The following is a 144,179-nucleotide window of genomic DNA, read 5'->3' as shown; positions in this document are numbered from 1 at the left end:
AGGTAAAGGAGCCAAAGCCTTTACAAACATTACTAATAAAGACTCATGCAGACGCTGAAATCCCTCATTTTAAAATTGGACGGAGCTCACGCTGGCTGCCGCTTCACACCGCAAATATAATTTCCATATACTAGAATGTGCCATTTGTTCCGCTTCAGCTTCTTGCCATAGTGGAAATGTCCAGTCCAGTCTCAAGGACAATTACAGAATGTCTGAGACTTTATTCTTCCCAGGGTGAGAAGAGGGAACCTCAGCCAAATGTAGAAATGGAGCAGTCTGTCAGTAAAGCACTGAAGACGTCTCGTTGAGCGACTGTCAGAGCTGCCACTCATTTGTGAGACGACCCAGAGCAAGATCATTAATATCCATTTGGCTTTTCCCATTGCTGTTAGAGGGTGTAGCTTTGCTTCCCTGACTCAGGCGGCTTTGGCAGGCGGCTTCTCACAAGTGTTACTTTCCTACTCAAAATTGATCTAAATGGACATTATATTATAAGATTTTTGAAACCAGTTCTACTCTTTAGCATATTTCATCTAAAAATCAAACAAGGCATGTTTTAGTTACTTGTAAACATTACAATCCTGGTCCCAGTCTAAAGACAAATATTGAACGGATATTATGACAGACTGTGACAAGACTTCTGACCTCAAATTGGCCTAGAGATTGGTAACTTGAATAATTAGGGTAATTCATCATTTTAACAGGCTTGTACTATATTTAACCAGTGAAATGGTAAAGTGTACTGTCATGCTTAAATGTGCAAAATATGAAATTCAGAGCATATCTATAGTCTCCACAAGGCTCTCAACGTGGCGACTGATTAGCCGGCGGCTCGCAGCTAACGGTGCTAACAGCGCTAATGATGGAAACAGTGCTCACAGTGCTAACGGTGTTTACCTAATGGGAAACTGGTTTGAACAAATTAAACAAAAGAGATATAACATGTTAATTAGTGAGCTTTAGAGGTTTCGTGACTGGTTAGTTGCTAGCTAGCTTTCTTTCTTTATGCTAAGCTAACTGTCTGCCGACTGCAGCTTCATATTTAGCGTACAGATGTTTGAGAAGTATCAATCTTCTTGTCTAGCTCAGAGCAAGAAAGCAAATAAGCGTATTTCCAGATATTTTTCACTATTCCTTTGAACATGTTATTGCTCTCTTACTATTGAGTATTTGGTTTTTTTTCTTGATGTTGTCATACACTAAGTGGCCATCAGTACTCTTGAAATGTTTGTGCAAACTTTTAATGTATCCCTGCTGGTCATATTAACGGTGTTTGCAACCAAGTACAACATCTCTGTGAAAGTCAAGTGGAAAGTCAAGCTGCCAGATTCATTACAGGCACTAACACCATTAACACGTTTATACTCCACCCGGGAGACGGTTAAAAGTAAACCTCAACTGATGCGCTAATAAGTGATGCCACCACACAGTGTCTTACAAGGACGCTTTTTACACATATCAGTCTGAATATCACAGGCAGTAAAGTCTCATGGAATGGTAGCCTATATGTTAGTGATGTTACCATTTACTGTAGCCTGCAGGAATGTGAGGGTGTTTATTGGGGTACTCGCATCAACTTCAGTGTTTCCCTTAAAAAGGCTGGAGAGCCATAAATGTAACCACAGTTGTGTTTTATTGGACGCAGAGCAACGAAAAACATATCTGGACGAACACCTTGTTGCGTTTTCCACCCATTTTGTTTCAAATGAAAACATGCATGCTGAGAGGAGTCTCTTGGTAGTGAATACATATCGGCATTGAAGAAAGGTGTTACAATATTTTCTCAGCACACAGTTGTTTTGCGGTGTTGATCCCAATGACACATTTAAACTGATATTTTGTGAGTACACCCAAATACTTAAATCCGCTCTAAATTGCAGTTTCATAAACATTCAAATATTTGTTTGTTTTTTTGCCCAGAAGATTGACATCTCCCTCATGTTTGTCAACTAAATATGAAGCTGGAGCTAGCAGGCGGTTAGCTTTAGCTTAGCACAACAAATGGAAGAAGGGGAAGACAGCTAGACTAACTGTTTTTGACTGTTTTATGAGTGCAAACCTGCAACTTGTTGTTTTTACACTTGAGTTTTTGTACAGACAAATGTAAATTGTTAGCTTCAGAGGTGCTGGTAAGTGAATTTAGTTTTGTTTGTTCAAACATAGAAAGGCTAGCTGTTTCGCTTCCCGTCTTTATGCTAATTTAGGAGACCAGCTGCTCGCTAGCTTCATATTTAGCGTACAAACATGAGAGTGCTATCAATCATCTCATCTGACTTTCGGCAAGAAAGTAAATAATAGTACTTTCCCAAACTATTCCTTATTTGTGAATAAATAAGGTTAGATAAGCTCTAAAATAAACAATACTGCAACTCAATGTAGGCTAATATAAAAAAAGTGAGCAGCTTCATTACCCCTCGTAAAATTCAGTTGTAACTGATCCGTGCGGTGAATTTGAGACTCACCAGAGGTAAAACAATGTTTTTTCTTGGTAATAAATACAACAGAGGTACTCATGAATTTCTTGGCAAAGCGCATGATAAGAGAGAAATATTCAGGGACGTTCAGTAGCAAAAAATATAAAACAGCAAAATGATTTACTTTCAGCAAGTAGTTGCTCTTGGCTCCCGCCTGGCTAAAGAAATCAGAAACGGGGATGTTTCGGGCTGTTAGCATTGAAAGACTGTCTTTCACAGTGGGCCTCTAATTTCCCTGTCTGTTGCTCTCTGAAGAAAAATTGCCTTTGACCAGCTTCTATTTGCTCCAATGAAAAAAGGCAATATTCCAAAACTGAAATGGAAAATAAGTTCTACATACAATGCACGGACCTCAAACAGAGAGTGTGCAAGCAATATAATATTACTCTAAATTTCTATTTATTCTGCTTCTTAAAATAGTCAGAGATACTGTAGTTTCATTTCAGGCCATTGTGAGAGAAATACCGTTTCTTCTTCCACAGATGAGGCCCATAGGCATTCAATCATAAAACACTCCCCTGCACGTCGGTATAATATCACTTTGAGCTCAGGCCTTGGTCAAAGAAGATGGAGATGTGCAGGGACAGCTGTTGGAAAGGAATAACACGCAGTGGATCAACTTTACAGGTGCTAGCAGAGATTTGGAAACCTGAAAACACAGAGTCAGTCCTCATGACACATTGCAGATATATATATATTTTTTTCCTCTCAAAAGCTCAAGAGAAACACTGCATTGCATTTGTTTTGGCAGGAGTAGCTGAGCACAGCCCGACTGGTGCACTTCAGTGAGTCAAACCTATCTGGCACTGTAAAACACATCCAGAGAGACAGACTCGACGAGTAGCAACTGATGTTTGTATTTGGGAGCAGCTTCACGTGAACAAACACATACACTAAACTCATGCAAATGCGCAATCACCCGTGAATACAGGCATAGATATTCACACACATGCTGCAGATTTAAAACTCATGTATTATCAGTAAAATAAGGTCATGAAGCCAACATTGATTGCCCTGTGAGTATTCTCTCTGTTTGCAATTTCATTGCTATCAAGAAAACTGATTCAAGTTACATTTAGGTGAGTCCTTTTATTCTCTCTTGCAGACACGGTGGACTATGCTTCAACTAAATGTGACAGGTATGTGCAATTATTTATCGCTTAATCTGCAATCGAATCAGCTGTTTGCATTTTTTTGGCATTCTTTCATCAGCTTGAAAAGTAATACTCGATATAATCCCCCCCTTGAAACTGAACCACCACCTCTAATTCATCCACATTACTCTGGCTGTATATCAGAAGGAGAAGCAAATCCACCATTTCTGCTTTGGATTTCTGAGATTGCTCTTTGGCTGATTTGTCTCTTTGTCTTTTTTCATATAATCACAGGGAGCAGCAGCAGCAGAGAGGTCAGGGCTGGAGGGAGATCCACGCCGCCGTGGCTCTGACCAACTTGGCCCAGGGGCAGAGCTGCACAGCGGGGCAGAGCAGCGCGACGGTGCCCGGAGCTGGCACGGGGCAGAGCTGCACCCGAGGGCCCTTCTCGGGAACGAGGACCACTATCATGGACAGGATGTTTGTGGCAGGACCCACCGCCGCTCTGAGGCAGAGCTGCACCGCGGGGCCCACTCTCACCAGCCGCATCATCCAGAAGTCCTCTCATATCTCGGAGGTCCAGACTGTTAACGTGGCCCTGGCAAACAGTGTGTAGGCATGCCACTGGAGCATCTGGTCTATCGTTCCATAGAATACCAGATGCTTCAGTGCCTTTCAGCCTCGGTTATTTTGTAATTCTGATCAACTTTGACATTTTAAATCTTTTTTACATTGTTAAATAGAAAAAACTAACCTAATGCAGTTTTATATTTTGTAATGTTTTTGCCATGTTTCTAATGTCTTCCTATTGTCGTCTGTTGCAGTAAGTTATATTAACTTCCATGAGACTGGATTATCATCCAATGCTTAAATTTGACAGCAGCTATTTGAATAAACCCAATGTGAAATCTGTTGACCAGTCATTTGCTTTAAGTCGTCACTTTGCAGTGGCTGGAGCTGCATACTTATGTTTTACTGAACTGTATTTAGTGGTAGTTTTCATGTGTGCAATTGTGGGTCTCGCAGTTTCATGATATACTTTCAAATTGCTTTTTAAACGGTTGTAATATGGGCAGAAGGGGTGGCATAGTGGACTGAGCAGGGGGGGAGACTGCAAGCAGAGTGCTGAGGTTCTTCTGATGAGCATCGATCCAGCTAAAGCAGGATTCGCATAGTTGGACATGTTTTATATTTGTTAGAAAGAAGGCCAGTAAATCAACAGTTTTCAGAGAAAAAGCTCTAAAAACTAACTGTAGGCTAACTTTGTAGCACAAAGCGGTCGACAGCAGCTAGTGAAAACTGAGCGTGTAGAAGCTAAAGAAGCCAGAGTTAGCTTTGTGGGGACCAAAGACAGGTAAAAGGACAATTGCCAGGTCACCATCAATGTGATTTGCAATTGAAGGTTTAAAAAAAAACTTTTCTCAAATTAAACAATGTTTAAACTGAATTTTCTATCCGTTTTTGAATTTTAAATAAGATCTGCACACTGTATTAAAATCTCCCAGCAATTTTATTTTTGCAATGTTTCAATCAAGCGGAGATTTCCGTCAGGCATTATTAAAATATAAAACAAGTACCTGTGTTTTTGACTAGCTTTTCTGTTAAAAATATTTCTGAAATCCCGCCAAATGTTGACAAAAGCAGCCCAAATTTCATCTACCAGCCGAAACGCTAATTTTCCACACCCAACTTAATCACAACTAGTCCAAATGGGCAGAAACCAACCCAAATTGGGAACACTGGCTCCATGTATGTATATCTACTGTATGCGTAGACAGGCTGCTGGTAGGAAACAGCTTCTCATGAAATAATACGGTAAGTTACTCACAAGTACAACAGGATGTCTTTGTGGGGAACAAAATGACAGCAAACGTCGTTATGATAAGTGTCAACTGTTTTTGATGGAAAAAACATAAAATCAAAGCTCAGGAATCGTCCGACTTCAATATGGGGTCATCTGCCAAAAACGTATGTTGTTGTTAATACACACACACACACACACACACACACAACACAATAAGCCGAGGGAGGATGCCTGGTACACTTGTGGTGAGCGTCCTACATCTGGGGACATCCTGACACCAAACATAAGCTTGTAATCACACTCAGTCCTCTGGGACTAATTTACAAAACATGATTACCAAGATTTTTCCACTCCCGGTTTTGGTCTGTTTTTTGACATTTTGTGCAAAGAATGTTTTTTAGTCTTGCATGTGCAACAGGCTAGTCATCAACAAAGTATTATGGAAAGAGCACCTCACTCCTGTTTCCACTGTAAAGCTGCTCTTGATTAGACGGGCTTCTGCACCACATGGACGCGTCATGGCAGCTCTCAAATGGCGATTAAACAGTAATTAGTCTTGAGGGGACGGCATCTTGAGGTTGTCATTTATTTCAGTTTGAAACAATACAACGGTCACTGGACCATAACTCCAGCACATGTCATTCAATGTTAAGGCAGATATGAAATTAACATATTGCTGAATATGATTCAAGTATAGGCGCACAGCAAACGCAACAGGAAGAAGTACAGGAATAAAACGGTCGACAGGATTTCAAACAAGAAAAAGGAATTCAAACAAAGAGCAACAATACATGAACCCAATACTAGACTGTGGACAGGAAGCTCTTAGGAATGCTCTCATACCATAATGTGTATAATGCCTTCAATAAGTCGGTGGGACATCGCATGGACCACAGCACCACACAGAAACTGATAAATAAATGAGAGAGCCAAGCGGAGACTAAATGTACAAACTGCGTGCTGTTTCACCAGGCGTCAGAAAGGCAAAGTGAGTAGAAGAGCATACGTTATCGAGCTTTTATTCGCGTAAACCTTACACTTGTACGTGTGGAAGTTATGGTCCAGGTCAGACATGCAAAGACAAAGAAAAGGTTTAGTTGCAACAAATCCTTATGAGATCGAGATGGCTACTTGTCTTGCATATTTCAATGTAAAGAGGAAGAGAGAACGGAAACAAAAGCCTCTATAGGTTCTGAAGCGCGGACTGGATTAACGGGTAAAAAAATGAACTGGTTTCAGTAACCGGGGTCCATTGTGAAAGGTCTTGTTTGGGAGCATTCACAGTGTTGTGGTGCATTATGACAGATCACTCATGAAAACAAGCCTCTTCCACCACTAGCCGCAATCCAAGTGATGTGTCGTTTGTGTAATAATGCTTAGAAAGATGCGTCTTCTAGAACATTTTAACTGTAACTCTGCCGCTAGAATTAGACATTCAGGAGACTCCTGTCTTGATTATAATGAACTATTTTGGGTAAAATTTGGAAAGCTGTGTACTGTAACCTACAAATTGGTTCATGTAATAGGCACTACGCTATTAACCGGATTCCTTAATGCACAACAGAATCGCCGCTGCCATTAAGCTAAATTCAAACCAGACGTGCACTCGTATGACGTGCACTTGGCGTTGTTATGTCAATTTAAAACACGATACTTCCCCAGGCAAGAGGTTGTTTTTGCATGATCCTTTCATTCATGTGTTAAACAGAAAGTAGTGACAGATGATGGTGGAAAAGGAAGTGTGCAAACAGCAAAGTCCTTTCGACGGACAGAACTACTCCCAACAATAAACCTTTTTTTAAAGTGAAAAAAGTACTCCAGTTCCTTCACCCCCCTCCCTCTCTCTCTACCCCCCCCCCCGCTCTCTCTGTGTGTTTCTGGTCTGTAGTCATTCCCATCACTTTGGTGCTTTTTTTTCCCCTTCCGTCCAGTTTCAGGGTATGGAACAGTATCCTCCACATGCCCGGCCACTGCCCTGCTCCTGTTCCCCCAGACGGACCCTCTGACCCTGGCTTTCACTCTCCCAGAGGCCCGGAGTCTGGAGGATCTTCTCCACAAGCTCCTCAAAGGCACACTGGACGCCGTCTTTGGTCTTTGCACTGGCCTCTGTACAAAGGAAAGAGGGTTACCAAGATTTATAAGTTCAGCTACAAAAAAAAACAACTGGTACCACACTTTCCAAAATGCTACAAAAAAAACCCTACTACATGCCAGCTTTTAAATCCAAAACAGAGCCAAACTGCCTTCTTTTGACATTACAGTCACTAATCATAGAGATTTTTAAATATCCATGTGTTGACAAACATGACATATAAAGTATGACATGACTTCATTTAAGGAGCCGTGGGGTGAGTACGTCCTCACAGCGGATCAAATCCACGACATCTTCTCGCCCAGCCCTTTTCAAAACCCCGTAATTTAGCCCGTTCTAAAATGGAAACTTCATAAATGTTAACGAAATTTCCCAGAGAGAGGGGGCAGATTGGAGATGAGAATCAGCAGCACATGTAGACATGTATCGGATAAATGAAAGCCCGCTAGATTTTAATCATAATGCACTTCTTCTGGAGCGGCCGCATCTTTCAGCGCGCGAGTCTCGGTAATGCCGAAGCCGTATAAACAACTCAACACACCCAAACTAAACGCACGACTTCCTAAGTTGATGCCTTTAATGTTCCAGCTACGCAAATATACCGTTCTGACTTTCAAGCGCAGCACGGTAGGTTTTAGTGGCTCGACACAGGAAGTTGCATGTCAGGGCTCTATTAGTTTAAGTGACCACGTCTGATTTGGACTCTTACCAATAAAAAGCATGGAGTGTTTCCGAGCAAATTTCAGCCCCTCATTTCTGTCCACTTCATGGTCGTCCTGAAAAACAAGAAGACATCCTATGTGCTTTTTCTCTATGCGGAATGCACACGGTAAAGGATAAAACACCAAAGGGAATAACACCAATGGACGGCGAACACATTTATTAAACACTTCCAGGATTTCCAGGTATTGTGTGAGTCAAACCGGCACAAACAGGACTCACGCGGTCGATTTTGTTCCCAACGAGCATCTTTACGATGTCATTGCGAGTCGTGTAGGTTTCCAGTTCATTCAGCCAGTTTTCGAGCTTTGTGAAAGTCTCGCGCTTCGTGACGTCATATACTGTCAAAAGCAAAAGCAAACAAAAAGAGAAACAAGGAGTCAGTGGGAATATTTGACACGAGTGTAATTACATCTTTGTGTAATCAATAACTCATTTTAACAGGACGCTGCAGCTTTCCGACGGACGATGCTTTACAGTATTTATCCAAAGTGACTTACAGGATAATGTGTAATGAGTAAGTGCTATGAAAAAGTGGAGAGTGGGTGTGATTCTTTTACTGGAGAGAGAACATCGCCTCTAGGTCTGGAGTTGAACATGTTATGTGGCTTTATAAGCATCGCTGTTTACCGAGTATGACCCCCTGTGCACCGCGGTAGTAGCTGGGCGTCAGGGTGCGAAACCGTTCCTGTCCGGCGGTGTCCTGCAAAAGTAAAAGACACTTAAAAGTCAACGGCAGCAAAAGCATCAAACTTCAGAGCAACAGGTACACGTGTTCCCGATAAATCTGCAAGGTTTCAGGACTGCCCCGCAGTGGAATCGGCCATTGATTGAGAACTCCGCACAGATATTCTGCTTGAGGGAATTATTCCTCAGAACACTGCGAACATGTTACATTTCCACGCATTATGAAATGCATGCAATTATTTTCTAGTAGTATATTTCTTGAAGTATTTTGAGACCTGGCATGTATTTGGGCCTCGGTTATGGCCTCACCATGGATGTTGTGTTTTCATTGGACATGTATACCTTTAAGTTTAATCTGTTTAATCTGTTTTTCAGTTTCTTTCAGTGACTCTGTCTCTGCAATGTTGCCATCTTGTGGAGATAGCCTGTAGTGCATCATGTTTTTCAACGACAACACAGAATAAACTATAGACAACACCTAAGGACTTCAGCCTTACCCATATGGCGAGCTTTGCTTTGTTCCCATCTATTGAGAGCGTCTTTACTTTGAAATCCACACCTGATCGATCATGAGAGAAAGAGAGGAGAGAGAGAGAGAGAAAGAGGGGTCCATGTTAAAAACATCAGAAGCTTCCATACATCTGTGTCATATATATATATATGTTTATGTAAGTCTGTGTGTGAGTAAGTTAAAAACCTATAGTCGCAGACTGGTCTGGGTCAAAGGTATCTTCTGTGAACCTCAGGAGGAGACTGTTTGGGGAGATTAACAGCATGGAAATAAGCAGCATACAGTATAATAGGCGTTTGTGTGCAACGACAACTATACAGTTCATGTTGATAATTAACAGATGATGAGCAGCAGCAAACAAAATACCGGTGAACATATGTTTTAAACTGCCTCTGTGACGTTGACGTTATTAGTCACCTTAATGGTCAACTTGTTACCAGTAAGTATTTGGCCTAAACTCAACAACACTACCGGCTAGCTGTAACTGCTGAGCATCGGGGGAATAAACTTACATAACTAGGAGAATGTCAACATTCACAACAGGCTAACAGCTAACAGCGAGCTACAGACAGACAGACACACACCTGGACTTCCCGACTCCGCTTTCGCCGATTATCAACAGCTTCAGAGTCGTCAGCACGTCGTCCTCCATATTCCTGTAGGAGCTAGTCTGACTTTGCACTTTGCGGCGCTTTTTAACGGTGAATTTCACTTGTTGTTTTAGAGCAGCAGGCGGCTAAGCAGCTCCGATGACAGCCTGCTGGTGACGCAACTTCCGCCCGACCTGCGACGCGTGACGTCACGGAGGTTCATCACGAGGTTTGCAATGAAATAAAACAAAATAGAAAACAAAACATGAATATGTCGTCAGTATGTTATTGTATTATGTATGCTTGACGTTGTACATAAATAGAGTTTAATAGAGTTTTGTTTTAATTAAATTAATTAAATTAAATTGAATGAAAAAATTACGAGATCATTTACAAAATTATAAAAATGATACAATGTTTTACAATAATAAAAACATGCGTTTTATTTTATCAGGAGGTTACGTTGTGAATTTGTAAAAAAGTAAGTTCTGTGACATATTGCTCAAATTAAAAATAATTAAAAAAAAAAATTTCACATGGCTTCTATTTTGTCCACTGACTTTAAATACCTAAAACATTTACACAAAATGTGGTTTTGTGTTCATGGTTTGTATATTTTAAACAAAGCCACATATTCCTTTGCTAATGTGGGCCAGTTTACCCTGAAGCAGAGGTGGATGGGGGATTATAAGGAAGTCTACCATAGAAAATTACTCTCAACTGACTGACTGAAAACAAAGTAAATAAAGATCCACATTATAATAGGCCTTTGTTCTGTGCCTTTGCTACATTTCATCAATCTTCAAGGGCCCAAAAGTTGAATGTTACCTCACCCATGAAAAGGAATCACCTGGGGCAAAAGGAAACCATTGACAGTAAGTATTGAAATGGGACCAGTGAACCGTACTACACCAACTGTTCTACAATAGACTCTTTGACCGAGGCCCTCCTCAAACCTCATCAGTCTCTGTTCATTGCAGAGTAGCCAACCCTGTTATTATGCAAATGTAATCTAATGAAGGAGCAGAAAAGAGTCTGCAGCACAATAAATACAGCTGGTTGTGAATCCTCACAGCTCTCTCTAATTCATGAGAGAAGGAGCAGCTCTTCTATATCCTCCAAAGTAGTTAGTTGCAGCCATGGCCAGACTCCGCACAGATTGCATAGAGAGACCTCTGAGCATCTGTTATGAGATGATGGGTCATTTTATCGGTTCCCATCCCTGGTGGTTCTTGATCGCCCCACTTATTCTCTCGGCGAGTCTGGGGAGCGGATTTTATCTCCTGGAGGACAGAATGTCAAACGATATCGAAGAGCAGTTCACACCTGTCGACGGACAAGCCAAGCTGGAGAGGAAATACATCCAAGAAACTTTTCCAAGAAACGATTCCACGTTTTCGCGTTTAAGACTGAGCACGGATGGGAATTATGCAACTCTCATAGCTACGAGTGACCGGAATATTCTGACTGCGGAGTCACTCCAGCACATCCTAGACTTGGACTTTGAAGTTAGGAGTATGGTAGTGCATTTTGACAACCGGTCATTTGAATATGCGGATGTTTGTGCTGAGGTGATGGGATCCTGCACCTCTAATGACATTTTAGATGTTATTGAACACAGTGCCAACAATATAGATACAGTCAATTTGACATACCCATGGTATTACTCTGATTTTAGGAATATTCCTTTGTATTTAAGTCTGGGGAGCGTGAAAGTGTACGAGGAGAGCTCAGCTGTTGAAAGCGCTAAAGCCATACAAGTCCATTACTATTTACGTGAGGACAACAAAACAAAGACTGACCTTTGGTTGGAAAGCTTCATTGATTTGTTCTCAAACAAATCATCAACTTCCATTCAGGTAAGCAGAACTTTAACACGCTCCTTTGTTTAAATGAACAGCCTTTTGTTAAATGAATAAGCTTCTATTAAATGTAGTATTAATCTTTTCTAGGTGTCATACTCCACCTCCATGTCAATGCAGTGGGAATTTAGAAAGTCTCCAGCATCCGTCATCTATTTATTCTCCATCACCTATGCCACTGCCATCACATTTTCGATCATTTCATGTTGGAGGTTGGTAGAACATCTGCTGAACAACATAGATTTTGTACGCATGGCTCTTTCTGATCTCAGATTTTCTTTTAGGTTGGATAACGTGAGGACGAAGGTGTGGGTGGCCTCCTGTGGGGTGCTCTCCACGGGTCTGGCAGTCCTGAGCGGTTTTGGTGCGCTGTTGTTGCTGGATCAACCTTTTGTCATGACAGTGGCCTCCTGTCCTTTCATGATACTCGGTAGGTTCTGATGAACATCCAGGTCCATGAGGTCCCATTGCCCAAGGAAGAATCAAAGTTAGAGAACCCTCAAAACCAATATAACTTCCTGTTAACCTGAGAAGTAAAACATACTACATTGACATGACATTCTAATGAATTTCCTTTTTGGTGTTAGCTTTTTTTAGACTAGATGTATTGTCATTAAAATCTTGACTTCTGGTTATGTACATTATACTTTTCATGTCACACAGCCATTGGCGGATTAACCTGTTTGGGGCCCCCTGGGTAAACAATCGTTGTTGGGCCCCTAAAATCCAAAAGTAATGCAGAAGTAATTTGCGCAGAGAGGGAATACACAACTCCAGTTCAAAAGTCTTCCAATTGATTGTCACGATGAACAGAAATTAATGGAAAACAATGGCTGCCGATGCATTGACCAGATGTAAAATCATACATCCTGCATTTAAAAAGGGTCAACAAAAACAAAGAAGTCTACACATCATGTAAAGAACTGTCAAACACAGTGGTTTAGTCCTTTAAAAGATTTTGACAGAGGCTTTTCAAAAAGACACAAGAGAAGGCCCCACCTCAGTTTATTGTGTACTTTAGTGGCGCAAATTCCCAAACATCAGCCTCGCACATAAAACAAGAAAGAGTCACAGAAGCTAAAATCTCTCTCTCCTCTGTCCTTCTACCTCAAGGTATTGGACTGGATGATATGTTCATCATGATCTCGTGCTGGCAGAGGACCCGCGTTCTGGACAGCGTCCCCGACCGGCTGGCCGACACCTACAAAGACGCTGCCGTCTCCATCTCCATCACCACCGTGACCGACGCTCTGGCTCTCTTTCTGGGCTACAGCTCGCCCTTTGGTTCAGTCCGGTCCTTCTGCCTCTACTCTGGGGTTTCTATCTGCTTCTGCTATCTGTACAGCATCACATTCCTGGGGGCGTGTATGGCTTTGAATGGACAGAGAGAGGCAGAGAACAAGCACTGGTTCACCTGTGCCAAAATCCCAGAAGATTTACCATCCAGGAGTTCAAAAGCCTTCAGTATGTGCTGTGTTGGGGGGAGCTACGATAGAATCACTGAGAAAGAGGAAACGGAGCCCTTGAGTCTCATGTTTGAGCGGTTCTACGGCCCATTTCTGACCCACAAATTGATAAAAGCGTGTGTTTTTGTCTTTTATGCAGGCTATTTAGCTGTTAGTGTCTATGGTTGTTTCATCTTAAAGGAGGGACTCGACATCAGGAATCTGGCTTTGGATGATTCCTACATCGTCGATTACTACAACAATCAAAGGCAACACTTCTCTGAATATAGCTACAACACGATGGTAGCAGTGAAGCATCCCTTCCGGTACTGGGATGACGATGAACAGAAGCAGCTGCGTTCATGCATTTCACATTTTGAGAGTTTAAACTTTGTGAATGGGACTTTTGCTTGGTTTCTTTCCTTTCTACAGTACGCAAATGCAACCAATCTCAACATAGGTTCTCGAGAGGCTTTCCAAACACATCTGCCACATTTCTTGGAACTCAATTCCATGTTCAAACAAGACATCAACTTCACCGCAGACAATAAGATTCAGGCCTCTCGCTTTTTTATCCAGACGCTGAACAACACAACAACGAAGGACTTGATGATTGGACTCAGGAAAACAGCAGAGGGGTGTCCAGTAGAGCTCCTGGTGTACCACCCTGCTTTCATCTACTTTGACCAGTATACTGTCATCATGGACAACACCATTCGAACTATCCTGGTGGCTGTGATTGTGATGCTGGTCGTCTCGCTTATCCTGATACCCAATCCTCTTTGTTCCCTGTGGGTGGCCTTTGCAGTTTGTTCAGTCATTGTTGGCGTGACAGGCTTCATGGCGCTGTGGGGCGTAAACCTGGACTCCATCTCGATGATCAACCTGGTCATGTGCATTGGTTTTTCTGTGGACTTCTCAGCACATATTTCGTACTCTTTTGTCTCCAGCTCCAAGAGTGACGTCAACGAGAAAGCCATTGAGGCTTTGGCCCATTTAGGCTATCCGATACTGCAAGGAGCACTGTCCACTATTTTAGGTGTGGTGGTGCTGTCCACGTCTGGGAGTTACATCTTTAGGACATTCTTCAAGATTGTGTTTCTCGTGATTACATTTGGGCTGCTCCACGGCTTGGTGTTCATTCCAGTGTTTCTGACTCTGGTTGGGGCCTGTGGGAAGTGGCGTTAACGTGGGGATCAGGGGTGTAAATATAGAGGGCAGGCATTGCGGTTGCACCGGGGCCTGTGGTGGCGGGTCCACTATCATACTGTTCGGCAAAGAACAGGCCCCTGCAAGTAATTCAGATTGCCACCTCAGAAATACACCGTTCACAGAAGAATTTGTGAATAAACTTTTTTTAAACTTCAATAAATGAATACTTTCTTATTTTCTTTGGTATTTTTGTCATATAGAGAAATCCAATTATGATTTCTGGGTAATATGCATGCTCATGTTGTCGTTGAAATTGTAATTCCACCGTTTGTGCCATAGAGAACATGTAAAAGGCGCTATCATGGTGGGACATTTCTTCTTTCTACTAATTACAATTGTGTACAAACTACACGAGTCAAAATACACACCAAGGAAATACTACTGATTTTGTAGTATCTTAGTAAAATCAGTAGTTTTGACTTCAGTTTGAGTTTAATAATTATTTTGTGATTTTCGTGTACTAAACAAAAGAATGATTCTTAATCTATTCTGTTCGACATGTAAAACCTTGTGCATTTTGTCTAATTTGTAACAGAGCTATGTGCTGCCTCATTTTATGTAACAATAAATCTTAAGAACATTTTGACTCACAGACCGAACACACAAAAAAATCACATGTTTTCATTTGGGCTTCTTTTTATTTATCTCAGCTCAACAAACATTCATTAACCACATCCATCGCATTGTTGAGAGATTTTGTCAATCAACAGCAGAGAGCCATTCATCAACAGTTCTCAGCATAAAAGCATCACTATACATTTATATACAATGTTCCCATTACATCCCAATCATATATACAGCTAAACATGGAAAAAAGGCCAATAAACTGAAGAGATTGGGTCTCGACTTGAATCAAAAAACTGAAAAAGGTAACAACATGAAGCATATATGCTGGTGGTAATCATGACACGAGTTACACTTTCAATTAAAGAAGATAAAAATATGGATTTCACACACTGCTGCTGTAAATTCACTTGAAAATTGGAACATTTTAAGAGGCATAACTGCATGTTTCTACCAAGATTTTCACTTTACAATTAGACACCCTAACTTCCTTTATACAGAGAGCAGTGCCAGTAGGCATTGAAGATTGGCATCTTTCTTCCACTGCACACAATGTGTGGAAAGAAAGGTAGAGCACGAGATGTGAGACATCTCTCTGCTTTGATATAACACCAACGAACAATAACTGATAACTGGCCTTGTTGTTTGTCTGAATAATCTAAAGATGAGAGTCTTTGACAAATTCATTTGCATTTTCCAGAAAAAACTGATATTCTGCTGAGGCTTTTTCAGAAGCCAAACTCGGACTACTTAAATAAATTAGGCCAGAAATCCTAAAGATCACAGGATGAACACAGCTTGTATTTGTTGCATGCTTTGTGAGGCTGAGCATCAGTAATTGTTCCGTCTGTACACGCAGCATGAATGCAATACATTACATGAAGAGCGCACAAGTGCATTTTCAATTCTTACACCTACATTACCCAAAGTGCCGAGTTCAACTTTATATACTTCCTCCTTCAAAATGAAAAAAAACACATCTTAACAGTACATTCCCCAAAAGGCCACCATTCAAGATAAGTAACAGGTACATATATGCAGAGGGGGACAAGCGAGTGTAGATACATACATGTATACATACAAAGAATCCAATGGAAAGTCAAAGAGCAGCACGACATTGTGACACTTCTCGGTGCTTAGTTAGAGAGTGTCACCTGGCCTGGAAGATATACTAGACAAATAACATATGAACACAAACCCTGAAGGACAAGTGACACATAGGAGTTGAGATTCAGTTAAAGTTTTATTACGATTGCACGGCAGCTCTTTGGGCTAAAGATCAGCATTTCCCATGGACGGGTCTGAACAGACCTGGCTCAACAGATTTTAAACAAATTTCAACTCCTCTTTCAACAATTAACATTATGAATCATGCTGCTTTTCTGTTTGAGGTGCATAATTACATTCATGTATTATTTCCTCCCAGCAACTGAAACGAGTGACCTGAGCAACATACTTCACATTTAACCTGTTAACATGTGACACAGGAACGCTATGTTTAAGTGCCGCATGACAGAACTACCTATCTGGGAATATCGATGAGATTACAACGAAGGGGACAGCGTGAGGATGTGACATAGTCCCACATGAGCACTTATTCACTGCTCATGAATTGAGTGCGTCCCTCCTTCCATGACCCCTGAGCTCTACAAACCTGACCCTCTTCCCCCCCCTGTTGCTACCCTCTTGATTGTCGTTGTGCTTGCAAGTTTCATCTGGTCTCCAGGGCCTTGCCCTCCAGGACCAGCTGAATCTCTTTGGCATCCAGAGTCTCATACTTGAGCAGAGCATCTGCCAGCTTTTTGTGCTCCTTGGTATGAGACTTCAGCAGGGCTTTGGCACGCTCATACGACTCCTGGTGACAGCGAGAGAAAAGATGGTAAGAAAAAGAAAAGGTTTAACAAGACTGGTTGGATTTGGAGTTTTTGTTCAGCATCAAAAACATCACACAGACCTTCAATAATACTCTGATTTCATGCTCCACAGCTGCTTGTGTCTCCGGGCTCTGGGCTGTCATGTCAGTATAGGTCATCACACCCAACTGGGAGACAGGAAGGGGGGAAAAAGACAAAGAGTGATGCTTTGAAGGGTTTTGGACATTTGATGTAGTGGAGAACTGCTTTCTGAACAAATCATCTCTAATATAGTTTACACTGAGAAATGTAATGCAAAGTCTGTCACTTAGTTATAGCTGGAGCTGAACCGGAGCTTACCTTTTCACACATTCCAAATCTGGTCACCATCATTTTAGCAATCTTCGTGGCACCATCGAAGTCGCTTGATGCACCTGGAGAAGAAGAGATATTGAGACTTCCAACCAGCCAACCACATTTCCTCATGTTAGAGGGTCAGGAGTTCCCTTATGTCCAAACACGTTTTTGGGGACTCTTGCCTTACCGGTTGTTATGAACTCATGGCCAAATATAATCTCCTCTGCTACCCGGCCGCCCATGCTGACGTCCATCTGGGCCAGCAGCTGAGAGCGAGTCTCACTCCAGCGATCGTTCTCTGGGAGCATGGACACCTGACGAGATACATTGAAAAAGACTGAGAGGAGGAATGAAAAAATGAAAAGGATGAGAGGATGTACGCAGTTTAAAGAAAGCACAGTTTGCACCGGACCTGGTTATCAAAACCCAATATGCAGAGTTTAACTGTTTAGTTTGGAAGCTCACGGTTTCCTTACATGTCCCAGACTGACGCCTCTGGGCATGATGGTAGCCTTGTTAATGGGCATGGCATCTTTGGTGTAGTGAGCCACGATGGCATGGCCCGATTCATGGTACGCTGTGATGAGCTTGTTTTTCTTGTCGATTTCTGCACTTCTTCTCTCAGGGCCTTGAAGAAAAGAAAAGATGGTATGATTTAAATGATTTTTATTATTACAGTGAAAGGAAGCCTTTGCCATGCAAGATGAAAATTAAAAAAAAAAAAATCAGGATAAGGTTTAGTAGAAAGATTCATCATAATTTAACAATTGCATGGAAACAAGAAAGGGGGTCTGTCTTTGCCAACTGGCACATCTTCCTGATTACTCACCCATGAGGATTTTGTCTTTCGCAAACTCCAGCTCCTTCAGTGTGACCATGTCTTTGCCATCAACTGCTGCCTTCAGGGCAGCCTGGTTGACCAGATTTTCCAGGTCAGCGCCAGAGAAGCCCACTGTGCCCCGGGCAATGATATTGGCCTCAATAGCTGCAAGAGATAACACGCGACATCAACAGTCCGTCTAGGCCTCAGACTGGGTCAGTAAAGTTGGCAAACATTCAGCCTATGATGTTAATGATGCTGATCTCACACACCTGGATCCACTTTAATCTTCTTCAGATACCAGTTGATGATCTCCGTGCGGCCTTTCACATCTGGTTTGGGTACAGTCACCTGCATGTCAAAACGTCCTGGGCGGATCAGGGCACTAAAAAAAAAGAAAAAAAAAAAATCTGCTGGTTAGAAAAGGGCTGATACCGTGTCAGCATCTGGGTCACTGCATCCAAAACAGCCTCAGGGTTGAAGTCCAGTCTTTGTTATTATCAAGGAAAGCTGGGCGTGAATGTGCGTTGTAAGCTCTGACATGTTCACAGGCTATAGCAAGAGACACAGAGGCAAACGTACTTATCCAAAGCTTCTGGGAAGTTGGTTGCTCCAATGATGATCACGCCTTCATTTGGTTTAAACCTACAAAATAATAACACAATAATATGCAAGTCAGTGTCCGCAATGCAGCAGCTCTCCTCTTGCTTTCTGTTCTTTATTATCTGTAGTTGAAGAAGTCAACTGCGGGCCACACTTATTAAAGTCCTGCGACGGCCACAGATAACAGATTTTTTTTTTTTTTTGTCTGTAACTGAACTGAAAAAATGCAACAGATACATTTAGAGATTACCCGTCCATCTCTGCAAGTAGTTGGTTGATAGTCTGTCTGGAGTAAGGGTGCATGGGAGACTCAATCCTTTTCCCTCCCACACTGTCTAGTTCATCAATGAAGATCACACAGGGAGCGTTGCCTTTAGCCTCCCCTAGAAAACAGCAGGACGACAAATATAAAATGTAACATATATGTACAACAATTATCATTAGAGAACAGGTGCGAATGCTGAAACTGCATTGCTGGCGTTTTGGTGTGTGTGTGTGTGTGTGTGTGTGTGTGTGTGAGACAGACAGATTTTAAAAATGTGGAACATTTTGAAATTTAAATTGGTGTTTCTACTCAAATTTAGGATTGAGTAGATAGTTTAAAAGCATGAAGAAGTGTGAAAATGGGTTAAATTTAAAGGTTCACTTTGATCACTTGAATGAGGAAAATGTCCCAGAAAACATTGAATATTTGTGAAAGTATGGTTGATAAGTTTGACTGATAAAAGTAAAAGTGGGCGTGTCCTAATTGAGCAGAACGATTTGATGTTTGAATAAGGAGTTAAGTATCAAAAAATAATAAATATAAATTCACACCAATTACTTTTGTTGCCACAATCATGCAGCCATTGTATCAGTAGAGGTCAACTCTACACACTAAGCAAGGAAAAACGTAAAAAAATGTAAATGTTTTAATTTAAATAATAATGTTTAAAATCCTACTGAAAAGGTTCCGGATGCGACTGGCTCCCACTCCAACAAACATCTCGTCAAATTCGGACCCGGAGGCGTAGTAGAACGGTACATCTGCCTCTCCTGCCACCGCTCTGGCCAGCAGAGTCTTCCCGGTCCCTGGAGGACCAACCAGTAGAACACCTAAAGTAGAGGAAGGGATGAGGAATAATAAGAGAGCGACACAAAAACCAGATCCCTGAACAGAACTGAGGAAACTGTGCACTGTGAGCGATACCTTTTGGCAGCTTTCCTCCCAAGGCTGTGAACTTCTCTGGGTTTTTCAGGAACTCCACTACTTCCTGCAGCTCGTTCTTAGCTTCTTCTACCCCTTTGACGTGCTCAAACGTCACATTTTTCATCTGGACGGGGTCCACTGCAGAGTCCAGGCCTGATGTGGTTCGGAACCGTACTATCCAAAATGGTTAGATTAAAGTTCGAAATCACCCTGCATGGCACGGTTAATGAACTGACAAACGCGCTGCCTGTTACTGAGGATTGCTTAAGAACCACGTCTGACTGCATATATTAGTGCTTCGATACTGCAGGCTAGAATATGCTGCTGCTGTTGCCTGCAAATAGCAGAACATGGCTCAGTTATACCAAGCTTAGTTCTTTCCTTTAAAGAGTTAATACATGTTCAAGATGCATAGATTAGTTTAGCAGGCAAATGCTGGGCTTTATTATTGACATTCACATTTTGACAGATTAAAACGTTAACATATTGGAGGGGATTTGGCGTGTGATATGAAATCAAAAAGCAGCTTTGTGTAGAAAAGGAGCCTTTACCCGATATGAAGGGGGTCTTGGAGATTCCATAGAGCCCAACCAGAAGCAGCACCAGCAGGATGAGACGAGTCCTCCTGAGAGAGTCTGAACAGTTGGAGCACGAAAACTAAACATCAGCAATGTTTTAATGTTTCTGATGGAACAACGGTTGCGTGACTCAATTTGAGTTTGTTTGTATTGAAACTCGCCTTGTGTGCGTTGTGTCAAGGTTTGGGCTTTCAGGAAACCCTCAGCGAAGCCCCTCTTGAACGCATCCTGCTGCCCCTCGGGTACGCTCTTGTTGTTAACCAGACTGTCGAGACTTTCAACTTCTATCCCCTTGTCCCGTGTTAGGAAACCCTGCGGAAACAAGGTAAGTCTGGTCAGCAGTATCCACAAAGCCACAATACGCCAAAAGGATTATGCTCAATATAATAAGCACATTGAGCATATAGCATTACATGCTTAAGGATTTGCTTTAGCATGTGAATATCTCGGAGTACTTACCTTCATAAAAGACGGCGTGAATCCTTCAGGGTCCAGGGAGCGGTCGGCGGCTGACTGCAGTCGTCTGGTTTTGCTCTTTAAAGTTTTAAAGCCTCTGTTTGGAACCCACACTTGAAACATGAGGTAAGCATAATGATGTTTAAATAGATTAAAGAGCTAACCATGTTTCCACAGCATATCACTTAACACGACTAACATAAACATTGTAAATCTAGGCCACCACAGATAATATTGACAATTAACTGGAATATGTGTTGCTCCCTTAATGCATTAGTAACAACTGAATGCAAAGCTTTGGATCAGTAATACAATATTAGTAATCTATAGTTACCGGGCCAGTGTTGAAGCTCTGTGCAGGCCGACTGAAGAGGAGAGGGGTGCTGCCTGGAATAAGGCATGGCAGCCCACGAGAAGCCTGGAAACAGAGAACAAGGCTTAACTGATAACTCTGAGACACCCTGGGGAGAAAAGTGGTAGCAGAGGCCCTAGTTGCTTGTTAAGACGGTTAACTAGTAACTAAGCTGATCAAAAAAATGAGATGCTTTCCATCTACACTAACTAGAAACTCTGCAATTCTATGCAGTCAAGTGAAACACAATATTCGATCTTCTTGCAAACTGTGAAATCCGGAGATATGATGAGGAGTCAGGCAAAAGCAACAGCCACAAGTAGTACTATTTCCAGTACGGGAGACCCGTTTATAACAACGATGTGCACTCTCACCATGCTTATTGTAGTAAAAGGAGTGTGTAGAAAGATGCGAGGTCCTCCAGGCCGTCTGTCCTCCCGATCGCAGTGGCGTCTCCTGTGGACTCAGGCGTGGGAACACACTCTTCACCAGCTCGTCCAGCTGCTGCGCTCCGAGGTCTGATAAGCCAAGCTCACGCAGGTTCCACGTGGGCTGCACAAAATAAATTACACCACTTTGTGTTTGACATTTGATTTATATTCCGCACAAAGTTATTGTGGAACAGGTTGGACTTGGAATAACACTGTCTCTGGACTGATGCAGCAGTTACAGATTATATCTAATTAATGTTTACCTCTGTGTGGAGTAGCTCTGAGTCTGAGGCGAGCTCCTTGTGTTTTCTTGATTTGCAGGGGGCACTGCTGCTGCTTCCCACTGAGCTCTTCATAGAGTGGAGGACATTGATGAGGTGGCTAAGAGGTACAGTCACCTGTGATCACATCAAACAGTGACAGTTCAACCGGTTAGCTGGTGTTTAAAAAGAAGTAGCAAGATGAAAACCACGTATTATTACATATCGCTCATTAACGCAGTCTCCCACCTGGCAGGTTAATGAATGCTCATTGGAGCAGTTAGGTTAACGTTAGCTAGCTTTAGGTTAAACTTCTCCCAACGGTCCGCACAGTCTTTATTTAATAAAACAGAAAGATAACAATAATGACAGAATGTCTTCAGACGTTAATACTAATATCATTCCAAGCATCAAACTATAACAAACGGTCGACAGCAGTCTGGGTCACTTTAGAGAACAAGCTACGGTTAGCTTCACTTAGCTAGCAGGAGTTAAGAACCAAAACAACAACAATGCTAATGTTAGCTTGGCCTGGCGTTTCCTGCCTTCTTACCTGTGGTTGGACTGTCATTGACAAAGAAAACATGTTTTATTCTCTCTGGTACACAACGGCCGTTAAGCTGCACAAGTTGAGCCCCTGTCCTTGAGAGTTAAAGGTCCGTATTTATTTAACTTAGCTCACGGTAGCAGGCATAGCAAGTGAAACTGCGAACTTCAGCGCTAGCTGAAAATGAACCCGGATGTGACCTCTATCGTGTTGTAACACGTTGTAACCCTGATTAATGTTCTCCTTCTTCTGACCCAGTTTAAGTTCCGTGTATCTATCTAAAGTTAATGTAAAACTTTAACATTATTATTCAGCAAGTTCACACCAGTCTAAAATGTGATAAATGTATGGAAGCCCATTTCCACCACTGTGAGGAAAAAATAAAGATCTTGTAAGTGATTATAATGAGATAATATCTCAAAATAATGACTTACAATCATATAATAATGAGATATGTATCTACTATCTCATAATTTCGACTTACTATCTCATAATAATGAGATACTATCTCATGCAGATACATTATAATGACTTACAGGATCTTTATTGGAAATGGGCTTCCATATCATTGCGATTTAACTATACTTAAAACCTATATTCCCCAGTTCATGGTTATAGCAGAAAGTAAGTATCCTCATTCCACAAGCTGTCACAGCTATTCAGCCAATTATCTCCATTTTTTAACATCAAAATCAAAGATACACTACAATAAATGTGTTTGTCCAAAGAATACGTTTATTGCATGTCAAAATGTGCTTCACGTACTTATGTTTAACAACTGTATATTTGAGAGCACCACACCCTTTCTTTAGATAAATCTTAATTTTCACTGTACAGCTGACAAGAAACTGGAATGTATGGATTGTCTTTTCTCTGTTTCTCACTTTATGCAAAGGTGCAATCTCTGACACTATTGCACTGATGCCATAAAATAAATATATACCTTTACACATGAATACAATATTGGTCAACATCTCTATTTGGTCTATAAGGAAATTAACCTAAAATATTTCTATATTTCTAACAATAAATATAAAAGTTCTTAATAATCAGAAGAAAATATTGTCTGACAAAACATGAAAGAAAGCTAAAAAAAAAGTACAATAAATAACAATGACAATTATGACAATGGGGAATCGCTGAAGGTCAACAGCGACTGTATAATCACGAATTAATTTCAATAAATAGTTGACTCAGTGATGTGAGTTAAGTGTATATTGCGTTCCTGGTGGTCTGTGAGACATGTCATAAATAAGACCACCACCTAATGCTAAGATCACTACAACAAAGAAAATGTGCCAGCATTTATAATGCACAAATCTTCTGTTTCTTAAAACACGTAAAAAGTATCCATGAAGTCAAAATGCTACACTATATGGCAGAGTCTTACACACCTTTCTGACCATTCATTTATCTAAAGTAGCCTCTCCATTTCTACTGGAGCCTCATTATACTCCGTCTGTGAAGGGAATTGAAAAAGCCACAAAGCAACAAAAGTGCAACAATTCCATCCGAGCTTCATGTTCTTTGATTGATGCCGACGGTTGACAGATAATTCAGGGGATTTTCCTGTGAGGGGGAAAAAGATGAAACTGAGTTTTGGTAGTTTGTAGTATGGCTATAAAGCAAAAGTAATACGTGATAATAGACCAGGACATTCTTGATCAGCATTTTGCTCACCTTCTCCTCCGTTGTAAATAAAGCTGGACAAGCCAATGGGCAACCAGAGGCCAGAGTGCAGTCAACACCACAGTGAGTGGAGAAAAGTCAAAAGGCCACCAAGATGGCCTCAGGAACTATAAAAACAGAAACTTGCATTAAAGCAACTGTTTGTTTCCTGATTGGATAAAACTTGGTCGTAAAATAAAGTATAGGAAAACATGATAATATTTAGTTTGAAATAAAAATCTACAAGAACCTTTTGTGCTACAGCTAGGGAGTCCTCCTGCCTTGGCGAAGATGATCTTGACTGAAAAATTCAATAACGAAATATAGAGATCCATTAATTAATATATAATAAATTGTCATGCAACGGTACATTTCAGTATAATACACACTGTGGTTTAAAACCTCTGCTCTTTCACCTGTGACGCCGCAAGCGCCTCCAGAGCGTGCAGCCTCTGCAACACCGTGGCCATGTCACGCTGCAGCCGCAGCAGAGCTGTAGCTATTTGCTCATTGACGTTTCCTCTGGCAGAGCTGATTGGACGTCTGCTATGTGACACACAGCAGCAGGCAGCATCGACACTGGCACAACGAAGAGCGCCGCAGGCAGTCCTTGGCGACCGTGAACCTGAAACAGGAGTCAGAATGTGACAGCTTAAAGGTGTAGTGTGTAGGATTTGGCAGTGAGGTTGCAGATTGAAACCAACTGAAACTTCTTCAGGATGACAAGCATGTAGGAGAACTGCGGTGGCCAACGCCAAAACACAAAAGTGTGAATGGCCCTGTCTAGAGCCAGTGTTTAGTTTTCTATTCTGGGCTACCGTAGAAACATTTGCCGTCTCAGTGAAGAGTTGATAATACTCTAAAGAAAAGATACTTAATGATATTATACTCCATTTCTGCTAATAAATATCCCCTAAATGCTACACACTAGTCCTGCTGTGTTTTAGGGTATCAGATGCCTTAAAATGCTATAGGAGGGTGACACAAGTACACATCTTAGAAGAAAGCTAAATTAGGGATACGGTGTCAGTGTAAATCAAAGTCGACAGGCTCACCTCTCCCTCTTCTTGACAAGGAGCTGTTGTGCTGGCTTGCACTAATCCCTTCTTTAAGGTAGGAATCTCCCATGAATACTTGATCCTCTCCTCCCTTAAGGGTAGTGTTGCTCTCAAACACTGAGGCAGCTCCCGATCCAGGTGACAGTATTTTTGATGTCGAACGCCCCTTGATAGGAAAAGAAGAGAGTCGACCACAGTTTTGAATGGCCATTATTAGGTCAGAACACATTATTGTATTGTATTTACTTTGCAACTCTTTATGACTTTATTTCAATAATGTTGATGTGAATAAAGGGATAGTTAGTTTCTTATTTGCTTTCTTACTGAGAGTTACATGAGAAAAGAAGCTCATCTCGCTCTCGGAAAGAAAGTAAATAAGGATATTTCCCGCAATGTCGAAACTAATCCTTTGATGTTGTACACACTAAGGAGGAGGGACACCACACCTCTTCCATGGCCAGATGCTCCATCGAGTCACAGAATTCCTCATTATCTGAGTCTGTGGATCGATGGTTCTTCTCAGGAAAAGCATCAGTATGCCCTGCACACAGACAAAATGGTAAATTCTATTGTTCTTCAATGTACATCTACATAATAAACATTTAGCTTGTGATGTTTTCTCTTTTTTTTGATAGTATTTTGCTGCTGCACCAATAACATTTTCCAAGACCAATAATTTATGCTATACATATATTTACAGTGTTATAAAAATATGTATACACATTTTGTATTAATGTGTAATCTTACGACTCGGGTGTCCATTAAAGTGCATATAGGAGTTATTCTGGACACTGGGCTCCATGCAACAGGCGAGCTCCTCCTCCTCCACCTCGCTGTTGAGGGAGCTGTGTGTCCCGTTGGTGAAGGAGGACATGCTGGGCTCCATGCTGCTGCTGGACCCTCTCGTGTCAGACCTCCACCTCTTGTCCACCATCAGCAGCCTCGGGTTAGGCCTCCAGTCTGAGAGAGAGAGAGAGAGAGAGAGAGAGAGAGAGAGAGAGAGAGAGTACAACAAAACATTTTTGGGTGCTCTTTGTCTTGAAATTTCTCACCCTGGATGTGTAAAAGTGCAAATGACGTTTGTCTTTATCTCACTACTGTTCTCATTTACAGCATATGGATGTATACAGAAGGAAAATGCATTAAATTAATTTACTTTCCTACACCCTGAAAATGACCTCAAGGGTGTCACTTTGTGGTGAAAATGTTATTCTTAAAGAAAAAATAAAAGTGTGATGGCCAAGCGGCAACTCCCGATGCTGAAATATGAAGCCAAAAAATGCAGTTCCTCTAATGGCCACTTGAGGCCGGGTCGAAATGCGAGTCAATCCCCATAGACCCCCATGTTGAAATGCCCAACCTTACAGCAGAAATAAACATGTAAACAGCCTGCTACAAACAATGTTTTTGGTCTCTATAGCTACATTCATGACAACTGTAGAGAATATAGAATATCACCTGCCCAACCCTTTAAATCATGTAAAAATACTGTTGGTGTAGTGTCTAACCTCTACAACACAGCACATTTCACGGCACAAAAACAGCCAACAACTTCTACTACAGATGGTACCTTTTTCCTCCTCCTCCTCCTCCTCCTTGTCTTCATCGTCTGTATTGTCTTCTTCATCCCCATTCTCCTCTTCCTCACTTTTCCTCCAATCACTACTTTCCTCATTTCTCTCGATTTCACTATTTTCATTGCATCCCTCTGCCTCCTCGCCACTTAGGACGCTTATGCAACGAGCACTGCTGTCATTTTCTCCGAGGTTTTGTATATCAGCCCACAGATCCCCATAGCCTGAGCAGTGAGGGAAACACTCTTCATCAACTCTCTATCTAAGTAAATGTTGCACAACGTACGTCTACACAAAGCAAAGACATACTCACAGTTGACAGTTGAACATTTTACAGCTTCTACACACTACACTTATACCACAAAGGCAACGATAAAGGGCAACAACCAACACACTGACTAACTACAGCACATACATGACAGATTACACAAGAACGTTTCATCTAACAATCTCATTTCTTACAGTTCCTGCAGTGTAAGCCGAGGACAGTGTACACTTATCACTCTTTTATCAAATGAAACTGCATCGAAAGCAACTTAAAGAGTTTGAAATAAACGTATACAGCTACAGCGAACGAACACCAAAGACTTGCCTTCCATTGTCGGTTTGATAAACTGTTTGACCAGCTCGTCTAGTGATAAAAACACAAGTAAGACAGGCTCAGTGTTAGAAAAAATGTCGTCTGTGTGACTAACAAAGATGCGTAACAGCAGTACTTGAGCAGCAGTGCTCCCTGGAGTGTATTCTGCTCTTATTATGGCATGACTGATCGTGTGCGTTACCTGCATGGTTCGCAAAAGGCCTGGTGAAGGGTCTGCTGTCCACCTCATTATCTTCTTCTCCTTCTCCTTCTCTGTCGACCTCTGCGTAGAAGTTGCCAAGCTTCTCGACCAGATCGGACACTTCTTCCGAGACTGGGATGGTCTCCAGAATCTGACAAGACATGAATAATACATGTTCATGCATATTCTTCCAATCCCTTTTAAAACCATTTGAAATGGTTACAATGAAGCACTTGCTTTTGCATTAACAGGTTTGGTACAACTTTCAACAAGCCACCAGAAAACAGGTTAATTAGATGTAATTACACGGAGCAAAGGTTGACTGATTTATCTGCTGGACCATGTAATTAAAGCTGATTAAAAACAGCTGATAACTGGAGGACCGGATGCTGTGAGCTGAAAAATTCACAATAACATTTGTAAAAGCAGTCTGCTGTTGTATAAAAGCATCTGCCATTGTTCAACAAATTGTTCAAATACATGAAGTGAGTCCATTTTATATTAACAAGAGCAGCTGCTCTGTGAGGCCGTACTTAACATCATCATGCTAACATGCTCACAATAACAATGCTAATCATGATGTTTAGCAAGTATATTGTTTACCATATACTACATACACGATTATACCTGCATCTTGGTGTCCTCGTATTGTATTGTATTACATTTTTTTGTTGTATTTGTTTTTGTTGTTATTTTTTTTAAATATGTACTCATGTGTCTGATGTGTAAATGAAGTATGCTAACCTAGTTTAGTACGCTAACATTTTCTAATTAGCAATAAACACAAACTGGAACTCAAAGTCATGCTCATGGTGGCGCTAGAGAGAAAGCATGATACATCCTCTGGGGACCAGGAATATCGGCGCAAATGTCACAGCAAACCATCAAAGAGTTGTTGGACTAACTAATACTGGCTTTAAAATAATCAAAAAATGATGTGCCTCATAGTCAAATAAATTGTCTTCAAAAAAGTGTCTTTAGCGATTCAGGAATCAGTAATCTGTGAAAAATGTTATATCACAAGATGATCAGCCTCCGTAAGCACATAATGTATTACACATATACATATATTTACTGTTTGTTTGGCACACACACTTTTCTTACCGAGCAAGAACATCAATGTGAGGAGAGATGTGTACTCCAAGTGTATTAACTTTTTATTATTAAGCATACTGCCTGTATTCAGCTTTAGTTTTCCTTGAAAGGACTTACCAGCTGGATGTCCTCAACATAATTCTTCATGGCTTCCTCCTTTGTCATATTTCCCAAAGAGCTCCACGCGTCCCTGGTAACACAAAGTCTTAGTTCAACACTTGAACCCTGAGAGGAAAGTGAACACTGAATAGCTGTTAAAAAAAAGGGGAAGCTACAGACATATGCAGAAATCTCACCGATCTTAATCTATTCTGTATTACTGCAGGATTATCTATACTTGCAGTATTATGCGTAATATCTGGGTATTACATTATTAAAATAAGTCATGGATTAGGAACAATGGTACAGCAGACATGTGCAGTGACTGTGCCTTTGATATAGGCTCTGAATGGACAGGGAGCGAGACTCTGATGGTATGAATATTAGTGAGTTAGTTTGTGTGAAACACGCAAATGCGCCAGCTGTCAGAATTTAGTTGTGGAATAAATCAATCGTGTGTGCATTAAGACAACATTTTATACCATTTAGCTTTTCCACTAGTGTCCCAGAAGCCGTTAGGTTTTGGGATGTTGCAGGGCCCCAAGGTGGCCTGCTTGTAGTAACTATAGAACATCAGCATCATGTCATCAGATGGCTGGAAAGGACCTGAGAAATGAAAGAAGCAAATATACATAATATATACATATAATATATATATTACATGTGAACAGGCGTTGTTAGACTTGAGATATGACTAATTCAGTTAATCAGCTCTTATGCTTATAGCAGCTTTATCAATAGAGGGGCAGCTAAGAGTTACAGCTCCTAAACGCTCTGTATGTAGGTCGATCACCTGGAGTGTTTACGCACAAACAAGCCACGGACTTCACCGTATTGCACATAACGCAAACTGAACACCAGTAAATTCACTTTCTGACTAAGATAGAGCAGCATCACCTTCTTCAGGCAAACTCCAGATCACTTTAACTGCAGCAACAAATTTCGCCTCCAGGCTGTGTATGTCCTCCTCCTGCGCCATGCTGAATCCCAACCAGGATGAAGTGAAGCAGTCCTCACGTCTTCAACGATATGAAGCAATTAATGGGAAAAAATATCAAATCAGTTCAGAGCGTGTTTAGCGAAGGACACTTCAACACAATGTGTTCATCAATGCAGCTGGTTGCCACTTGTCTTATCTAATGAGGCAGACTGTTTCCTCTTTAATCTAGGATATTCTAAGAGAAATGTGGTTTATTAAATAAGACATTGTCGGTTTAGCACAAATAGATTACATTATTTAATTCTCCCTACGGCTGATTTGTTGGAAACTCACCAAAAAGTTCATATTCGCCGGTGCAATAATTATTTCATTAGCCCGGTGTTTGTCAGCAATATGCAGTAGAAAGCCGATTCCGACTCCGGTCAAGGATGAGCCAAACAGTCAACGTCAGGTTACTAAGTATGTCTGGGAAATGTAGTTTTTGTGGAACAAGCTTCGCAGAGTAGTGGATCGTTTACTACTTCAAGCCCCACAAAGCCCTCTCAGCCGAGATTTAAACCGCGGTGATGTATGGGAAATGTAGTGTCGTGAGGTTATTAAACAGCACTGAGGAGCACAGGACCTGAGAAAAGTCTACAGTAGGCCTATGTCTTTAAAACTCAATAGTGCATTTTATCTGTGCTTTTCTCATCTCATAGAGACACATATTGGATTTTCTGCATTTCTAATAGTGTCAAATTCATAGCTCAAGTTTTATATTTTATGTATAAGTATTTATATAGGCCATGCCTTTCTGTTACTACCATTACCAATAATGGTTGAAGGATATATATTCAATTTATGTTTAGAAAGTGTGACGACTGTATAGGTGACGATAATGTTGATGTTAGTTATTGCTGTAACTGTAAGACTATTTGAACTTGCTTGTAGTTTGTTGCTTTTTTACAGGATAATCTGACTTTATGATGTATGTATTTTTGTGGTGTTTATTTTAAAAACAAAAATAAAAAGAGGGAAAGAAATGTTTTACATAATATGTGTTATAAAAACATATCATTAATATTACACGTGCTATTTTACAATAATACTAATTCATTATTTTATAAAACTACTTGAAAACCAAATAGTTTATTAAAATAATCATTAATGTTATTATTTTAACTGAATTCTTTACTGATAGACTTGTACGTCATCACAGTGAAATTTAATTGGTCCACTGCTCTTCTCCCTCGGCCTCTCAGCCAATCACTGGCCACCGTTTATAACGTAGCTGCCATTAGTCACAGGGCTATTGTGAACCGGAGGCTCGCGGCCCCACAATGCCAGGCGGGGGAGCCCCTCTCTCAGCTACACACCACAGCATCACCGCCTCGCCTCACTGACACACACACACACATACACACACACACACACACACACAAAAAGAGAAAAGGACAGAGAGGAGAGAGAAATGCAAAGGGATGTAAGATGGCAGAGCTACAAATGCTATTAGAGGAGGAAATCCCTGCCGGTAAAAGATCTCTTGTAGAAAGCTACCAGAACCTGTCCAAGGTTGCGGAATACTGTGAAAACAATTATGTTCAGGTAAGAGACGCCTAAAACGGCCATTAAATTCGGTGAATTTTGCCAGCGATCTCCGTCGAGTCTGCGGTGCTTGAATAGTAACGTTAGAAGTGTAGTGAAACCACAGGGACAGGAAACGTTGGTCGGAACTAAAGGGATCCTCAAAACCGCTAGGTGCACGTAGTGGCCTTCTTCTTCTCCTCCTGGTATAATGATTAATGGCCGTAATTCGGTATTTTCTCGCGGTTTACCGGAGCCGTGGTCTCGTTTGAAGGCTACTCGACGTGTTGGAAGCTGCTGGGGGGGCTTACAGAGGGTGTGTCGTTGTTATGACCGAGTGGTTTTGTCACTGACTGCATTCTCTGATGGGTACCTGTGACACCATATATTATATATATATATATATATATGTAGACGTTAGCGTTAATTATCCTTGTTTCACGTGACTTGAACCCCCCAAAAGGCGCCATAACAGCGTTATAAACGACTTAAATCGTTAAAGAGTCATTTTACTCTTGCCAAGAAATAAATGTGACATTAGCGGAGCTGTAAGTGCCTCCTAATATTTTGTAGACGTTATTAACGTACGCTTAGTCACTTTAAACTCAGTATAACTGTAGCAGCATATTGAGTGAAGCCCCTACTATAGAGATGTAGTCATTAACACAGGAGCTAAACATCTCTCAACTGTTAACTTGCTTATTAGTGGATATATCATTATGTGGGTCAAGTCCTTAAAGACTTGGGGAGAAAACATAAGTCATTGAGGACTCAAGATGTGTAGATAAGCTTCTCGTGATGCTGGAAGTGCTGAAAACATGGCTGCAGAGTATGTCCCTGGATCATTTGCTTGTAATCAAATGCATGGTGCAGGTTAATGAAAGGTGCGTCTGCTGCTTTTTGCATATACAGACTGAATGTTGAATCAGTGTCAGTCAGGAACAAGTATTAATCAGAAGCAGTGGCTCCCAAACTGGGGACAAACCTGCAGGGACCATACAAGTTTCACTTATTGTTCTACTCATTTAATTGGAAGGTTTAAAGAGAGTCATTATTACTATCTATTTCCCCACCCACAAAACAAAACGTATACCAGTTGTGTGTATGTTGGATGGTCTCCCTCAGACACAATCACAGTGATCCAAGGTGTGTAGAATATATTAAAACAATTGTTGGGATTTGTAGCCTGAGGAGTTCTCTCACACTAAACCTCATCACGCTGCTGCTTTGCCCACAGTGAGAATGTATTAATTCAATGTGTGATATATGGGAGAGTGTGAGCTCACACCGCAGACCGTCACTAGGTTCAATGGTCCCCACTGTGCTCCAGCACGGGGAAATCTGGACTGTGTTGCTGAGAGAAGCCCACAGTTTGCCGTAATAACACGTGGGATTCGCTTCGCCTTGCTTGCCATCAGTCGGTTACACTCCACATGCACAGCTCTGTGTTGGGAGCGTGCTCGCCCCGACATCATTATGCAGAAGGCTACCCGAGAATTTGGACTTTAAGCTCAACGGTTGTGTTATTAAGTCATTTAAGGTCTCACAGGTACAATTCAGTTGACAGTTTGAGAGGGAATGTCACGCTTCTGTGGCTGACATATTGATTCGTACATGTTCACTTATGGATGTTTTACAGTGTGTGGACATGAACTGATGATTTCGCCGGCTACATCTTGTCAGGAACACCAGGTTGATAGCTTGACCCTTTTGTGTTCATAAACCCGACGGTGTGATGATGCTTCTATACCTATATGAAGATGCATGTACGCCGCTTCTCACGGAACAGTGATTTCTTCGGGGACATTAAAATCATTATCTACAATCCTGCATCTGAATCCACTTGACAAACACAACAGGGAATTAGCAGTAAGCTGTGCAGGTCATTACAGCGTATGCTCCGGCTGTGAGCAGTAATATTGGACGTGCAATATGTTTCTGTAACACAGCTCTAAATTTAACATTTTACAAATGCAGTTTACACGTTCACAGTATCAACCAGAATAGCATCATATCTCAGAATACCACACTGCCAGTGACATGCCCTGATGTGTAAATCCACTCTTATTCTGAAAGAGTTTTATTTTTAGATGAGATTTCTTTTGGCCAATGAAAAGCTGTCACACCTGCAAAATGATTGCTGATGAAAGCAGAACTCCGCTGTGTTGGTACCTTTCTTCAGGCCTTTGTACACTAAAATAGCAACTCTTTGGATGATTTATGTGTTAACATTGAAAAGTGCTGTTTTTGGAAGGTCCTTTGCTGCTGTTTCTATGTAAATGAGTCGTAACATTTCGGCTTATTGAACAGTACTTTCATCATTTTCGAAGGTATCCGTTTCAGTTTTTGTTTCCAAGATAAAGAGAAATCGTTTTTTTCCAGAAGCACATGTGTGAGGAAAGGGGGCGTCAGATGGAAACTCATTCTGCTTAATATTTCCCTGATGTCGACCCGGCTAAAATCCCCCGTCAGCTCACAGGAGAACCTTTCTGACTCACTGCCGTTTCATTCATGACTCATGAGCGTCATGATATTCCAGTATCAGACCTGGTGTTCAGCAGGATATGGCACTGTCAGCACTATGCATTGTTAAGGTTGAGTCTGGTGCTTAACAGAGAAGAAATTCCAAGTGGAGCCCTTACAAAAAGCCTTTTGTTGGCTTAATATGAAACACAATATCTCAAAGCAGGAGAAACAGAGAATTATAACAATGTGTATAAGAAAGATGTAGGCAATTATTGTGAAGGGTTTTCTATTCAGGATATTTTCAGACTTTTAAATTTGATTCCGTTAGCAGTTTGAATCCCTGCTCACACCTTTTCTTCTTCCATCTCCTCATGCGAGCGTTGCACTTTGTTAAAGGTATCAGTGGGTGGCTAATGTTATCTATTATTTTCTGTATTTCATTTTCACGGGGGCTCATGAGAATAGTAAAATGCGAGGTGTTTTAGTAGTCTGTATGTGTCCTCGGAAACACAAGTCAGCGGTTTTCCTATAAGCTCAGGTATGAGGACCTGTTCCGGTCTCTGTGATAATGCTGAGTAAGCCGGTATTGTTTCCTCTGCAGAGATCAGCAGAGATCAGCTGACCTGTTAGTACCACCAGACATCTGCAACAGAGATTGGTGCTGCAGGTTAAGTGGTGTCATGGCGCAGGTTATTAGCTTCATGCAGCCAAACACAAACCATTATTATTGCTTGGTGACAGCTGGTAAATCACAGCCAATGTCTTTGAGTCACTGCATTTATGGGATTCTAGATCAGAGCTTTAAAAGTAAAAAAGAATCATAGTGACTGATCAGTTTAGGCATACAGCCACAGATCAAGCTCGATAGTTTGAGACTAGTTTGCTTTAGCGTTAGATGTGAGGTTGATGTCACTCTCTCATATCTGTATGTTCATCTGTAAGTGTGAAAGCAGTGCCACGAGATGATTGGCTCAGTTTGGCATAAAGGTAGAGTGATTCAACACTTAACTTCCTGTGAAACCGCAACTTGTTGTTACAGTTCTGTTTTTGTGCAATATGTTCTTAAGTGAGCATTAGAGATGCTGTTACGTAGGCTTAGTTCTTATTTTTTTTTTAGAGAGAGTCAAGCTAGCCGTTTCCCCCCTATTTCCATTTTTATGCTAAGCTACGCTTATTGCTAAAATATAAAAATATAAAGTACGTAACAAGTCATGCACTGAAGTACTGAAATTGTTTTGGCTTTTGGTGAAACAAGTTAGTTGAGTGACTGGTAGTCATTTTATGCACTAATTGACGAATTTGTTAATGAAAAAGTAAATTCCAAGGGATCAATCATATTGACAGTAATTTCTTGTTGTAGTCCTGCTTGCAGTGTCCTGCAAAAGACTGTCAGTCCTCTGTTGGACTGGTTCTCCGTGTGGCTGCATTTCCCCCGTTTCGTTTCCAAACTATAAATATGTCCATTCAGTCCCGTTGCTATTTAAAGGCATCCACCAACAGATGGTGGATATTTGGGATCCCAAAAAAAACGTCTTGGCATTCCTGCTCCCTTGGCTCAACTCCCACCATGCACCTGTCCCCACGTTGTCCATCTGGGTTATTCGACAATTATTGTTGTCCAATTCCAGGCTGCTTTGCGTCCACAAAGTCATTCCCTCTGAGAATTATGAACTCTTGTTTCACTTCCCTTCAGATCTTAACGGGGCTGTTTTTTTGGAGCTTACACACCTTACTTCCCTCTGCCAACTTCTCTATATCCTCCCGCCCACACACATCCTTCCACTGACGTGTGTTTTCTCTTCCTCTCTTTCCTTCTTTTTCCTCTTTCTGCCAGGCTCAAGACAAGAAGAAGGCCCTGGAGGAGACCAAGGCCTACACCACCCAGTCTCTGGCCAGCGTGGCCTACCAGATCAACGCCTTAGCCAACAATGTGCTGCAGCTGCTGGACATCCAGGCCTCGCAACTGCGACGCATGGAGTCCTCCATCAACCACATCTCCCAGGTCAGGTACACACCGCAGTGCTGGAAGACACTCCGACCCTATTGCATTTATGTCAACGCATAATGTCCAGGGGCCTTTATATACCTATCTTTTTTAGACGGAAGCCTATAATTACACTTTAGTGAATCTACATTTCCACACGAGACACGTCCCACTCACCACCATGTTCTCACCTCAAACAGAAGAACGGTTTATATTTACAAATTATTTCCATCCGTGATGAGGGACATTGGTGGATCAAGGTGTGTTTTTTTTCAGGATTGTCATCTGATGCTTAAACCTATTGGAGTACAATAAAGTAGAAACCTGCCGGTATTATCCTGTGTCATAGTGACGGGGACCCAGTCACGCTTTATAAAGACAGACATGGCGGGGCCATGGATCACACTGGAGCTGCCAAACCCCCCCCAAAAGCCCCTCTCCAGTCCCTCTTGCTTCATCAGCAGTCCTCCCCCCCCCCCCCCCCCCCCCCTCTCGCCCGGCCACCCTGCCTGTCAGCCAGTGAATGCCCCCCCCCCCCCCCCCCCCCCCCCCCCCGTGTGCTGTCGGGGATGAAGTGAAATCCTGACGCCAGCCTCTCTCGCCTGGTTAGCAAGTTGAGCTTCCGCTTTACTCCACATGCTGCAGGATGGAGCACAGTCGGGCGAAGTCTAATGAAGAACAACGAAAGTCTTTTTTTATCGTTCTTTGAGCTGCTCGGCTGATACTTCTGCCTCGGGTACAATAGCTCCACAAGGACTTGTGACCACACTGGACAGAAACGCTTCAGCCAGTTTATAGTCACTTAACTATAGTCGGCACTGAGTCAACCGAGGGAGAGACTCACATCAGCCCCAGTCTGTCCATCCTTCTTTTTCACAGCAGTCATTTTGACTACTAATGCAGTTAAAGCACAGGTGGAACTAATAACATTAACGATGAAGTGAAGCCAATATGCACGACACTAGAGCTGCAGAACAGGTAAAGCTAACCGGATACAACCATCATTAAAGTTATTTATTTATTTGCACCTGTATTTTTCCTAAAAGGTTTATGAAAGGTACTATCATATCAAGATTCTTGTCCTTGAAAGTGTCACAATGTAGATACTGTATGTCTCACAGGTAGAGGAAAGTTAATTCACCCTGAGCTGCCTCTCATACAGGTGCATCCCCGGCGCTTTGATTCATTATTCTAGTGGCGATGCATCCAAGAAATGACATTCTATCTTGCCTGGTTGTGCCAGGTGTTTATTTTTGTGCTTCCCAAATTTCTGCCCCGAAAGAGTTAAAATGGGATTAGAAAGTAAAAGGTAGCCGAGCACTGCTGCCAAATCCCAAGCCCCGTCTCTGTAGGATTTAAACGCCGCAGAGGAGGCTGTCACAACGTTGGACCAGAAATGCCACGAAATGCAAAACCACAGCAGGTTTAGTAAAAGCAGAGCGGCTCCCCCAAAGCAGCGCGAGGCACCTGTGTCTCTATCTGCTCCATTCCAACTGGCCAAATCCTCTCAAGTGCAGGATGTACATAGAGTTATATCTGAGGGTAAATTCAAAAAAGGATATTGACACTGATGCAGGCACTTGTGAGGTTTCATTCATAACTCCAGAATATTGCGTCTGCTGTCGAAACTGGCTGAATTTGTAGACGTGTTACTGAGCCGTGTACGAGATCATTGACGCGTGAACTCACCGACACGCCTCGTAGTTTCAATACAGACTGCATCGTGTTTTCCTCGAGCCAATAACGCTTCAGCAAGAGTACACAAAAATGTACAAGTTGTTTCAACTGCACTGCAGAGAACAATCATTTGCTAAAGTACAGATTTAGAGATATGGAGCCAGTAGTGGAAGTTACCGCAGTGCCATCTGCTCACAGAAACACACTGCAGTGGTTGAGCAGACGGCCAGATGTTTAATGGAGTAAAGATATTACAAAAGACAATTAGATTGCGAGAGCACAGAGGTCCGTCATCAAGGATTAGGTAACAGTTACCATGTTTCATAAAGATGGCCTAACTTTGTGTTCAGTGATGCCTGTGGAGAGGAAACACAGAGTCCAGGCATCAGCTGCAGATGTGCGCCCTGCTTGCTGCAACTGCTGCTTCAACTGTTCCCCATTGTCGAGAGTGACTCTGGATGCTTCTTTAATGTTATTACACGACAGACACAAGATGGGTTGTGACAGTTTAGTAAAAGTGTCCATTTTAAATCTAGAAACTGAAAATGTGCTCAGCATCTGTCCCATCCCCACTTTTACTTTCTTCTTCCATTTCTTTTTGATCATGACAGCCCACCACAATCCGCTCCTAGTTTCACATTACAGTATTTTATCTCTGTGCCTTTTCTTCTTTTTCGGAGTTTTGTTCTCGCTTTCTCTAATCTGCGCTCCACCTCTACTCGCCTATCACTGGCAGGAAATAGGCGTGTCTTTTTTTCTCTTTCTTTCTTACTTCCCAGCCGAAGCTGGGCGTGTCGCCTCAGTTTCCTCTCCTAAAAAAGAGAGCCGAGCATGTCGTCTATATATACCTCGTGTGCAGCACACAGACTTCGTGTCAGAGAGAGAGCGAGAGAGCGCGCCGGCCGTGGGTCAACTTCACGACACCTATCAAACTTTCAATCTCTCAGCTGGATTCTTCATCTCCCCAGAGAGAGGCGATGGCTGATTGATGAGTGACCTTGTTGCTGTTTCTCACACACACACACACACACACACACACACGCACACATAATAACCAAACATCTACTTCCAAAACATGCCCTCACATACGTGAACACACACTTGTGTTTATGTTTTAGTTTAATATCAAATTAGTCTCCTTGACAATCTAGTATGCTCAGCTGCAGGGCTAGGTACACTATGTAGAGCGTGATTAACAGCATTCATGGCTTCATGTGTGTCCTTTTAAAACACTCGTCAGCGCTCTTCTCCTAAGCGTGACCTCATATTCCTGAGATAAAGCCGTCCGTCCTTCCCCACGTTTCGTTTAGCCCCCCCCCCCCCCCCCCCTCCTTTTAATCCCTCAATCATTCAAGTTTCATCTATCATTCATAAATGAAAGAGCCAGTCTTAAGGCCTCTGCTGTGAACGGGTGCTGCGAGCGATAACGACCGTAATCGCAGAAGAAATGGAGGTCGCTGGTATTTTCCGTTGCTCCCGGTGCGAGAGGTTAGAGGAGAGCTTCGTCAAACGGGCCCCAGGGTGTCGGCCAACGGAGCATATAGTGGTTCAGAGGATAGACAGAGAGTGTGTGTGTGTGTGTGTCCAAGCAGTGGGAGGTCGGAGGATTTAATAATGATAAACTGGCTGGATTTCTAAACTGTCATTACTTTGATAATCTCTTTTTAGACACACACATTTTAATTCAGTTTCTCTCTGTTGATAACCGATGTCGGTGGACACAATCAAGGTATGAAATAACTAAGTGAAGCAGGAAGCAGCAATTGTTCCTGCAAATTATCATATAAAACACTCAAGTATTGACTGGGTCTCAAATAAATATTATATTTCAATAATAAATATGCTTAAATTAAAAGATGGAGCGGTTCCTGTCAGGTGTTCTTGTTTCAAACGGGGCCATGTTCTTCCTGTCGCAGTCATTTTAGGACGGGTTCAGAAATATATAAAAATATATATATTTTACAATAAAATCTCACCGGGGAGGTGAGGTGATTCTGCCCCCTGAGCTCCTGGGAGGCTTTTAATGTGAAACAGACGGAGGAAGTATTGGGTTTGCATTAAAAGCAAATAAGTGCAACAGGCACAGGGAGGCCTTTTAGTGAAATATGATCAAATCTCTCTCTCTCTTCAAAACAGGGGGACGTATAAATCATATACCTGTTATCATAACCCGTCTAAAACACATGCAATACGTTTGGAGCATTTGGAGCATTTGAAACAATTTGAAGTCTGTTGTACTCATGTCCTCCTTCGTTTCTCACCTCCTGCAGACGGTGGATATCCACAAGGAGAAGGTGGCCCGTCGAGAGATCGGCATCCTGACCACCAATAAGAACACCGCACGCACACACAAGATCATCGCGCCCGGCAACATGGAGCGGCCGGTGCGCTACATCCGAAAGCCCATCGACTACACGCTGCTGGATGACGTGGGACACGGCGTCAAAGTAAGACAGATATTGGTCATTTTGACTCATTTACTCGCATTGAGAGGACCCTGCTTTCTGTACACTTCCACACTGTTCTCGCTTCACCACAACCAGTGTTGCAAGCTAAATCCCAAAGCCATTACTTTGTTGTAGCATGCTGATTTCCAGTGATAATCAATGTCGCTGGACAGGAAAGCACATACTTAGTCGAGTTCACACTTTCCACTTTCATGTGAACAAGCTCGGCTGTCTCTCCTCCACTCACACTGCAAGCCGATCGATACGCTGGCCTTTCAGTTAATTAAGTCCAGACACACCTAGAAATGTATCAGACAGAATGATGTGGGAAGTGGGTAGCTGACTGCGGCTGAAAAGAAAATCTGTGTTTGTCAGAGGTTTCGTTCATGCCCATTAACGACGTCCTAGTGTGAGCAGAAGAGACGTATTGGCCAAGTGCTGCACGCCATCACATCCTCTGTTGAACTGTGGGAAAATATTCTTCCAACCCTCTTCCGGCTCCTTCTTCAATTTTTCATTCTCTCTCTCCCCATGATCCATCTTGCCGTCGCCCCTCTTCTTCTCCTCTTTTATGCAACGTTCTGTGTGTTTTTGCTTGTGTGTGTGTGTGTGTGTGTGTTGTATAGACACACACACACACACAGAGTTATGGGCATTGATTGCTGGTGTCCCACATTTCCGCAGCTTGTTTGAGTTCATCCCCCTCTCCCCCTGTCTGTCTCTGTTGAGATAGCGGCTGTCTGCGGATTCTTCAAACATCCGCTGATTCCAATTCAAAAAGCCGGTGTTTCCTCCTGCGAGAGCTGGCTCACGCTGACACAGATTTGGCATTGGCCCGCTATGCAAATGAAGCATCATTCATGGATGCTGCGGATGATGGATCTCTGCAGAAATGAGTGCAGATGCGGGAACATGTGCAAGCTTTTTCCCCCCCCTTTTCAGTTATACCTGTGTAGAGAAGGAAACTCTTTATGCTGCCACCACTAAAACTACATTACCCAGACATGTGTAGAGTCATTTTAGGAGTCTACATTTGGGGAGGACCGTTTGATTTAGTCAAGTTTAGTTATTTTGATGAGGGTTAGATAAACAATTTTATGCTGGAAGAAAAAGATTAAAGCCTCCCTGGCTACTAGTCCATTTCTGTGTGTGTGTGTGTGTGTGTGTGTGTGTGTGTGTGTGTGTGTGTGTGTGTGTGTGTGTGTGTGTGGCTACATTTTTGTTCATGGACAGAAATGCATAATATCCCATTCCACATTTTTCCTGCTGAACACTTCGCGCTCTCTCTCTCTTTCTCTCTCTCTCTGTCTGTCTGTCTGTCTGTCTGTCTGTCTGTCTGTCTGTCTGTCTGTCTGTCTGTCTGTCTGTCTGTCTGTCTGTCTCTCTCTCTCTCTGTCTGTCTGTCTGTCTGTCTGTCTGTCTGTCTGTCTGTCTGTCTGTCTGTCTGTCTGTCTCTCTCTCTCTCTCTGTCTGTCTGTCTGTCTGTCTCTCTCTCTCTCTCTGTCTGTCTGTCTGTCTGTCTGTCTGTCTCTCTCTCTCTGTCTCTCTGTCTGTCTGTCTGTCTCTCTCTCTCTGTCTCTCTGTCTGTCTGTCTGTCTCTCTCTCTCTCTCTGTCTGTCTGTCTGTCTGTCTGTCTGTCTGTCTGTCTCTCTCTCTCTGTCTGTCTGTCTGTCTGTCTGTCTCTCTCTCTCTGTCTGTCTGTCTGTCTGTCTGTCTCTCTCTCTCTCTCTGTCTGTCTGTCTGTCTGTCTGTCTGTCTCTCTCTCTCTCTCTGTCTGTCTGTCTGTCTGTCTGTCTCTCTCTCTCTCTCTCTCTGTCTGTCTGTCTGTCTCTCTCTCGCATGTTTGTGAATAATTCAGAGGGATTGATACCATGTCACACTCACTACTGCATCAGACAGAGACAGACAGATAGACAGAAATGTAAAGTACTCTGAGAAGTATATGAATGCATGTTAATGGGTACGTTTGTCTCTGTATTTGTTAATGGTGAGTTCATACTTTGTGGGGAAATGGCAGCTTATTATTACTGCATCGTTACAGCCTATTTCCTCCTCGTAGTGGTGGACCGGGATCATCACCCGTCTGATTTTCCTCCACATAACTAGAGGAAGTCACCCATGGACAGATGGGAAGTCCGACCCGAGCATGGAAAGACCCCGTTCACACATTTACGGATGACTGTGCTCACCCCTCCACCTTAACAGCCTTTACTGGCACTACTGGCAGTTACCAGGGTGACATTGTTTGCGACCACATTACACTCTGAACATCTCACGGCTGTTATTTATGACTTTGCTTTACTACCCGGGTTTCTTCTTCTTGCGACACTTAAAACGTCATGTAGCTCAGCCACTGCTCATTACTTCTAATGTGTCTAGCGATTTAAGTGATTCTCATTCTGATTACAGTCTATAACACCGACACACACTCACACACACACACAAACAGGGTTGGTGAGGAGTTTCACTATGTGTCAGTGGTCTCTTTTTTTGTCAGTACAACCTAATTTGGGTTGTTTGGTGTGGGTTTCTAGCAGGCAGGTGACTGACTTTATAGAAGATAATTCTGGTGATTTGGGGCTCAGGGAAATAAGCAAGCTTTGAGTTATTTTCTGACATTTTGTAAACTAAACAGATTAAATACTAATTAAAAAAGCATCACCAGCTTCAGCCCCAAATGTGCTAGAACCTGTTAATGTTGCATTAAATAGCATTAGATTACGTCATCAAGACAAAGGCAATTTGGCTTGTATTGACATTAGAAATGTATAATTCAGTATTATTAAATCACCAGAGGAAAATAATATTAGTCTAAAATAATTATCACTGATTGCTGTAATTCCTCTTTGCCCAGTCTGTTGACGTTGGTAGCTTGAAAAGCTGCTATATTTCCCCAAGCTTTTCACACACACACACACACACATACGCACACATTCACACATACTGGCAACTGACACAAACATCACACATTAGAAAGGAAGAGACCCTCGACTCAAACATCATGTTTTCAGCATGTGTTCATTTGGCCAGCTGGTTAGTTCAAACCACATGAGTCTCGGGGCAACATGTTTCATTAGATTCTAGATTTCTCTACCGTCTTATTCTATTATTCATGATGCTCTTCTTAAACGTTATATACTGTTTGTAAATATGTACCGTTTCTGCATACTGCTTAAATATCACACTTGCTTTCACTAAGCTCACTTTAACCATTAACCGATGAGCATATCTTGTTTTCTGTCTTCCTTTTTGCCTGCTTGCTCTCAGTGGCTTAAGGCCAAGGTAAGAGATGGATGTCTTTCTCTTATTTTTCTGTGGTTTGTAAAAACATTTACATGAATTTTAGATTTTGATAACCTGGAATGAAGTTTTCACTGAACAAAAATGATTCCATGAAATAGCTGATTTATTACGATGCTACAAAGCTGTGTCATTACACCGGCTGTGTCTCTTGTTTCCTGTTGTCACCAGTTGACATCGATTAACTTAAATTAACTTAATTTACCTTTTTTAACTTAACTATTGTGAGTATAAACATACCATAACTCTACCATGAATATACTTTATAGGTTCAACCCTATATGTATGTACATATACAGTAAATGCAGAAACATGGTAACAAGAGATATGAAATAGTATATTTAATATTTACAGTAACTACCCGTAACACATATTCCTATCTCCTGTTATATCCTCATCCATTTACAGAGAGACATCCACAAAGGCAGCCAGTCACCTACATAGTGCTGCCTTCTGTTCGCTTTGCCCCTTCATGTCTCTCTTCGTGTCCTAGTCTATGTCTTTATATGGTAAAAAAGCCTTTGTGCCAGTGTTTCTTCAAAAAGTTATGCTTGGTTGAAATTTAGGATGAGATGCTCGTTGGAACAAAAGTTTGGCTTCGTCCTTAAAGGTTTAATTGACTCCTCCTCAGCCTAAATATGCATTGGCAGGAGAAACACTGGTGTCAGCTCCTCAGATTATGCAAAAATAATGTTTTAACTTCTCTTTGCTCCTCTAGCAACATGGGAACAATGCGGCAGGAAGGGGAGGGACACTTTCCAGGACCACCCCACCCTCACAGAAACCCCCAAGCCCCCCCATGGCTGGTCGTGGTACCCTGGGGTAAGAACATACAGCTGTGGTCGTAGTTTTAAAAATACTTTTAAAATGTATTCTGTGTATATGTATTCTTGCACAAACAGAAGGAAATACGTTCGCGGTATAGGCACTCTGGATCATTACACCATTGTACCTTTTATATGTTAATACTGTCAGTTTGAGACTAATCCTACATTACACAGTGGTTGTCACAAACACCAGGACCCACCTGATGCTCCATAAACAATGTCTGTAAAAGCCCAAAGTAGCTCCTCTCACTTCATGAAAACACTGAGAAGTAACTGCGTCCACTTTGGCTGTGTTTATCTGTACCCAGGCGTAACACTCCCTATAAGACCCTGGAGCCGGTGAAGCCTCCAGTGGTGCCCAATGACTACATGACGAGCCCGGCCCGACTGGGCAACCAGCACAGCCCCGCACGCACAGCCTCGCTCAACCAGAGGCCCAGGACACACAGGTAATCCCAGGAGTGAATGCAGTGCCGCAAAGCTGTAATAATAATAAACCAATGTCTCTGTTCTACTTAAGTGACCCGGTATGGCAGTGAGTCAGCGTGCACAAAAGGCCCCTTTCACAGCAGCCATTTTGACTTGTCACAGCAGGGTAAACACAGGTGCAATTGATAAAAAAAATAATGACGGTCCCATTGCCCATTGTAGTTAGTGTGAGCCAGCATACACAATACCACGGCGTAACAGGGCCATAATTAATCCTATTAATTACACCTGTGTTAACCCTGCTGTCGACAGCTTGATGTAATTAAGCCATCATTTATTTAATTATTTATAACCGTGCGTTTCCTACTGTGATATGTCAACATGTCTGTGTTTGTGACAAAGGCCTGTTGCCTGTGACTTACTTCACTAAAGGCTCTACACGCCAGCCTTCCTTCACTCCCACAGGTGCTTCAGATAAAAGCTAATTAGACCTCTCCTCCACGCTGTGTGTGCTTAATTGATTGAAATCCAAACTTAATCCTGAGAGGACGCGTAATCAATCGGAAGTGAAAACACCTGCGTATCTTTTGATCTTCAACTGCTCAGTTTATCGCTGTACTCGCCTGATAACTTTATAGTCTTAGCTTGTGTTTTTCTTGTTTTTACTTTGACCATCCTAGTCGTTGTTATTGTACAGATCCATGTGGCTGGAGCACCAATATGTCCATCCATCCATTATACCCATGTATCCACAACAACACAGTGTCACGGCACCAGAGAGTACTGGTGCTACTGTTTGCTAAAAGGAAGACTGCATTTCCAATTAAAATATTGTCTGTCTTAATATCAGCAGCTAACTAAAGCTATTACATAGAGCATAGAGTTCAGCATGGCATTCAACTTTTATCTCTATTTCTTGCTCATGATAACTACACAATTTATATAACATTCCAGCAGCTAAAGGCGAAGTGTAGTTACTCATTTAGTCTGAGCTTTACAGATTTGATCATGGTTCTTTATGCCTTCCAAACAAGCCTTGGCTGTCGTGTTGTTTGTAACTGCAAATGTAACTGTGTGCTCCCGAAATCTGTGCCCAGTTTTGATGTGCGAATGTGCCAGACGGCGCATTCGCAGAACTGTGAATATGTTGCCACAGCGACGATGATATTGTAATGACAGAATGACATGTGAGAGAGTAATGATGGGATGTCAAAACCCTGTCATGTAATTAAAGTTTGTCACACGCACATCCTCTAATGATCACCGTGAAGACTCTTTCTAACTCCGTCTGCAGTGGCAGCAGTGGTGGTAGTGGCAGCAGGGAGAACAGCGGAGGCAGTGGAGGCGGTATTCCACTGGCAGTTCCCACCCCCTCCCCTCCCAGTATGGGCCAAGGTGAGTCTCAGCAGCCGTACCCTTACTGCTCATCACAGATGTACACAGTGACGACTCACTGCTGGTTACAGTAATATTGTATTTGAAGGCTCGGTTTGTCCCTGTGTGTCACTTGCCCTATTTATGTATATATATACATATATTTATGTAAATCAGAGAAAAATTATCAGCATTTAACTTTATTCAGGCCTTAACTTAGTGTTTCAGCTTGTATAAAATACCTATGAGGAAACATTGCAAATGTTTGCATCTTGCAGGAAGCAAAGGAATAAAATTAGGACAGGACACACAAGAAATATAAAAGTGGTTAAGAACAAGATAAGAGTTTTGCTCAAAAAGGTTTTCATTGTACTGTTTGTTCTGTTTATTTTTATTTATTTATTTAGTGGAAGTAAACTGAATTCAACGCTCTTATCATAGCAGCAGCAACCTATTCTTTTTTTTCTCACATTTTGCATGGAAATATACTGAAAATGAGTGCATACTATTAACACTTCACACTCTCCTGTCCTGCAGCGGTGACTTCCTCTGCCTCGGTGCCCCAGGGCCCCGGCTTGGGTCCCATACCCATGTCCCAGTTCGGCACCATCTCCCGCCAGGTCTCCCGTCACAACTCTTCCACCACCTCCTCGGCCTCCATGGTGTCGGCCACCGGCACCTACCGCCGCGCGCCCTCCGTCTCTTCCCAGCAGCCCCACATCAACGGGGGTCCTGCCTACCCACAGAACTTAGGTAACTCACGAGATGGTTGGTGCGTAGGAATAGACTTATCTGACATGATGAAACTCTCTCATACAGAATGTATAAAGACGAGAGGAAGCTTGTATTTTACTGTCCGTTCTTGGCAGTCGTGCGTTTTGACTCCACAATCTATAATTATGTGAAACTGCTCGAAAAACGATCCTCTGGGTCTAAAAGATATGCTTGGGCTAGCCCTTCCAGAGGCTAATGAAAATGAATGATGAACCATAATTACTGAAGTCAGGGTATGTTGAAACCTTCCCACCTCACCACTGCTGTGCAGAGCGTTTCATTACCATTTGTAATTGAGTTATGACTTTATCACTTTAGTCAGCCGGAGAAGGCTTCTTGTTCAGCAGAGGCAGGCAGGCAGGCGGGAGGCATTTCAGGGCAGTATACACATAAATAGCTGCGAGACAAGGGGAAACCCAGGACATATGCATATTTTCTGTCAGAAGATATAATTTATTTTGGCAGGCATCACTCCGAGCCATTCTCATCTAATGGCTTCTCTCCCTCAAAGGACAAGCATCTTCCTTGGCACAGACGGAGGGGGCTGTTTGTCTTGTCTGGGAGGAGAGAGACAATGATGCAGAGCTGCATCGACCGGGGTCTGTAACTGGGTCAGCATGCGATCTCCGTAATGTCAACTCATTGAAATTGAATTCAAGTGAAATATACATTTTGGATTTCTGCTGAATGTAGTGGAAGCCTTATAGCAGGAAAAAAGAAGGCTAGTTAGAGCATGAGGGAGTTCATTGATCTCTCGGGGGGGCGTAGCTGTAGATGGATGTGGCTCTGCGGTGAGAGCAGGGGGGGAATAATAAGACATTACTGCCCAGTGAGTTCACAGACGCTTTTTCCATTACATGTGATTTATGAGTCAGACCTGGCGTGCGCTCGTGTGACATCATGTCTTCATCAGTGAGGAAAGCTGTGTTTGTCTGTTTGTTTATCTCCTTTTAAAAAACAGAAAGAATATGCAGCAAAAAGCCCCATTCTAGAGACAGAAGATGGGGATTGTATGGATGCTAGGCTGTTCAGTAAAGGGTGGACTGAATGTAGCACTTGATCCAGACATTTTTTTAAGAACACACACACGCCTTGTTATTCCTACCACACAGCTCCTGAGCTGCCACCTTGCCACTGTCATGTCTTTAGGTCCGTGTCGTGCTTTGCAGCTCGTTCACCGGCGCGGAAACATGCTGCTAGCTACAGCCTCTTGATGTGAATCGGATGCTGATGAGGGAGATTTCCAGACCGAGATGAGACGAATTGCCTCCTTTGCCTAGCTTGAAAAACGCAGCACACAAAAGAACAATGATTGGAAAATGTGTAAATGAGTTGCTCAGCAATGCTTTCTGCACTGTTTCGCTCACTCACCAGCTTTTTTTGTTTTCTTAAGTGCGCCTCTCTTTCTCCATTCTGTGTTTGGACTTTATCTCCTCTGGTATGTCTGTTTGCTCTTCCCTTGACGTTCTCTGTCTCCCTGTCCACCACCTCCATCTCCCTCTCTGTCTCTCTGCTGCTTTGTCTGCCTCTCTGGGTGTTGCTGCTCCAGTGTCTGTGGCTCCTCCGCCTCCTCCTCCAATGGTCCAGCTCACCCCACAGATCCCTCTGACCGGCTTTGTTGCCAGAATGCAGGAGAGCAGTAAGTAGAAAGTCCATTTAAAAACATGCACATGCACTGAGTTTAAGCAGATACACATGTGTGAGTTCAATTAAACCCATTATTTATCACACACACACACTCACTTGTGCACTTGTGCGTTTCCAAAAATCTCAAATAGTCTTCAAAAAATCTTCTTATAAAGATGACTCTTCACATTCACATCCACTTACTCAGAGACACATTCACTACCACACAGTTGCATTAAACACACATACAGTATGTACAGTCGGTGGGGCTGAACAGAAAACTGAATGTATTGAACGACCTACATTACAAATCTCTTAACGACATAAATTTACTCAAAGCACAGTTTTCACTGAATGTCTATGAAGGGAGAATAGAATGCAGATCTGTTAAATCTATCTCGATACAGATTTTAAGTCATATTGGTCGTATTTCAGGTCTCCATTAACATACATAGAGAGACACCGTTCATCACATCTCTTATCAATGCTCTGAAACGGCCTCAACATCTACACGCAGCCTCACTTCTACACTCTGCTCTGTGGCTCGCTACACTCGGCACACCTTCCCTTGCACTGTATTTGGGGTCTGGGGAGAGGGGGGGGGGGGGCTGACTGTCTGTTGCCATGGTGATGGATCACGGAAAAGCCTGCGTCCCGTTCCTCATGTCCACCGAGGAGAGAAAATGTGACCTGATGCTCGTGTCCTGATTCACCGACCGCATGTGTGGAGAAATGCAGCGGCGTAGCGATCCAACTGTCTGTGCTCGTCTGGTTGGTGCAGACTGCCGGCCTGCTGCACTACTGGATATGAGTCATACAAAGGATGGATTATTTACATACTTATGGTCTTAAACCAGTAAACATTCTGATATAAAGGACTGTGAACCTGTCTCCGTTAAGCTTTCTTTTCCTCGTATTCTTCTAAGCAGACCGAGGCACACAGGAAGTGAAGCATGTCACATGTCCCACCAGAAACAAGGGATTAATATGTAAATAACAGAAGAAGGCTCGTTAGTAGGACCAGCGATAGCCGCCCGCCTGACTGAACAGACAAAGAGGGTCTCAGTAATGATTTAACAAGTAATCCACCGTGAAGAAATATCCAAACAATAAGCCAAGAAATGCTGATGTCATATATAATCACTTGAAACACATGCTTTTCAAATTGTAGTTTACTATCGACACAGTTTTTTCTAGGGAATAGTTAGTCAGATATAGTCCCCGCCAACTACATAGCATGCGTAGACTGTAAGGTATGCTGTGTTTACACAGACCTTAAAGGGCTGGTGGACTGGACTTATAAAATGCAAGACAGCTTTTGTTATATTGTGAAGGATTTTCAGCTCTTAATGCTTAAAAAGATTAGAAGTAAATTGTTAAACCGGTGGAGAAAAAAGATATGTAAGCAGTTCTCTGGTCTGTTTAATTCAAGAGCCGGCTTATGAATTAGTTTGACAAGGAGGTTGACTTTTTCTTTCATCTCTGGACATGAATGTGTTTAAAAGACTGTAGCAGCAGCGGAAGAGTGTCAGGACCAAGTCAGGCTTTTCTCCCGCTTAATGAATGGTGTGAGTTATTAAGCCAGTAAGAGACGCGGATGACGGGTCCTTTTCTGCTGAACCTTTAGCCTTCAGACACAGAAGCACACCGACTGTGTGAGTAAATACTCACAACTGACTCAAGGAAATATTCAGGCTGCATGCTTCTAATGCCGCTGCTCATTTCTCAGGGGAAGACTAAAATACACATCCTACAAGTTTGTGAATGAAGAGGAGGCCATCGTAAAAAATAAATAGGAGAGGCTTTAAAACAAATCTGAAACATCGTTTTTAGGCTCAATAAGTAAAACAACATCCCGTAAGTTCAAATAAAACGTAGAATGTACAAGAAAATATAACTGAACTAGTGATTACCTCAGTATTTCAATTATTTCCACAGTATCTGAATAGTAGTAGTAGTAGTAGTAGTAGTAGTAGTAGTAGTAGTAGTTGAAGCTGTAGGATGACTTGCATACTAAAGAGCAGAAATGACCCAAAGCTGCCCTCTAGTGAACATTTAAATGCGTAAGTCTCCACAGTAACCGGGTTCATGAAGGTTTCTGTTGGCCTACATGATGGTTGTCAATATGGAAACATTCATTTAACATTATGTATGCGAGTTTAAAGTCTCATTGTCCCTCTTCACTGTGACATTTTTTGTTGCAAAAAAATAGTCACAGAATCAAATTCTTGTTACAGATTGCTTTGCCATGGTGGACCCAGAATACATCCGAGCAAAAGGAACAACAAATAGAATAAATTTAAAGAGAGACATTTTGAAATGGATGAGACCAGGAGAGCAAACACGTTATCTGTGCGCTCCTTTTTCCTCTTGCTTATTTTCTCTCATGATTTTCTTCTCCTCCACTGTTCTCTCCTCCTTCAGTAACAGACAGCCCCGCCCCGCCTCCTCCGCCTCCCCCAGAGGACATGGGTGTGTTTGAGGAGCCCTCTCCCCCTCCTCCTCCCCCACCGGTGGACTATGAGGAAGAGGAAGCCGCGGTGGTCCATTACAGCGACCCCTACTCTGACGGAGACCCCCTCTGGGCCCCCAAGGTTTATTTAGAGAAAGGTTAGTGGCAGCTTTCCACTTTTCTTCTGCAAAACTGACTTTGTTACGGGGAAAAAAACCACTCAACTTAATGTTCGTTTACATGTTTGTAACGATAACTTTTGTTGATTTTGTCTTTTTCCCCCCCCAGTTGTGGCCATCTATGACTACAGCAAGGACAAGGAGGATGAGCTGTCCTTCATGGAGGGAGCCATCATCTACATAATCAAGAAAAACGATGACGGCTGGTATGAAGGTGTCGCTAACGGCGTCACCGGACTCTTCCCAGGAAACTACGTCGAGTCGATCATGCACTATGCTGACTAAAACACAAAAAACACACCCAAAATGGCACTGCAAGTTTTGAGCGGCGGTAAAACCGCGAGGATGTACAGATGTTTTGCAGTTCGTACAGCTTCCGTTTTGAATGAAGTGCCATGGTGGATTTTTCAAATGCTTTTCTTTTCTTTTTGGGGGGGGGGGGGGGCTTGTGCTTGCACGGTTTTGTCATGCTCCCAAAAAAACACGTGTCGCACAAAGACGGAGGGTGCTGAAGCTTTGGACTGGGGTCTGTTAGTTTACACTGTAGACGAAAGGGAGGAGATGAAGGCCTTTCTGCTACCGCTGTTACACCCGCATAGCTCGGTAGCACTTCTCAAACTCTTAACGGTCACATTTTGCCTCGCAAGACATTACGGAGTAATTTCAAACAATGCCAAGTAAATCTAGGATTTAGTGGTTTAGTGTATACGCAACCAGTATTTCCAGTACGCAGTAGATCCAGACAGTGAAGTATTAGTAGGATTTCATGAGGCAGTGTAGCATTCTTTGGACAAAATGCTGCGCAGACGCTCCTACCCCTTTATTTGCACTGTAGACCAGCAGACCGACCGTTCCCTCCTTTCAAAAACATCCATCATACCTTATAAAAGACAAACAACAACAACCCGAAAAGGACAAACAGACATCAACAAGTGCATTAGGACACGACTGAATGTTTGATGCCGTCGATGTCCAAATCACAAGATGTTTAAAGAGGGAACAAAAGCAACCTCGAGTTGTGTATTTACTATGCTCTGTGTCTGTGGGGCTGCCGTCAACAAAGGGTGAACTGAGTGTATAGAATGCATTACAAAAACAAAAAAACAAGACCGATTCTTCTTTCTGTTCTCTTGTATATAAACTGTAACGTGAGAAGCTGCCAGTACAGTACATTTGTCAGTTAGTGTGTTTCACCATGTGAGTTTTCCCATCAGCGTCCGTGGAGGTGATGCCGAGATTGGATGTTTTCAATTGAATTGTTTTATTTTTTACTTGAATATTCATTTTTATTCATCACTCACAGTGCCATTTTAACTTCATCGTGGGCAAAGTGGCCGTGTATACACATGTATTTTTCTATGTTCAGCCACCACTCTATCATGTTTTGATCATTGCGGTCCAGCTACTGTAGCAGAGATTGCTTCACAAGGAAGAAGCAGAGGAAGGACTAACCCGGTGTGTTGTCATGTCGTTTTCCATTGTGTTGGAACAGCTGCACTGATTAGTTATCAACAACCGTGATAAGAGTTGCTTATCCAGAAGTGTCTCCTAAACCTTGACACTCGTCCATTCTTTCAGTGGTGTGGTGCTTTACATCGGTGCTCAACAACCACAATCGCCAACCCAAACGACCTCAAACCAAGACTGCTCTAAATACTGTAGAAGTGGAACGAGGGGTTTAAGTCGCATTGCTTCGTTTTCCGGGAGGATGAACATTTATCAGATTTGATTGTAATCGTCTTCAATCACCTCTGCATTTTTTTAGTGTCTACATATTAGTGTGCTACATATGGATGAGCCGCTAACTGCAGTGAAGGAATGAATCGCAATCCCGAGGTCTTAAAAACAAGTGTCGATATGAAGACCTCTGTTCTGATTTCTACTACTTTTGTTTGCAAAATAAGATGCCTGCTCTTGAAAAGTGATTGTTGGTTCAAGTAGAAAACCCCGCTGTCAAATATCATTGAAGCTTATCTCAGAATCAATGTTTTTTTTTAACTATCCACATAAACACAATCATACATACTTTGGGAATAACGGGCATTGAACACAAGCTTTTATTTTGAAATGGATACAGACTTCCAATGTGTTGTGAGGGGATTATTATCCAGAGGTAACATTTTCAGGTTTCCACACAGAAAATGACTCAAATCAACAGTATTCATTCAGCTCTCTGTGCACAAAAAAAAAGAAGAAAAGTATCCAAGCATCGTTACAGTGAATGATTTGCCACTACATCCCATTCTTGATTGTATTTTTTCCATCATGAGGTAATCTTTTGTGAGAAAACAACTTTTTCTACCTAATGTATTTCTAGCTTTGCATTCAACTTGTTTTTGTGTGTCGGATACTGCTGAGGAACGTCCGCTAGCAGTTTGTATGTAAAGGATTAATTTATACTTTTTTCATAGAGAGATCATGAGACAACCACTGATGACTTTGTAATGTTTACCACTTAACGTCTCGCATTTCAGGGCATCACAGGTCAAGGCGCCTTTCTTTGATGTGTGTTTTCTTAATGATGAAACGTGGGTGGGGGGGGGGGGGGGGGGGGGATCAGTAACTTAAATGTTCATGGGAACAGAAACTAATATTTGTCTTCTCCTCTCAGTTTGTACATATTATGTGTTCATTGAAATTTATGTACAGTCTTTTTTTAATAAACAGCTCATTGAAACAGTGAACAGGAGTGTGTGGTCTGTGTGTCGTAAAGCTGAATGAAAGTATACGTTGTATATGCGTCTGGGAATAAATAAAAGCTTTTAAAATGTGATCTATTGCATCATATTCATGTGACGCTACTGCTACACTGGAGCGCATTACTAAAAACATATTATTGGCACATTTGTCCAGACATGTGCATAGGGAGGCGAAACTGGCTTAATCCAGGCTGAAGGGCGGGGAGGATGTGTCTCAAACGTGTGTTTGTCCAGGAGGAGGAGGAGGAGGAGGGATGAAGTCAGGTGGTGGCTCATGTGGATAGTCCTCCACGTTTGTGGTTTTGGGTGGAGCCGGATCTGGCTGTGGGCTGTTGTATCTGTCTGTAAAGGCAAATGAGAATAATTCCAGAGATGTGGGTTTTAATAGTGGTATTCCTATTCTATATTATTTTGTTGAAGATTCCTGCTTTCCCACAGTTTTCTCCATTGTTGTTTTTTCAAAAGCAGCTGTTTTCTGACCTGGGCCTGTCTGTACAAACAGCTCCAAGTCAAATGTTGGTCTTAAGTACATCAGAATTCTCAGACTGGTGTCATTTTGATCTTATTAGAGTCAAGAATAAATACCATGCATGCATTTTTTTGAACTTTTAGGTTGAGTTCTGTTTTGGAAGGAAAAGTCAAATGTAAACATGCAATTGAACAACATACAAACTAATTTTAACTACGAACACATTCTCTACTGCCTCCACTCGTGATTTTTATGAATAATACCCCAAATAAGCCAGTATTGACATACCACCTTTTGAGGCCTGCTTTTGGCTGATTCAGTGCTTGAGCGAGGGAGTTTTTGGGTAATCATAGTGCTTAGGAGTCACTGCAGTCTGCACTCACTACAAAGCTTCTAAAAGATTACAACAGCTACCGTTGAAACGCGTAGACTCACCTTTGTGTGCAGCAGAGTGGAGAGGTTGCGAACTGGAGGCTCTCTTCATTGCAGCCTGGTAGTTCTTAAACAGGACAGTCCCATACTGAACACATAGACAGAGGACACACACTGAGATGAAGTGTCTATATTTGCTATTTAATTTGAAGCTGAAGTGCAAACAGATTCAATAGATTTCTAATTGAACTGCTCACATCAAAGTGGTTTGTGTTACCGACGGTGTTGAATCTGACCTTGGCTATTCTGATGGAGTTCACCCAAAGCAACAGTGTGTGTTCGTCGTCACAGCACAGGAACTTGATGTAGTGCGACTCTTTCTGGATGCAGGGATGCTGGGGAAAGAGTACATGCAGGGAGAACAGTGAGGTTAAAGGGCCATTCCCTTGATTTAGTATTGCATATATATATATGAAAAAAAGAATGGTCAAAACTGATGCATCTCTGCTGCCAGTTTGTATATTTGTAGTACACGTACGAGTCAGCAGAGGGCAGCTGAAACCAAACTGTTGCTGCACTTATGGACCTTCACTCATGACTACAACTGTTAAAACAGGACCAACAAAATATTTTCACTGGGAATGTGGCACTTGTTAAATTGAATCCAAAACAGACAAAAATTGGAAATCCTATATTTAACTTTTATTAGGTTACAGTTGCTGTTGCTGTGTCAAGGTTCTCATGGTTGAGAAGCAATTCTTTGAAACAACAAGGTGCCAGAAATACACATTGCAGTCACAAGTCAAATGAGCAAAACCAGTTGAGGTTTGTTGGTTTCTCTTAAGTCGTCTCACTTCCCCTCAGCATGACAAAGCTGTCATTGCCAGCCACACTTTTCGTGTCTTCCGCTAACTTGCTCTTTATGTGTTGATGTGTAGGAGTGCAGTTGTGTAAAGTCCTCCTCTGGTGGATATAGTGTGATTTAACAGTGCTCATTGTCATGGGTTTTTGTCATAGTTTGTTTCCGGTTTTATTTTGAAGTTCACTCCTCATGTGTCATGTTTGGCATGACTTCTGGTTTTTGTGAGTTTTCCCACCTTTTTGATTGTCTTTCTCTGCCCTGATGAGCTTCACCTGTCCCTCAGTAGTCCTGCACTCACCTCACCTCCTGATCACCTGTTCTCACTTCCTTTGTTAGTCACTATTTATACCACCTCAGTTCCTAAGCTCCTTATTGGTTTGTCATTGTTGCTGTCTACAGTTTTGTTACCAGTTACCTGCCTGCTGGACCAACTGTCTCCTGCATGGACTCTTGTCAACTGTGAGATAAATTTCATTAAAATATTGAAGTTAGCCTACCGTCTGCTCGGTGTTCTGCTTTTTGCTTAAATTAAACATTCTGTTACATGATAAAATACCACAAAGGGCTGCAAAGTCTATATTGACCACCAAGATGTTAAACCCCGCATATGTTCACCGCAGCCCAACTGACTACTTCTTTGCTTTTTTCACTTCTCTCCTCCATCCCATTGTTCTCGCTCCTGTCTCCAATGCTTTGTTAATCTAAACTGCATGAGCCTCCAAGTGTAGTGTCGTCATACTGCAAGAGGCCAACGAGTGCCCAACACAGCGTCATTTAAACATACACATGAACTGACAAACCTCTGACCATGTTGTGGAGAGACTACTTGTCAGATAGAAAAAAACTATCCCGCCTAAAATCACAACCTTTTTTTGTTAATGCAGATGATTTTGCCCAAATGTCTAATTTCCTGACATTGGTGGTGATTGGCATGTGAACACAGAAGTGCAGGATGACAAAGAACTAGAAACCTTTACAGCTCTATAAAGGTTGTCTGTGTTTGTTTTGGGGGGTTTGTTTAACAGAAAAACAACGCAATGTATCTAGTAAATCACCTGAAAGTGCACAAGCTCAATTTGAACATCAAGTCATGAATATGACATGGTTTGATTCTTAAAACAGTAAAAATCACAGATGGGTAGGTAGGATTTTGAAGAAGCATTTTGAAGAAAAAATACCAGAAATAGGTGCTGCTTGTTATTTATAGTTTCAGACGTACATTTTTCTCTCTTCTCTTGTCAAACCAGGACCTTTTTTTCCCCCAACAACACAGACTAAAATGTATCCACTAGGTAGATTACACAAATGTGCTCTGTAATGCCTTTACCTCATTAACATTGTAGTGATCACATTTCTTTGAGTTTACCTTCAGCATGAAGCAGAAGTTGGTGGGAGCTCTGTATTTCTGCTTGTAGTTGATGGTGCTGTAGATGTTGACTTTTTCAAAATGAAGAAAGCAGACGAGATCACTGACAGCCTGCCGGGCAGAGAAAAAAGCCAATCACCATCCTAGAAATGTTATTATGTGGAAAATATTATACACTACACATATTGTACAAATGTAGGTGTTTATGTATATGATAAATTATTCTCTGGTTATCCTGCAAATGTGTTGTGCACAGCAGAGATCCTCTTAAGTGCTTGGAGGGAATAGTGGAAAAATTCACATAATGGGCTTTACAGGATATTACGTTTGTGCGTAAATGTAATTTACGCACAAACATAGAAATGGTAATCGGAGTGGTCTAAATGCTGTTTCTCTGTTTTGTCATGTCGTGGAGATGAAATACATGTTCTCAATCTCATTGTATGGTAGGTATTTAAAAATGAAGACACTTCAAAGAAAACAAGTCAACAAGAGGTCATTTGTCTTTATTTCATTTTCAAAGAATGTCCATCATGAAGCTCCGTGTCAAGGGAAATATTTTGTTTTTCTTTCTCAAGCATTTCTTACATTTTTTTATTTGAAACACATCGTGTTCACACATGAAACCACACTGACATCGTGGCTGTGATTCACTGGAAACTACAGAGTGAAGCTTCCTGGAAGTGGAGGTGACCCTAAGAGGATGACTGTTGATCTGACTTCTCTCTTTTTTGCTCTCTCTGGTTTTTTTGACTTGATCTCCCACCTGTGTCCCCTTTTCTTCTTCCATCTCTTACTTTATCTCTAACTCGCCCTGGTTGAAGATGACAGCTCCATTACTCTCTCTACTTATGATAGTAGCTGTTGTGTTATTTGTGTTCGTTTTTTTCTGTCTGATTTGGTATTTTCTCTTTCCCCTGCCTACTGAACTATTCTTTCTAGATCGTCTTCTGCTTCGTTCTTGTGTCCTGACCTCAGAAGATTCCTGCAGCTCTCTTATGTTTGCGATTTGCACATCTGCTTCGCACAGTTTGCCCTCCATCTATTTCTTCCTCTTGGATGATTTCTTTTTAGAGTCTGCATGGACGGCGTTTTTCCTTTCTGTCTCTGTAATAGAACGACTAGCTACTTTTTAACAGTGGCGAGCCCTCAATTCACACCGTCCATCTTCATTTCTCTGTCGCTCTCTTGCCTTTCTTTGGAGCTCAGATGTGAGCAATCATAGACTTCACAGGGGGGAAAAGTATCGTGTCTCTCTGCCGCCATACTTGCCCTGACACGTTTTTTTCTTCTAATTTTCTCAATTGTACAGTTGTTAACAGACTGCATGAAAAACATTTCTCAATGTTGAAAATGTATAGATGCACTGATAAATCTTAAAAGTACTTTGTCATGAGTCATAGTTGAGAATATCAATACCACACTCATGTCCGTAAGTCCAATATAACGCCATGGCTTGAGTTAGCAGCTGGTTAGCCTAGCACAAAGACTGTAAACAGGGGGAATAAGCTAACTCTGTCTAAATGTAAACAAATAAACCCAAACAATATCCCCACTACTACATTTAAAGGTAATTTGTTTGTTTTCTACCTTTTAAAGTGTTTGATAGACGGGTTGTGGTTTTATAGGGGATTATGTGTATGTGTCTGTTAGTTTAGCTAACGTTAGCTAAGCATGGAGAAACAACTAGCTTGATGACAACTTGTTATTCTGACATTTTTTTTTTTTAAAGGATTAAACAAACAATTATAACCTTTTACTTAATGATATTTAGAAGGATTTTTTTAACCCTTGGATGGAGCCTTTATGCTAAAATAAGCTAATCGACTGCTAGCTGTGGCCCGTGAGGCATTTCCCAAAATGTCAAACTATTTCTTAAAGTGTATCGCAAGGACGGTAGTTAGTTAGTTACAATGTTAAGTTTATGTAGTTTACGTAAATTAACCTAAAATAACGTTATATAGTTCAGGTTTTAATTTTAGACACAAGTAGACACTCACTTACAGCTATCTAAGAATAGTAAGAAAGCTTCACTGTCATGACAATGTTCTCTAGGCTTTGTGTCGGGAGGTGGTTTCACCAAGTTGCTATATTGCTAACTGTAGTCTCCCACCTTTACCGGTTGTCTTGAATACGACGTGGATTTTTTCATTGAAAAACGTATTTGATCTGCCATACCTTTGTCTTTCCCTTGGGTACATAGTAAATGCCCGAGGCCCTGAGCATGAAGTAGAGAGGTTTCCAAAGCTTTTTCCCATCTTCCTTTAGGTACAGCTTGCCCTCAAGATCAGGAACAATCAGAGTGGAACCTCCAAAATGCTCCTACAGAGTCAAAGATTACATGCAAAACTTAAAAAATAAGATACCGTTCAATTTGTCAAGTCAATGTATTTATAAAGCACCTATACAAACAACAAATGTTTACCAAAGTGCTTTACAGGGATTTAAGATGGAAGAGCTGGTGTGGATAACAGAGTTGATTAGTTAGATTAGAGTGTCAAGTTTAAAACCAGAATCAAAGATAATACAGAGATTTCTTGCATGGGAACTTGCTTTTCATAACAGAGGCCAAAAGTATTGATTGTGGTGTCTGAGTAGTCAGGGTCGACAAGGTGAAAGGATTAGTTTTATTCTGGTTCGGCTAGGAAGCTTTTTGCCATCCATGATTTTACATTTTCAATACAGTTCAGTGGTTAAAACAAGATTGCAGATGTCAGCGGGAGGTACAGCTGGTTCTCGTCTGCATACCAATGGTAGGGGGTATTATTTTTTCTTAAATATGGACCCCATAGTATGCACATAAGGACAATAAAAATGGGGCCTAATATGGAGCCTCGTGTATACTCCACAGCAGATGGGTGCAGAGGAAGAGGACACACTATCAATTCTAATAAAGGCTGATCTCTCTTGGAGGTAAGAGGCAAACCAGTGAAGGGCCTGTCCCTGATTGCTGACAACATGCTCAAGGCGCTCTAAGAGGATGGAGTGATCGAATTTGTCACCCTCAGGAGAGCAGACTGGGCGCTGTGGTGGATCCTAAAACCTGACTGAAATGTGTCCAAGAAGGAGATGAGTTGAGAGAAAAAGACTATTTCCACAGTGTTTGGCTCAGATCCAGCTAGGTTAGGTTTTTTGATCAGAGGGTGTGTGACAGCATAACCATTGACCATGGAGCTGTACGTTAATGATATAATATAGCCCCAACAATGACCAGCACTTCTAGGATTATAGGCCAATTTCAATTTGTGAAATAACACACAGCAACTTAAAACATAGTTCCAGTAATATGGTATGGCAATGTAACTGACCTTGAGTAAGAGCTGTTTGGCTTGCTCGTTAATCCCACTCAAACATGCTTTCTTCTTTTTCCACATGTAAAATAACTGCAGGGGGAGAAAAGCATAGTTCAATTTACCGACTAAGCATTAAACTGTGCAATAAAACTTTGGCAAGAAGAAAACTCGTACTCACTTGAGGGTCAGTGAACATCACATACTTCTGAGGTTTTGACACAAAATAAATTTGGTTTTCACTGACGCGAGTCCACGCAGACAGGGGCTCCACTAAGTGCTCATGGTCCTCAAATCCTCTTTCTGAAATGATGGGAAAACATGTGGGCTGAAAACAGTGTCTCCTGCCTCTGTAGATGATTATTTTTGGCATGTGCTATGTGCTCTGCGTGTGATCTGAGTGCGTATGTACAGCATATGTACATGTTCATCTCACCAATCTGCAGCTCAGGGTTGGTCTCACACAGGCTCCAGTCGATGCTGCAGTCACAGTGTGTCTTCTCAAACAGCTTGTCCAAAACCTCTCGGACAGTCTGTCTCTCATCCACCATCAGTGTCTTGGCGCTGCCGTCACTCATCAGCACCTTGACTATCAACTAGGAGAGGCAGCAAGCTGGGTTTAACTCTATAGGACTGCTTCGTTAAGAGAGACTCACACAAAGCTGCTGACTTACCTTCCTAACTTTGGCTTCTTTCAGCTTCTCCAGAGCCAGTTTAATTTTCTCTGCCTTTGTCTGGGGTTTGCTCTGGAAAAATAAGAAGAAGAGGTAATCAGTTATTGTTTTCATGACATTACAATTTTAATTTATATGATTATATATATTCTAGTTTACCGTCGGCAGCCCTTCAGAGGATTTGGTAGAGCTTGATGGTCGAGGAAGGGCAACTGCTGGCTCAGGTTCCCGAGCCATTGCTGAGGCTGCTGCACAGCTGCTGGTCTGTTGATCTGCGGGGAGTCGCCCATCTGAGGTGGTTGATTTTGATCCGAGGTCAGCCACCAGAGCATCCAGGTCGTGGTCCTCCAGTTCATTAAGAGACTCTGTACAGAGATCAGGGCACAGTTGTGGCCCGAAATATTAGAGAAGAGGCCTTATAAAGGTACCAGTCCAGGTTTAATTCCTCAACATCACACTGATGACAAGATCCTCAGAGCCAGGCTAGCTGTTTCCCCCTGTTTCCAGTCTTTATGCTAAGCTAAGCTAACTGTCTCTTGGCCTTAGCCTCACATTTAACATACAGACATGAGAGTGGTAACAATTTTTTTTCGTATATCTAAATCCCCAAATGCTGTTTCCAAAACATCTCCACTTCTATCTCTCCTGGTTTCAAGAGGTTGGCGTGACCTTCTGGCACAAGAAAAAGCATCACTCCCCATCTCTCAACTGAAACCTTATCTCTTGAAAGACTGCCTCACATCTCTCCCACTTCTACATCACACTTTCAGCCAGGGCAGTGTGACTCTTGGCTCTGTAACGTTGCTGATCTGGAGATTGAAGCTTTATCTGCCATTCTTGCTTTTGATGAGAGCATCATTATCTGAACGAGCCTTTACTGTACCGTTTAGGTCTGTGAAGCCAATGGAGAAGGTGCTGTGTGGCTGTGAGTCAGGGTCCACTTCCGCAGGCATTAAACTCTGCAATGAAGAAATGAGATGGTAAATTAACAACACCTCACAACACCCATGGCAGTTGTATATTTTAAAAAATGTACTAATTCCATTGGTTGTTTGCATCTTACACAGAAGTCATGTGGGCCATATGTGTCCTTGAAAGGCTCTGAACTGTTTCAAATTGTTACATGATGAGCCTGTTATTTATCAGTGATTGTTTCCCGCCTTTTTATTATGCTCTGTTTTCAAGCTGTTCCTTTAATAGAGAACATACTGCACTCACCTCCTGCACAGACAATAAATCATACACCAGTCCATTAAGGAATACTGATTTTTCTAAACTGGGATGTTGATCATGCCGGAGCTGCTGCTTGAATGACACCTCCAAAGTTCTTAAAGTCACGGGTAAAAACAAAAAGCAGAGAATGAACCCAATCAAGGCGATGAGTGGAATCACTTTAAATCCTTTTGTTTCTCAGACTCTGAGAGGATCTATGTTTCAGTCAATATGCTCTTCCTGCTAAGTCTGTTGATAGTCTTTGGAGTGGTGTTTGTCACTGTGATGGCTTTCCAAGAGGGCGCATGCCAAAATGACATATGGAGCCTTTTTTTCTAGTATGGCTGATGTAATGTTCCAGACTGATCCCGTTCTCGGGGGTTCAATTATTTAGCTTGCATAAAGAGATTTGAAATGGACAATAATGAATTGCGCCTCAGGGTTGTATCAGTCAGAAGAGTGTAATGTTTTTCTTGGCGAGCCGCAGTTATATGATGAGCAGCTTATGTGTGCTTAAGGGAATCTGCAACGATCGCCTACGGTCCAATCCAGATGCGATGACTTCACTCTGCAGCGCCGCCTCCCATTTCTCTGTCTGATGCTTCAGTTTCAAAACAAAGACTGCCATGTGTAATCAGATAATGTACAGATTAGTGAGGTAAACATTGAGTGATTTTTCTGATTCACTTCTTGTAACCTGTTCCTGCTTCAAAAGCACTCATGGGACCAGTCGGCCAAAGTGTCTCAACTCAAAGATGTTTGATGTCACACTGTTGTTTCTCAAAACTCCAGATTACTTTTACTAATGCATCATGGGATGTGTTGTACAAAAAGCACGGCAGTTTGAGTCGGATGGTCCACCAGTTTGGCCCAGATTGAAATATCTCAACTACTGTTCGATGACTGGATTGCAATGAAATTGAATGGAGCCATTCATGGTTCTCAGAGGATGAATCACCATGACTCTGATGATCCCTTGACTCCTCTAGCGCCACCACGAGGTCTCTTGTTTAGACATTCATTAGGATAAACTGTATTATTTTTGTCCCCCCCTTTACTTTTCAAAGCGCCATCATCAGGTTTCTGACAAAATACCTACAAAACAAACTCAAAAAAACATTTGTTAGCCTTTTAAATGTCTTTGAAAACAAAGACATTCCTACCAGCTTAAGTTGTACGTTATATAGTCTCATTTAACAATTGTTAGGCAAATTAATCTGGTAAACGTCATACCTGCTAAACATCAACATGTTAGAGTTGTCACTGTGAGCATGTTGTGTTGATGTCAGCATTTAGCTCACAGCAGCAGCTGCTGTACGACTCACCTTAGAGAGATGATCTATCTCTCCAAGCAGGCTGCTGAACATGGCGTCTATGTCGTCCATCTGAGAATGGTACAGCAAAACGTTTTAGATTTTAGCTGCAGTACAGGGATTAAACACAGTGTAGGAAGTGACTATTCAGTAGCGTCAGGAACTGAAAAACTTTGGATAATTTCAGTTCAGTTTCTACCGGCACCAGCTGTTGAATAGCTTGTCATGCAGCAAGCAGAAAAGTTAGTAAATAAACTCTATAACAACATTTTTGTGGTATAGAAATAAAAACACTCTTGGACACATGCATGCCCATGCACATACAAAGTTTGGAAATGTCTGTCACAGTTGTAAAAAACAGATAAACAATATGCAAAAAGAGCTTAATCACTCCACACAGAAAAAACCCACAGACATGTGATCTCTATTTCTAGACATGCTCAAAGTTACAAGCACTGCAATGCAATGTCATTGCCATTTCTCCACAAAGTGACAAAGCAGCGTGTGTGGCAGATTCAAACTGTTTCCATGTTGCTTTGGCAGTGAAGTGAAGCACACATTGTTTTTTTCACTAGTTAACCTTTATGACCTTTATCTGTGGAGCGAGGTGGTTTGAGAATAACTCTGCTGAGTGTGTCACAGGTAAAGAAAGCAAACACACCTCCCCTCATCTGCATCATTTGGGTCCATTTCCACTTATTGATTTACTGGTCATTACTTTGTCTCATTTTGCTGAAAGACACCAATGTGAGGTGACGGCAACATATCCTAACATGAAGACCTCTGACTTTAGATTTGTTAACTATAGAAATGATCAACGAAATCACTTGAAATGTCTTCTGTAGGTGTAATGACCCTCGTCACTAATAATCTGTGATTTATGGGTGATCGCTCAAACCAAAGTACATCACATTATTTGCAGTTATAATTGATTATTTCTGGGGGGAAAAAAGGGCTTCATTGAGATCATAGTTTTTTATCAGGAAAAACTTGATGGAAGTCTGGGTTTGACCATATGGAGGCGGTACCTTGTCAGCTTTAGGGTCAATAATACATCTCACATGTGGAGCGGCTTAAAAAGCAAACTGAAGAATGAGCTCTGTTCATCTTGCCAACTATTTGAGACCGTTGCTATGTGTGGTTATCAATAATAATATATTGTAAAGCCGGAAACAGCAAATGTAGAGGCAGTATTGTTGGTAAGATTTACATACATCAAGGATTGGCACCATAGTTTGACGTGCTGGTCTACCCAGCGCGTTACAAAGTGACTCCAAGGGTCCTGACCAAGCTCCAGCATGTGACGGGATTATAGATTCTTTGATACTATACGTTTTTTCAGCTCATTTATTTTTCATAATACTTGCAAAGACACGGGTTGGTTCACATTGTGATATAGGTGAGTGCATCTGAAAGAGTGAATACATTCTCAGAAGTAAAAATCCGGGTGACTCTAAATATGCGACGAGCTATAGCGAACATCTGTTTGGCTTTGTTTACTGATACATTTTACATTTTACAGCTGGAAGTGTGCAAAGTGCATATTCTGGCCTGTATACGGAAACTCATCTGTAGACATTCGTCAGTTTAAAGCCTCTGTCCTGCTCTCTATCGCTTCATGTACCACTTGTTCTACTTCATGCACAGTTATATATCTATACACACACACACACATGCAGCCTAACGTGCATACCGAAGTACATTCAGTATGAAGTCCTGCCTGTGCTGATTAGTCTGTGTTTATGCTGAACAGTAAACAGACCATCCGTTAAACTGTAATGAGGTGGAGGGGGAAGTTGAGAGGACGGTAGTGGACTGAGTATTGCTTCCATATGAAAGTGAGTTTTGTTGATCAAGAAAGCGAACTTTACCTTTGTGGCCTCTCAGGACTTCTGCCTCACATGTGTGAAAGTCAATCCTAACTTCTGTTTCTGTAACTTCTTTGTTATACATAGGTACGTCTATTCAATTCCCGGTGCTTGTCAGTGATCCCTGGCATGTGCATCATCAAAGCATGCATTTACAAAACCACCATTGGTTTATATATGCCATGCTCTCTTCGGGCATGTCAGATTGATGCTGCCGTCTCTCACTGTGGTCTCGCACATCAAGAAAACAAGGAACCGCCAGGAGACAGACGGACAGGCAAGCAACAGGCGGACGGGCCAAAAAGACAAAACGCGATATATGGAGACTTATATGCATGAAAGGAATCACAAAGCGTTGCCTGTTGACAGTAAACCTTCTCTTGTGGTCGAGAGCTTCTTACTGTTTTTTAATTAGTTGCACAACTATCCATTGGCGGATGTGAGAGGACATGTGTTTGTCCTAAACATAGCTGATGTGGCTGCTCAAGTATTTAACTCTTAAAGGGACCAACAGAAAGGATCATATATATATATATATGTATGTATAAATATAGACATATATATATATTTACACAATAGATACTATTAGTATATCGATGTAGTATACAGTTGCCATAATACATAAGTATCATTCATAAACGTCCTTAAGAAAACATTGACTATAATTTAAAGTTCTTACCTTCTCTGTCTCTTTCACACATGGGAGCATCATAGAGTGTGTGTGTGTGTGTGAGTGCTAAAACGCTCAGAGGTCAGTCTATAAGAAACCACTTGAACACGTGACTTTGCCTGCTCTGCCTCTGCAGATATTAGCTGAACTTCCTGTGATACCAAGAAGTACATTGAACTGCATTTCTAGTCAAGCAGAGTGAGCTTTAGTTCTCTAATTATGTGCCACGGCTACTGACCATGATGTTCTTTCCTCTTCTCTTCATTTCCTACACAATCCTGGTAGAGCCATGCAGGTGTCACCGCCTATTTTGCCTGATTATGTAGCATAATTGATTAACATCTCTCTTACTCTTCTGTTAGTTTTGTTGCACGTGTCAGGAGGGGATATATTATATCATGTTGTGAAATATAAAGAGTTTGGTGACATCAGCAAACTTCCTGCATGACTCTTGAGGTCCAGTTCTTATAAAATGTTCTCTTTGCCAGTGCTTTGAAAGAATAATTATAAACTATGTATTCATATCTTCCCCTGCATTGTAACTGCAGTGTAATTCTCCTGTTTTTTTTTCATGTGTTTTGATACATTTCACTACTACTTTATTTGTCTCTTATTAAATCCTATTTTGTGTGTCTTTTCATTTTGCCTTGTGTTCCTTTTGCATTCATGCATTTTTATAGTCTAATGTAAACATGTTGCATTGCCATGTTGTTGAAAGGTGCTTTACAAATAAACAACCTTCCCGTAGCGAGGGAAAATAAAAAAAAGCCTATAACTGGAAACACCTGTATGGCTTGAGGTACCGCAGCATGTAACGAAGTAACGACTTGGAGGGTTTGATGAAAGAAGCAAGATTGAAGCGACTGTTTTATAATAAGACAACCTTTGTTGACACTCTGCAGGGAAATTGATTCAACTGTGTGATCATTTTGGAGGCTGCAGTTTGGGCTGCTGTGGAATTAAATTTAACTATGCTGACTGGTCTTCAATACGGACAGGCTGAATAACAGAAACAGCTCTCTTTATAATGCACTACAAACCACAGCCACCAGAATGATCATGAAGTTGACTCAGCTCCTCTCGAAAACAGCTTCAACAAAAACCTCCATGAAGAAGGATGCATTGTGGGATGTCACTGCATTAGTTTTTGGTTGGTGTACATAATAAACCTGCAACTGAGTGTAGACTATAATAACACAGTTGAAGTGGTAGCAGATTTAGCACGTCACTGATGATAACAGCGTCACTATAAACAGCGCAGACATTAAAAGCCTCCGAAGTTGTGATCGTTTCACAGTGGTTTCTTTTGTGTCTTTTTTAAGACGCAGTTGTCAGTTTCAGAATCATGTGTGGTCCCACTTTAGTTTAAGTGAGTAAATTAGTAACTATGTCTAAGTGTGACTCTGCTGTGTGTGCAGAGTGTACATCCGTCTTTCAACAGTCTTTTAAGAAAACAAAAATTCCCAGACTCAATACATTTATCTTGTGACTGCAGAAGATTTATAACAAACTACTTCTGAGAAGTGGAGGGTTTACGTACTGACGTGCATATAGTCAGTGTGTGTGTGTGTGTGTGAGAGAGAGAGAGAGAGAGAGAGAGAGAGAGAGAGAGAGAGAGAGAGAGAGAGAGAGAGAGAGAGAGAGAGAGAGAGAAAGATCCATTTTGCCAAGAAAATGAGAAGAGTGGGAAACATTTAAATGTTTCTAATGTGGGTTAAAGCTAAATCAAAGCCATGTGGGGTCAGGGGAGGGAAATGAGAGTAGCAATAAACTGTAATAAAGTTTACATTTTACAGGAGAGGCAGTTTTGGCTTCAAAATATCACAGAGTCCATACCACAGCACCCTAATCTAGTTCTACAGAAGAGAACAAAGCCTGATGCCATAAAGCAGAGACTTTAATTCTGACAGGGCTTGTAAAAAACACCCACAGGGCTGTTCCGGTCATCAAAAGAAATGGAAAAAGAAATGGAAAAATTTAGAAAGAAATAACTATTTTTCCTTTGAATAATGTAGTTAAATGTGAAAAACCATAAAGTAAATATCTGAAAGTCCACTGGACTATTTGGAGCTTCCCACTATAGTTCGGGTCACATCTGCTCATGAATGATCCACAGGAGTGTGAGAACAAAATAACATTAGAATAGTCGAAATATCTACCACGTGCACAGCTTCCATAGGAATGGGATGACTCTGCAGAGTGGTATGTCCGGGAAAGCGACGGGTTAATTTAAGACTAGGAGCAAAGCCTGTTGCCAATTAGGAGCAGTGAGCGCCACATGTGGGCTAGACGTAGCTATCTCCAGAAGGGGCAAAGGGGGCAGAAACCACGGTGTGCGCAATGGAGACAAGCTAAATGTCGGTGCAACCACTTGTTCAAGATCAACTGGCACTTACATTTATGGACAATTACTAATTTGGGAGATTTTTTTTTCTCTTAAAGACATGATCAAACAAGATCTACAGGACTGAAGGATTGATGCGCAAAAAGGGGCCACCATTCACTCGTGGCCTGATTTCGTTTTTACCTTTCAGCATTGCAACATGGCACGTATCTTTACCATATTTTTACTCTGTGTAGCCTCTCTACTCAGTGGGGCTGAGAGCGTATCTCAGATGTGCAGGGGGACGCATTGCTTCTCTGGCCAGGATTGGAGACCGTGCGTCGGAGTACACTGCCAGGGGCGCACGGAGGCAGCGGCGTCCCGACGACACCTTCACAGCTCTGCACAATCCAGGCAAGGACAAGCATACCCGAGTTACCAACAGGATGCTCATTTCAGTCACCACCAAGCTCAGAGCGCCCCGTTAGCACCGTACACCATCATCCAACCTCAGCAGCGAGACTTTGCGCAACCAGCGGGAACGGATGGCACCAGGAGGACGAACCCGAGAACCATCACGGCGGAGGTGTTCCATCCTGGTTGCGCCGGTGGGACCTGTCCGACCACTGTCGCTCACCGCCCGACGAGTGATGACAGCCCAACATCGGAGTGCAAAGGGATTGGATGTAAACTTCCTCTTCGGATGCGCCAGAAGCCCAAGCCTTGCGTCGGAAACGGTTGCGTTATGCATGCAGGAGACGACGGGAGAGGACACTCTTCACCGGTTCATGTGACAGACAGAGCGGCGCAATTTCTCGATGAGCTTCCAGACTTCGGGTCGGAACGTGGTGCATGGATACAGTTGACATGTGACATGAAACCAGGTCAGTATAAGTGTGAGTGATTAGCCACAACATGGAAAGATAGATAACCGAATCTACTTTAAACGATAATCTCTTAAATTGTAATAGTTTTCTTTCTATGCCCCAGGGACCAATGATCTCCCCGCAGAGGACGCTCTTGTGCTGCAGCTGCAGCTGTCTAAGAGTCAGGAGAAGCTGGTTGAGGCCCTCAGGGGCCAGCAGGACGAGGTCCAGGAGCTGCAGAGGCTCCTCACTGAGCAGCAGGGGACGCTGGTCAACCAGCAGAGAGAAATACTGGAGCAACAGAAGAAGATGTATGACCAGATGGAGCAAGTAAGGCTGCTGTGATTGAGGATGCAGGAAGATGTTGGAAGTTGTTTGTTACGGGGCAGTAGAGAAGCATTACACATTTATTTTGATGAGGTGGATGAAAAACCCCTGACCTACAGGAGTTGTATGTGTTAGATGATACTGACCGCTGACCTCCCTGTGGTGGATCTTTTCCATCTGGGGATCAGAGGAAGGGAACATTCTGCACCACAATAGCGTTGCAAATATAATGATACAGAGCAGACTGATAGGGCTGTACTGAATAATCATACATGTATTTAAATGTGTGTATTCACAACATAAGTGATGGTGATTATTATCAGGATCATACAAAAAAAAAGGTTGTTTTTTTCTTCTTTTTCTGCTTCCAGGTTAAAGCCCAGTACAACACAATGATGGACAGCATCAAACAATCATCTCTCCAGAACCTCCAGGGGGAGCTAGACAGTCACATGGAAACAATGAACGGGCAGGTTGGAGCTCACTCAACACAGCAGGCTCTCTCGCTGCACAAGGTGGACATGGAGGCCAGCGTGATGGAGGTGAATCAGGAATCAAGGGTGTACAAGTGTATTCTTATAGTGTACAAAAAACAGCAACCAGACAGTCGATGTGATACCAGATGTTTCCATCAAGAGAGAGCTAACTAGTTTGTAAGAAAAAGGCACTGTGACCAAAGTCATTTGTTTCTAAAGTCATGTACAAAACTTAAAAAATAATAATGTAATTCTTATATCAGTCTTTGTCTTGGGCTACTTCAACTAGCAAAATGGATTGGACAAGTAAATGACATATATGCAATATATGACATCTGGTTAGCTACTCCGCAGAAGCCATCTTTATACGATGTACAGACCTGACTGTGATGGTCAATGACATGTTTGATGCCACCAGGTGGGGCGCACCCTGATGGCCTGTGGGAGCTGCGGTCCTGAGGAGTACTGTGGCTTCAGCAGCGGTCATCCTCGCTGTGAGAAATGTACCGTCTGTCCTGCCGGCTTCTTCCTGGTCGCACAGTGTTCAGTCCACGCAGACAGAATCTGCCAGGTTAGTAGTACTATCTTCATGCCAGTTGAACTCGTGGACACGAACAGGACTCATACGATATGACAAAGCTTTAGCTCAAAAGCGTGGGAGACAAAACAAAGCTTGTGGTGGTGGGTCCCTGAGTTACAGCAGATTTGTCCACTGTTTCACCACTGAATACTATCTGGAGTAGAAATGATCTAGATTAGTCATGACCCAGAAGGCAAACTAAAGAAACATGCGAAACAGGATAAGTGTGTGTGCAGTGAGGGAGTTTGGGTTTGTGGAGGGTTGTTTTGCAGGAAGAAAGCTGCCCGCTAACTCATGAACGGGGTGAAGGGGAAGCAAAAAATAAAGTTGCGGCTGGAAAACCCAAAAAATGAGCTGAAGACGGAATCACAGACTTTGAGTATTGATCACAGCTGCTTTAAAATGGATTCAAAGTGTCGATTTATTCATCGTTACAGGACAGAGACGAATGCCTTGAAATAGGTCATCTGTGTGGAGACCAACAGAAGTGTCTCAATACTCCAGGTAACATGAATTACTGAGAACTTTTGTCAATATTGCCTGCAGTTGATTACAACTTTAAAGTCTCATTTGGCCTCTCTTGCATTTGTTGAACTACAAACTTAGTTTTAGACTTAGCTCTTTGTTTCCCTATCATCAGGTGGATTCAGGTGCCAGGGCATGACAGAGCGAGAAGCCAACTCCGGAATGTGTGGCCACGGCTACTTCTACATCTTGGACATGGACGAGTGTCAGGCCTGTAATGAGTGTGATGGAGAGCCCGTGGCTTCACCTTGTACCTTTACCACAGACACCATCTGCTCCGGCCACGCTGCTGCTGGTGACAGCGCCCTTTCTTTGTCCTGGTCTGGAGACGTGAGGCTGCCCGGCGCTAAAGGCCACACCCTGGCTCACGCCTTCCCTAGCGTGCAGCTTCACATCCAGGAGAGAAAGGACACAGGCCTGCTGTCCGCTGAGGACGGGCACCTGGTGCTCAGGCAGCACGGTCTGGTCTGGCTGGATGAGAATCTCTCTGTGAGCCACGGCTGTCGGAGCTTCATCCAGTTGTGTGTGCGTATCAACAACACAGACGGCTCTGAAGGCCGTGACCTCAGTGGTATTAGGGTGGAGCAGCAGGAGGGAAGGTCTCTCCAGAGCGTCAGCATCAGCGGGGTAGCAGAAGTCGCCCCAGGGCACATGATCTCCCTCCTCCTCCGGAGCGCCAGCCACCACTGTAACGAAAGCGGGGAAGGTCTGCAGCTGTACGACCCTTCAGCAGCTCAGCTCAGTCTCCTCTGGCTCTCCCATGACACCGGGGCTGTGGCCATGACAGCACAGGCCATTGTGTCCGCACACTACCACACAAACTATCGCCCGGTCTTCCGCACCACCTCCACCTCTGACCCTTACGTGGTGGGGCTGACTCATGATGGCCGTGGGATCCGTTTTGCAGAAAGTGGCACCGTGCGTTTCGTGTTTCAGCAGGCGTTGTACTCAATGGGCCAGGCGTGTGTGAGTGAGGGCTTCCAAATGTTGGCGTATCTCAACCATAATGGAACGGGTATGGAGCTGTGCCGTACCTTCAAACCAGGCGTCCACTATCGAGACACATCCTTATCTCTGTCGGGAGCGGCAAACGTTGTCCCTGGGGACACACTGGGCTTTGAGATCCTCTCCCCTGCTCAGTGCAACGTACGGTTCTTTGGCGACGAGACAGGCATCAGTATCCTTAGCTTGGTTTGGGTCCCCGCTGCTATCTCTTCTTCTCTGTCTGCCTCCGTGTCTCACACCGGCCTTCCCTCAGGAGCAGTTCGAAACAAGCCGCTGTTCTTCCGCCAGACCAGCGCTCAGGTGTCCCAGATGGGGCTGCTAGGCAAGGGATCCGCTGATCAGAGACGAGATTTTGTCTTCAGGGAGAGTGGCACAGCCAGTGTGGCTCTGGATCTCAAACTTATTCACTCCTGCAACCTCATCAAGGTGACTCTTCTGAAGCGAAGTGATCCAGAGGGGTCAGGAGGAGGACGGGAGGCGGAGGGTTCGCGACCTGTCACTCTGGCCCAGCAGGTTGGTGGTCAGATGCCTGAGGGAAGCCAGTGGGCCAGTGTTAGCCTGCGGGCGTCTTTCCAGGTTCATAACAGCACAGCAGTGTTCTTCACAATGGACTGCGTACGCGGACGAGTCAACCAGATCAGCTACGAAACAGGAAGCGGAGTGTCAATTCTCTGGGTGGCAGCATAACATAATAATGACAAAACTTAACCACGTTTTTTTATGTGGTTTCCAGTTCAGTAGACCAGATGTTAAGCAATTTATATGATTGAGTAGTTTCATTGGTTTGATTTTGGAGGAATAGTTTAACATTTTGGGAAAGATGCTTATTGCTCTCTTGCCTGGAGTTGAAAGAGACTATTAAAACCACTCTCATAGCTGTCTGTTAGATATAACGCTACAGCTAGCAGCCTGTTAGCTTAGCTTAGCATATAGATTAGAGAGAACGGGGGAAATGTTAGCCTGGCCTATCTTTGCTCAAATGTAACAAAATAATAAGCTTATTAGCACATATAAAACTCAGAAACTTTTGTTATGTCTTGCTTGTTGAATCCACACAAATATAATAAAAGTGGAAATGCAATAGATTGTAGTTTTCTGCCAGGCTAGCTGCTTCCCCTTGCTCGCAGCCTTTGTGCTAAGCTAACGGTCTCCTGCTGTAGCTTCATGTTGAATGAACAAATATGAGAGCGGTAAGTTATCAACATTCTCCTTTCTCTCTCAACTCTTGGAAAGGAACTGAATAACCATGTAACCAGGGTACCCCAGGGTTTTAAAAGTGTAAAAAAAGAGAGCTTGCCATGAGTCAAGTTTCATCACCTGCAGCCCGAGCAGATAAAGTGACGCCGGTAACGGCACAGTGGCCACGTAAATAAAGTTATGGGCTGTAAACTAAAACCACCTTCCTGATATGTACAGTTAGCTGAACTAGCAAGCATTATCTGATGGAAAGTAACTAATAACATTTACTCAAGTACAACTAAAACATACTGTACTTTACTCAAATACAAATTTGAGGTACTTGAACTTTCCTTGAGTATTTATATTTTCTGCTATTTTACTGCTCTACTACATCTCAGAGATACTTTTTTAACATACTTTTTCCTGCACTATATTAATGTATCAATAAGGCTTTTGTTGTCTAAGTGGTATTAAAAAGGCCTTAAAAGTATTACATTTAACCTGGACAACACCTGGAGTTACCTGGAGAACACCCTGAGTACCTAAATTTGAACTATTCCTTTAAGCTGCTTTGTAGTGAGTAGCCTACGGCTAATTTGACTTTATAATAATTTGTGTAAAAAAAAAGCTCTAATATGACTTTTATTTTAAAAAGTAGCATTAAGCATCTATCATTTTATTTATATCAATGCGAGTATTACTATTTGAAGGGCCTATTAATTTCTACCGAAGTAAATGATGACTCTAAACTATTTCTCACGCTTGAGTCTTCTGCTTTTTCATGTGCTGTACTGTCTTTTATTTATGTAATTCAGTTACTCTGTTGACGCCAAAGGACCTCCAGCTTATTCCCACTGTGACTGCAGCATTTTCTGCTGTCACCATGAGCGGTTGACTGGTGCTGGTTTCATTCAGGAGTGGGTTTTTTTAAGAGCATGTGTTTCATGTTAGCCGCCATTCTTCTAATGTGAATATCTACTGCAGTGCATGCCTTGTTTAATGACCACTTCCTGCATTTCATGGACTTAAAGAGAGTCATGTGATTCACTAAGGCCTCGATGACACTAAAGTGTCCTGGAAAGACAGCATGCTGTTTTAAATATTAACACCTTAAGATATAGTCACTGTTTACTCAAACTAGACTGTAACTAAGTGTATATTTGATGTTTTATATTAAATCGAATAAAAAAAAAAAAAATTGCTGGATTTTTTTGCTGCTGCACTCGTCTCATCCCAAAATTCTCCCATATAGAGACTGATAGGTTGTACTTGAAATTGCATACTGACGTACTGTGTACTACACACTCGACCATCAGGGGGCGACTCCTCTAGTTGCAAAAATAAGTGTGATTGTAAAGAAGTCTCTAAAAAATGACCGGAGTTCTTACTTGATTTATGACCTCAATCGCTAGTTTCAAGTCTTCAATACAGCATGATGTTCATTTCGTAAATGATGGTTCCATTTAAAGTAACATAGATGAATACCAAGGCGCTGTGCGGTCTTGGAGTTGTACATGTTTTTGTCTTACAACTTAAACCCTTTCACAGTGTGTTTTCAGTTCATTAAACGTGTTTCATGTCTTATTCAGCGTTTGAAGGTACTTAGCTTCACCCTCTCGTGTCACTTCTGATCGCAAGAACCAAGATGGCGACGGCCAAAATCCCGAACTCGAGGCTTCAAAATGGCAGCAGACCACAAACCAATGGGTGACGTCATGGTGGCTATGCCCACTTTTGCCACACAAAGTATGAATAGCGTATTCGTTCCAGAGCCATCTTACATACTAATCCTATATCATGAGATGTGCCGCAGGAAAAAACGTGGCGACTGAATTGAACATGTTTGCTCTGGGCAGAAGCTGCCAGGTGTTTCCTATTACACATCAAAGAAGAGGTTCTCTATCATGAATTCAAACAGTTGAAATTATATTAGCCGGGTAGTTAACCTCCTAATGGCCTTCCTACGCACGTCCACCGACATCCCCTCTTATTCTTAATGTGCTGCTGCTCTGCTTTGGCACAAGACCAAAAAGCATATTACGACCCTGGGCATATGTTCTATGAAAACCAGTAGACCCGTTTATGTTATTGTTTCAGCCTTTGATGTTATGACTCCCAGGTTAGTGTCTGTTATAGATTATTCAATAAATCATGACTTTTAGGGAATTAGTGCCATTATTATGCAGGTTTGTGTCTTGAAGGTGCTGGAGTCTAAAGAGCGCTGGAGTCAAAAGAGTGCCGACACAACCATTTCCCGCTCCAGTCGTCTAATTCTCTCTAGTTCAAGGTTGCTTGACCAGATTTTACTATGAATAAAGCATGAGCTGCACAGTTTATAAACTAAGCCTGAATCTTGAGGAAAAACCTTTGTCAGAAACTAGACAGAAGACAACAAGCAGACCTGAGTCGAGTGACAAAAGAGAAAGAAAGCGTATGATGAGACAAATGAAAACCACCTCCGGGCTGATGGATGACTTGCTGGGTGAGTTATGGTGGTCTGACGATGATAAACGTTGAAGGAAAAAGGTCAGAGCCCCACCGGATAAAGAGTGGGGCTCTGTCTGGCAGGGCTGGTTGCCCTTACACATTAGCACTCTGGGTAATAGAGCACAGATGGAGAGAAAGACAAGCGTACGAGTGTGTGGAGTTGGTATGGGTGTGTCTTTAGGAAGGGCATACATTCGTTTGTATGCATGCATGATGGAAAAACAGATGTTAATGATTAGGTCCTACCTAGAAACATTATCACATGGCTTTGAGAATTTTTTGGGGATTCTCTGCCAATTTTCACCTGCCTCCATATGCAAAAGAAATCAAATGTAAAAAGGAGCAAGATGATTTAGTCCATTAATCTGTGAAGTCTTACATCATGTTATATGGGGATTGTACGGAAATGATTAGGGAATGAGGGTCAGAAAAGGGGGAACGTTGTGAACAGTCTGACATATTTAAGATATATCTATTTCATTTGAAGTTTTCCTTTTTTTAAGATTAATTGCAAAAAAAGATGCTTATTGCTTTACCTTTTTGGGTTATTCATTTTGAATAGAGTTATAGGCTACAAACTTAATACTTTTATTTTATATTGAGATATTAGGTGAATGGTATTGCAGTTTTTATTCTTATTAGGTGGAGGATATTGTAGTGTTTTTTTAAGGGGTAGGGTATTGATTTTTTTTTTTTTACACTCCGCACCTTTGTGTTGTATTAACAGGCATGTGTGGTGCACACAGCCCTCTCAGCCAGAGAGATAGGCAGGCTGTCAAAGTGTAGCATGAGGTGGCCGTAGGGGCTACTGGGCTGCATACGGTGCACAGGCTGTGGATATACAAGGAGCAAGAATGTGCAGAAAGCAAGTTTTTCTTCAAACTTTGCCCTTCATACTGAAACAACCATTACATACATCACGGAATATGAAGGGAAAGAAAGATACAGAGGAGGAGTGGGAGAACGAGAAGTAGAAAGCGGGGGGGGGGGGGGGGGGGGGGGAGAAAGTGAGAAATCTGCATCTGGAAGCAGTTCTCACTTGTTTTGAACTTTCTTTCCCCCCCTCTATACGCTTTTAAGGCGCCCACTGTTTCTGTGCTCTGTAGAAAGTCTAAATGTTTTGCCCTAGATGTTGTAAAAAAACGAAACGCTTTTATATGGCTCGAGTTATGAGGCCACCACAACTAAACATTATGAAGCGCTAGGCAAAACACTAAGTCTTCATCGTTAACATCAGAGCAAAAGGTTTAGAATGATACCAAAATGTTCATTAAACAGTAGCATGAAATAGGTTGTGCAATTATAAAGAATATTATACAATTGATTTCCCTATGATTTCACTAACTGTCATTTCTTCCTGTAATGCACAATATACAATACTGCTTGTGGTGAAATACTGCCCTCTACAGGATATAAAAATAACTTTTTGATGGAAAAAATTATTACTGCATACGTATGCCACATTTTTTTAATGCCATTACAACAGGTTAACAATAACTTCTTTCAGAATTTACTGTTTTGGTTTGCTATATGACAATACAGCTGTAGATATCAGTCGTATACATTACTGTAATCTGGGGTTTAAATATAAATTATGCTATAATTCCATACATGGATGCAGACTGTTTATTATCAGCGGTTGTCCTACAGGGGTTACAGAGCAAAACACATCGCTTTTTTAATGTTAGTATCATCGTCTAATGATGTTAAATGCACAAATCAGGTCCAAGTTTTACACAACTGTTATGTAGGACTATAACTGTAGTAAATCTAAATGGAGTCAACTGTCTCATTAAGTGTGTAAACGTGAGAGGCAGCATGTTAGCTGTGACTAAAAATAACACTACAAACAGTTAAAAATCCCACATAACATTTAGGGACGTGGTTACAAAAACCCAAATACTGCATACTTAAAAAGAGTGTAAGCTTTTGGATATCAGGGTAATATATTCATGTATAATTATTTCTCTAGTGTACACAGATATCAGAGATCAAAAGTGATAATTCGGCACTTAAGTGTTGAGTGTTGCAGCAAAAAGCAAATTGCATCGCTATCATCTTATGAAAGGCATCTTTGAGGCAAACGGTTAATGGATGACGATGAGAGAGATGAGTAAGGTGTCAAATATAAGCGGCCACATCATTTATAATGAGCAGCAGCTTAATGTTCACAGCCTTGGGATACGCTTGAAATGGTGGACTACAGCTGAAACATGGACAATAATGTGAAGCTGTTGATTGTGAATAAAGAACTGGATTAACACTATTCATTTGGATAAATACATTAACACGATGCTCAGCTGCACAAGTTCCACATACTTTCAACAATGCTGCCATAATGTTGGTAAAGGAATAACATTCATTGTATGTTGGAATAAAACAGTTAGAGAAATGTATCCAAAGACTATGAATGCAAGTTTACCATTTGTAAAACACTGTATAACATAATAATGAGTTGGTTTTTGGTCCATGCTGCAATGAGAACTGACTGTCACCAAGACGTCCACGAAGGGAATGAGTAAGAATGGTAAAAAGGAGTATGAAGAAGAAGAGGAAGGATGAGAGAGGAAAGACTGTGTCACGATGGTTAAATAAGGCCTGCAGGAAGAAGGGGAGAAGATTTAGTGCAGGATCTCGATGAGGAGGCGTTTGAAGTCTCCACCACACTCTGAATCCAGAGCGTCTTTCAGGGTGACATCGTATTTCTCCAGGTACATGTCCTTCACCGTCTCCAGGTCGATCTGTGGGTTAACAAGATAGCACTGCTGTCACAACAAAATCCCTCTTTTCAACAGCTGTTTTTTTTTTTTTTAAATGGGAATGAACATTCACATGTTAGTTTGGGTAATCTGAAAATAAGTTAGACGTTTGACTCGCCTCAGAGCGGCCTACAATCATCCGAATGAGTGTGTCTTCATCGGTGCCCAGTCCCTTCATGGCGGCATTAATGCGTCGGGCAAAATACAGCTGCGGGTTCTTAGCACACCTGACTTTAAAACACACACAAAAGCAGGAAGTGTTATTACAAGAACTGATATTTGATTTGAAATGTCATGGCTGTTGAAGAATCACAGTATAACCTACCCAGAGTTATGTAGCACTCCTTAAGAGTTCCTGTTGCTTCAGAGTTAATGGTGTCTAAAATGTCTGTTCCTGAAAGCTGCAAGTTTTTTTTATTATTATAAGTTAACATGATAACTTATAATATTGATAGTGATGTAAAGCCCATTAGAAGCTTTTTTTCCTTACCGACTCATAGGCCTTAAAGGTGGCCTGAAGCTGCAGGTGGTTTCTGTGCGTCAGGATGAAGGTGAAGGTGGACTCGTCAGTGCCAAATCTGCCTTCTCCTGCCTGACAGTCACAGAGGAGGAAATAATGCAGTCACATTGTAGAGTATTAAGGATAATTCCTGTTTTATTACAAACTTGTGTATGCCAACCCCAGACTTTAGCATCACACTGGTTCCCCACATCACTGTCTCTGCACACATTTATATTCGTACAGTGTCATCAGCGTGAAATTTGAGATGAAGCTTCACACATTACTTGTGAATTCCCACAAAGATCCCACAATGCTGTTCTGTAATAAAAACCACAATACAGCATAACCACGAAAACAAGCTTTGATTTAATAAGATCTGTACTTGTGAGATTTGCCAGTCATCCTGGGCTCACATGCTCGAACATCTAAATCGAGGATCACATTACCCTTCCAAAAATACTGGTATTATTTAAACGGCAAAAACTCTAATTTGAAGGAATCACGCAGCACCTGGGAACGTACCTCAAACAAAGATGTGGCATCCTGTTCGGCTAAATCCTCATCCACGTCATAGCCCTCGTCTCTGCTCGCCTGCAGATATGAGAAGAGGGGGGGGACACGGAGATGTGGAGATGTGGAGGGGAAGAAAGGTTTAAGTGGATGGATAAGGGAGGCGATGCTTGTATAGAGAGTGAGGGCAAATGTTTAGTGAGTGGAGGAAAGGTCAAAAAAATGGGATTACTAAATAATCTCAGGCATTTAATGGGATAACAATCATCTGCTCCACATCAATTGGAAATATTTGAAAGGCCTCTTTGGATAGACGTCGCTGTAGAACATGAGTCACACTGCGTTTGTCTTTTTGTTCTGGGGGAAGGAAGAGAGAGGGGAAGCAGAAACAGTTGGCATCGAGGCCGAAGCATGCCAATGATGTGACGAGCGCCGAACGTCTCAGTGGGCGAACCACAGCATGGACAACAATTGTGGGAGCCATTATCAAAAGGGAAGAAAAGTAGTATTCTTCTTCTCTTTATGGCTTCCGTCCAGATTCAAGACGTCCACCTAATTGTGCTTGAATATGTGGGGACTCTTTTTTCTTTGTGTAGTGCAATTCCCCTTGTAACTATCAATGCTAGAAGTGTTGTTTGTGGTTAAATAAAGCTAAAAATAAAGAGTCTTCACCTGCAGCAGTGACATCAGCAGGTTCTTCACGTCTCCACTGGTGTCATCCTCAATGTCTGCCTCCAGATCACGCTCATGCACTGTAAGGTAAGAGGAAAATATAGTGATATTCTTTACACCATCAGCAAATGTACAATATCTGTATTCAAGTCCTAAAAGCAGAGTGCTACAACATATGTTGCGTTAAGTGAAATTTGACCCTGAGGGAGGATACAATCAGACTGTATCTGTAGCCAGCAAGAGAAGAAATCATGTCTCATTACACCATGATTCACTCCTAAAACTGAAACACCCACAACATTATGACACATATAAAACTTGGTATGTATCAGTTCCACATGCTGGTTGAGTTATGAGTCTTTTCAGCGTGAGAGGAACATTCCTATTGTTAACTGTTTGTAAGCTACATGACTCATTATGGAAGAAAAAACTCACCCTTTGCATAAGTGTCCTTGAAGCACAAGATGTCCTGTTAGAAGTAAAATAAAGATGACACTGTCAACAGTGAACAAAACAAAAAATAGTGTGTATCCGCCCCGTGATTCAGATCCACCACAAAATGTAATGGGTTCTTTCTTGGCTCATGCTACAAGCTTACAGAACGTTTCATGAAAATAGGGCCGGTAACAAACAAACATAAACAATACAATAATGACCTCCCCACAGCTTATTAAGTTACTCTATTGTTTTATTGACAAAATACATTTGTTTAACTATAACAACCTATTATATTGAACCTTTTCAAAACCAGATGTAAGAATGCCTTATTGTGGTATGTGGTAGCCAAAATGGGGCCCATACCATAATGTTTTCTTTGAATAGAAACTCAAACTGGCAGTGACTGCATAGAAACCAAGGCATGAAAATAGAAACATGGAGTATTAAATAATATATATCCCATATTGACAGACCTCATTGGTGGCTGTGCACAGGATCTCTACCAGTACGTCTTCGTCCGTGCCCGCCCCCTTCATGGCCTTCCTCAGCTCCTTGGCGAAGAAAATATGAGGAGACTCCAACATGGCCATGGTGGCATTCTCAAAGCTACCAGTCAGCTCCTTCTTCAGGACCTCCTCCAACTCCTGAACAAAGACAGAATTAACTGCATGTATGTGTGTGAGTGTGCGTCTCAGAAAGAGAGAGAAGACGTGTAGGCAGGTACTTACGTCATCATACTTCTCAAAGTAGGCCTGTTTGATCTCCACACGCTGAGCTGCAGAGCGATTGGCCAAGATCTGAATAATGGCCTCTTCATCTGTGCCTGGAGAATAAACAGCAGCACACACAAGGATTGACATCAGGCTGCTTCAAAAACTGCTTAACTATTATATTTTACTACTACCAGACACACAAGACTTAAGACAGGCCTTTTATTAAAATGGCTGCCGTCAGGCGGACATCCGTCTGTTAAAAATGGGGTGAAATTGCTGTTTTTATGTATTGAAAATTATGTTAAATATTCAAAATACAATAACCTCATGTCATATCATTTTGCATGTCATAATGAGGTCATTTGAGACCTAAATTCTGTCATAATTATGCTAACTTATTTGATTGGCTGGGTAGCTGCAACGACGGTAAATTAAACCGAACTGATCAAAGAGGTGTATCCCAGTGGACAGGTCTATCTTTAATTACCTTGAAAATTAAGGATTTCTGTTGTTGTTGTTACTTTCTGATTTAGGAAAGCTATAAGTTGATCCGTTGTAAATGCAGTCTAATTAGGTGATAATGGATGCATCAATGACACACAAATAGAGATACGGCGTGACTAAACAAGAACCAATCACACAACTACTTGTAGAGGAATGAACACAAGCTCCGTTCACTTACCGCAACCTTTGCATGCTTTTCTGATGGCCTTGATATCAGCGGTCACATCGAAGTCCTCATATGGGACAATGGTAGGCTAGAGAATGAAAAGTGTTTGAATCATTGGAAATATAAAAATCATTTATAAAAACACACGCTTGTATGTAAAAATAAATAAATAAATCTAATCATGATCTCAACACATACTTTGAGGAGTCATGTTAGTAAATATATACGTATAACATATATACATTATGTTTTTTATACATGAATAAACCTGCTGTATAAAGTGAACGCCCTCCACTCAAAACAGATTAAAGAGTGGGGTTGTGGAGGCTCCATTACATCACAGCACATCCAGGCCGCAGGAAAAGGGTGCAGCCTGTGTGTGATCGCTGAGTCATGGGGCAGCAGCACTATGCAGTCTCCTCTCCTCTCCTCTCCTCTCCTCTCCTCTCCTCTCCTCTCCTCTCCTCTCCTCTCCTCTCCTCTCCTCTCCCACCCTCCGTTTCATACAATGCGGCCTTATTGATCAGCGTTTCTGGTAAATTCCTCCCTGCTGCTGCTGCTGCTGCTGCTGCTCGCTGGGCTCACTCCCTCTGCTCAAATTAACTGCGCGAGTTTGCCTTCTCAGTACTGACTGTTTACAAGGGAAAAGTCTTATTTTCGTGTCCTGAAGACCAATTACAAACGCAGTCTATTGAAAGGCTGCCTGTGGTACAAAAAGATACTTCAGTGGACTTGTTATGACTGTATGATTTATATGTATCAAACCCGATCTCTCAGAGCTGTAAAAGTAGCTGATGCGTGAAGTCACCCATTGCCGTTACATTGCACTGATTAACAGCTTATTTTGGAAGTTACAAAGCGAGAGGAAATCCAGTTTTCCTACCTGCACGTTGCCCATGTTGTTCCAGACCGCTCTGTCCTGTTTTAAAAGTGACAAACGGGAGTCGTGTGTCGTCCTGGTGTGTGGTGCTGCTCTGTAGTTGATGTGATTGCGTGTCAACTCGGGTCGGATGTGCCTGAAAGGACTCAGCCCTGTCCGGTGCGGCGGGGGTGACGTCACTGCCGTTCATTAATTTGGCAGGAAGGGAGGGGAGGGGAGGGGGGAGGTCTACTATAATAGAATGGACTCGCTGAAACATCAATGGATTGGTTCTTTTGAATTATTTGTATTAATTAGTATTTTTTTTTACTAGTACTCATGTGCTTGTACTCAAGTAGCCTAATTGGGTATGTACGCCTATTGCTACTTGATCTATTTATTTGTTTATTTGTAAGGGAGAAGTACCGAGGAACATTGACAGTTGCAGAAGCAGTGTCTGAAGTCGCTCGTGTATAGCTAAAGCTAATTCACCAGTTGTCACCGTCAGCTCCACCTGTCTCAGCCACGCCCTCCTCATCAGTCCAACGCCCTTCACCTGTTCACTCACCTGTTCACTCACCTGCCTCTGATCACTAATCAAGCCACTATATAGACTCCTGCCTCTCAAACACTCATTGCCAGATTGTTCTACTTGCTATTCCATGCCAGGCTTTATCCCGGACTGATTTCCTGTTGTTGACCCTTCCTGCCCCTGATCTACCGGTCCCGCCTGACTCCCGGTAAACTCACCAGCCTTCTGTTCCTGACCTGGATTCATTCCGCCTGCTGCTCTGCCAGAGACTTTGATGTATCAGTCTGTACCTGTTAAATTTATAATAAAAGCCAACAGTTCCTGGAATTTTGTGTGCTGCAGGTCCACATACAATCCGTTACACCAGTCCCTTGAAGGGCGTTGATCGTTTTTCTCTTTAAAAGTGCATAAACAAGAACAAACAATGCATAATGCATAATGACTTGGGTACACACATAACGACTAGTTGGTGTCATGATTACAGTTCTGGCAAAGTTTTCAAAATGTGACTGAGAACATCAACAACCATTAAGTTGTCTAGCAACGTGTTGTGTGCGGGCTACGCAGTGTGAAAACACTTTTTGCTGATATTGTTCCACTTGTGTAACTATAAGTTTACTTTTAATGAAATAGATTTTGTAGCCTCTTCCTCCCACACACTTAAAGATATATGCAAAAGTAATGCAGTAATGTTTACACAGAGTAGGCTATACATTTTAACTTTATTTTACTTTTACTTAAGTATCATTTCTTTTAACTATCCATACTTTATTTGAGTACCACATTCTAGTACTTGTTTCACCTCTGGTTACCAGTCATTAAGGAATTATTTTTATTGTGTACAAAATGAGCATCTTATAAAATATGATGGTTTATACATTACAACTTCCAAACAGTAACCCAAGAAAGTTATGGTTTTAAGATTAGCTCAATCTCAATCAGGCAAAACATTAAAATCCTGCTTACACCATAATACAAAAGTAATAACAGTTTTCATTAAATACTTAATTGTAAAAGCATGCCTTGTAATGGAATACTTTTAAAGTGTGATTTGTTTTTTAAAGTAAAATATAGAAGTTTCTTGAACTCGAACCCTGAATAACCCTCATTGATTCTCAAATCTACACTAAATTATGATTGTATCAAATTAATTCACACGATGGTTGACTCCCTGTTTTAGGAAGGCTGCATCATCACCTGTTATTAGGTAATTATCATGCTTCTAATGTGAGAGCAGAAGTTTTCAGATCTTTTACTGAAAGTAAAAGTAGCAATACTCCTTTACAAGGGCAAGTCCTGCATTCAAAAGTTTTACTCAAGTACAATTATCATCAGCAAAATGTACAAAAGATTCAATTACACAAGTACTTCACTTACAGTACTAAATAGTTCCCTTCCACCTCTGACTAATCTAGACATGAAGAGTCTCATTTTCCTCATGGTGGCAGTGTTGCACAGGCTGCTACAATTAACAGAGAACTAGAACTCATTTAGTTGCACTTCAGATGTGGCAGCAGGAGCAGGTATTTCAAGGTTGTAAGAGAAGATGTGTTGCTTTGTATTGAGCAGTTTTTCAACCTTTTTTAACTATTGATATTATTGAAATATTGGTGATGTGGATTGTTTTTTATGGAAAATGTACATTCCTCTTGTCAATTTCAGTATCTACAGTGCGTAAATATGGTATTTTGAAAGAATTATTTAAAACATAATGATGATAATGTTGTTTTATATATGGTGATCCATCGATGACTGCATGTACGGAAACCACAAACCCTGATGACGTTAAGATCAAATGTTTTCCTGAGGAGATTCAACCACAGTGCACAAGAGAGGAGTTGGACAACGTGTTTTAATTTTGACGGACACTGGCAGGAGGTCAAGATATTATTATTATTATAAACCTTTCACAAACAATATTGAAAAGACCAAAGATATGAAAAGCAAACTGGGGTTTTATAGAAAGATTTCATCCAGAATTGAGAACGGGGTATTTACTGAATGTACATGCAACACAATATGAATGTACAATATAAATACTCCCATGTGGACGATACAACATTTTGTAACTTTTTGGAGCAACACATTACAGTCTAACTAGCATAGAATACATTTAGTGGGCAAGTTGCAACATTCCATTTCATACAGCCTAAAACCATCCGATAGAAATAAACATGTGAAGGTTAGAGAGTTGTGATTGTTCATGTTTATTACTTTATGGACGCTTGACGAGGTTATCTTACACAGGAAGTTCTTGGTAAATACATGACAACGTCTGACATCTATATCTGAAAACCCCGTGTGCTCCTAATTAAGTATTTCATAATATATGCAATGATTTTTATGCTTTCTGGTGACTTTGAGTGTATCATTACTCTGTGTATTTTCTCTGTCATGCACACATAACCGTAATGAAGCTGAACCGACTACCGTGTGTGACTGCATTTCAGTAGGGTGCAATTTGGTGGGTGGTTTATTACAGGACAGTCTGGACAGAAATGTGGTCTGTTGTTGTTGGAGATGGCATTAAAATGTTAAATTACTCATCTTCTGTTCGCGATAAAATGGCAAAAAAAAAAAAGCTTTGGTCATGCATAGTTGTGGTTTTAGCGATTGAATATGTGGACCGCTTTGAAGGAAGGTGCTTTCAAGCAGATGTAAAATGGGCAACTAAGTGACAGCGAAAAAAAAAAATGCATTATTCACATCATCCTCCCTCGTCAGTCTTGGTTTCGGTCCCTGAAAGACTTCATCGCATTATTTTAGACATGTGGAAATACTACAGCCTCTTTTGAGAAGGGACATCCAGGGCATGAGTAGCGAGTAAACTGTAAATAAATATCAACCGAAGGGAGAGCCTCATGGATATTTTAGCACTGCGACACTGTAACTGCACGCCATTTGAAATATGTACGTACATTATTGATAGCGCCGCACATCATTTCAAAAGCCTTGTGTGTGTGTGTGTGTGTGTGGTACGTAAGGAGACGCATACCGTAAGCAACATCAAAAATGACCCTGTCACAGTTGAGTACAAGTTAACCAATGAACATTTAGTTATTGGATGCTTGATAGCTTGCCACATGCAATGGCTTTTCTAGAAAAATACCGACTGTATATTTTACTGAAACATACGGTTTGTCTCTTATTTTAAAATCAAGCTGTATTACAATCCTTTTGCTAATCAAACAGCTCATTTTCATGCCATGAATTATATTTTTGGCCTGAAGCTAAGGCGTCATAGCTGTGTCTGGGGCTTTGGTCCTGCTTCTCACAGCTCGTATCGTATTGTTTCCTTAGGTCTTGTTTGTCCCTGCCGCCTGCTTGTTTTCATCATCAACATCTGACGCATCAATCTCCGCTGGCTTATTGCGTAACGTAGACTATCATCAGCGTAACAATAAGCTCATCAGGCGAAGCATTTACTGTGTTTGTGACTGATGATTGTCTCACCTGCTGGTAAAATACAGATATGATTCATTTTCAAATTACCTTGATGTACTCAACGTGATAAAACATACACACAATGTAAAGTCCGACGAATGTGCAAGCAAAAGTGTAGACTAAAAATTCCTCTAAAGTGACTTCAAAGTTGCATTCACTGCAACGTAATGACGAGATGTTGGCTATTCAGCAAATATTTATGTTTAGATTGCATCAATGGACAGCGGAAAATAAATGTTCTTCCCCTTTTTTTTCCCCACTTGGGTCATCCGGAGAAAAATGTTCCCGTCAAATGCAATCTAACATCTTTGTCGTTGGGTAGCTCTGCCCTCTGTGCTGTCAGTCTGTGAATACAAAATAAAGAATACAATCATCACAGCAGTCGTCATGCCCTCTCCCCAGAGTCTTGCTCCTGAATGTCCCAGGGGCAAACATCAGCCACCATTGCCCCGCTGATGACTGCAGGTGTGCAACTAGTACTCAAAGAGCTCTCTTTCTTCTTCTCTGTGGATTTCTTAGTCTGAGCAAAGCTGGTGTGTGAGGGCTCGGCGTCCCGGGAGAAAACCTCCGCCCTCCTGACCTCCATCACTTCTGGGTCTCTGGTCGAGCTCCTCCGCCGCTCAGAAACCGGCCCGCCGCACTCCGATGACTGGCTAACGCGCCTCCTCTCCGATACCGGCTTGCTGGATGAGCTCCGTCTTTCTCTGCTCTTCTCCTTCGCTTTCTCCTTCTCGGCTTTGTGGTTGGACGAGCAGGAGCCTTTCCGTTTCTTCTTGTGCGTGGTGGGGCTGTTGCAGGACTTCTCCTGCTTAGGCGAAGGTGGGCTGTTGTAATCCCACGGGCAGATCTCTACCATCAGGGAGGGAGGCTGCAAAAGGCTTCCTGTGGACTTGGAGTGGTCTGAGTGGAGCCCCTTGTGTTTCCCGTCAGTGGGCGTGACACTTTTCTTACGCCTGATCCTGTCTGGGGAGATGGAATCTGAATCTCCTCCCAGCATGGGCTGCTCATCGAAGTCCCAGGGACAGACGTCTGGCTTAAGAGGGAGCGGTGACCTGGGTGGTCGAGGTTTCCGTGTTTCCCTGCCTTCCTCCCTTTCTCCTCCTCTATCTTTGGAGCGGCGTCTGTTGGAAGGGGACTGCCCCGCTTTCTGCCTCTGCTGGGACCGGCTACCTTTGCTGATTCCAGAGCTGCTGCTGCCTCTCCGGTCTGTGGTGGTTTCTCCAGGAGCAATGGAAACATGTTTCTGGGTCTTTGCTTCAGGAGGAGTCTGTTGTTCTTCCAGCTCCCAGGGACAAGCCTCGGACACGTCGTAGAGGTTCCTACCCGTCTCGGAGCAAATGGATGGCTGGCTGCCACTCACCTGTTAAAGTCAAAAGATAAAATATCCACCCAATAAATCACCTGTATGCTCTGTTAACCAAATTATTAGAGAGCTACAATGTCCATAAGCGTTAGCTTATGTCTTCAAGTCCATTTGCTCACTTTCAAACACATTTCAAGGCCTTCGTCAGAGCATACATTTGCTCAGTTGTCATGGAGATGTCTTGGTTGTATTAACACTAACCAAGTATGTACATTCTCACATGACAACAAAGGATTTTTGATGTTTCACCAATTTAATGTTGACTACAGCTGCTGCATGTGATGTCATGCGCCACTTCAATCTCAGGAGCCTGCCTTCACGCTGTACCAGCAGAGATGTTTGGGTGTTAAACAGTTTGTTCTAAATGCTATATATATCAAATGACTATGTGACATATACGCACAGATATATACCAGCGAACTCTTTAGTTCAGTCTCCCTCATCAGTGTTCCAGCAGGGCAGCTGTTTTCAGTAAAAGTCTGGTGAACTGACTGAACATTACCTTCAAAGCATTGTATGGCAGACAAAGTCAGCGACTAGCTGGTGAACATAGTGGAGCATTTATCAGCTAAAAGGCCATATATTTCCCCCAGGCATTTGTGTAGACCAAAACAGAGCTAACAGGAGAGTGAGAATTGGACTTAACCCAATAATGTTCTATGTCTACTTTGTGTAAATAGGCATCTGTTGGCTAACGAAATGGCTTTCCCATATGAGCTAAACAAGTGATAATATAAGAATGTTGTGTTTACAGCTTTGATTAAACCTGTCTAGCCAGTTTTCCCATTATCCACTTGTCTTTGTCGACCAGAGAAGCGAATAAAAGAAACGAGCCCCAACTCAATCCCTCTATCCTCGTCCTGCTCTCTGATGTCCTGATCTGTGTATAAAGGTCTCCCTCCTTTAAGATGGTATTACAATTCCTGGAAAAAGCTGGTAAGTGGAGGTTAAGATTTTGAGTTATGAACTACTATTTCCAATGTAAAGAATACAATTTTGATCAAAAGGTATTTTCATTCAAAACAATAAAAAATAAAGTCAGATTTGAGGAGCTGTTAAAACAGAATGTTTAGTATTTTTTTCACGAGTGACTTTTTCAATCTGGGTCGTTCAATCTGGTTGAAGGAATGCCAAAGGCCTGGTGATAAATTAGAAGGTTAATCCTTACCCATTACCCAATTTTCTGTTGATGGACTAATTGATAACTTAAGTAAACATTTCATCACTAGAGCTAAATAACATGGTAATGCTTTAATCGATTTGGATTTGGGATGTAAATGTTAACAGTATACCTGTTGTTTCATGATTCCCATCTTCATGGGTGTCTTGGAGTACTCCACTGACTGACTAATGATCATCTTGGGGTAATGCTCAGGGGTCTCATCCACCTCAGACAGCATCCTCTCCTCCTGTCCCTTCGGACCCTTCTTACTGGTGTCCTCCACGCTTTGGGTCTTGTTGGTCAGCCCCGGCATTTTCTCCTTGGCACTCGCAATCACACTCAGAGACTTCTGCATGATGGAGGTCCGCAGGTGGACGGGCTTCTTCTCGTGCGTCAAGTTGTGAGCGCTGGCCGATTTCCAGAACAGTGGAACAGACTCGATGGACTCAGCCGGTTCCAGTCTCGGTGGGGTGGCAGATGGTTCCAGCTGCTTCTTGGTGTGTTTCCGGCCAATCAGAGAACCCAGAAGAGATCCTTCCCCACCACCTCCAACGGGAGTCATATTGTCTCCTGCAGTCGAGCCAGTTTGACTCGCAGTTTCTTCATCCTGGTCACAAACATGGTCATAGCTGAGCGACTTCTTCAAGCCTATGACTTTGTTCTTCAGGGAGTCGTCCCGAGGTTTGCCTGAGGAAAGATTAAAACAATAAAATGGCATCAAAGTGGAATAGATTTACTGATATGACTATACTTTTTAAGTGTTGTTCGCAGCCACACTGCTAACTTTCAGACATGTTGGGCATTGGCCTGGGGTGGTTAGGGTTAGGGAAGACCATTGGTCAGGGCATAGGACCTGAACAAGTTGGGTTACCGTTAACAAACGCAAGCATGGATGCCTGGCCAATCCTAGCGCTTGCATGCTAGAAAAGCAGTGGGATTCATAATAATGCTGTGTGTTTCTATGGATGGTGATATTTGCCCATCAGTCAGTCATTCTGCCAATTTGGTCCAGACTGAAATATCTCAGCAACTGTGGTCAAAATTACACGATGGTCAACGTTTTTTAAATATTTATTTCTCTATTTTGGTTTGTGGACAAATACCTGTGAATTAGCAAGTGTTAGTGTGCTAACACGCTAAACAATGGTATGTGTACAATGCTGTTTACATACTAATAGGCCGTTGTCACAGAAATAATTTTTGACATGTCACAGTTGTAAAAGATAACACCAAAGATGGCTGAATTCCATTCAGCGGCTTCAGTTTCAGGGTCCAGATTGAACGGGTGGAGCCATGATCTCACCGTGATGACTCGGTTCAAAGGGGTTTCTCCTCAAGGTGCTGCGGTTGCTGCCGTGTTCGCTGCCGTCCTCACGACTGCACTGCCGGTGTATGTGCATGCTCTCTGGGATCTCCGTTATCCGCTTCATCAGGGAGCGACCCAGACCTTTCTTGGAGTTGCGTTTCTTTTGGAGGTGAGGGTTGTTGGCTAGCATCTTCTTATGTTTGTAGACTTCCAGCTGGGCATACAGCTTCTTCAACTCATCCTGAAAACAGCAGTGAGACTGTAAATGCTGGGCCACTTTTGAATAATTACATTGATACGGTTTGATTTATATTTTCATGACCAACTTCCAGGTGTGGTTAACACACATTTAGAATCATCTTGCTACGATTCTAAATGCTACTTTACCCGTATATCCTCAGGGTCCAAGCTGTGCTCACTCCAGGCCGAGGTAATGCTGTTGTTGAGGTAAGAGCCAGACCTTCCCATGTCCAGCTCCTCCTCATAGGCCTCGGTGGCAATATCGTCCCTGGCCTGAGTCCCTTTGGACAGGAACTAAGACAGATGGAGAGCAAGGTTAAAGAATGGCATCACTGAGCCTGCTGGAAGGGTGAGAATAAGATGTCAAATTGGAAATGTAGTTTCTCAAACAATGTTACTCAGGCTTATAGTGTGATTAGATTTATTGTATGACAGAATAAATATGTTGGCTAAAGGGGTCACTGGAGGTAAACACAATTCCCTGCAGCAAAACTTGTACTGATATAGATCTCATATAATGAAAAAGTTACCTTCCTAAACTTAAAGAAATAACAGCCAAAACAATATGAACTGCAGAATACAGAACAATGAACAATATATGATATTTGCCTTTTGCTAGATTGTGTATTTACTGTGTTCTTGATTGCTGCATTCAATAACTAAATACATGTTTAACTCCAATTTCAAGTTGTCTTAATGCAAGTTGATCCTCCTTCTGTTGACTGGAGCAAACACAGCAACATCAACAGGTTGATTATTTATATTTTTCAAATTTTTGCATCTCTGGTTTTGCTGGCACTAATTTCCTCCTTGATTAAAATAACACATTTAATTGAGAGGAGAGAATGATCTCGAATAATCTGTTTGGTTTTGATTTTACATTGCCAACATCTTTGCTTCAGAGAAACCAAATATTTAGCCGAGATTCAGGAACAGAAGCAGCGGAAGAAGAACATCCTCCCATTGTGCTTAATTATCCTTGTGTACTCAACTGACTTATACTTCTGAGGGGCCTAATTAAGAAACGATGAAGGAACAGAGAGCGCTGAAGGTGTATTGCATTTCTTACACAGCAGGATAATTAAATGTTTTCCATCAGACTTGAGAGATTGCACATAAAGACACCCACGGGAGTGCTTAGCTAAATTACAGTAACTACTAATGCAATTTGAATGAGTTTAATGGCAGCAAATGTGCCTGTTTGCATCTGTGTGTGTGTGTGTTGTAGATCGCTAATATCAAATGAACTTAAGACGATTTATGGACTATTGTATACACGAGCTACAGTAGAGCGGAAGCCATTAAGGAAATCTCTCTGTACTCAATGTAACCTCCATGACAATTGCATTTTGCAAAAAACATTCTTGTAAGAAAGAGAACTATACGACTTCTGCACTGATCTTATTGATGCAGCACTTTCTGTAAGAGCTGCTTCTCCTCTACTGATTAGTTTCCACAATCAATTAAACAAAATACCTGAACTCCATGTGATTAAATATGTGCCTATATTCTGAGCAAATAAATGTCCAATCAAGCACAAATGTAGTTCAAGAACATTACGTGAAGTTTTTAACAGGGAATTTGGTGGTTGAGTCCAAGATTTTGCCTCTGTTAATTAAGTGCAAATTAACAGCAGTATTCAGATCCTTTACTGAAGTACCCCTTCAACCATGTAAAAATACCTGATTGCAAGTGAAAGTCCTGCATTCAAAATCGTAGGTAAAAGTATTATCAGCAAAATATATTTACAATATTTTCAGTAAAAGTACTCATTCTGCAGTAAGATGACCTTTGTGACAAATAAATTATACCCAATTAGGTTGTAAATAGCAATTTACTGTTGCAGCTGGTTGAGATGGAGCTAGTTGATCTACTTTAGAAACAGTTTGTTTTGTCCAGTGGTTTCAAACCTACTGTAGCTGGCCCCTCCAAAGGGTTACAAGATACATCTGAGTAGTGGTTAACTCTTCTTTATGATGAAAGAAAGTTGTGCTAAACACATTTTGTACACATTTTCTGGACTATATAACATTTGCTCTCATTGGCGAAACTACAGACATCTCATACACATCTGCAACATGACAAGGAACCCCAATCAAATGGTTGAGAACCAATGATTAAATCTTAGCTTTATGTGTTTTATAGGCTTATCATGTGTTTTTGTTTGTAAAATCTCAATATAAAGTAATAACTATAAATGTAGTGGAGTAAAAAGTTAAATGTATTGCTCTGAAAGGTAAAGGAGTAGAAGTACACATACAATAGATGTACAGTATGGTGTAGAAGTACCTCAAACCTTTGCTGCCCACACAGTTACTTCCAACCAACCACTGGCCCACAACCCAGTAAACTAATACCTGCCATGGTTCAAGCGGTGTTACCTTTGGAACGAGCAGCAGGCCCAGAGTCACAGTCACAGTCAGATGAGTGTGAGCAAAGAACAACATGAGCATCCAGTCAGGGTGAAGGCCCGGCACCAGAGAGAACCTGCAGAAAAACATGAACAGGAGAAATTCTGTTCATTCACCGGCACTTTATCAAAGCCAGTTGAATCGAGTACTCGGTGAAATATGTTCAGACGCATACAGGCACAGACATTAAAAGCAGCTTTTAGTGATTCTTAAGAACCAAATATAGGCTGCTACTACCCAGAGGCAATCACTACTTCAAAAACTGTACGGAGGCATAAAAGCAAATCGGAGGGGAAATGATAAAAGTAGCAGTATATAGAGCTCAACAGTGATCCCCAACTTTTTGAACGTCTCCGTTCTGGAAGGCAATTAAACTTCATTCACTCCATTGTCGTTTCAAGAAATCCTTTTGAAAAGAGTTTTTAACCTGAAACTAAGCCAACCAACATGAGATGAATAGCAACCATAAAACATTTGTTTTCGAATAAAAAAAGAAAATTGGAACAATGGAAATAAAGCAAATATACAAGGACTGTGTACACAACTATTTTAAGAGTGAAAGAAGAAAGTCGTCCCATTAACCCTTATGAATGATACCTTTCCAACCAAGTCCAAAGTTACTGTTATCTACACAAGTACCTGACAAAAATAGGTATATATATATATATATATATATATATATATACAAAGCACAAGTGACCAACAATAAAACAAGAAGGAAATGTCTATATTCTAGTCAAGTGTTCTGTATATTGTAAACAGTACAAATAGTGTACAGTATGTACACACAAAGGAGTCTATGTACTGCATGTACCGTTTGTAGGATTTGTATTGACAGTGACAGACGATACATACATAGTAAAAAACATGTTGTGCATTCAAATCTGTAAGATTATGATCTATAACGGCAGCAGTAAACATCTTGGTGTTGCAGGGTTACGAACAGTGCATGACTTTTATGATTTGTTTCTTCTGCAGGAAGAAACGGTTCTTTCTGGTTGTTTTCAGCGTTATATGTAACGGAGGCTGTAACATTTTCCCATAGATTAACGGAGATCCACAGCCGGTCACAACATATGTAATTATACGATCTGGCTTGGTAGCATGTCAAATGTATCGTACGTTCACAAAACCTGAAAAGATTTCTCATATTTGGCTCTTGTCTTCTGCTTAGGCTACAAACATCCGGTCCCTGGCTGTGTAATGGCGTGCTACCTGGACACTACACAGAGAAACTATGGTAAGGATAGGAACCTAACATACCCTTGTGCATCTCCTCAAATGGTATCCCAGATAATGGCCGACACCCAAACACTTCATGTAGAATCTAGACTGATGTGAGTTCGTACATCCTTGCTGCCCTTCACTGGCTGACTGACGACTTTCAAATTGATTCTACTGCTCGTATTTTAAAGCTTGGCTTGGCTGCTTATATTTGTAGTCTGATTGAAATCCTCTGGTAGGCAGAGGATAAAGTATAAGTCCCCTATTAAAAAACTAAATCGATGACATTCTTACAGTCGTTATTAATCATCAGTTTGCTGTTTCACCTTATTAAGTATCTCATTTAATTTGAATCTGTTGCTGGTATTTTTATACAGAAGCAATTTGTCACAGTTTAAAAAGTGCTACGCATACAAAAAAATATATAGGGCTGAACATAGACACTTGTTTTCTGCCACCGGCTGAAAAACACCAAACAAGTATTTTTTTTTTTTCAAAGGAATTGTGTCCCATTTCTGTCAGTACTCACTCAAACCAGACATGTGCCGCTCCATGTCAAAGCTCACAGCAGCAACGTTGGTAGCTTGTGGCTGCTTCTCTCCAACATGACATCATTTCCATCATTGTGGCAGTTTTTATTCATAGTTTGTATTGTATTCACAAGTACCAGCACAGGTTATCGCTCCAATTATTGCTGGAAAATATGAAAAGAACGCAAAAGCCTCAATAGGCTCTAACAATGGGCGGCATTTTGGCACCAATTTTCCACAACCAATCAACTCCAGACTCCATGACAGATACATCGATGGAATTATTAGGCAGCATCAAGCTGAGTTAAGTGTATTTCGTCCAAAGTCTGTGAAAAGATACCTCTGTGCTTCTGTGTGTGTGTGTGTGTGCACGCACGAGTGCATGAGACAAAGTTGTTTCCTTAAAGTTTGTCAGAGATCCACCAAGGTGGCTCAGAGGTTGTTGGTCCTTCGTCATCACACCCAGAAATCACATTCACATTCATAATTCAAATTAGATATCCAAAAGCATTGTGTGCGTGTGTTTTCATCAACCCTACCCCATTGCGCACACACACACACACACATTCCGCTCAAGTCCAGCCTTATCTCTGGGACGCAGCAGAAAAAAGAAGAAAAAAACACTTTTGTTCTATTCCCCGGCAAGCGAGAACAGCTTGATTTATAACAGTTTCACACCACTGATGAAGGTGTACCCATTTGACTTTTCAGTTTCTCAACAGATTAAAAGAATGTGATCTTTTTCTTTTTGTCCAACTGAGCACAATAGGGCGCTGCATAAATGAAAGAATATTCAATCACCAACAGTTTTATCGGAGGAAGTGTGACAAATGGAATTTTTTGCCCCAGGCTCCTGCAGACGTAATGTAAAAAAAACACCTGGCAGGTTTTATTCCCACTGCAACAGGATTGACAAAGTATTCTTTGCTTTAGGAGTCTTTTAAAAATGTAGGTAGAACTACTTCCACCATTCTTTGAACAGTTCAGATTTTTACAACTCGGATATTCAAAAAACGATATTCAGACATAGACACATAAAACACAGCTCGTCTGTAAATAAGCTTCCTGGGAGCCACACACCTGCAGCGCTGAAGAGTGAAGCAGAAGTGCCTTAAACTTGCATTCTCTCTGACGTCCCTGAGGGACGACTCATCTGGTTGTAAAAATAAGTCAGATTGTATATAAGTCTATGAGAAAAAGACTCTATTTCTAACTTCATTTACTACCTCAGTAAACATTGTAAACATGAGTTTATGGTCTCAATTTCTAGTTTCAAGCCTTCAATAAAGCATGACGTCGCTGCCACGGCGTTGTCCGGTCTGCGAGTTGTCCATGGCTTTGTGTTAAAAATGTCTTACTCAGCATTCAGTTTTACTTAACTTCACCCTCTCGTGGCACTTCTGCCAAAAGTCAAGATGGCAACGGCCAAAATGCTAAACTCAAGGCTTCAAAACGGCAGTCGACAAACCAGTGGGTGATGTCACCATGACTACGTCCACTTCCTATATACAGACTAGTCAGATTTTTCATTTCAAGTAATGCATTGTTTTACAAACCTTCCACATGCATTTAATGATAACAAAAGAAGAGTTTTTTCTTTACCCTCAACTGTGTCACTACTCAACAACATTGTGAGGTTACTTGTTTTGTAAAGTGAAAACATGTATCGCATTCAAGTTTCAAGTCTCCGCATCTGATTTCCATGCAACACAAACATGAAAAAGGCTGCCTAAAGGTAGGGAAATAACATTCATCAAACCAGCCTCCAGTGTGTTTTTGCAAAGCATTTGACACTGTTTGTCTTCAAATGCGTGATTATATTTGCATCCAAAGCAGGAACTGTTGAGACGTTTAGCTTAGGTTTGAGACAAACTAGGTTTGTAAAACTTTGCAGCCGAATCTGTTGCTGCATTGTTTTGTGTGAGAAATGACACAGAGGGAACTAAAAACAAACATTGGCAAAAGATGCAATTATTTTAAGCCCTCATGTGGCAAAATAATTGCATCTTTTGCCACATGAGGGCTTAACAAGCTGAAAACAAAACATATTATTTATCAAAGTTGTAATGGCTAATGTGTTAGCCAACAGTTGCCTTATTACACTTCTAGCCTTATTACACTTCTAGCTAGACTTCTAGCAGACTTATATAAATATAAGGCTCCAGATAACTCTGGGAGAAAGCTCTCTGTGAGTTTGCTGCTTATTAATTAACTCACTTTCACATTAGCCTATACATAGTTACAGTATTCATTCCATTCTTAATATCGAATAATATAGATTTTGTATAAGTGCAGCTTTGAAGACAGAACTATGTTACTGATACTTCTTGCCCAGGTGGAATTCAAGAAATAATTCCATGACCTATTATCACGTCAGGTTTTGATAAACATTTAGCTTATTCAAGGTATTTTTTACAGCAAATATATGACGATTACTCAAATAAAAAGACGTTCAAAATACATGTTACAAAGAGTACATTTCGTTACCTGTCACAGTAAGACAGACAATCCGTTCAGGGCCACAGAGGGTTTATTTTGGACTCTAGCACAGTGGATCTGAATGCTGTGTCTCTGCCTGGGGAAGACTTTTTTTATTCACCTCCCTTTAACTTGCTCTGCTGACGCTGTTCGTTTCTCTGATGAAAGGGGGCGGGTGAACTCTCTGCCTTTTATCTGAGATGTTCAGCACTTGTAATGCCCTGCTCTAACACGCAAATATCTCTATGATTATGATTAAACAACGGCTGCAAGAAGGGGTAAAGTCGTCTAAGCCCCCCCCCCCTTGTCATTGTTCACGCTATTTCCTCATTACTGTCGCAGAGATGTTCATCAAGAATAGTAAGACGAATTGTTCTTCCCTTTTTGATTTCTTGTCAAGACATAATTATTGCCATTCACTCCAGGCCAAGCGTACTGTTCTTCACGCCCATTCGCGCCTGTTCCACCCGTTTCCCTCACCTACCTGATGATGTGGAAGATGGCGGATATGAGGAGCTCGTTGTAGATGGCCACAGCCATGTAACGTGGCTCGTGGAAAGCCGAGGGTACGGTGCGGACTGCGTAGCAGAGGTACACCCCCCACAGCAGGAACAGGAACTCCGCTGGGACAAACAACAAAAAGGTCACCAGGAGAGTTAGAGGACAGATTTTAAGTCTTATTTGTCTTCAATTAATCATTTTCCTAATTTGATTTAGTGTCATTAATGAAATCGTTGTATACCCCGCAAGCTGGAACAAGCCTGTATAACCCGAAAAGTATTTTTTATGTATAAAATGCCTCCCTTGAGATTGGAAACTTTTCCCCCTTTTTCAAAGTGCCAAACTCAATGAAAGCTTTACAGCTATAGTTCAACTTTTAGGGAAACACATTCATTTTCTTTCTCTCTGAGGGTGAGATGAGAACAATACCCACTATCATGTCTCTGAGTTAAATACAGAAGCTGGAGCTGGGAGGCGCTGAGCTCAGCCTCGCGTAAAGACGGGAGACAGACGGAAAGGGCTAGCCTGGCTCTCTCTAAAGTTACAAAACATGCCCACCAGTCTCTCTAAAGCTCAATTAAAAACGTTGTATCTGCTTTGTTTGGTCCATACATACACTTGACAATATTAAAATGTGTGGTTTTAGGCTGGTTAATCCATCCCCAGGTAACAAAAAATGACTGGTGAGCACAGCTTTTAGTATACTGCAGGGCTCTGTACAGGCATGATGGTACCAGACTGTGACACAAACACCCATAAATATATATTTCTTTATTTAAATGAACTTTTCTGTTTGTGTGTTGATTAAACAAATGAGACACATGTTAAATATTAAGCTTTAAAGGTGCTGGTAGGCAGATTTAGCTTTACCTTTGGACAGAGCCAGGCTAGTTGTTTCCCCTAGTTTCCAGTGTTAATCATCTCCCGGCTCCTCATCATCTCACTCTCAAGAGAGAAATTTCCCCAAAACGGATCTCTCAAAATGCTAAACTATTCCTTTGAGCATTGATTTAGTCTCCGTTTATATTTGCATGTTAAATGATAGCAGCACTGTTGCTCTGAAATGTTGGATGCAGAGTCACTGCGATAGTACACAGCGATACTGTTAGTCATCACGCACTGTATGAAACGAAGAAGTTGATTGTTGACCCGGCGTTCAAGGCAATAATGTAGCTCCAAATTTAGCAAGAGTTCCCCGTGTTTTTGCAGTGTTTCCTTGACAATGTGACGCCTTACTGCTATCGTCTGATCTCACCAAGGTCACACAGCCCGACTGCAATTTTACAGAAAAGATGTGTTTAGAAAATGAGCTGTCTTCAGCATTATCAACATAATTCAAAAATATACTGGACATTATATGTGCACAGATTTAGGGTGGCTGCAATTTGGAAGTATGAAATGATGTCTTGAAGCAGTCTGATAGCTCTTATATTTGCTGCTCTTTGGTGAGGAACAAAATTATGATTCTTGCTTTTAAATAAAAACTTTACTTTACTTTCCGTTACAATATGCTGCATAGAAAAATGTGAAACGAGCGTCACCAAGTGAGAGGTTTTCCTCTGATATGAGCTAAATGAGCTTGTTGTTTTGTTTGCAGACATAAAGGAGCGCCAAAAACTGTGCTAATACTGTGTGTTGGCATATGAGTCCTTAAAGTCCTTACGGTGATTACAGACCATTAATATTCATGAACAGGCCGAGTCTATAAATCATCACTAATTACTTGGTACTTAGCCTCTGAATCAGGATGCAGGAAGAGCTGCTTGTGAGAAGAAAGGGAGAACAATTCCAACGAATGCAGATTCATTTCAGATTCAAATGAATTGCTTATTGTTGGCATTATCAATATTGTTTGGCTTCGGCTCCATTTCGCAACGCATTTCAAGACAAAATAGGATGATTTATTCATTTCCAGACAAACATGTGTTCCCTTGTCAGCATTATAACAAAACAAGAGAAAACACACCAAAAAATGAATTAGTTATTTTTTTTCTTCCTAAAAGCATCACAAGCATTGTTAAAATCATCCAAAGCAGCTTAGCAGGGTGCTTCCTGTCCTTCAGTGTAGCCTCAGCACACCCGCGGGTTCTCACTGGCTGTCACAGTGAACAGCGGGGATCCCTCATTTCATATCTTGTCGTGAACAACAAATACGCACTGACCCAAACGGAGGGATTGTTGTGCTCCACGTGTTTCACGCCATTTAAAGTGCTGCGATTGCGGAAAGCGGTCACGGCAAAGGACACACCGTCACTTCCTCTGAAGCCGCTGCGTTACTCAGTCGTGTCTCTTGAGTGTCCCTTCACCAGCTCCCTCTTCTTCTTCTCTTCCTCTCAAGTTCTCCCCCTCCCCCTTCCCCAGCTGGTGGAAAAAACTCTCTCTGCATCGTTTCCCACATCCCTCCAAGCTTCATACTTCACAGACTCCACTCTTCTTATTCCCTGCACTTCCGTCCCTCTTTCTCTCTCTCTCTCTCTCTCTCGCTCTCTCTCTGTCTGCCTGTCTATCAGTTTGCAGAGGCAGACCAAGCTTCTCTCAGGGATCCATCCTTTGCCTCTTTCCAAACAGGATTAGTCTCCCCTGCTGTCAGACCGGCTTCAGTGAGGTGCCCATCACTGCCTCCTGCTTCAATACTCTGTCATTAGGAAGCTACTGTTAGCGCACACACTCGGCCCTTTGGGTACTCACCGGATACATGAGGGAAAGAACCTGAAACTTCTCACCGATGCAATCACTCTTAATGCGTCTTAGCTTGACAGTGTTGTAGCTTCTGGTCATTTTCGGGACTGAACGGAAATGATTAGTCGGGGCCAGAAAAGAGGGAGTTGTTGTTCTTATTGTCTCATTGTTTTGGAAGAGCAGAAAGGGGGTCTTTCATTTTTTTCTCGCCCTATATTTAGAATTGAATTCATGCTTTTCTGCAAAGAAAAAAAGATTGAATCGTCGCATCTAAAATGCTTTTTGTGTGCGTCATGGACCGTAACTGTGAGCTTTACCATATGCAGAGGACATACATTTTTGTATCTGTATTGTGGCTTCATTTACCAATTTGCATATTTGTGGCTGGCAGAACCATGAAAAATAACAGTAGACGGAGATCTTTATAGTCAGTGCCCCACTCATTTATTCAGTGACGATGGTGCTAACTGTTCATCAACACACCATTTGTTGTGTTTTCTATGATTGTGGTATTTGCTGATTCACTGTATTTCTTTAATTCTCAGCTTGCAATTGGGGATAAATTGAGTTTTTGTGGGGGAGGGCGTTGCAGTATATTTAAAGGTGAAGTGACGCTTCCAAAGGAAATGTTAATAAGCCTGTGTTGTGTTTCCAAGTCAGCCATAACATTCACTTTGTACATTTTGTATGCGGCTTGGTTAGGTATAGGTATGTAAATCCTGATTAATGGATGAATGGGGAAGTAAAAAAAGGGAAACTCAAAGTGGTGTGAGCACAACATGAAAGGCTTGGATGAAATATATAAGAGAGCGGAACAGAGCGTGGGAAGTCAAGGTGAAGTCGCTGTAGCTACAATATAACAAATACACTTCAGTTTCGATAATAAAGCCTATAGATTGTGGTGAGTAGTCTGTTATTGTGCTTGGATTTGTTTTCATATATCCCGTAATACATCATACCATTTCATTCTGTGATGTCTATAAAACTGGATAGGATCGTCCTCCGGAGAGCTCTTAGAGACATGCTTGTGGTGAAGGGCTGTAAAAATACATGAGGGACTTCGTGACACCTCCCGTCCTCTGGAGGTGTTCTGCTTTTATGGTGGCAGCCCAAGACACTAAGAGGCGCACTCCATCTTTTTTTTTATCAGAGCATCCCACTGTGAATTAAATATGCAGCATCATCCATTAAACTGTTTGTGAGCAAACCCTTTAGGGAAAGGTGAATCAAACAATGGACACTATCGTCAAAATTCACAACTGCACCTATTTAGCCTCAAGTCAAGAGCAGAGTTGTTGTTTTTTTTTAAATGCTGCTTCGAGGGCAAGGTGCTGAATAAACGGCCCCATTACAGCATAATCATGTCTTCAGGCAAGTGGGCGGCATGTTTGGGAGCATTTTAAACCTCACTTAAATAAGTAGCTCTATTTATCTCCAACAAGAAATTTGCTCAAGCAGAGAAGTTTATAGCATTTAATATGATTCCCCAACCCATACCTGTTTATTTCTGTCTGACGTGATTTGTCACTTGAACAACAATGGATGCATTGTGCTGAAGAGTCGCTGGAAATTGCAAGATGCAGTTTAACGACTTCAAAACAGTCCCTTCTATTTTATGCAATCCATTTGCTGTCGGTGCCATCGGTTTCTATAAAGCAGTGGTCCCCAAACTACGGCCCGCGGGCCGGATGCGGCCCGCCTCCACATTTGGTCCGGCCCCCTGAACAATACCAGAGACGCATTATGATTTTTTTTCAGTCTGCACAATTAATCGAATTTTAATCGCGATCACGATTTTGGCTGCCACGATTAAATGAGCATGATCGTCTGCAATATTAACGTTTAAAATACGTGCTCTGCTACATATCAAATCAAACGCTTCCTGAATCAGCCAACCACCAGGGGGCGAACGAGATGAGATCTGTCATGCGCGCACCCTGTAGAAGTAGAAGAGTAGAAGAAGTAGAAGAGCAGAGAGACCGGAGCTTGAAGGACGAGTAGGCTACTTGTGCTTAATTTATTTACACGCCGGCATGTCATGTCTGTCACTACATGGTCGCGCGTTTTCAATTCCCCTGCTCTCTGTATCGCGCACGGCGGTGTTCCGCCCCGATCCGCACGCACGATGCAACAGTCGCTCACCCCCCTGGCCCTAGGTCAAACGATATGTTCAGTGATGTGGCCCTCACAGGAAAAAGTTTGGGGACCCCTGCTATAAAGCATAGGAGAGGACTAGACTGTTCTAAATAAATGGGTCAGATACGGTGCTGCTAGACTATTGAAAACTCCGTCTTTTTGCCTCCCTGTGGCAATCAGTCTCTGTTTACCTTTCGACCACGCTGGCATTGGAGCCTCAGGACTTTAAACTCACTCATAAAAACATCGCTACACTCAAAGAACTCCCCAAGGGTACCTTTTAAGTTACTCTTTAATGAGAACCTCGCTCTCAGAATAAAAGACTATATGTGTGTGTATGTGTATACTAGGAATGTGTATCTACACAGTATTCAATGCAGAGTCAAACAAAAGTCTTGGAAAATCAGTAAATTTCTAGCATTTACAATCGAAATGTTCAGAGTCACTTGAGGTAAGAGGCAATTATTTCCCCCTGACCCTGCCTGCAGCCTTTTCCAAAAGTTTCTCAACTAAACCTGTTCTTTAGCCTTACCCAAGCAGCCTACCCCCAAGCTATAAGCCCAAAAGCTCCTTAAGTGGTAAGTAGGAGCAAAGTTTTCTCACTCGTCCTGCAAAGATATCACTACACATTGGGTACATGTACAGAAATACAGAAAACACACGCACTTACCGACAGCCATCATGTAGTCCCATCGATCCAGCAGACACATGCTGAACTGCAGCCCCTCTGGGGTGAGGCCCGCAGCGATCATGGCCCGACTCAGCTCGGGACTCTGGCACACGGAGGAGGTCCAGGCCACCAGGAACCACAGCACCACCAGCAGGATCACCACCAGGAGACGCAGTACCCGCCAGCTGGTCATGTAAGGCGTCCTCTGGGCCGTGCGGGACAGGAACACCTTTAACACCCTGAGAGAGGAGGAGGAGGAGGAGGAGGAGGACAACATGAGCCTGAATACTTGAGACTGCTGAGTGAAATCATCATGAGCAGTGTAGGTGAGTCAGAGATTCTCTCCATGCGATTGACAACTCACACCCCCGGCTGTTGCTCTTGCAAACACGCCAACTTGAATTAAAAGGATCAGGGAGAAAAGAGCGCTGTTATCTAATTTCATTTGTTTGTTTAAATGATGTTGTAATATCTCTTGCGCTGACAGGAGAAGCAAATGCAGGCATAAGTCTGAGAGTGGAATGAGGTTTTTTTTTTCAATCCAAATTCAACAAATTGGAATTTTGTTATGGGTGTTTAGAGGTGGTCCAACAAATGCGATTGGAGCTAACATATTAGACTGCAGAGGCAGTGTATTTGTAAGCTGCACAGTATCCTCACTGCATTCACACAAGACAATTCTGCCTCTGTAAAGGGAATTAAAAATGCAACACATCAGCCAGAATAGTTTCAAAGGGATTTGCTGCTGGGTAAGGAGAGCTATAGGGGACACAGATGAAGTTATATACATATCCCCATCTAGACAAACAGTCACTTCTCCGTTTACGATCCACTCTACACTGTGCTCATCTTCCCTCCCGACTAGACTGTGACAAGTCTATGTTATCTCTGGTATATATTCAGTGAGACCGGGCTATAAGAGCGCATGGCCTTGGGGCACACTTAAAACCCAGCGAGCCCGGGAAAAAAAAAAATCAAAATGGTAATTTTGCCAAGGGAACACTCTGGGCGGCCTTTGACCCCCCCTTCTACCATCACCGCCAACACTTGCTCAGAGCAGGAGAGCAGGACGAGAGTATGCGTCTCAATAGATACTTCAGCAGGCAGATGCAGATAGACCTTACCTAATGGGAAATTAAAATGTGCTTATTGACAGCATGCATGTGTGTGAGTGCAGACTGAGAGGGAGCAGAATTATTGAAACACTACGCGCTGACTCAAAGGGCAAGGTAATATCTGGAGAGGAGAGAGGATATATGGGAGGAGACGAGAAGGGGAAAGTAGTTAGGAAGAAAAGAGAGGCGACAGGAAGAAAGAAAGGGGGGAGAATATGAGGTGATTGGAGGAAAAAGAGAGGCGACAGAACGACACAAGGAGAGGAATATAGGATAGGATCTAAGATGAGGAGTCAAGGAGACGGAGAGACAAGGAGAGGAGATAAGGGGGACAAGGAGATGAGAAGATAGAAAGAGAAGCAGAGCAGAGACAAAATTAGATGAGGAAGGGAAAGTGGAAAATGGAAAGAGGAGATAGAAGGGAAGAGGTGGGGGGGACATGTTTTTTATTGATACAACATACAGGACATTTCATTTCTCATATGATTACCCTTTAAATTCCAATAATTTGAGTGTACAGTACCTGTACAGCTTGAGGATGACAGTGCCGTACATGACAGCGAAACCCAGGAGGCGAACCCACCTCAGGAGGATGCACCGAAACACACTGGGATGGAAATACATGATCATCACCTGCAGAGTGTTGCAACAGTTAGTGTTCACACTGATAGACACAGATTTTATGCATATATTTATTTAAATTGTTTCTCCCCCACTCCTGTCACAGTCCTCTCATGTTCACACAGAAGGAATCAGTAATGAAAATGGGTCTCCAGCATGTGATAACCAGAGCCGGAGGCAGACCTGGCCTCGCTGATATCCTACGCTTCCATCCAGAGCTCCCGCTGGCATCTCTTAACTCTTAGTTGTTCATATGTCAGCTTCCAGAACAAACTAGATACGATAGTTTGAAGGGTTAGTTCTAATCTCGCTGGTGGTATTTAAAAAGCGGCTGCATCGAGTATGTGCAGGTTCATTTGTATTAACAGTGCGTAGACTCTCACATGCTTCTGATTGTGCACATTGTACGGTCATTTTTGGTCTCTGTGGGGATTCGAAATATACAAAAGAGAGAATTTGCCGGTGGCTCACAAAATGTCAGCCTTTCATTTCCTTCTCGGTGTGAGCACCTATTACTGTTAAAGATCAGGCTGTGACAGGCGGACGCGACATGTCTCTCATGTCAAGCTGTAGAGATCCGAGCTTCCATTTGCGCTGCTGTTGCTGCTGCGATTTATTTCATTAGTGTGTACCTCAGAGGGACGCCCCACATCAAATCTCCAGTGACCCGAGTGAAGCTGAAGATTCAGTGCAGTGACTCTATTCTCATTTCCACTGAAGCAAAGAAAACCTGCTTTACTCACCTGGCGGATACACATCCTCCAGGGTGTTAAAGAACGACTCCTTCCTGAGTCAGTCTTGCTGTTTTTAAATATGCGCTGCATTAATTCACACAAAGGTTCTCAAGTTTTAACCATGATGATTACAGACTGCCGAGAGCAGTGTTCCACATGTAAGTCACCCGATGGATGATGAATATAATACTACAAATCTGTAATCCTTTCTCATATAAGAATTTTTACAGACCCTTTATGATGGTCATGTTTATACCAGCTCCCAAATTGTACAAATTCCATATCTCTGAGCTGTGCTGTAACTGAGTTCTCTAAGCCAGCGGTGAACAGCATAATCATGTAGCCGACACCGAAGACAGTATGGAGGAAAACTTCTCCTGCTCTTTTTGTGAAATGTCAAAAAAAAAAAAAGAGACGGGGGCTGGATCACCGTGCCTCCCGCTTTTGCACTCTCCAACCAGCCAGTATTTTTGACTTAGATATTTCAATTTTAACTTGTATGAAACGGAATACGAGGTACAAAAAAAAGCTGAGCTCTTGAGGTGAAGCTGCTTGTTCCATTAATAGCAAATAGACAGATTCTTAAAGCCAGAGTTCCAGGTTGGCACTAGTCGATTTCCTTTTAACGAGTATGATCATCTTTACTGGCGCAACACACTACACCAATTTACTGTCATATCTGTATTACTGTACATTTCATATAGTCTCTATACTTTTGCACATTTCCTGTTCAATATTTTGCTCATTCCTGCACAAAACGATTCAGCTCTTTCAGTTTAAAACGGATATACTGTAGGTATTGTGTTTAGTATATTTCATATTTTTACTGTACATTCTACTATATTTATGTTTCTTGGCTTTTACGGTACTTGATTTTATATTCATTGTCTCTTGCTATGTTTTTTGCTATAGCACTTAAACACCAAGGCACATTCCTTATCCTAATCCATAAACTGGAAGTTATAGTTAACCATGAGGCCAGGATATCATTTCAAATGCAGTAAAAACACGTTCCAGAGAAGTACAGCCAGTGGTTCATCCCAGCTCCTATGATGCCTTGGCATTCAAGAGACAGCAGGTATCCAAAGTAATTAGGCAAACAAACAGACAGCACCTGTAACCTCTTTCCCTCAGTAAAGAAGCAGAACATCTGCGGAAAACTCAACGAAGAAACCAGCCAACCCTGAGGCTGCAAAAGTCTGGGTGGAAGATTTCTTCACAGAACGGGGAAACTAATGTGTGTACTACGGCCTCAGCAATCGAGTATTTTAGTAATCAAGTACTACAAGAACAAAAGAAATAATAAGACAATAACTAATCGGCCCCAATTTTAGAAAAAGCAACGTTGCTTAAATTGCATACGATATATCCGTCGAAACTAAACTAGTTAGCTGCTAAGCTAGCAGGAGTAAAGATGCTAACTGCTCAGCTGTAGGTTGCTAACTAGAGTTACTTGAAGTGTATTGGTAGCATCGGCCAACAGAACAGTCTCTTTAGGTGAGCTTGAGTGACTAGTGGAGAAGTGAACAAGTCAAGTGTGAGCTCGGACCCGGCGCTGGATTCTAGGTAAGACGGACCCCACGGTGACCCGGAGCCATGCGGGTACTCCGATGAAGAGAAGTCTGTTGGGCTGTTCAGATACCACAAGGTCGAAGGGCGCCACTCCTGACCAGAACCACTGCCGTCTTCTCTCAAACCATGAACTGTTTCTGGACTGACGCCAAACTGTGAGTTGGACTTGGTGTTTTTGCAACGTTAAGGGTAAGGATTCTGTCGGCCTCACTCCAGCAACACCCAGGTAATTAATTGCAAATGTATTGTTTATATTATTAGAAGGTGACTATTTGTTATTTTAAAAGGAGTCTAATTTGTGTTTTTGTTGTGTTTTTTTCAACATAAAGTGTAAATATATTTTAAACATTTCAAAAAGCAGTCAGTAAACTATTATTCCTTTTCATTCCAAATACTTGTCTGGAGCCAGTTATTCATAACAGAGCATAGTCTACATAAATAGATCCACTGTTGAGTTTATCAGTGTCTGAGGTTATGTAAGATGAACCGTTGTGGTAGCTATCTTAGGAAACCAAACCCAAACACTCCATCATTTCAGTTTAAAGTTAGTTTCAGCAACTTGGGTAAACTATTGAGCGTTATGTGTTTTGCTACATGTGTAATTGTATACTATATGTGACCTCCAACAGAAATGCAGAGTAAATGGTGTGATAAAAAGACAAAACGATGAAATAACTAACTTCTCTGTTCAGGAGGTTAAAAATAGATTCTCAAGATGACACATGGTGAATATGCATTGAAGTAATGTCACAGGAATATAAACAATTAAGCAATCTAGCTTGTATTTTTTGCCATGTTTGTTTGTGTAATCTATAAACTAAACTGACAGCAGTATCACCCATTCTACCAAAATGTTGCTCAGTGTGTAATTAAACTGTCATAACATCCCTATTTCAGCCTTCAGTCTGTCCACTCTCAGTTCAGCTATGCCATATAGACATTTCTCTCACTTCCCGACTGAGAATGTGTCACACAGAGTCAAAGCAGTTTCCTTGCAGACACAATCACCATCAAAACCTTGCGGTGACAAAGTCCGTCATTGGTATGCTGGTCATGAGAGAGAAGGAGACCCAAGTCCATTTTATCATAAGAACAGGAATAATGCGGGTGGTTCCTTTTTAGTGCTCTGCTACTGACTGTGAGTCACTGTTGCAGCTCACAATTTGATCAATTATTTGACATATGGTATTAAGAGCTTTTTCATTTTGAAAAGAAATTGCAACCAAATAATTATTCTCTCCATATTTCAGACAAAGGCAGATTAAAAAAATTAGAGTGATTTTGTGGAAGACAGCCTTGACGTGATTCATAGCTTTAATACCAATAATGTGCTTTCCTGAAAGAAGAGAAGTGGGTTAAGAATCACATGATATCAGCTTCATGTCTGTGTATTAAGTATGGAGCTAGAACCAGGAAGTGCTTGGCATAAAGATAAGAACCCCTGGGAAGCATCTCTTTGTCCAAAGTTTAAACACCTTTAAAGCTCATTCATTAATTTGTTTAATTCGTACACAAACAGAGATATAAAACAACAACAATCTGTGTCTTTATGAGCCAAACTATTTCTTGGCTAGCAACAATTGGGTGCAGTGACTGTGTGCAGACTCTCGTTTGTGAGGTTGCCATGTTTCGTACCACTGTGCCAGCAACACCAACGTAATCTGCCAGATACTACCCGTCAACCCACAGAGAGGTGCTGTTCTGACTGATAGACTGTTGTTTGTCAAGAAATAATTACAGTGCGTAATCCCCTCTACATGTCATTGTTTTTACAGAGGAAGCAAACAAGACGCAATGTTTTAGTCGGCTTCAGATGTATTGGGAAGTGTATTTTTGTTTGTTTTCTGACGGCGTCAGAGGTTTCCAGTCTTTATACTAAGCTATGCTAACCAGGTTCGTGGCTCTAGGTCCATACCGAACACACAGACATGAACTTGGTATCAACGTTTTTTATCTCAGTATCAGAAAGAGAGCAGTGAGTATATTTCCTAAAATATGAATGTTCTTTTAAATCTGCATTCATTGATTTTGTGTCCACTTTATGGTGCAATGCAACAAGCTGTATACACAACATCATCGTTATATTATAAAGCTGATATGGTGGACGTCTTGGCAAACAGTGACTTATTTACAGATTAAGCAGATGCAGAGCAACATTTGGCCAATATTTACTCTCCTTTTAGCTCACTTTTAGTCTCCACCAACTCCTGAGGGAAGTATCTTGTTCCCCAGCTCGTCGCTAACTTTGTCTGTCTCTGTGTTTGTCACATTACGTGTAGTCTTTTGATCTCTTGTTAATATACAAATATTTGTTAGAGTAGCTTTAAACATTTTGTCTTTTTTTAGTACGTAGAAATGAATTTGACAATTGATTTTGATAATTGAACAAAACACATTTGTTCCATTTTTCCTCCGCTTCTGTGAAGCAACGTGACACTTGAATGAAGTAATTGCAACTGTTAGTGCTAAATCAAATAATAGAGCAGACATGTACACAAAGAAATACTTGCGTTAAGAACAGATTAACAGACCAAATGCTGCCATCCCTTAAAAGGCGCAACAATTCACCATGCACTTATGTTAACCTGCGGTCAGGATTAGCATCCTGCTTGGCACCTTCATCTCTTTGCCTCCTGAGCAAACATCCAGCCTCCCAGCTCTCTGGTACGTGACGGACAAAAACAATAAATCACCTCCACAAATACGAGGTAAAAGTAGGCCACGCTGTTTCTTACACCCACATACCAATGCAGAAATGCAAATCCCTGCACAAATGCACATGCACACACTCACAGGGAAATGTGAAGATTTAAAGCCACTCCATGCCGCCCATAAACACAGACAAACATACGCAGACGCAAACACAACCTTTCTGCAGTGCTACCCATGTGGAATACGAAGTCACAGGGGATTGCACAATAAAAAGCCACATTTATACTGTGTATCGCCCAGAAGAGAAGGTGGTCCTCCTGGTTTGCATCCAACCTCCCATGCCTCCGCCATCAATTAATCAGCGGATGTATTTTTAAAACAAGTTGTGCCAGAACTTGATGGACTGTTAAAAAATGCATCGAGCACCAGCGCGGAGCAGCTGCGCCGAGCTTAGCTGAGGAGGCTGGTTGAGGCTGCAACAAAGAAACGGCAGCAGCAACAAACGTTGGGACTGCGGGAGAGGAGACCGACGCAAAGGTGGGACGGCGAGAGAACACGCAGAGGGGTAGTGAAAGTAAAACATGGGGGAAGGGTGGACAGGGAAAAGGTATAATCTCAGGCAGGCAAGGTGCTTAGAAATGAAGAGGGGGAAAAAAGATTGAGTTACAGCAGAGCAAAGGGAGGAAGACTTGACTGTATCAGAGTGTGTGTGTGTGTGTGTGTGTGTGTGTGTGTGTGAGAACATAAGAGAGTGGCAGGATATTTTTGTGGAGGTTTTTTGTGGTACTTGAGTTATCCTTGGTGTGAATGGAGGAGAGGGTGGATGCAAAATCAAATCCATTTTGAGCATCACAGCTAAAGTTGGCCGATATTGAAACTCCCCAACTGACAATATCGCTTTAAAAACATAAACGAAATTGTCGCCCAAAAAAAGCGGAAAAGAGAGACGCACGTCGATATGAACAGTTACGGCCTTGAGACGCATGTGTTGCAACACCCTTAAGTCGCCACAGCATATAGGCAGTAAGAGCTATTTTGCCCACGAGCATGCTGAGATGAATGATTGGGATCAATCAACCCGTAGTAACCGGCCTTGTACAGTGTCGCCACCGTTGATTGTCACGGTTATATTTAGTTCCCTTTGCTAAAGCCCCGATGATTGTGAGAGTTTTGGTCCGGCTGCTCTTCGTGGCAGACTATTATGTTGGCTGGTGAGCTGTAAGTTCCTAATGAGGATCTGTGGTGTCTTCATCTTTAGTCCCCACTTGTTAATCGCCCAGCTTAAAATTCACTTAGCTCTCCTTTTTCATTTTGTTTAAAACCTAAGAATCGCCAAGTAGACACATTTGCATTCTCTTTGCTAATGAGAGTGGACATCTTTGGGAGTTAGGGCTACATGGGTAATTACTAGGGCTTCCTTGTATGTGCAAACATACTTGGCAATACACTATTTCTGATTCTGATATTGCCCAATCACAGTAGAAATATACACGCCAAGTGTGGTCACTCCAGGACAAACCTAGAATACCTGCGGCTCTTTATCTGCTGCACCAAAACTATCAGGCTTTCCATTCTAATGCAAATGTGTTTCTTACGGTAACCCTTCGGTAACTTTAGAATGAGGACAAAAACCTTTATCCCAAGAGTCAGCCAAGCACTCTGAAGCTTTTTCTTCTCCACAGATTGTTTTTCCTTTTTTTTTTTAAATGGCTAGCATCCAGCCATCAGGCCTTGTGTTTGAGGAGAGCAGTGGCACACTGTTGGCATTCTGTGCAAGTATTTGAAGGGGGCGAATTCCCCAGTTACGTCTGATCTCCCTTTTACATGGCGCTCGGGTTTCTTCCATCTGTTCTCCTGCTAAAGATGGGCTTCTGACGCAGTGCTCCAGGTGCACTGTGGGCTGTGTACACAAGTGCAAACACACACCTATACGACGCACGCTGGCACCTACCTGGACCGGTTTACACATTCAGACAACAGAAAGGCTGGCAAAGGCACACGCACAAAAAGACACACTGATCATGCACACCAACTCTTTGTTTTTGTCCAGACAATGATCATGAGTACAGTTCTATAACAGCATCTAGCTGCAGCTGAAGAAGTAGGAGGCAAGGTTTACTGCCTTATTTACTCATATATTCTATTGTGAACAGGAATCCTTTTTTAATAAAAGTAATGTGATAGACTGACTAAATGACTGAGTAGATTGTGGGTGCTTTAAGATCAGAACACAGACTTACTGGGAAGTAGAGCAGTAAAGACCCGAACAAGATGGCTTCCAGTAGAATGAGACCAGACGTGCGGATGTTCTGTTAATGGGGAAAGAGACACAAAAGGTCAATTAATCAATCACTTACAGGGAAAAGGTGATGTCTTGTGTGTTGAGGGAGTTTGAAAAATGTCGATCTGTCATAAGATATGAGTTAAAAGTTTCCTCAGCTTTGTGGATTGGCACCAAGTCATGAAATGCAACATGGCAAACATGTCAAAATAATGCATCAATTCTTGTTGCTGTAAATCTTTTTTTGCTGTTTGTTTTAACAGAGTACTGTGAGGAGATGTAGCTCCAGCTTCTTTGCCATTGCAGCTTCATTGCCTCTTTCAAAGCAAACAGAGAGGACTTGAATATATAAACATTAGCAAGTACATATACTTGCTAATGTTTTGCCTTCCCCTGAAACAAGAATATAAGTGACGATAGCCCCTATTCTGGGTTGGATTTAATTATCCACATTACCTCTTAAAGGACTTTCAATCTTTTTTTATGTAAATTCAAAGGACTCCGGGGACATTTCTTGTGAACTGAAGAAATGTAGGAGATTTTGAGGCAACAACACACAAATGTCTATAAATAGCACACCGGGAAAGATTCGACTGAACTTTGCCTGAGGAGGGGTTGTAATAATTCTACACCGTGAGGATCTCATATTTATTTCACTTAATTCTATGAAAGTCTATTCTGAGCAAAAGATTTTTTCCTCTGGGATTAGATAAAGGCTGACTGGAATGCTTCGAAGCTCCTACCGTTGCCATGATAATCAACGTCAAAATCAGTATTCGAATGCCTCATTTATATTTTTATATACAATACCCCAAAAGTCCCCTAATTCCCTTGAAATAAGGAAGAGTAGTCGCACATTATTCATCAACATTATTATTCTACGCCGTTGTGTGTAGAAGTAATTTGATGGTAATTTTACACATTTTGTGGCCGTTTTCGTTACAATAAAAGTAAAATCCTTTTGTCCTCATCTTTCATTGGACGTTAATAGCAAAGTAAAGGGGGAAGGTACGCCACTGCACAATGCACTACTACTACTAAATGAAACATTCAGAAGGTTTAACTGTATTCTCATTGAGTTCGGTAACTCGTGAATGGCCATTTTTTTTTTAAATGGCCAAAATCCAAGCAACAGATGATGAGATTTTTTGACTCTTTAGTCCAAAGTATGGGTCAATCTCCAAAAGTTGGATCCTACAAATCCCATAATGCAGTTCAATACTAGCTCTTTGTTGATGCATGGTAACATTAGTTCTTTAAAAGGATGTGATGGAATGGCTATAGTGTCGGGAATAGATAGAAATTATGTAGGGCGATCAGAAAACTGTTGTATTGTACTGGCAGGGAACAATAACCTTTACATTTCCAATCACAGCATATACTCCAGATCCCCTTTGAATTCACAGCATTTGATTTGCCCCCCCCCCCTCACCTTCTTCCTCCTGAAGTGGTACACCACCACCATGCAGGCCAGGTCCAGCACCATGCACAGACCCTGGAAGGAGGCCACAGCGAGCCGCAGGGCACCGTCCTCCTGCACCAGGCAGGGTGTGTCGTCTCGGCAGTAGGGGCAGCCCTCGCGGCACGGCAGGCACTTACTGGACACGTCAGACGTCTCGTCTCTGTTCGAGCCCAGCTCCTTACCTGAGGACATGACAGCACTTTAGTTGACAATCACAACACTACATGTTGTTGTTTATTTGCATACTATATGTTACGGCAAAGCAGAAGTATTTGTCTTCTCACCGATGAAAGACAGCCTTTTGAAAGCGTATCGAATCGAAATTTAGAACGTGGGTCTGATTTACTGTAGTGTTGTTGAGGATTGTCAATGTAATTAATTTGGTTCAGCTCTCACACACTGACTTCTCATTAAATGCTCAGTTAATCAATTTGAAGGAATCAAAATCATCAATCCAATAAATCACAAAGCCTTGGGGGTGATAATTACAAGAACACAGCCTTTAATTAGGCAGATGAGGGAATAATGAAGGAGAGGACGACATGGCTCCCTTCATCACTCTGGTCTGCATAATTGTTGTTATACCAGCATGTGGCACACTTGGATGTAGTTTATCATATCTGTTCCTAGATTACTTTTTCGAACATCTCATTTGAGAGTGTTCACATTAGCATGGATGTGTTATGTGCCTTTGAAACCATTCTATGGCATTTCTGCTGTGGCAGGATTTGTAGTCAATCTTTAGTCCAAATTCCAAATTTTCACCACACACACACACACACACACGGTGCAGCTCTTCTTGAAACACGATGCTTGATAAACATGTAAGTCCCAGAGCTCATTCGCTATGCAAACACTGCTTAAATTATACAGCGCTTCAGTAGACCTTGATTGCTAGGTAATGATTAGACAAATTAAGTGGAAATCTACTGGACATTTATGGACATAATGATAGACATTAAAGACAAATTATCAATCATGCAGTCACAGATTTAAGAAACCACACAAAGTGACTTTGTTTTTCCAGCTAGTCTCGTGTGATTTAGGGTTTGGAAAAGAAGGGAAGGAGGTGACTCATGATCTTCCCCCTTTACTGTCTTTTGCCTTTTTGCTGGGAATTCCAGTTAATAAGCCGTTTATCTTCTCTGGTATTCATGATATTCACAATGTGAGTTTCATTGGTGTGACGCAAAGCTGCCTGGACTGTTGCTGAACAGACAAAAGTCTATTTTTTTCCGGCCACTGTTTCATAATGAACCCAACACATTTGTACACTTTTTAAGGGGTGGGCCAGGTGATTCCACACCTCTCCGTTTGGGGGCATTGGTCAACACGAAAAGTAGTTTTTGTACCTGCATGAATAACAAAAGAATTATCTCAAGAAGGAAAACCTCCTGCTTAGCTCAGAGTGCAGAATTAGCTATGAACTCCAGCTACCTGGTCAAGGGGTGAAGTACTGAAAGGTGGTGAAAAGTTCTGCACAGAACCTGGTGAGGAATGGCTTCTTTAAGTCCAAGTGAAACCTAAGTGAGACCGTCTTCATCTTCTGTACCGGGATGTATTTCACAGTGAAACGGAATATACAATTACAAGAGGGATTTAAATCAAAATTTAAATCAAAATATTTTGCATTTGATTGGATCGTTAAAATTGGGCGGGCTTAGAATGGAGAGTGATACGAAGCTGTAGAGGACTGTCGCTCCATGTTGCTAAAAGTTGCGCATTAATTGATGAATGGATGTGATGATATCGTTGCTTGAAACAGTCGGTACTAATTTACCAAAGCACATTTCATATTTTGTTTTACAGGAAGAAAAGATGATTGGATTCTGATGAAGCGATACTTTTTGAGTATATTGTTAAATAGGTGCACAATATGACCGGGATGTGATCTAAAATGGTTAAAAAGGGCTTGATTTGAATGAATTGACGTGTTTGTTTTATTTTCTAAATTGTCTTTTAAGCCTATATACCAACTTCTATGTCTAGACACGGTTCCATCCTACTATCCGTCAATCTGATAGAAGATCCTCCAGCAAGTGTCATTGTGACATTCTAATGAAATGTCATGTTTCATGAGGTTCTACTGCACATTTCAGAATAATTCATTGTTTTTGCATGCTGTTTGTCTCCCTCCATCTTTTCTCCCCTTTGATATCTGTCCTATTGGCCTGTTGCTAGGAAACAATACAAAACCTATTTCCAGTCTGGTCTGTTTTTTGGGATGCACAAGGAATAATAGGCAGGCTCCAGTGGGGCGAAATCAGGGTCGCAAACTACTGCGACCCAATCTCAACCGCAGGGATTTGTAATGACTGGGTCTGCATTGGGTCTCTTCACAGACTGAGGAGACTCATCGCGCTGCATTACAATAAAGCTCCTGCTTAGCATATCATCCCCCTCGGGGTGCTGTATTGTTGGAGTCAGGGATGAAAACCACAGCAGTTGCTTGATTATATCGCTCATCGGGGCCAAGCTTTCTGCCCGAAGGACACTGCGACGCTTTCAGTCAAAGTGTCAGAATACAGGCGTTCACAACCAAAGCAGGAGCATGGAGGTAAAGTTAAGGAGAACAGGTCCAAAAACAAGCTGTGTGCACATGTTCAGTTTTTTATGTTTTCAGCCCATATTCATTGTGTCTGTCACATCTGAATAAAAAACAAAGAATAGTGGAAATATGAGATGAATAGCCAGATTAGGACAGACCATATCAATTGACCATAAGCTAAACCCCTTCCTCGAACGGTGATTGTCCAATTATAGTTTAGCAAAACTGGATTTCTCCAAAGCAACTCCGGCCAAACTCGAAGTGTCATTGGTCGTTTCTCATCATGGAATCCTTTTGTCTTGTAAAAGTGGTGCAAACTGTTATAAAACAAAGTACACAAACCATAAACTACAATTTGTATTACATTTTTACAACAATATAACTACAATAATCGAGATAAATATCTTTACCCCCAGATTAACGATACTGCTGCTTCATTTCCATGTCTTCTACAGAGTTCAGCTGGAAACATTAAAAAGTAACATTTTGTTTCGGTGTTAGCATTAGCTTATGCTAGCTACAGCTGACAAAATCTGATGGCGACATTTGTCATTTCAGCCGACGAAATCCCTAGTTGTCGACTTCTGTTACTTTGGGTGAAATAAAAGAATAAAATAAATGTAAATGGTAAATCTGCCATTATGAGGGACGTTGTCAATTAAAGTGTGACTAATCCTTTATTCAAGTTTGTTTCCATCAACATGCGTTCTCTGTCTACAGTACACAGCCACCTTATACTCCAACAGGTCTGTAATTCAGAAGCCACCAGTGTCTCCCACTAGAACTCAGAATAGAAACATAGTAGACATTTCCACAACAAGAACAGTCAAACTCCTTTGACTGGAGCTTGAGGTTTCATAACCTCACAGGCTCCAGGATACCCATTCAAAGACATAAGAAGAAGTTCAAACAAAATGTGTCACTGTCAGCTGAAAAAAGCTTGATGCTTTCTTCACAAATCCCAAAAGCTTGCTTTTGAACAATTCAAAGTTTTGATCTGACAGCTCACTGCAATATGTTTTTTTTATATCACAGAGGGATTTTTAACCTACTTTTGAAGCCATTGAGCACCACCCGGCTGGGATGGTAGAATCCTCTCCTGCACTGGCACTTGTACTTGTCCAACACAAATCCATGGCCGACGATGGGAGTGCACTGGGAGAAAAAAAGACAGGTGGATATTGAAAAACAAAATCAGTGTTCACCGATTTTGGTTGTAAATAGAATATCACAGGAGTTAGTTACATGAGGGCAAAAGTGAGAAGCAGAAATGGAAATTCCGTGAAAGTGAAACAACAGGATGGAGGGGGATGACCGGGTGACTAAGCCAATGCTTTGTTTTGCTTCTTCAATCCAAAAGCAAGTGGGTGTAAAGTGATGACATTCTCTCTGGTATTTAGGATTTCAGAAGCAGAATTAAATATAGGACACAACAATAAAATCTGTATGAAACAAAAGCTGTGAAATTAGATATTACATTGTAATAAGTCTATTACAAAATGTAATATTTTATTGTTTATTAAATTGAATAATTGAGGCTCTTCATTCTTTTCTGAAATTGCATTGGCCAAATACGAGACAATACTCTGTAGAGTAATAAAATATAATTGTTAGTTGCAGCTCTGCAGCAATAAAGACAGCCAATTATGTCATCAAGAAATGCAAATGAACCACAATGTACGTCAACAAAGCATGAGGTCTAAATTATAGTCGCTGCAAAGACATCAACGGTGTGTTTATAGTTTTCTTCACACATTCATTCATATTTTTTGCATTTCTTTTTACTGAAATCAAAGAATTTGAATGTTATGCAGGGTCTCAGTGCTGTAGTTAGAACAGACATTACAAACTGACGTAAGTACAGTCCTATGTGTTTTCACTTCCGGCCGATGATTACGCTCCCCCACCAGACCCCTGCTGTGGTCCCAGTTAATGAACTTGTTTCAATCATGTTATTGAGTCTCCTCCATCGTTTACATGCTCCTCTGCAGTGTGAAGCAGAAGACGCTCCAGTTATAAACATGCGTGGTGTCAGGGGAAATCACAGGGCTTTGCCAAGTAACAGGGAAACTAATTAATATCTAAATTAAGAATTAAGGGTTGTTGGCAGAATTTAGGCGTGTCTGCATAATTCCAGTTTGCATTGATAACTGCAAGAGTTCTATGGGCTTACACACCATCTGGAGCTAAATACACACTCACACACAGGCACCGTGTGCATTCTGCACACTCATCTAAAGGCAAACGTCCCCGTACTTAAATAAAGCTGCAATAAATTTGACATGAATGTTGATAAATAGTGCATTGCATCGCATGCTTACAATAGAAACGGTATATCTTCTCTGGGACGGCTGCTGGAGAACAGCAGGACTACATTTATGCCTCATCAATCTGTGACAGTCTCTGGTCTTTATATGTTTCTGATTTTCAAATCAGAGCCCCTGCTGAAGGAATGGACATTTTGGGAAATAAGCGTATTCACGAAAAATCGATACCATTCTCATGTTTGTGCGCTAAGTATGGAGCTACAGCGATTAGCTTAGTGTAGCATAAAGACTGGAGGGGAAAGTAACAGCTAGCCAGACTCAGGCTCAGCTCAGTAATGAACAACTTGTCATTTTAACATTTAAACACAACCAAATACATTACTGCAGAGGTGTATTCATGCTTAGATAAACTACATTCTTTCAGCCTCCAGCTACACTAATGTTCACGCAGTTCACAACACGCAGTTACCATTATTTTGACTGAGCAACAATTCAGTGTATGTATGTATTTATTCTTCACATGTGTTTTACTTTAAAGCTAAAGCTTCTTGCTGAACGTCTGCACAGATCAGCTTTTTTTCAAAGCTGACAAACAGCCCCAAATCTCTAAACTGGGAAGCAGCAACAGGAGGGATGAGCTGCCTATAGGGGATAAATGTCTGAACTGAAGTGCAAATGGTTGACAGAATAAACATACAGTTCTGATGAATGTTTCCACTGTGGGAAGAGTGTACTAGCTTCTTTCTTCATAAGAAAGACCATGTATCCTGATTTACGTTTTACATTCTCTTACAGCCATTGTGAAGCTAGTGCTGCACCGTAGTTCTGTAAAGTTTATTTATAAGAAATGGATTATTTGCGCCATAATCAGCCACAAGACAAGAGTACACATTTGAGAGAATTTTGAAGTACGGTTTTGAAATATGTGTTGCATTTCCCTGACTGAAAACACCAAATACAAACCAATACAGCATTGTAAGCTTCCTGGACAACAGTTACAGCTTAATTCTTTCCATCACCTTTTACTGCGTTTCAGTATTATTTCTCTCATTCTCCCTAGAGAGGCAAAGAACAGTCACAATATTCACGCAAACGAAGTAGATTTTCTATGACTGATGCAGATTTTTGTGAATTTTGGAAATTATTACATCTATCTTCTTATTATAAATGTTGATTTTTGGACAACTCTCTGGAGTTATTTAAAATGCTAAAATCACACGTCAGAAACAACGCAGCCGCCACTGGAATTCTATTCCAGAAATAGTGTAATACAAATAATATTAGTGTAGCCTAATCTTTATGTGCAACTGTGCAGAAAAACAGAATTAACCGAACAAATAGACGAAGAAAAGAAGAAGCAGCATTCAACTGTGGATTTAGAACTGGAACGTCAACGCTACGAATGAAGCTTCGAACTAAGCGGTACAGCCATAGAAAAAATATCCTATAGGTGAAAGTCTTTCCTGGATGTCATCACTTCCACCCTCATTTCTTGGACAAAATCCATTATGGATGTTAATAATTGCAACGAGTCTTTCATCTTGGGCTGACAGATCAGAAGCTCCTCCTCCTCCAATTGTTCCCTCATTTTTTTTCTGGTCTGTTATTCTTGGTTTCTCACGCCATTTCTTTTCTTTCTTTTACCTGAGCCTCAGGGGACACAACATTCACCACCTCGCAGCCCGAGCCTTTTCTTATTTCCTGTGCCTTTTCTGCCTTTCACCTTGGAAATCATTTAAAAAATGTCTACATTTCTTCAACAGTTATTTTTTTTATTAAGGGCTATAGCTTCTCTCTTTTACAACAACTTCACTGCTTCCTCCATGATAAACCTCTAGGTGACAGTAATTCATTATGTAGATAAATGGGGATATGGCAATATGCTGATTATAATTAGCAGCCTGTCAGTTGAGAATGATTCTGATTCACGAACATACGCACAGTGGTAAGAACTACATTGGCCGGTGTGCACATGTCTTGAATCCGACGGTAATTTTGCATGTGCAATTATTTTGTGCGCAAAGTAAGAACATTTCACACATATTAGTGAATGAGGTCCTTTTCGTAGAAAGACCTCTCTCTCCACACGAGACATGAATAGAAATTAGTCATGAATAGAAATTAAAGAGCAAAATTCCAAGCTGCCACAATAGTGAGTGCACATAGTCTGAAGACAGCTGGACACCCACACAATGGTAGGTGCTTAGCTTCTCATAGCCGGGTTGATAAATGGCTCTCTCCTGCAGGCAGATGAGTCATGTTTTGTGTCTTGGGGTTTTTTAAGTTAAAGTACAATCTGCATACAAAACATGAATTGGAACCCAGCAAACAATTAAAAAGAAAAACCAAGCCACAGCAAGCTGCAGCTCATCTACTGCTGGAGCAAATGTGTGTGTATTCTCTCTCAGGAGATAAGCATACCTGTAAAGTCTAAAAAAAAACACAGGAAGGGGGCATTTATTTGAACTAGAGTCTGCTCGTTCCTTATTTTTTCAAACAAGGAATAAGGGTTTTTGCCAGGATGTTTCTACCTCTCTGAGTGAAGGAGCAGGTTGCGAGCCGAGGACTCAGCCTCCCATAGGGCCCCAAACACAATTGAAGTCCAACTTTTAAACAGAAAAGATAAGAGACATGGATGGATGGATGGATAGATAGAGCATGCATGCATACATAAAAAGCAAAAGTACTGTATGGCAAATTGAGAAAACTGCCCAACCACAACCAACCACACACAAACACAAACGTACCGTATCTTCTGCTTACTCCAAAGGAAGTGGATACTCATTAAGATATGACATACCCAGGGACAGTGAGGTGGGCAAGGATGAAATATGATGCTTATTTTAGACTGTTATTGGGCTCTGTGCATCCGAATCATTGCAATTATTAAACCTGTCTGCACTATCACGGCGGAGGCATTTTTAGTTCCCAAGTGCATTTTAAAGCTCAGCGAATAAGTGTGGAAGAAATAAGTGCACATTACTATAACATCCCCATTCATTTCAACCTTGTCTGAGGCGAGTAACATTATTTCCAACCTACCTAGTTTTTATACATCTCTCAGAACTAGTTCAAGTGCAGGAATGCGGGAAACATGCATGTCACACAGAAGATTGACAAGAAGCATCAAAACTAGATTAATGCCACATAATACTCCTGACCTGCCTCACTAGCACACCGCTCGATATGTCGTCTATCACCAGCGCTGCTTTCTCCAGCAAATTACACACAATCATGTAGTAACACACACACACACACACACCTAAAGGCAGGGGGTTTAGCTGTGCCACGGCCGGCCTCACTTTTCCTCAGCCACCATGAAAGGGCTATGAAACGCTCGTTTGACGTGTCTCAGTTTGATGGATCACCTTCATCAGACCGCAGGCTGAAAGTGAAAAAGTATTTTATAATTGCACCTTACTTTGGATGCAGTGGGAGCTTCTAATTCCACTTTTTTTTCCCAACGCTTGGCTGGCAGGGTTCAAGGTTGCGTTGTCAATCACAGAAAGTGCAAAAGACTTATCTTTTAAGAAGGACAGCCTGAGGAGAGGATGTTTTATTACAGAGTCCAGACCTGATCCTTCACTTTCTTAAAACACGTATAGTTTTATCAATGGCACTTCATTATTAAGACTTTAATTATTTTTCCGCATGGTGCCAAAGACGGATATTGAGCAACCAGTCATGTCAACATTGATTTCACTGCGGTTCAGGTTTTTAATCGTTGTAATCTGATCGTTGTACTGGATGAATGTGCTGGTATTCATATGTTGATGTGCATGTGCTTGTAGATTTGACCGTATAACTGTTAGCGTGATAGAGACTACGTAATGGTGTTACATGTAAGTGAATGTAGTTAGTGTCTGGTGATTGTTCTGCGTGTGCCTCCCCAGAGACTGCAGTAAATTAGCTAGTAGCTAAATCTGGCATAAATCATCTCTTCTTATTGTGAGATTAATGTTCGGTTCTTGTTTAATACAGACTAATAATAATTAAAATGCTTATTTTGAGGGGAAAGAATCCTTAGCATACAATAATAATGGGGTTGTAAATGTAAATAATTTGTGAAGGTTTATGCAGCAGTGGTGTTATGATATTTAGCGAACTCTAAGCATTAAAAAACTAAACACCGGTGCCCTACTTTACTGAAACTGAGCGCAAACACAAGAAAGTAAAAATGCTCACTGAAAACTCAACTGAAGAGCGATTTTGTTTCATTCATTTAACTTGAAATTGTGTTTGTTAAGCCAATTTTATGTTTGTAAGAGGAGCTTATTTTGTGTTGTGTTGTGATTCGGTGGTGTGTCTATTGGCTGCATTGCATTGTATTCTTATGAGGCTGCTCTCAATTGCCGCTTTTGGACTTTTATATGTATAAACGATGAATGTTGTCGATAAGTGATGGGTCTGTTGTTGCTCTTTCATTCCAAAGGACAGACTAATGCTTAAATTATACTGCATATTTTTTTATTGTAATACAATTCAAGTCTATTGTAGCTCAGTTTGAAATATCTCCACTTTCTCCAGGATTAATACCAACTACCAATTAGACCCAGCTGTTTAAGATGACTTTCCCCTTGAAAAAGTGTGTGAATTAAACTCTATAAAATTCAACTTTACAATTACGAAATATTAAATCCACAATCACATAAATCCCAGTGAGCGCATGCTCATCTGTACAAAACCACAGGTTTTAGCAGCGCCCGCAGCACAACACCACATAACAATATCTCTTGATACCATCACGCAAAGTGTAAAACATACTTCACATGCAGACTGAAGCGTTAAACCTTAAAATGAATTATCTGTAACTTTCACATTGAGGCCCCTCATGTTTGGACTGCAGTCTGCTGTTTCAGGTTTCTCGCCGTACAATTTGATAAAAAGCTGTGAACATAACACCAAGATGGCAGTTGGCAGGAGAGGAAAAGAGGGAGGGAGAGAGAGAGATAGAGAGGGAGCACTCTGCGTCCCTCCGAGATCTATAAATACACTAAAAAGCATTAAACCCTAAAAGCATTACAATCACTCCGTCCCCTGGGTATGGGATCTGCCTGCTGCTGTTTCACAAGACTACCAACCACTGCAACAGTGGATGTCTGAGGAGAGGAGACCTTGGACTTAAGCCTGTCTGGTATTTCTCCAGCAATTTAAGAGGCAAATACTGCGATATAGTATGGCCGCTTATTGATTGGTGGCTTGTCGTCGGTTACAGTGCTGTGACTCGAGATAGAGTCACCAGCTGAGTGCTGCAATCTTAGAGGACATTATCTGAGGGAATAATGGGATTGTGAACTCAGGAATTCAGGGCTCTGATATAAAGTTAAAGAGGAAAAACATTCAAAATGTCACTGCTGATTGGCTGTGGAGCCTTAAAGATATATGACAGCAGTGAAATGCAAGTCTCACTTGGAGTTTTAAGACTTCTGAGATGAACGCTCAGTATCCCCACACAGACATCTGGGTGGGTGGTCCCCAGCTCCCTACGTGGACTCGATTGGGAGGCCTCATTCAATTAAGATCCAACTGCTCTTGCCGACTTGACAAGCTCTTACACTTCTGGTTGTGACAGACGCTGAGCTGCAGGCAACAGATTAGAGAGTGAATGGTGTTTCTCTGTGGAGGATGAATCTTCCCAGACGACTGTCCCTCTCTGCTGTCACTCATCCCTCCCTCCCTGTCTCATCCTGCTCTGCATCCTTCTGCTCTCCTTCCTCACTTCATGCTACAATGCATGCGTCATCAGCCTAATTAAAGATCAAAGAAGGAATATGTTTGACGGAAAACACTACAAAGTATATGCACTGGCTACCTTCAGCTTTGTTAAAAAGAAAAACAAATCATGAATCTAATCTATGTGGTGTTTTATTGATATACTTATAATGGCATACTGCTAACTAGAAAGCGGGCATGAGAAGGCCACTCCAGCAATTTAGTCATTTTAGTAGCACATTTAAAGTGAGTTGGGGCAATTGTAAGAGTTTAAGAAAGAGTTCAGCAACAGAGGTCAAGATGTTTTGGGTCCTGGTTTGTGTTAAGAAAAAAAAAATCCCCAAACTTCATTAATAGACCGACTCCAGCACCAGTTTTAATATACAGTGTAATGAGCCAACTTCACTGATTTAGGAAGCCTTTTCAGAGAGACATCTGGACGCCCAAGCAATACAGCCCAAAACAACATCTATCGGTCCATCTATAATCTTGAACAGCAGTCTAGTCCATCGCGTTGTACAGTTCTGAATGCCGGTTGAAAACAAAAGCTGATGTGAAAAAGATTGATGCATTCCACAATAAATGCCTGGGAAGGCTACATGGTGCCTTCTGATTCAACAACATCACAGCCTTGGAATTATACAGAAAATCAAAAGCAAGAACATCGTCAAATAAATAAGGCAAGAGTTACTTGTCATGGCTGGGCTTTGTGCTCCGAATGGAGGCAGATTGCATCCCAAAGTGTGCACTTAACTGGACAACAGGCAAAGAGAAACCTGGAAGAATATAAATAACCTGGTGCAGAACTGTTGGAATATGTTGCCAGGGATAGGGAACAATGGAGCTGGCTTTATGTCCCAAAATGTAACTTGACAGCACTTTTTAATTAAACCCTCCCTGCCATCTCTATCGAACTTAATGCCCCTAGCTTGTAACCCCGGCTTTCTGTGGAAACTATGAGACTCCAAGTTTTTGTTTTAGTAGTTATGCCTATGAATATACATATACTGATTTGGATGTGCTAAATTGGTGGATGTGAAAAATTCTCCATATAATTCCATACATCCCACTCAAACGGGTGTTTTTCCTAGAATCACCCTCATTGTTGTTCATGCAGCAGCGGAGCACTGTCACGTTCTTTACAGGCTAGTAATGCAATTAATAAATACACGAAACGTGATTTTATGATAAATGAAAATATCACTATCAAATATAAGTGAAGTTTTAGTCTGTAAACTTTGAGCTATTCACAAACACTAAGAATCCTGAGACATTTACCTGCAATATTTGTCTCCCCGAGGAATGGAACGATATTGCAAAATTCCCTTTTTAATAAAAAAAATGTCACCGTCAGTGCACCTGTATTGACAAGATCAAAAAGTTAAACTATGTGTGGTCTTGTATTATTGATGGATGTGGTTTTCATATTAACAAAGGTGCAGCAATACATTTCTCGTCAGCAAATAGTGCTACACGGCTTTCATCTGGACTGTGTGTTCAGTGTGTCTAACATCTTAATGTACAGTACAAGAACAAATACGCAATGACCAAGAATTATCACATACACCTTTTGTGTGATACCAGACACCTTAGAGTGGCGTCCGTGTTTTGCACAAGTGGGCCCATTTGGAAAGAACCCCCTTTGTGTCACAGTCGTGGTGTATAGGATCACTTCAGATGGCAATAGGCTTTAATGGATACGATACTGTATGTAAATTCACAAGAATTTGTGCTCTTCTATGTGTATTCCCTGCAGCGCCCTGAAGAGAAAAGTCATTTTCACAGCTGTATACTAAAGCTCGCTTCATACATTTGAGAGTGTATTTACCTACGTTTGACCTTTTCTTTTTAAAAGCAGCTTTGAATATTAACACTTATGGTCTCTTTGATGATGAAAAGGAAAAATACTTAAACACACACACGCATTGCCAATTGGTATACAGATGCAGTAAGTGTTGCAACACTTTAACCCAGCTTTAGTTGTAGAGCTTCAAACTCCCCGAGGAGAGACGGAGAGCCTGTGGCAGAACAAAACAGAAAGAGGAGAGCGAAACAGGAAATGACAGAGCAGAACTGGTTATTTTATGTCTCTTCTGCTCCTCAAGTCACTCTAGCCTGCTAGAGATAAGGCAGGTAAAAAACAAGTCGTGCGAGTGTCTACTTTCCTGACAAATACAGAATGACATATCTAAGAAGAAACCCAAAATCCAGCATATTCTTTCAACCAAACCATCCATTACTGCTAACATTCTGCACAGGCTTGTGCTGTCTCATTCAGTTGGATATCCCTCTCCTTACATGCAGTATTTAGACTGACTTTAAGACTTTTGAAGCTTAAATCCTCTTCTTTCTCCGCAATGTGCCAGAGACGATAAGGATTGCAAAAAGACACACAGTAAGGCAGAGACAAATATTTAATTTATGTCCCTTTTTTCACCCCATACAGCCTGAGACTGCACAGCCTGGTTTCTTGCAGTGGGGCAGAGCAGGGTCACATATGTGCAGTTAATTAATTTTTTAGAATAGAAGGACTCGCATCACTGTCAACAGTAGCTGAGCGGAAGCTGGAAATAATGGTTGCTTTCTAAAGGTTTTTGCTGCAGCCTTTAAAGCAGTAGAAGAATACTTCTCAATTATAGCTTGGTCAGTTCACATGATGATTTACTGTGTCAAACAGGCAGAACATGTAGACAGACGGATGGATAATTTCTGACATGTCTTTCTGCCCTCGGAGGAGAAGTTAATTAGCTTCAAGAAAACGGAGACACAGAGAGAGCAGTGAGGGCAATGGAGAAGGCTAAATGAAAAGCAAAAGAGTGAAACAGAGATGAGAAGGGAGTGATAGCCAAAGATAGAGAGAGATATTTGGCGGAGTGTGAATAGCCATGGAAACAGGAAATGTAGCTGATTGAGGAGAGAAAGCGTGAGGAGAGACAGAGAGGGTAACCCTCCTTGGCTGTCACAGCAGTTTAAACTCATTAGCAGAGCTCTGCGTTTTAAGCCCGTTATCTCCAGCGGCACGTTTCACAGGACGGGTGAAGAAAACACACACACACACAGACATATGTATTACATTTAAAAAGCACACACAAAGAAAAAGAAAACATTTAAACCTACTCAGATGCATCACGTCACAAATCACCAACACTAATCATTCTTATTCTCACCGTACTCATCTAATTATATAAGCAATGGCTCCTTATGTAAGCTGCTTCTTCTACGACTGACTATCCATAATGCATGAAGTCTTGTATTTGGTTCATGGTGACACATCCTACCTTCCTCCACAGCCTCGCTGTATCCGGGCAGACCAAGAAGAAGAAGAAGAAGAAGAAGAAGAAGAAGAAGAAGAAGAAGAAGAAGAAGAAGAAGAAGAAGAAGAAGCTCATGTAGCTGGGCAAAAGGATGCTCATCTGTAGCAAATTAAAACCAAAACTGTTTTGTGTATATTCTTGGTTGTAATACCTAATTATTTTTTCAATTAACCTAAGTTCACTTAAGAACTTAAAGATGCACTAATCACAAAGATAAGTATCTCCTAACTCTGATGTCCTCTCAGCTCTGGAGAGGCAACATCAACATCTGAGAACTGTAAACATGGGAAAAATACCCATTATTCCCACTGGGAGCCTTCACGTGTTATTCCAACATGAATAGCTGCTTTGGTAGAGTTTTTTTTTTTTGGAGGGGGGGGGGGGGGGTTAAACAAGTGAAACAAGATACAAACAGTGTATAGTTCCCTGAATGAATTGCATTCGCGTTAATAATGGATTTGACTCACTACATGTTTGTTGACACTTACATAGTTCTTTGGCTGATTGGGAGATATTGTATCTGTTGGAAATGTAATAAGGGTGTGTTCCATTTGAACTGGAAAGTCGGAATTTCTGAGTTCAGAGTTGAACATTTCAACTTGAACGCTGCGGTGTATTGCTAACATGGCTGGAGCAAAGCCCATCAACTTTCCGAATTGTTGTACTAGAACGGGTTCGGGTCAACTTGAGTGTGACCTATAGGAGGCTATCATAAGGAATATTTACCTCTTGTCTGGTCATAATAACATTTTATACAACATAACAAACTCAGAGGTTCTTGTTAACAGACATATTTAGCAACTAATGCTAGCTGTTTAATGTAGTGGAGCTATGAGCAAGCGTGAATATTCAACTTACATTTGTCATGTGGTCAGAGACACGACTCCAGATAAATGCTGATGTGGCTACATGTTTGATGGATCTTTAAATAAGTAACTGTTTGCTAACAGTTTTGATGCATTCTGCTTGTTAAGTTGCCCCCAAGTGGCCAAAGGTTTTTTTTTTTTTATAATTGCATGTTTAAAAATGATCTGAAACAACTTGTGAATAAAAATGTGTCTCATTGAAGTGAGACATACAGTTTGGGGGATGAATTGCCAGACATTACGAAACCTCCTCAGGTTTCACTAAACTGCCTTCACAGCAAATCAGAGGACACAGAATTCTCCATCATGCAGAATAGACAAAGTTGAAAAACTGCAGAGTTAACATAAAAGTCGTTCAGTTACAGATTAAGCCATTAGGCCTACATCTTAGCAACAACGAGATGTGTAGCATTGTGGTAATACTCTGGACTGTCACATTACTAGAGTCTGTCTCGGTATTATCTTTCTCTCTGAGACAGAGCCTCGGGGTGTGTTTGTTCTCAGTGGGGAAAGCAATGAGCCTCACACTGACATTCCACAGCCCATTTCCCCAAAAAATGTATTTATCAAGATTTAGGAAAGCTTTTTAATAGGGACTCTGGGACAAAAGGCAATTCTTACTTGGTCTGTGAGAACAAGCCAAAAAAAAACTTTGTCTTTTCATTAAAGTATTTTCTAAATGTTGCATTGTGTGTGGTGCACTGGGATGGGATACATTTTGGTATCCAAATCATGTTTTACTGAAAGCTTTTGACTGCACTGTTTTGAGACTTTGATTTGAACAAGAAAAATGGAGGTAAAGTCTCAAAAGTACTACACCAACATGTGGGTGTTGCACTGGCAGAACAACAGCAATAAGCAATTGATAACATCAAGATGGAAGAATCTGGGAAAATAAATGAAAAGAGATAATATTGAGAGGGAAATACCACAAAAGTAGAAACGACAGGGGGGAAGACATAAACAAGACCTTGAACATTTCACATCCTAAATTTAAAACAAAATCTAAATATTACACCCTACTGTGATCATAAGCGAAACTGCTTGTTGTTTTTGAAGAAAACTCTTGATGACGTCTCCTTCTATAACTGTGCTGATTCTCACCTCTCTTTATAGAACAGGGATTTAAGTGACAGTCTGGAGATATTACAGAAGCTCAACTATTGGATGGATTGCCATAGAATCCGGTACAGACATGCATGGTCCCCAGAGGATGAATTGTAATGACTTAAATGATCCCCTGACTTTTTTCACATCCAGCCACATTAAGATTGATATTTTTGGTAATGAGTGAAATGTCTTAAAAACTATTGGATGGATTGTCATGAAATCCGGTACACACATTCATGCCAAAAAACGTCCAAACATGAACATGTTAGCATCGTTATTGTGAGCATGTTAGCATGCTGGTGTTACCATTTCACACAAAGTACAGCTGCTGGCATGGCTATAGACTCTTAATCTTGGTGTTTTATAGCTTTATAATGCAAAAGCTCCAATACAAATGTGTAACCTCTGTTGAACTGCCCTCTGTTTAAAATCCTTACACATGCAGTGGACAGCTGGAATACATCTAAATTCATCCTGCAAGAAAAATATAATTCCTATTGTTGATTTTAGGGCTGTCCTCCACCAAAGAAATTGTTAGTCAACTAACACTTATATGAGTTTGATGACTAATTTAATAGACAAATCTGTAAAACTGAGTTTCTCCACAAAGAATCTCACAAAAGCACCACTTTAAATCTTGTGTTGACCAGAGATATGCTCATTAGTTTCTTGAACATAATTAATTCGGCATGAAAAAGCATGAATCGACTAAAGGAATCTTAGTCGCCTAAGACCAAAACAACCAATTAGTCGACTAATCGCCTAAATAATGAATCCATCGAAGGAAAAGATTGATGGCATTGTTAGAAACAGATTGATTTTATTGGTCAATACTTGTCCCCTCTAACAAAACTTGTAATCTTTCAAAGTTTCAATTCTGCTGTTTTCTTAATTATTGCTTCCTACATTTGAAACAAGTAACACTGCTGATTCAAGATGGCACTGAATCATTGACTGCCGCTTTGCCAAATATGGTGTGTGAAGTAGAATCAGACGAGGAGAGTAATGAGTGGTAAGCTCTCTAATGATCCTCTGAATATCTCCTCTAATAGTGTTTCATGTTCAGGTTTAATTTTATCTACAGAACATAAGCAGTTTAAATGTTTGCACAGAGAGTAGAAGGAAAAACGTATGCACATACTGTACACAAAAATGTACATATAGTAACAACTAAAATACATAAACTTGCATACACACACACACACACACACACACACACACACACACACACACACACACACACACACACACACACACACACACACACACACACACACACACAGGAGACACCTTGGATAAGTCCATGAAAGTAGTCTTAGATGGACTGGTTAGAAGGGCCCTAATAACTAAAAGGCTGGGTCTGCTCACCACTGTGATTACAATAGAAAGACACCACACACACACACACATCTGCACACAAACACATATCTGAACAGCAGATATAATTCTATAATCGGCGCCATTCTGATTTTTTTTCAGACAGTGGCCATGAGAGAGTTGCTTATGACAATGGAACAATACAGAGGAAACATCAAAACAGATCTAGACAAACATGGAGACATGTTTCCTCTTTAGTTTCCCCCCATGACAAACCGAGTGCGGTTGAGGCACACAGACAAAGAGCATGGTCAATTATTCACCACATCTTGCAGCAATCCATTACACTGCATATATAATACATCATATGGCCAGCGACATGCCACGCAAGCCTTAACAGCTACTCAGCCCTGGTGGAGTGAGAGAGGCTTCATGCAATACATCACATAACACTAATGCATTGGCACTGACATGAGCGAGGCAATGAACGCACAGCCAAGCCCACACAAACACACACACACACACACACACACACACACACACACACACACACAAACAGCACACAGGAGCTCTAATAGATACAAACATGATGTATGGCTGCTGCCAGTTCCATCACAGCGGTCACACAGGTATCAGCGCTATACCATGGAGAAGACACTCTCACACACATATCACCATCACCAACCCTCATCATCACAGACAAGCACACTGCAGCCCACTCACTGATGTCTACAGACACACTATTGTCTAGGGTTTTGTCTTTTTACACAATTTACCATGCGATGACGAGTGACGTTTTAGCCATGCTAGCATTGTGGCTCTATCAATGGCATCTATCTATCATTATACCGCTTCGGTCCAGACTGTATATATATATATATATATATATAAATATATATTAGTGCTGGGCAACCATTACAATTTTTAATCGCATGATTGTTTTGCGATTAATCGCATTGTTATGCGCAAAATCCAATAACGAATTCAAAAGTAGTGTATTGCGCACTTTTATTTTAAAAGTACTGCTATATGAACAAAAGTGCAATAAAATTTGGTTTGCAAACACTTTAAACAAATAAGGTGCTTTTTAACAGCAGTATTCTCTTTACACAGTAGCAGTTAAAAAACAGTTATGATTCTGATAATAGATATTCAGCCGGTGTTCACAACTTTATTTTCATGTGTGTAAGAGATGCAATTTGAAATATACACCTTGAAAACTGCAAACCTACATCATGTTTTTTCCCTTTTTTTTATGTTTGTTAAATTCTCAGTCGCGATAGCTAAATGATATGCTTATTATACATATTCCAAACAAAAACACTATAAAAACTAAAAAAAAATAATTTAAATGAATCATTGCTTTTTTTGGTATTTTGGTCAGACACATATGCAACGCTGAATACCGTAATATTTGTGGTATTTGTTATAAATGTACGTTGGTACATAGAGGGTGATAGGAAGCTGTACCAGGAGGGACTTAGGACCCAGGGGAATGTAGGTGAAGGAAACAGGAAGAGACGGAAGAGATGCCACACAAACAGCTGTTCACCGCTTGCTGCAGCCATTCGGCAAATAACTGAAAAACTAAAGATATTCCCATCAACCTCAACTCTATTTGTTATTTATTGCTAAGCCAATGCTAGCATGCTAACATGCTAAACGCCAGCATGTTAGCATTGTCATTGTGAGCATGTCAGCATACTTGCATTTGTATGTACTTACAGTAAGTAGGCTAAATCAAGGACACTTTATAATAAGGAAAATGTTTGTGGAAATGGTGAAAAACACCTCCTTAAAGTCTTTACTCTTTGATATTACACAGCTGTTGATCATCTTTTTCACTTGATGCACATTTGAATGCTGTGATCGCAGTGTTTGGTTGCATTTTTTCAGACAAAATGGTGTATGGTTGAACATATGGTTGAATGTAACAGTGAAATACACTAACTTCACTTACAGCACACCAGCATGACAACATAGACAAGCGACAAAAGACTGTTATTGCTGAGCAGACTCACTTCCATGCTAGTGAGATTACAGCGGTGAGTCCCAGCGAACCAGCCACTGTTGGAGCACTGGTCAATGTCCACATCCTGCAGGTTCACATCCACACGAACCACACCCCTGCCAGAGAGAAAGTAGGGAGGAAAGAGGGAGGAAATAAGGAGAATGGGAAGGATTGATGAGTAGAGTTAGAGGAAATAGTGAGAAAATCCCAAAAGAAAGAAGCCGGTACAAAGATAGAGAGAAGATATAGTGGAATCACAGAGATGTTACGAAAGAGGGAAGAGAGAAGATGAAGGAAATGATAAGGAGTAAAAATTGTAATTATAAAAATGATTAGATTGGGTTATAGTTAAGGAAACAAATGGGAGGGGGAAAGGTGACACAATAGTATGAGGTTAGGCAAATTGGTGTGAGGGAGAGGAGGGAGGAGGAAATGGAGGCAGAGAAAACCAGAATAAAAGAGAACACAATTATAAAGAATGAAAGAGTGGCACTCAGGGGAAGTAAGGTCAATGGTGGGCGAAGCAGGGAAAGGGAGGGTGGTAATAGAGAGGAATGAATGAAATAGATTGAAAGTGGGAAATAAAGTAAGAGTGATGGAGGTGAAACACAGAGAGAGGAAGATAAAGAAAAAAGGAAACAGAAGCAATGTTGAAATTTCAATAAACACTAGCACAACAACTATATGCTCCCCAACGGCAGACATTAGAAATGCACTAAGAGATATATAAAGGTTGTATTGTTTTGGTCCACAAAGGACACACTGAAAGAAATCTGCGTCTCTAGCTTTCCCCTTGCTTTTTTGAAAAAAAAGGAAAGTTTACTCACATGAAAAATAGAATAAATTAATTCTTGAACCTCTTCTAATACGATATGCTGAACAACAGTACTGATTTAACAAAATATGCTTCATCAAGTCCTCAATAAACAATATTTGTATGTTGTTAGGTTATGGATGTGGGGAGATGTGTAACGATCGTTGTCCAAGGAGCTGTCTCTAGAGCTGTCCTAATATTTGCACCAGCTGGCGTAAATCTCTCTGTAAACGCCAGGCTGTTTTCAGTGAAGGGGCTCCGATAAACCCACTGAACTCAATCAGCCAAAAAACAAAGGTACCGACTAACCGGTGAGCATAGTTGAGCAGCTATAGAGCCGGATATTTTACTCAGGAGTTGGTGGAGACCGCAGACTCCAAATTGAATAACATTGTTGCCATCTGCTTTATAACCTTATAACCCATTCATGAAGAAAGGAATGCAGGGCTTTAGCGTTAGACTGCAATATTTTAGTTTGGTGTTACTTATAAACTGGCAACTGAGTGCAATTACCTGAAACAGCAGTGCATTGTCGTTTACAGCAGTTATTGGGGACTATTTTCAGCCGCAGATAAATTCACATTCAGCGTGTATTACAGTGATGTTTGTTCTCATTATTCATTGAAATGAAGGAATATGTTACCCAGTGAAACAGCGTAGCTCATTTATTTACTTGTAATAGTTTTTGCAAAACGATGGAGCTCCAAAGCTTTATCAGACTTTGGATACACAGGCAAGACTTTTTAGAAAAATCTATTTACTGTTGGTTTGTGTGTTTTCATTGGATTTGGACCAGACATATTCTTTGAGATATTGATTTAGTTAAGTTTATCTGGGGCCAGTGCAAATAGTTCTGGAAGTAGCTTGTCCTTGTTTTGTGTCTCAATGTAAACTTCTAAAGACAGCAACTGGACGTGTGTTCTCTACTGTTCAGCAACACTGCAGACTGCAGCTGTTTTGCCACCGAAGGTGAGAAAGATTCTCACGTTTCCTCTCTGCTGGGAGACCCAAACATGTCTGCAGGACGTTGGCACAGTTCAAGACTCGTATACTGCTGGCCCATGCAGCCGTGAGCCATCACAAATCCATACTGCAAAGTGAATACGTTTAAATATTGCTCAGGGATGTTTCTGGAATGCAGCAATATAGAGGATAACTACCTAAGATTTAAACCAGTGGCGCTACGTTTAAGCTGTTTTCATTATAGTCTACCTAATGTGCATCGCCAAGCCCAGTTCACCTCTCTCTCTCTCTCTCTCTCTCTTCTTTCTCTTACACACACATACCCACATGAAAAGCATTCTTTGTCTTCTTTGATTTACATTCTCCGATACCCATTTCTTCCACCGTCGTACAAGCTGAACATTCACATTCACTCCCTCATCTTTCTGTCTCCTCTCCGGTTTTCGGTGGATGGGTCTGACACCCGTTACTTCCATCTGCCTGCTGGGAAGTGGAACAAACAAGCATGGAGAGAGGCTTTGGCCACCAGCTCTCCTCAAGTACACAATCCGACAGAAAGAGAGGGAGGCAAACGGGTTGACACCGGAGTGACAAAAAAATGTTGAGCTTTACAAATCAAACCTACAGCCAAGTTCGATTCTATTTTTAGTCTGTCGTTGTTTTACATAATCTTTAAGATTGTTAAAATGTATTAATTTGATTGTAAATCTACAAAACAAATATCATTAGTCACTCAGTTTTCTTCCAAAACTGTCCCCAGCATTAGCTTCATGTGCTCTCTTTTGTGCTGTTCCTGTGCAGTCTGACCAGCAGAGGTTGGGTCTTCATATGGTGAAATTAGTTTCTTCTATCTATTGTTGTTCTGACTTACAGGAAATGGTACTTGTTCCCCCTTTAAGTAGGGATGCACCAATCTGACTTTTTAAGTCCCGGTACAACATCTGGGCTCAGTGTTAATTAATAAGCTGTATGCCTTAATGTGTGGAAGTTAATGGGATCATTCTTTTATGCAGGGCAACATTAGGGCTTGACTTAAACATTGCTTCCCTAACTTTGTAAATCAAAAAGTAAAAATGTATACATCTTCATTGATATACATTTTGGGAAATGTTATTTCAGTCTTGCACCAGCAAATTGGTAAAAAACAATCTTCAAAATTCATTAATTTCTTCAGCCTGATGCTTCTGGAGGTGCTTGATTTAGTTAGTTGTGTAATGTTTTGCAGCGTTAATGCCACCCATCGAAGAATTGGCTTTGCAGATATTGCAAGTAGCCGGTAGAATTTGAAGTGTAAACTACTTCCAAACAACATATTTGTTGTTATCTCCCTCAGCTATGCAGTCTATCAGCTTGCTGCTGGTGAATGACGTAGTACGAGCACATGTGTAATCAGGCGTACACACAGAATTGAATTTAATCGATTGGGCCCATTGTCTCTGATATCCAATCCAGCTATTTGGCTCAGTGTGGGCCCGTAATCCAATGTCAGTATCGGATCAGTGCATCCTTACTTTAAAGCCAGCTGCAAACCTATATTCTGACAGCTGGTCAGAAAAAAAAAATCACCTCTAACAGTGCTACTGAACGTAAAGAGTGTCCTGCTGTGTCTCAAGGCAGTCTAGTCCCCGCTCCCTACTTCATGATTCTGTACATTTTGATTCGGTTTGCAAAAACAAATAAGCTCTGTTCTGTAGTGCGAAAGCTGCTCCCAAAACTAATTGCACTGGCCACAGACTGAGTTTTGAATTTGGCCTTTGAAGGACAGAGAGAACGGGAAAAAAAGATGAGAAAGAGGTTGCTTTGAGGTAGAGAGCAGCAGACACAGTGGAACTGACTCCATCATCTACACTAGCTTATGCTCTGTTCAGAGCCAACCAGCTTTCTATTTTTAGAAATGTCCTCACAGCACTGAGATGAGTGGCAGAAGTCATAGAAAGTTGCAGACCACAACCCACTTTATAAGAAGTAGAGTGAGAAGGAAAACAGCATGCATCCAGTTCAGTAGTGGATAGTTCTACTCAATTGGGGAGTGAATCTTTGTATGAGACACACTCTGGCCTTTACGTTCCCTCCTAACGTGGTTCCCTCTGCTGACATCATACCTTTTGCAGACCAAGTCAAAGACAAACTCATTGTCCACTTAATACATTTTTCTGGAGCTTTCAACGATTTGAAATGGTTATTATCAGCAGATACAATTTACTCGGCTGCCACCGAGATCGATCTGTTGACAGCTCAGCTCAGTGGCTGTTGTGATTTCATCAATTGCATCTTTAGGACTTTTCTCCTTGTTGCGCTTTAAGTTAGGCATGAACCATGGGCTAAAAGTGCTTTGGATGAAATTATAACAGCTGCGCTCGCATGTCAACGGATCCATCTCACAAAAAAGGAAAATGACACACGGGATTGGATGCACAAGTGTCTGACTTTTATTTTTCTGTCACAAATCATCGTCACTTGTAAAATGTCACTCATTTAAAATCCCTCTTGGCTGAGCTTGAATAGTCAATTGATGAATTATGAATTAATTCACTGAATTAATTTAATGAAACGTAACACTTAACTGACACAAGCAGATCTTCCATTTCTCTCAACTAAACATCCTCATTACTGCACGTTGATGGTTTCAGACAGACAATAAGTCATTTTTGGAGACAAATGGGGCGTCTCAGCCAGAAATATGTGAGCTGTGATGGCAAATAGAAACTGTATAAGACTCTTAACTCAAGTGAAGTGTCTCACTAAGCTAAAATGGAAGACCATGACGATTCTGATCAAACTGATTCTGTGGCTCCACAGTTACTACAACTGTAACCGCAGTACAACTCCCAAAAATGTCCAGAGCAGCTCCTGGCCAGATAACGAGCTCCATAACCCAAAAGGGTCAGTCCCTATGGCAGGTAGTGATGCAGCACTTTGCTCAGGGACACGTCGGATGCCTGCCAACCTAAGGCCCAAATCACGAGCGTGACACACTGCTGCGTGTGAACCACGAAGCAACATTTCAGTGTTTTGTCACCCACATTCATTTGTCCTATGTATTCTCTAGTGTTAGGGTATATTTTACTTAACATTTGCTGGTGCGTGTGTGTGTGTAGTAGAATAGTGGCTCCAAAGAAATTAAGAAAGTGGGGTTTTTGTGCACTAAATGATTTATGATGAGTAAATCACTGGACATCTTTGTGCGTGTGTGATACATCTCTAGACAGCTGTAAGGGTTTATTGCACCTGAAATTCAGAGTGGCATCATATTGCAGTGTCTTTCATCGTTAATGTCTTAATTGATCTTTTCAAGACGCTCTTTGTCCGGAGCCTTGAAATATGAGATCATTGGGTGATTGTATGCACCTAACACAAGCACACAGATGCCAGCTTTAAACACTTTACCACCAAATGCACTTTGTAAAGCTTGCAGTGTTCATTAGATGCTATAGGCTGCAGCAGTGGAGATGCACAGCTGCGCTTTGACAGGCGAGCATATTAAATGAGAAAGGTCTCCCTGTGTCTATGAAGCCTCTTTTAGACCATCTGTTTCTGGCATCAAGGCTGCAGATCATCATGATCCATATTTAAATTCACTCTCACAGAGCATTAATATGTGTGATACCTACTTCTGGTTGACTGTTGTAATGTTCTGAAAACCGTATGTGTAAAATGAACTTGCATGCATTTTTATGCATTTAGAAGACAAGAAGTGTTGTCACAAAACGTATCAAGCACAAACTGCATGTAGTTTCTCTCACTTTCTCACACACACAAACACCTCCTCTCACCTGAACTCAGGTGCAGAGTTGCTCTTCAGTCCATAGAAACCAGCGGACAAGGTGAGCAGCCAATAGGGCACAAACGCCCCATGTTCACACTCCAGGTACGGTGCCGACCACTTGATCTGGTTTTTGTCCAGAAGGTAACTTCCACTCTTGGTGCCGGATACCTCTTGGACTCTTCTGTGCATGTGTGGTCTCCTACCGTCCCTAAAGTCGTTGAACCAGTCGGACTCGGGGCTCCTGCTCCTCAGCTGACGGTGCGCAGAGCCGGACAAGTCCTGCAGCACCACCTCCTTCTCGGTTCTCGTCGCCTGGAGGAAAACGTTGGGGCCCGGCGTCGGCGCGTCCGCGTGGAAAGTCACCACCGCCCTGTGGATTTTGGGGTCCCCCTCGAGGATGCTCTGGACCAGCGCGTGGTACCAGTGGATGTCCCTCCGAGAGGTTTGCTCCCGGGACCTGTTGGCCTGCAGGATCATGTTCAGGAAGTTTGTGGCGTGCGCTACGGTATCCAGGATGCTGTGCAGGGAGTAGTGGGAGGCGACGTGCAGGCCGCCTCGCAGGCTGCTCAGCTCGTACCTCCGCGAGCAGTTGACCTGCCTCAGCGCCGAGGAGTCTCCGGTGTGCAGGAACGCGGTCACCACCCTCGGGAGGTCCTCCTCAATTTTGTGCGCCACCACCGCGCGCTCGGTGCCCGGTACCGAGTTGTAGGTCGGGTGGTGGGGCGGCTCTCTGTTGATGTTTTGGGTGCTGAAGATCGGTGGGTGCCTTTCTTCCCGCTCATTATCCGACCACTCCACATAACCGAAGTTTGATCCCAAAACGAGCCCCGTTTGCAGAAGCAGCGGAACGACCAGGAGTGCCATATCGATCCGTTTTACAGGCACAGAGAAGAAACCGTGGGCACTTGGCAAGATGTGGCGAGCATAACCAAAGCTACTCTATTTCTTCCACTGCTTCACGGTATTAGAAACACTTGAGGAAGCACACGCCAGAGAATGTCCTGATTTGCATACCCATGAATCAAGCTGAAACCGATGAAGCCTCTCCACTTCCCGTCCTGGGCATCTTTTATCCGCGATAACACGGACTTTTCCTCTCTTCTTCTCCGTTTTTAACAGTAGCACTATCTGATCCAAACACCCCCCAGCCTCATAACTCCTCAAAAAACAACAACTACACAAACCTTCTCATCAGCCCCGCAATCCATTCATGTGTAGCGACGTTATGAACGAGCGCTCGCGGTCTCTTTTGACTCCTTCTCGGAGGAATCCATGTGAGAGGAGTACGATGACGAGACACGGAGCCAATTCTTCTTGAAGTTCCGTCCCTCCCAATATAACCCTAATAGGCCACTTAAAGTGTCGCCCACCGGTGTGTGTGGTTGTTTCTCACTGCCAGTCTGCCGGAGGTGGGCGGAGCGTGGGAACGACCGGAGCTGTCCGGTGCTGAAAGTAGCAGCCGTAGGATGAGAAGCGAGGGCGGCGGTGGGGAGCAAAGGCTGTCAGTGACGAGGACGGAGGAGCAGCCTGTCAACTGGATCTGACAGGCTGCTCCTTTAGATGATTTAAAAGAGAATACAAAGGAATAGTGTGCATGACAAAGAGACCAACAAAAGCCAAGCATACAATGTGTTTATGTTACTGAATAAACAATATACGTTTATGTGTACAGTTTAAGGCCCGAAGCATGTGGACAGCAAAACATTACACATTACAGGCGTTAAAGTTTTCCCTCACATTTCTAGAGTTAAACGTTACCATCTGCTTCCTAAAACCATACACTCATTTTACTTAACTTCATGTTTCCCATTAAAATGAAGCACTTTATTAGAGTATCCATACTTTCTTTATCCTGATTGTTCATACTGTCATTTTGCTATACATCCCCAGTTAAAGGGGTCTTTGAGAGAGTTTTCCTTGTCCAAATCGTGGGTCTACGAATAGAGGATGTTCTGAGCAGATTGTGAAGCCCCTTGAGGCTTATTTGTAAAGTATCTTTACACACACACTTACTATACCACACCTCCCATTTGAAATGTAACTAGCAACACATGCTCTGAACTAAAAAATGTTCAGCAATTTTGTGAACTTTTATGGTTGATCAGGAGTCAGCAGAATTTGTGTTTTCAATCTGAAATATGTAAACAATTTAGAAGTTGAATATAGCAGAATATAGCTATTTGTAGGTCTCTCACATACTTCCATAGTTTGCATATTGGAGACCTAAACTGAAACACGGTTGCTGAATCTGCTGTTGAGAAGAATACTATAGATCCTTTTTGCTGAGATACAGTCAGCAGTGCAGAGGATACATTTTGTCATCTTGTCCCTCCTGATCAGATGGAAGATCAGAAGTAAAGACAGCAGTGGGCGATATTGTAAATGCAGCAATGTTCAGCAGCCAGAAATCATTATATCGTTATATATACTTAGACATAAGACACACATAAAAGAATATGTGAAAATGTGAACAAGGGAAGTCAGAGAGATGATCATTGGTGTGCCACCTGCCGCTCTTTCTCACTCACACAGGTTGGAAATCCCACTTTAGGTTCTCCTTGTGTTCATCTGTCTTGGATCAACAAAACAAGCAAACATGAAAGCATTGTTTTCCTTGTAATGCAAGAGTTTTTCTGTGTTCATGTGTCCGTCTCGGTCTGCTCTGACGTTCTCTGGGGCTCATCGGGACTCAGCCCCGGATTTTAAATGTGCGTTGCAGCGTACGGCCGGCCCGGGGTGACTCCCAGGCCGTTGCCATGGCAGTGGAAGGTGATGACCGCAGAGTTCTCCCCGTGCTGCCCGCTGCAGCAAGAGACGGGGAAGGTGTAGCCTGTCTGGCCCTGCAGCACTAGATCTACAGTATACACCTCTCACACACAGACACACTCGCACACTGATCAATCTGCCCCAAAATCAGACGGGTAGATATTCAAAAAGGTAGATGGATAACTGGTGTTAGAACAGTTAATACTAACATGGAAGTACTAGTAAATCTCAGAAATCACTAAGAACTCTTTCATTCATTTTGTACATTAGTTTAAATGACTAAGCAGCCTCGGGGCCCCATCAAAACCCACTGTGTAGTGGTGGAGATGGTGAATTAGGTGGAGGAAAGGAGACGGTACCGAGCACCGAGAGAGCATCAGAGGGAAGGAGACGAGAGACTGTACGAAACGATTGCTCCTGCCCCCTCTATTTCATCTTCTTTTACAAGCTGCACTGCCTCCCCTGGCCCGATGAATATTTGATAGGCATTAGCTGCTTCATCTGCATGCTTTACAACTTGAGTGCGTAACTGCAACAGTGGATGAGAGGCTGCTGTACCAGCCGTTCTTTCACCCACGCTCTCTGTTCTCCCAGAGGTTCCTTTAGATTTTCTTCAGAAAAGAGCAAGTGAATAAAAAAATAAAAGGCTCATGAGCGAAAGAGTACTTTTTTTTTTTTTTTTTTAAAGTGCATGCTGTGGTTTGCTGCGATGCCTCACCCATGCAGGGAGCTGTATTTGGAATGAAACAAGAGTTGCTGTCAGTGGGAAGGTGACCAGGGCTCAATAGATACGTTTACAGTTTCTTGCTTTGAAGTTTGTGTTGTAATGAAAAGGACATCAACATTCCTTTACAAGTGTATAGGTGTGTGCTGTATGCCCTGAATTCAACTCAACACAGGGCTGCACAACTAAATGCAGTTGAAGCCCATTTGCTATACACAAGAAAAACAACAAAAAAACAGCAGAAGTGCATTCCTGTCGTGCTTTTATTTTCACTTGCAATACGTTCGACATCTTACCATTACAAATTTGACATCAGGGATACACCGTCTATCAGGTGCAGCTTGATCCGGGATGCCATGACGGAGCCAGTCATTTTCAGAGGCTGAAAAGTTTTTCCATATTCTACAGTCATCTTTCTTCACACTCCCATGCAATTTGAATACGTATAAATTATGGTGTTTAATTGCTCCCTTCACTGAAGCAGTTTACTGTCATAACAGCATCTTCTGATGTAAAAGGTTTATTTTCAACCATAGCTCTCCATCATGTAAGCTGTCAACAACATGAAAGTGGGAAATATGTTTAATCTTCGGTTGCTGTGCAGCTTCTGTACATATAGCAAGACTGTTGGAATATATGATTGCTGACTTGGTTTAGCCTCAGTTTGAAGTCTTCTTCTATGACCATACATCTAAGAGGGTATCAGGAGGGTAACCAAGAGTGATGAAGAAGAATGAATGGGAACGTTCAGCAGAATTCTGAGTCAAATTGGCCAGTTTTGTGGCGGTATAAAACAGAAATAGGCCATCAAGAATAAAAGTAGGAATATAGTATAAGTTTCAAAGTAATTATTTTGTTAGATGCTAATGCTCTGGCTGCCAGGTTACCTGCAGTTGTCTAATGAAGATGAAAAAGGCTGCTGAAAACTGTAACTATGCTAATTTCCTTGTACCGTCTGCCAAAGGAAAGACAGTTCAATCAACTAACGCTGGTGAAAATACAATTAATTTCATCTGCAAATATCAGCGCAATGTTCCAAAATAAATAGTCTGAGAGAGTATTGTTACAGTATCTTATCAAATGTTAGCACAATGTTGTGTTCTTTATCTATACACACGTGTCCCCCTTGTTATTGTAAAATACAAAAATACCTATTCCAGCACACTAAGAGCCTGTGTAAATGCTGGATAGTTTGCCAGTCTATCAAAAGCCAGACAACATAGACAAACACATTCACCTGAAATCCACTCAAAAGGACAACTTAGTGCATTTATGTCACCATGTTGAAGTTTTGTAACTGTTGTAAGGAAAACTCATTTACAGAAAGGACCCGTCACTGCTCCGACTTACTCTGCAGCAACAGTGTAATCACTTAGACACTCTGTCACCTGCAGAGACAAAAACACATCAGACATAATGTCTGGGAACATATGGAAGACATATTGATTTGTGGGTTTTCTCCAGCTTTCTCCAAACCAAATACAGGCAGATTAATAGAGATGTAATTGGTCTTTCTCAAATTTGTCAAAGACACATGTCCAGTGTTGCTATTGGTGATAATGTCCCTTCATAAGGGTCCTTTAGTACTCACCTGCCCTCAGTACCAGTGCAGTATATGACCCCCCTCGGTCATATTAGTTCAGTTTAGCATTAATTCAATATTGTTTCCAACATCAATTATACTGACAACACCCAGCTGTAAGTATTGTTAAACCAGAAAGGCACACATTCAGTCTATTTATTATAATGCAACAGCAGCTGAGACTTAATTAAATCATATAATTAATCCAATTACAGCCTTATCGCGTCAGCTCTGTTTGACGAACAGGTGGGTTATTATAATAGAAACCAGATGTTTCCACAGACAGTCTGATGGGGTTTTGTGGAAGTGTCGGAAAATATGTGCATTGTGATGTTGTCAGTGAGGAAGTGGGGTCACAGGACACAGAGTTGAGTGAATTCAGCCTTTGCAAACTCATGTTGTTATGAACGTCAAATACATATGACAGTTATGAGCAGCAGGTATGCTATAAAATATTATATTATCCTCAATCATGCAAAGCTCTTACTCCCAGTAACGTAATCACAACCACTACTGAAGGCGTGCATCAGTGTCTGTGCATAAGATTTGCAAGACATTCTGGGCTTTTATCAAGGTGAGACACGACAACCTCATCTACATTACATCCTCAGTCTGAAAGCCCCATCTGACTGCACACATGCACCTCGCCAACAATCACCTCCACATTATCCCCGGGAATTATACTGTGGAATGTGTGAGTGTGTGTGTGTGTGTGTGTGTGTGTTCTTGACGTAGGCTTCATAAATTGTCTTGTACTATGCAAGCGTGAACAGACAGGTGTGAAATCAGCTTGTCAGGAGACAGG

The 144,179-nt window shown here is 41.7% G+C and overlaps 9 protein-coding genes across 19 annotated transcripts in view; 3 read left to right on the top strand and 6 right to left on the bottom strand.

The window, feature by feature from the left end:
• Positions 1-4,184, top strand: part of LOC306706380 (homeobox protein Mohawk-like) — a gene marked incomplete at both ends in the record, with an annotated part of 6,136 nt that extends 1,952 nt beyond the window's left edge. The window contains 2 exons of the mRNA XM_079173445.1: positions 3,580-3,613; positions 3,863-4,184. Coding sequence (XP_079029571.1) covers positions 3,580-3,613; positions 3,863-4,184 — 356 coding nt within the window. The remainder of the gene's footprint in view (positions 1-3,579; positions 3,614-3,862) is intronic.
• Positions 4,185-5,942: 1,758 nt separating this feature from the next.
• On the bottom strand, positions 5,943-10,142 carry LOC306706678 (ras-related protein Rab-18-B). The gene is made up of 7 exons (XM_079173832.1): positions 9,967-10,142; positions 9,569-9,624; positions 9,369-9,430; positions 8,815-8,887; positions 8,407-8,525; positions 8,174-8,240; positions 5,943-7,478 (listed from the first exon to the last, which is right to left on the bottom strand). The coding sequence occupies exons 1-7, from the start codon at positions 10,032-10,034 to the stop codon at positions 7,306-7,308; spliced, it is 618 nt and encodes a 205-aa protein (XP_079029958.1). The 5' UTR covers positions 10,035-10,142; the 3' UTR covers positions 5,943-7,305.
• Positions 10,143-11,111: 969 nt separating this feature from the next.
• On the top strand, positions 11,112-14,467 carry ptchd3b (patched domain containing 3b; the record flags this gene model as incomplete). Its single annotated transcript, XM_079172960.1, has 4 exons — positions 11,112-11,831; positions 11,925-12,046; positions 12,119-12,264; positions 12,948-14,467. The coding sequence occupies 4 exons, from the start codon at positions 11,112-11,114 to the stop codon at positions 14,465-14,467; spliced, it is 2,508 nt and encodes an 835-aa protein (XP_079029086.1).
• Positions 14,468-15,115: 648 nt separating this feature from the next.
• Positions 15,116-22,691, bottom strand: yme1l1b (YME1-like 1b). Of its 3 annotated transcripts, none has more exons than XM_079173818.1 (18): positions 22,508-22,691; positions 21,958-22,092; positions 21,638-21,815; positions 21,246-21,329; positions 20,915-21,024; positions 20,617-20,767; positions 20,429-20,512; positions 19,878-20,051; positions 19,631-19,783; positions 18,939-19,071; positions 18,668-18,730; positions 18,358-18,470; positions 18,095-18,250; positions 17,742-17,893; positions 17,453-17,579; positions 17,269-17,342; positions 17,010-17,096; positions 15,116-16,910 (listed from the first exon to the last, which is right to left on the bottom strand). In XM_079173818.1, exons 1-18 carry the CDS (start codon positions 22,538-22,540, stop codon positions 16,767-16,769), a joined length of 2,151 nt encoding a protein of 716 aa, XP_079029944.1. In that variant the 5' UTR covers positions 22,541-22,691; the 3' UTR covers positions 15,116-16,766. The 3 variants fall into 3 exon arrangements, with proteins under 3 accessions (XP_079029944.1, XP_079029945.1, XP_079029946.1); XM_079173819.1 differs by having other exon boundaries at positions 19,878-20,030; XM_079173820.1 differs by lacking the exons at positions 15,116-16,910; positions 17,010-17,096; positions 17,269-17,342 and having other exon boundaries at positions 17,512-17,602; positions 17,678-17,893.
• A 1,486-nt stretch (positions 22,692-24,177) lies between these two features.
• On the bottom strand, positions 24,178-29,756 carry LOC306705904 (acyl-CoA-binding domain-containing protein 5A-like; the record flags this gene model as incomplete). The annotated part of the gene is made up of 12 exons (XM_079172780.1): positions 24,178-24,297; positions 24,420-24,470; positions 24,586-24,794; positions 25,225-25,393; positions 25,674-25,768; positions 25,975-26,187; positions 26,798-27,025; positions 27,394-27,432; positions 27,584-27,734; positions 28,796-28,868; positions 29,260-29,383; positions 29,675-29,756. 12 exons carry the CDS (start codon positions 29,754-29,756, stop codon positions 24,178-24,180), a joined length of 1,554 nt encoding a protein of 517 aa, XP_079028906.1.
• A 1,416-nt stretch (positions 29,757-31,172) lies between these two features.
• On the top strand, positions 31,173-51,100 carry LOC306705764 (abl interactor 1-like; the record flags this gene model as incomplete). Of its 7 annotated transcripts, XM_079172600.1 has the most annotated exons (11): positions 31,175-31,301; positions 35,581-35,748; positions 39,678-39,854; positions 43,122-43,136; positions 43,876-43,976; positions 44,290-44,430; positions 45,705-45,805; positions 46,322-46,537; positions 48,108-48,197; positions 50,609-50,794; positions 50,925-51,100. In XM_079172600.1, exons 1-11 carry the CDS (start codon positions 31,185-31,187, stop codon positions 51,098-51,100), a joined length of 1,488 nt encoding a protein of 495 aa, XP_079028726.1. In that variant the 5' UTR covers positions 31,175-31,184. The 7 variants fall into 7 exon arrangements, with proteins under 7 accessions (XP_079028731.1, XP_079028726.1, XP_079028725.1 ...); XM_079172605.1 differs by lacking the exon at positions 43,122-43,136 and having other exon boundaries at positions 31,173-31,301; positions 43,873-43,976; XM_079172599.1 differs by lacking the exon at positions 43,122-43,136 and having other exon boundaries at positions 43,873-43,976; positions 45,705-45,793.
• A 2,628-nt stretch (positions 51,101-53,728) lies between these two features.
• LOC306706048 (amyloid beta A4 precursor protein-binding family B member 1-interacting protein-like) lies at positions 53,729-65,652 on the bottom strand (the record flags this gene model as incomplete). The annotated part of the gene is made up of 13 exons (XM_079172959.1): positions 53,729-53,856; positions 54,419-54,503; positions 54,652-54,750; positions 56,584-56,694; positions 58,762-58,905; positions 59,892-59,966; positions 60,055-60,176; positions 60,310-60,469; positions 60,548-60,619; positions 60,707-60,912; positions 61,431-61,506; positions 63,085-63,144; positions 65,620-65,652. The coding sequence occupies 13 exons, from the start codon at positions 65,650-65,652 to the stop codon at positions 53,729-53,731; spliced, it is 1,371 nt and encodes a 456-aa protein (XP_079029085.1).
• An 11,180-nt stretch (positions 65,653-76,832) lies between these two features.
• On the bottom strand, positions 76,833-82,640 carry anxa13l (annexin A13, like). Of its 3 annotated transcripts, none has more exons than XM_079173722.1 (11): positions 82,526-82,640; positions 81,655-81,730; positions 80,988-81,082; positions 80,733-80,903; positions 80,257-80,290; positions 79,822-79,901; positions 79,162-79,230; positions 78,628-78,729; positions 78,463-78,538; positions 78,256-78,368; positions 76,833-78,119 (listed from the first exon to the last, which is right to left on the bottom strand). In XM_079173722.1, the coding sequence occupies exons 1-11, from the start codon at positions 82,538-82,540 to the stop codon at positions 78,000-78,002; spliced, it is 951 nt and encodes a 316-aa protein (XP_079029848.1). In that variant the 5' UTR covers positions 82,541-82,640; the 3' UTR covers positions 76,833-77,999. The 3 variants fall into 3 exon arrangements, with proteins under 3 accessions (XP_079029848.1, XP_079029849.1, XP_079029847.1); XM_079173723.1 differs by having other exon boundaries at positions 80,733-80,900; XM_079173721.1 differs by having other exon boundaries at positions 80,733-81,082.
• Positions 82,641-86,862: 4,222 nt separating this feature from the next.
• Positions 86,863-139,166, bottom strand: gpr158b (G protein-coupled receptor 158b; the record flags this gene model as incomplete). Its single annotated transcript, XM_079172875.1, has 13 exons — positions 86,863-87,837; positions 89,133-89,689; positions 90,306-90,549; positions 90,696-90,842; positions 92,930-93,035; positions 97,676-97,814; positions 103,178-103,416; positions 104,816-104,925; positions 112,112-112,180; positions 113,585-113,796; positions 117,215-117,317; positions 132,770-132,875; positions 138,310-139,166. The coding sequence occupies 13 exons, from the start codon at positions 139,164-139,166 to the stop codon at positions 86,863-86,865; spliced, it is 3,864 nt and encodes a 1,287-aa protein (XP_079029001.1).
• Positions 139,167-144,179: the final 5,013 nt, after the last annotated feature.

This window comes from Pholis gunnellus (genome assembly GCF_910591455.1).
Source record: "Pholis gunnellus genome assembly, chromosome: 14".
NCBI lineage: Eukaryota > Metazoa > Chordata > Actinopteri > Perciformes > Pholidae > Pholis > Pholis gunnellus.
The sequence above is the reverse complement of the archived record's forward strand: the minus strand, read 5'-3'. Positions and strand labels throughout refer to the sequence as shown.

Coding starts and splice junctions, on each gene's coding strand:
- LOC306706678 (XM_079173832.1), bottom strand. CDS start 10,034: ATGGAGGACGACGTGCTGACGACTCTGAAGCTGTTGATAATCGGCGAA. Junction 9,431..9,568: donor AGACCAGTCTGCGACTATAG/GTTTTTAACTTA, acceptor ATGATCGATCAG/GTGTGGATTTCAAAGTAAAG. Junction 8,241..8,406: donor TTGGGAACAAAATCGACCGC/GTGAGTCCTGTT, acceptor CTTGTTTTTCAG/GACGACCATGAAGTGGACAG.
- yme1l1b (XM_079173818.1), bottom strand. CDS start 22,540: ATGTTTTCTTTGTCAATGACAGTCCAACCACAG. Junction 17,894..18,094: donor GAAAGACAAAATCCTCATGG/GTGAGTAATCAG, acceptor CTTTTCTTCAAG/GCCCTGAGAGAAGAAGTGCA. Junction 17,097..17,268: donor GATTTGGAATGTGTGAAAAG/GTAAGCTCCGGT, acceptor CCTGTCTCCCAG/TTGGGTGTGATGACCTATAC.
- anxa13l (XM_079173721.1), bottom strand. Junction 78,730..79,161: donor ATGCCACATCTTTGTTTGAG/GTACGTTCCCAG, acceptor TGTGACTGTCAG/GCAGGAGAAGGCAGATTTGG. Junction 78,539..78,627: donor CCTTTAAGGCCTATGAGTCG/GTAAGGAAAAAA, acceptor AAAAACTTGCAG/CTTTCAGGAACAGACATTTT.